Consider the following 138,006-nt stretch of genomic DNA (forward strand, 5'->3'; position numbering starts at 1 on the left):
CGCGCCCGTCGCTAGATTATATTATATTATGTTAATTTATTTTATTGTTTTCTTTCCAATTTTTCTTTGCGGTTAGATTAAATTAAATTTATTGGATTCTAATCCCATTGTAGTATACAAATTGTGGGAACAGTTTTTTTCATTTTCAAATGAAGAGATAATTATGTTAAATAATAAGGAGAGTATTGATACTTTTTTTGGGATGATGATCTATATATTTTTCACAATTACATATTGTTCAAAAATTTCTCTATGTACTACATTTTTCATATAACTATTTCCATCTTTTTCATTTTTTATGCTACCTCCTTAATTTTTTTTTAGATGCCGAAAAAATATCAATATGTTCCCTTTCTATGATCTAATTTCCATGGAAGAAAGTGAAAAAAAAAACAGAGATACGTGATCAGTAAGAAAATAAAAATTTCGATTTTTCAATGTCTCCGGAAAGTTTTAAAATTGATATATTTTTTCAAATAATGGAAGAATACCCATCAATTCAATTTCTATCCTCACATTTTGATAGAATACATTAAAAAAATAGCAAAGAATAAAAATCGGAGATAAAATTTTTTATAGGATTAATATAATGTAATAATTCAGGTGCTCGGAAAAGGAAGTTTCGGAAAAGTCCTCCTAGCAGAGCTGCGTGGCACCGACTGCGTGTACGCAGTGAAATGCCTGAAGAAGGACGTTGTCCTGGAGGACGACGACGTGGAATGCACCCTGATCGAACGAAAAGTCCTGACCCTCGCCACGCGGCATCCCTACCTCTGTCACCTCTTCTGCACCTTCCAGACGGACTCGCATCTCTTCTTCGTCATGGAGTACCTCAACGGGGGTGACTTGATGTTCCACATACAGAAGTCCGGACGATTCCCCGAGTTCCGGGCGAGGTTCTACGCCGGGGAGATCTGGTCTGGACTGAACTTCCTTCATAAAAAGGGGATTGTCTACAGGGATCTCAAGCTGGACAATGTTCTACTGGATTTCGAGGGTCACATACGAATCGCTGACTTTGGAATGTGCAAATTACAGATCTTCTTGGACAGAACTGCTGATACTTTCTGTGGGACCCCGGATTATATGGCTCCAGAGGTGAGAGTTGATGGGTTTTGGAGAAATGAGAGATGAGGGGGGATTAATGCAGAGAAGAATTCATTATTTTTGTTGAAATAAATTAAGAATGATGAATCTCGTGCTGCCAATCCCCAAAAATTCATAATTTTCGTCTCACGATGCTCCAATTAAATGAATTTTAATTCATTCAATTGTCCTATTTTATAAATCAATTGTTTTGTTTTTTTTTAGATAATCAAAGGTCTCAAGTACAACCAGGCTGTCGACTGGTGGTCGTTCGGCGTCCTCCTCTACGAAATGTTGACCGGACAGTCGCCGTTCTCCGGCTGCGACGAGGACGAACTCTTCTGGAGTATTTGCAACGAACGACCATTCATCCCCAGATATCTTTCGCAGGAAGCCATGGACGTGCTTGTTGCTCTCTTGGAGAAGGACGCGGGGAAGAGGCCCATGGGTCACGAAATTCAGGCCCATGCTTTCTTCCACGTGAGTGCATTTTCCACGTTAACATTTACTGTTTATAAAAATTTTACTCAAGTTGTCCTCAAAGTAAAATGAAATTAGGAATTCTCCTTCAATTTTACAATAGTGTTGTCAAATTCTTTTAATTGATCTCAAAGTATAATTCAGTAGCGAAGTGGTAAAACGGTTTAAGTCGACTCATCTCCCGCTTGAGTTTTTGAGGAATATTTCCGAATTCAAGGGAGATAGCGAAATTTTCGTAATAACCTTTTTTGTAGAGCGAACTGAGGGCTACAAAAAAGGTTGCAACAAAAAATTTGCTATCTCCCTTGGATTCTGAGATATTCATTGAAGACTGGCCAATAGTCAAAATTGGCTTAAACCGTTTTAGCACTTTGCTACTGAATTAATTGTGAATATTTCAGAAGAGTAGAATATTCCATTCTAAATGATATTAATATTCAAATCTGCACATCAAATTTACCTAAAATAAAATTTCCTCAACATTTTGAAACGAATATTCACTGTTCAATGGAAGATTTACCTTCTTCTTACTGTGAGAAAGATCTATCGAGGATCTCCAATTGGAATTTCCAAACAGAATGAATGAGAAACTACTGGACGACGTGTGTTCAACACGTGTGTCGCTTTATCAGCAGCCGAGAAATTGGCTGTCTGCCCTAGTGTGGACCAAATCTACTTACCACCAATTCAGTGTAGTAGTGGATGAAGTGGTTAGCATCAGACCAGTTTTGTCTTGAGGGTCAAAACACTCAAGAACATTTAGAGTTGAAGACCAAATAATAATAATATTATTAAATAATATATTATTATTATTATCAACAACAATATTGTTATTATTAACAATATTATTTTTTATTATTTAATAATTATTTAATTTTTAATTAAATAACTCAATAGAAATAATTATTAAATTGAATTAAATCGCTCACTCCGAACGACTTTGATGGCCCTCAAGATGATTTGATCCTCAACTACAAAAATTCTAAGGACGATTTTACCCTCAAAACCATTCTTCCCTCAATGAAAAATGAAAACAAAATTTCCTGAATCTTCGTAATTCTAAATAATAATTTTTCCCAGTGTTCAATATTTTCACTCCAGATTTTTCTACCTCATCCCATCATTTCTCATTTAAAGCCCCGATTTTTTATTTCTGTACAGTCACTCTCCTGGGACAGACTAGAACGAAGATTACTGGACCCCCCATTCAAGCCAGCCCTGGAGCACACCCTGGACACCCGTTACTTCGACACAGCTTTCACAGCTGAGAAGCCTCGTCTGACCCCCGTACCTGAGCAAATCCTCACATCAATGGATCAGGGTGTCTTCAGAGGATTCTCCTACACGAATCCCAACGCCACGGACTGAAAAAGGGGAATCCCCTCAATCCCGGGAGTCAAACAAACCACGTGCTGTGATTGGAAGCGTCCGTTTCCCCGTGAAAATGAACGCTAACTGGGACAATTCGATGGAGACATCCTCCCATCGTCAGTCCTCAGCTGCTGAATATTTTTTAGAACCTCATTGTAAATTAAAAACCACGAGAAACCACTGAGACAACGTTTTTAGTCTCTCGTTTGCAGATTTTACGATCATTTTAATATTTTTAATTAATGGAGATACGGTGTTATTTCATTCCACACAACCCACACATCAATCTACATCTTATGAATATTCTCACCGATGATTTAACGATTTTTTAATAAAAAATATGGAATACGCATAAGACTGTATTTTTGAATTGAGTCGTCGTGGAAGGAGAATCTGATGAATCTTAATTTTTTTTCTATTAGAAATGTTGATGATGGCTAGAGGCAAAAATGAAGATTCATGGAATTGTATGTAATAAAGATTTATCTAGTTGTTTAATAGCTGTAGATTTTTTTTTCATTAATTGTAAGAGAATTGCAAATTTTTCGATTAAAAGAAGGTGTTTGGTGGTACGTGAACTCCGTGAATACTGAGTTTTTATTTTTTTTCCTTGAGGGCTTTTTGATACTCCGAGGTTATTATTGGGGGTCTACAGGTTTGAGCAGCTGAGGGACACGTGCAGTGGAGTGGATTTTTATAGGGCGGGGGAGATATTTATGGGAGGTTTAGGTCTGCGGTGTCGTAAAATGAAGCAGAAATGAACGAGTGGATTTTTTTTGGATGAATGAGGGATTATCGTCGCACAGAGTTGTTGCGGATAGGATTTCTGGGGATTCAAAATATTCTTGAGGAGTAAGCGACCCTTAAGGACGTTAAAATGGAAAGTTTGAGGATCGTTTGGCCCCAAAACAATTTAATCTCCAACTAAAAACAAAAACAAAAGTCTCCGGAATTATCCTTAACAGTTGTTTTTCTGACATTTTCTCGTCATTAATTTCCTCACCATTAATTTCCAAAATAAATTCCCAGCTATCAAAATCAAATTACTGCGCCACACTGAAATTTTAATTTATCTTTAAACATCGAATTCAATTGCTACAAGTTGAAAGTAATTCACGAAGACGTTTAAGTGGATGAAAATTCAGGGGCAATTGAGTGGCCATCTGGAAATATTTATATCCATCCATCAGGGCTGACCTCAATAGATAAACATTGATATTTATTGATTTATTTTTATTTCTCCCTCGAGGGCCCACTAAAAGTCTCTTTTCCCCTTTTTTTTCCTGGATATTTCTTTTTTCTCTCGAGATCTTTCTGTTTGGCTCCTTGGCTCGGCTCCGCGCTGACTGTGCTAACTTTAGAACCCCCGAGGAATTGGCAAACAACGTCTGATGAGCGCCAAGTGGAGAGTTGGATTTTTTTTCGAGTTTTTTCCAATTTTTAGTTCTGCGAATGCTGAAGCCAACCTCTGCGTTGGGGGCTAAAAGACTTACAAAATATTCTGACGAGTATTTTTTCGTTATTTTCAAATATCTCGCGAGATTGAATGTCAATAAAAGATAATTTAATCATAAAATGAAACGTAATGAATCCATCTGGTTTCATCGACAGTTTTCGGTAAATATCTTCGAATTTAGAGTAGATAGCGATATTATTATTCAGACCTTTTTTGTAGCTCTCGAAATTCTCTACAATAAAGGTTGTAACATGAATTCTGCTATCTCCCTTCAATCCCAAGATATTCAGCAAAAACGAAATTCACAATTGCATTCATTCGTCTTTTCCTCGAATTCCCATCAATTAATGAAACAATCAGCAATTAAATTCAATTTCCGTGCGAAATGAATTGAAAAAATTAATCTAATCATTCGAGGAGTCTTTCCAAGAATAGGAATATAATTAAATTTCGAAAAATTCCGTTATCGCGCATAAAGAAGTCTTTAATCGTCATCAATTGAAACGGAGATGCTCATTCGCGATTAGCCCGCACGTGTGAAAGCCTGGCCTCTGTCCCGAGTTTATCGGCCGCGGTACACTTAATTGACCGAGGCAATAAACCAGGGTCCTCGTACCCACGTGAGGGCATCAACCGAAAAAAACAACTTCAGCAAATCGCACGTTCAGTGCTTGAGGTTCTCCGGATTAATATTTTTCCATTCCATTTGAGAATTTCCGAGATACGCGGACTGTTCTATTTGCGTCATCTTAACTCTAGGGACCGAAAAAACAACTCTTGATGTCGTCTCACTTTTACCCGAATGGATCACTTTCCACTTCCGTCACCTGCCTCTTGGGTAATGAATAAAAAAAGTGAGAAAAAACATTTCTCGAGGTTCTTTAGACTAAATAAATAGTAGAATTAGAGAATTGCGGTCGAACACGCATGAATTTTATAGGATTTCTATGGAACTTCTCCTGAAATTTTGAGTCTATTGAATAGTTCCGCAGATTTACTGCGTTTTTTTAAAACAGAAAACGTTCAATACAAACTATATGAATTTTCAAATTTTTTTCCTTTCTAGACGTTCTATAGATTTTTAAAAATATACTTTCCATAAAAAAATGTATAGAAAAGACGTTTATGGAACGACTTGAACAAAAAAATCTAATTGCATCCATTGTCTTTATCAGATCAGCAGCGAAGTGGTAAAACGATTTAAGTCGACTTATCCCTCAACTGAGTTTTCGAAGAATATCTTCGAATCTAAAGGAGATAGCGAAACTTTCGTCCCTACATTTTTTGCAGCTCTCAATTTGCTCTACAGAAAAGGTCTCAACAAAAATTTGGCTATCTGCCTTAGATTACGAGATATTCATTGAAAACTGACGAATAGTCAAAATCAATTGAATTGAAATTGTTTCCAATAGAAGTCCAATTCTACATTTCTGATCCAATAGAATTATTCATTAATTCGCATCGCAACATTTCCGTCCGGAAATGCCCCCCGTCCCCCTTCTCCCCGCGATTGACCACAACCAAAAAAAACTCCGTAATTTTCTGCGTGGGATGACATTAACGATAAGTGTAGAAAGAGTAATTCGACGATCGAGAGCAGTGAGTTTCATCCCAGGGACGGACTCAATACCCAAGCGCGGGTGTTCCCTCTCAATTTTATAAATAGCCTTAAAACTTGGAAGTTACGAAGCGATGCGTCCCTATCCGGTTATTTTAGTGTGTCTCGCGCCGGCCCGTTCTCCTTGCTCCTCATTTCCTCCTGCATCCGAGGCATCCCTCAGTCTAGCTCTCCACCTCATCTCCAACGCATCATCCACGTGCTCCCACTGTATTCAAACGTCAAAAACGAAGGCTGAGGACAATTGTTACGTGAAAATACGCGCAAAAGTCTGTGAATAATTGTTTTTTTGCAAGTGTCATCCAATTGTTGAACAGCTTCATTGTTGACATGCACAAACGCCTCTTCTTCGCGAGCCGGGGCGTCAGTTGAGCATGGGATTTATTTATAAACTCATCTCGAGAATGGTAGACTCTACATCAACGACTTGAATCGTTTAATCCCGTTTTGTAGAGATTGAACACTTAATTTAGAGAATTGAGAACAACAAAATTGTGAAGTCGTCAAATTGAATGGGAAAAGTTTAAATCATTTTTTGTTCTCTTGAGGGGGTTCCTACACTTGAGGAGAAAGTCAAAACAACGAATTTAGGGGCAATTTTTTTAATAGAGGGAATCGAATTAGGTTTTTCATCTCGTGTACTAGAATTCACTCTGAATTCATTCTATTCGCTCATTCATTTCATTCACTTGAGACCAAAAAATTCGCAAATGTGTGGATTTTGAAATGCAAATAGGAATAGAATTGAGAAGAGAAAGTTTGAGTGATTGAAGAATTTTAATAATTTAATTGAATTGAAAAAATAATAATCCCCAATTTTTGGAAGGAGGAATTATAGATTGAAAATGATGAAGTGAAAATCATCCGAACTCATTTCCTCAATCTTATCAAATTAAATAGGAAAAAATTGGAAAAATCTACAATTCACGAAAAATCAAAAACAGAATTCTTCAGACCATCGAAGATGTCCAACATTAGTACACAAAATAGAAATAGCAAATCAATTGAACAATTGAATCCCTTGAATCAAAAAACACTTATTTCACCAGCTAAATTTCAAAAATACATTCAAAACCTCCAGGTCTCGACCAAAAAACCATTAATAAAGTTCTTCAGGCACTCAAAGAGTCAAGTTTATCGCCAAAAATCTAAATAAGAAATTGTCCGAACAATTTACCTAAATTCTGTCCCATTTCCTGAATTTCAACCCCTAAAATTCGCGAAATAAATCCCAAAAATCGTAGAAATCTTGACATTTCGACCAAAAAAAACGAAAAAATCCTGAACTCCACCAAAAACCCAACGATCAAATCCCCAAGCAATTATCCCGAATAAGGACCTCAAGTAAAAAAAAAATGCCCGAAAACTCTTAAAACCGATCCAACACTCAATGCCAAGGATGTTCAGTTCATTGCGCCTGGGAACGATGCGTTCTCGTGACAAGAGTCGCGCGCGTCCCGGTAGTGTTGCAACAAACGCAAGTTCCGAGGACAATCCGCACAACTCGCACTACGGCTCCCAGAAGTTCCTGGTACTGGACGATATAGAGACGGGTCAGCCCTCCGGAGTTTCCTCGAAAGTGGCTCAAGTTCGAGTGGAACGAGAGGGTGGGAACCTCGGGGTGACCCTGAGGGGAGGGGTAGCGCGGGCACTAGTGGTGACGGGAGTGAAATCGGACGGTCCAGCCGCCAAGGAGGGGAGGGTGAGACCGGGGGACCGACTCCTGGCGGTAGACGACACGGAATTGAGGGGCTTGAGCCTGGCGGAGGCGCAGAGGGCCCTCAGGAGGAGCTCCGACGCACCTGTGGCGTCTCTCACGATTGAGTACGACGTGGCTAACATGGAGGAGGCGAGGGCTGCCACCTCGGGTCCCCTCCTAGTGCAGTTGGAGCGAGGACTCTCCGGTAAAATAATGTCGAGACTTTTTCCGAAAATTTCGGTTCCGCAGGAAATTTTCCCATTACTGGATAATAAAATTGGATGAAGAATGACACGTACGAAAGAATTTCACGGAATTCTATTGCATTTCTATTGAAAATTCCATTGGTTCTTGGCCTTATTGAAGAACTATAATGGAAACTATTTTATTGAAAACATCAGCAGAATTTCATCTTTCTCCGCAACTTTTTTTATCAAGACATTTTCCATAGGAATACCTTGACATGAATTCTGTATTTTTTCCACTCTTCTTTCTCCTTTTGTTAAAAAAAACACAAAAAAAACATTTCTACATAAAACATCTCAATAAACTAAGTTCAATAGAAAATTCGGTAAATAATGAAGATTGAATGAGTAAAAGGCAACTAAAAACGTCATAATGACTGACACACTCATTCCATAAACATTCAGCCGTCATATACACTCTGACAATATCAAAGACCATAATTCCACACCTCATGAACCCCGAAGACATAAACAACGTGTCCCATCATCTCCCCAGTTTGTTTACCCATTCCCTCAACCCGAAACTCTCTGTTTACCAGGGGAGTTGGGATTAACAGTACGTGAAACACCAAGTGGTGTGTATATAGAGAGTCTCAGACCAGCCAGCACCGCAGATCGTTGTGGTGCACTGCAGCCTGGCGATCGTCTCCTCGCGGTCGATGACACACCCGTGCACGATGCAACAGCAGCTGCCAAACTGCTCAGGAATGTCACTGATAATTGCAGAATAGCGAGACTCCAGATACTTCCCAGACCACCGAGCACGTCATCCAGGACGGTTAAGAGGAGGGCGCAGCCTCAAGCTGCTAACCAGACGCTTTACACGAAGGAGAGTCTCACTGTTCTTCTCAGACCCGATCACAGGGGACTGGGGCTGGCACTGAGGATCGCCGATGACGGAATTAATTATGTTGTCGACCTGCTGGAGGCGGGGGGGCCTGCCGAGAGGAGTGGAGTGCTACTGCCTGGCGATCAGATCATCGCCATCAACAGGAGGATTCTGAGGGATCTACAGCCTGCCGAGGTCGCGGCCATTCTCGAGTCTTCGCAGGTTTGTAATGATGGGGAAGTACAAGGATTGTAATTCCCAATGCAAACATCACTTGAATTTTCATCAAAACATGAATATGCGGCACCGAATTAATTAATTGGATATTCAAGAATATATTTCCCTGAATTTTCCTGATTTCTATCAATTTTCGGGGGATAATTGAACTGGAGGTCAAGTTTCCATCGATTTTTCATACGCCTGCCACAATTCTTGTTAATTCCCTCGACAAAAATTTCAGAACTTTCTATCTCATTTTTCGTTCTTTTTTATACTCGAGGAATGTGTGGAACTTCATTTATCTAGTGGACATATTTTATCAAATTCTATGAAATTATGTAAAAATCTATCAATTTTCTCATTTTTTGACATAATTTCACATTTTATGTCATAATTTGTCAAAATCTGACGACCCGATTTCCACGAGGGAAATTTCCAAAAAGTATACCGAAAATATCTGCCAAAAATCTTCAAGAACCCTATAAATCCCCAAAATAATCTCAAAATTCATTTGATTTCATACGCCTGCCCCAATCCCTGCAAATTCCCTTGACAAAAATTTTTGAACTTTCTATCTCTTTTTTGTTCTTTCTCATACTCGAGGAGTGTGTGGAACTCTCACTAAACTGGCTAGGTATAAATCGACACTTCAGGGAAGGCTCCTGCTTCTCTGAGGTACGACTGATGAAATAAGAACCCCAGAACCCCGAAATTAACAGAATTTTTCAAAAATCCGTTGATGGCAATAGGTGGAACTAGTGACGGAGTATAAGGTGGGGGGATCGGTGGTCCCCAGCTCAGGAGTATTCACGGTGAGAGTGGCAAGACCCCTGGGGGGACAGCCGGACCTGGGGCTGACCGTCAACGAGGACCTGGTGATCGCGGAGGTGAGGAGAGGCTCCCTGGCGTACAGAACAGGGAGCCTATCCCCTGGGGATCGGTTGCTGGCGATCGACGGCCAGAAACTCGACCCTGGGGATTTGAGGCAGGCTGCACAGCTTCTTCATCGGCCAGGGAGCTCTGTTGTTGCTCTCACCGTGAGGAAACCCGACAGTTGCAATGATCAGAGGTGAATTTAATTCAGTAGCGAAGTGGTAAAACGGTTTTAGTCGACTTATCTCTTAGTTGGGTTTTTGAAAAATAGCTCGGAATTTGAAGGAGATAATGAAATTTTCGTAATAACCTTTTTTCTAGAGCAAATTGAGTGCTACAAAAAAGGTTTTGAGAAAAATTAAGCTATCTCCCTTCGATTCCGTGATATTTACTCAAAACTGGTCAATAGTCAAAATCGACTTAAACCGGTTTACCACTTCGCTACTGAATTCATTTTTTAGGAATTTAAAGAGAGGAAATGAATTCAAGATGGAGAGAGTTGAGGGTTAAACGACCCTTAAAGACGTTTGAAATTGAAGGTCAAATGGTTTTGAGGGTCAAATAAGGCTTAAGAACGTTTAGATTTGAACGTCAAATAATCATTAAGGGGAGACTACTCAGTTTTAAAAGTCGTGGGTTATTAGAGTGAGACTTTTCATACATTGAAGATCGATTACGTAGATCTGAAAACGAATAATTAGTGCAAAAAAAAATTTTTTTATTGTTCGTTTGCCCGAAAACGCTTAAAATGCTAAAAATAGTCCAGGGCCTCCAATTTTTGAGCTACAAAAGATTTTTTTTTTTCAAAATTTTCGAAAAAATGTGTGGAACAACAATTACGAGCCAGTTTTTCGGAATTCGACTCCTACACAGCTGCTTTCGGTTTTTTTTAATGTAAAAAATTTACTATTTGTGTAAAAAAAATACAAAAAAGTAAATTTAGCCATGTAAGAGGAGAATTTAAAAAAAATAGCTCGTAATTGTAACTCCACATATTTTTCCGAGAATTTTGAAAAAAAAATCCTTCGTAGCTCAAAAATTGGAGGCCCTGGACTGTTTTTGGCATTTTAAGGGTTTTCGGGAAAACGGACAATGAGAAAAATATTTTTTTTTGCGCTAATTATTTGTTTTCAGAACTATATAATCGATCTTCAACGTATGAAAAGTCTCACTCCAATAACCCACGACTTTTAAAACTCATAATAGTCTCCCCTTAAAATATTTAGACTCAATCAAAGTGATCAGGAAGGGTGACTTTGGAAAAAAATACGACTTCGTAATGAGTAACGCGCGCATTCACTCGCGAACTGAAATTTTCTTTTCTAAATTGTCTTCTGGGGACTTTGGTATTTTTAGAGATGGAAGTGTCTCGGGGAGTGTCTCCGGAAGTGTCGCGGGGGATCCGATAAGCCCTCAGTACCCCTCGGGAATCCTCAGATCCGCCAGAGAGAGTTTACCGAGTGTCGACAGTGCTGTCGACTCCTGGGGAGAGCTCGGGGAGGTCAGTGGGCCCGAGATTATACGACTCTGGGACACTGCCTCCATCGACAGTGGACAATTGGACCTTCCCATGTCGTCGTATCCCGGGTAAGCCTTTCCCTTTTATTTGCGTAGAATTATGTTTTGCAATAATTAATGATTTAACAAAGAACTCCATTTCAAATTTAATATTCATACGAATTCAGTAGTGAAGTGGTAAACCGATATAAGTCGATTTTAACTATTGCTCAGTTTTCAATGAATATCTCAAAATCTAAGGGAAATAGCAAAATTTTTGTCATAATCTTTTTTGTAGAGCAAATTAAGAGCTACAGAAACGGAAATTATAACAATTTCGCTATTTCCCTTAGATTCCGACATATTTATTGAAAACTGGCCAATAGTCAAAACCGACTTGTACCGGTTTACCACTTCGCCACTGAATTATTTATCATCAGAGATCTTCTTACGGAGTTTTAACCACTTTGAAAAATGTCTCTTGACAGTTTTCCATGAATTTAATTTAGCAAAGACGTTTTTTAATTAATAAAAATTTCGGTTGATCATCAATTCACTTGTGAAGTGGTAAACGGAGATAAGTCGACTCATCTCCCAGTTGAGTTTTTGAGGAATATTTCCAAATCTAAGGGAGATAGTGAAATTTTCGTAATTACATTTGTTGTAGCAGTCAATCGGCTCCACAAAAAAGGTTGCAACAAAAATTTTGCTATCTCCCTTAGATTCCGAGATATTGATTGAAAACTGGTCAACAGTGAAAATTGACTTATCTCCTTTTACCACTTCGCTACTGAATTACTGATTGTTTTTTTAATTTTTGGCATTATTCATCATCAGAGATCTTTTCGCGGAGATTTAATGTTTTATAAAAATGTCTCTTGACAATTTTCCATGAATTTAATTTAGCAAAGACGTTTTTTCATTAATAAAAAAAATCCTGTTGATCATTAATTACTGAGTTTTTAAAATTTTTGGATTAATCGAGAAAATTAATTTGAAAAAAACATCTTCACATTCAATTCCTCTGTTCAGCTCTCAGGATCGACCGGGGAGTGACAATAGGCCCCAGCAAATAGTCCACATATCCCTCCATAAAGACCCAGTCTACGAGGACTTCGGTTTTTCCGTCTCGGACGGTCTCTACGAGCGTGGGGTCTACATAAATCGTTTGCGACCCGGGGGGCCATGCGACGGTGTCTTGAAGCCGTACGACCGAATTCTACGTGTCAACGACACGAGCACAGAGGACTGCGACTGCTGCCTAGCAGTGCCACTCATCGCTGCTGCCGGAGCCCGCCTAGATCTCACGGTTGCGCGACCCCTCTCCCCCCAGAATGTCACGAAAAATTTGTAATTTTACTCTTCACCGGTAGTTAGATTAATTTTGTTAATTCAGTGGAGGGTATCGTGGGACTGTCTTTGGAGGATTGGAAGGAGAGTTTAATTCATCCACTAAAATTATTTTCATTAAATTCCTGAAAATTAAATTTGTAGAATAAAGAATCTCAGAGATTTGTGAAAAGTACTTGTACAAATGCAGAATTTTTATAGAGAAAAAGTGCTTCTAGTTTTCAGTAAAAAGTTGCTGATTTTTCGTGGTTCTAGCGTGCATTGTCCTCAGAATAAGAAGTTCACTCAATTTCAGATGAATATCTCTGGAATTGAAGACTAAAAACTGATTTCAAGTGAGAAATTTTCAGAAATTAAGAACATTTGTGTCAACATTAATTCAATCAACATGTTAGACCATGAAGAGAAGTTATAAATTACATTCAGTTGGAATGACCAATTTCAGACATGCATGGATTAATTTTGGGACAGGAAAAACTGTAAATTCAAGAACGATAATGTTTTTAATGTGAAAACCCAAATGTTCTGAATTCAAGAATCGAAATTTTCTCAAAATCGCTGAAAACGTCTTAATTCAAGGACAATTCTGCTAGGTTTAAGCAAAATTTACTGAGAATTAGAATTATGTCGTATAAATTTCGCCTTTAGAAAGACGTTAAATTAAAAAAAACGTCAGATTAGAAAATAATAATTCACGAAAACCCATGACATCCCCGATTTAATCGACGACTTTCCCCTGTTCTTTCGTTAGTATTAACTAGTCAATGAATATTGGATATTGTGGATTGATTCATGTTGAATAATACTTTATTCGGGCATTAATCATCCAGGTGCCCTATTCGTCTCTTCATTATTTTTGTACGCATGTCACTTTTTATTTATACAAAAATAAATGTTACTATTAGATAAATTCTTACATTTCTTTTTTTTTATACCTAGGTCACTCTCCCGCACACTAGTTCATTCGCACCAGAACTATTTACATATTTCTTTATTTTCTTCATAAACTTGGAACGAATAACAATTTCTAAAATCTTATTTTCATGATTGAATGGAGCGAGATATTTCTCTTTGTTCTCACCGAATTTATAAATAAGTCGACAGACATGTGGGTTTATTTCCACACGTCACGGACGGGAAAATTAATTTGGCAAAATATTATTACAAGCAAAAAAATCAGGGAGTCGCAGATTATTTTGCAGAATAATCAAAAATAAATTCGTGAAATAATTCTGTTATTATTTCCAACCAATTAAACGACATTCAAAATGATTGGTTCAACGAATAACAGCTTTGGTCAACGTGAAATTGCATTTAAAATTCCTCAGTCCATCCAACTATGAAGTTTATACCCTCACGAGCACTCAAGGAAGTACCATTTGTATTAAAAAATTTGTTTATCTTTCATTTGTTAGTTTCTCTTTCAACCTGCAAGGTACACAAGTAACTATCGAGGTGAATGTCTCAATGGCTGACCATATTTGTTCCTTATCTAACTCCTGAGTTCATTTAATCATTCAATTCCTTTCGATATGGAAGTGTTAAAACAGATTCAGTAAATTTAACTCGAAACAGAAGAGAAAAATATCTTCTCAACGTCTGGTTTAAAAGAATGGATTTAAAAAGTATGGAATACTATCAAAACATTCAATTTTTTCATTTTTTAAAATATATCTATTTGATGTGAATAAAAATCGAATTCGAGCTTGAATGAAAGTTTCATTACGAATTGTTTAAATAGAACAATTCATTTCACTGAAATGAAGGTTATTTAATTGAAATGAACTATTTTTCTGGATTTATTTGAAAATTTTGCATGTTTAATCGAATTAATTTAACCAGAAAAATATCTTAACCTTTTTTGTAGATCTTATACTCCTCTACAGAAAAAAATCAAAATAATTTCCAAAAAATAATCACAAAATTAGTGAATATCTTCGAATCTTTGGGAAAAACATTGACTATTTCCAATAGATTCAGAGATATTCAACAAAAATTATTTTTCAACCAACAATGAACGATATATTTCATCATTTCACTGTTATTTATGAGCTTTATTGCACGACAAGTTCAGTAACTGGGACATTCCCCCGAAAACCCTTGAAAAATGGATTAATCTCACTCTGGCCGTTATCGAACTCTCCGCGAGCCAATTGGGCCCGCAATTGGCTCGTCATTTCGTCAATATCTATCTACCGAAAATGGACAAGTTCCTCACCAGCAGGGACGAGCGAGCCACGAATAAACCCGTCATCACTGATCAATCATTTGTAAAAAACGTCACTATCGAAACCTTTGGAATTTTTAAAAGGTCTCCCCAACCTTGCGCAAGAATCATGAGACAACGGACGATAAATAAATACTACAAGGCTGAACGTATCATCTTCCTCCAGAGCAGAGAATTTCACAACAGAATATCTCAACAATCCATTGAACTATTAAATTAATTTGTCTGGAGTTACGTTCACTGTCAACATGTATGCAGAGATCTCATAGACATGATCCACAGAAAAGTTTATGGGTTTTTCTCATAAAGAATTCAGAAAAATTCTATAGAAAATGTGTAGAAAACTGCATTTCTCTGGGCATCGTCTGGAGAAAAGTACTCTAAGTACTTACAAAATCATTTCCTTTAGCTGAAAATTATGATGAACATGCTCTCGAAATTGAATGGATTTTTGAATAGTTAAATTCCTGTTCGCCTCATTACTATAGAAATTGCCCAAGTTCTATCAAAGAAAGACGTTCAGAAAATCCCCTAGAACATGTCTTCAAGCTCGTTCCACACACGAAAAAAATCACTCGCAAATTGATCAATAATTGAAATATTTATCTATCTAAATTGAAGACTAGACGGCGAATAATCGATGCGTCTGTGGTGTCCAGCCATTGACATGAAAAGCACTTCCGTTTTTCTTGATATCAAGAACATTCGTGTAACTAGGCAACAGTGATTCCTTCTTAGCTGCCTGCCTCTGATCGTACTTAGCTTTGTTGTAACAAAAAACTCCGATAATTGCGAGTGTCATGCCAAATATATTGAGGCCAGTTACGGGATTGCCCAGTATGAACAACGTCACAGCTATGACGAATATTCTCTTGCTGGCATTGGCAACTGCATAAGTCAGTGGTGTGACTATTGACATTACGGAGAAGGCTATGATGTTTTGGAGCCAGTTGAGAACTCCATCGAGAATTAGAAGACCTATTACCTTGGTGCTGATGGAGTGCGTCACTGATTCGTTTATCAAGGTCCGGAGGTCGTAGGCGAGCCACACTGGGAGAAAGAGGAAGAGGGCTAGGCGACCCAGGATGAAGAGGAGGCGGAGGTGGTGGATTCCAGTGTCACACAGAACCTGAAAAAGACGATTCAAGAACTTTTTCGTTATTTTAGCTTCTTTCACTGAGTTTTTACTCGATTCGCAAGAATATTGGTTGAATAATTGCAAATATCTCTGGAACTAACGACTTTAGAGAAAAATGTCAGAAGATCTTTTTTGTTGTTTATGAAATTATGCACAAAAAATTCCTCTGGTGTTTTTCTGTAAACCCAGTAGTTTTTGAGATATTTCAAAAATCCTCTCAACAGTTTTGAAACATTGAGTGAATATTTCGCAAATATCTCCGAAACTATTGGCTTTAGAGGAAAATATTAAATAATCTTTTTTGTAGTTTATGGAATTCTCCACAAAATGTTCCTTTACCACTTTTCTCTAGACTCAGTAGTTTCCTAGATATTAAAAGAAACTATAATTTTTTTTCATTCCGCTCCTAAATCACTACTTAAGAATTTTTTTGCGGTTGTAATTACCTTCTTAGAGTAGATATTCTGCAACGAAAATGCCATGGTAGATGCTAGAGCACTGACAAGCCCAATGACGTTGAAACTGAGTTCAGTTAATGTCGCAATAGCAACACCACCGACAATTGGCACGAGGCTGAGGTATACCCTGTAGGTTTGCTTTTCACGTAAGATTATCCTCGACAGGAATACTGTGAAGAGGGGCATCGTAGCCTTCACTGGGACAAACCACAATTAATCAATTAGTAAATGAACGAGTGCCTTGTTTTGCTTGGAAGATAATTAACTGGGGATTGACAGTTCCTAGAAGAGGATTCAAACGGTCGGAAAATTCTTTATCTACTCACACGGTGATAACGTATCTTACGATTTGTGACATTAGTTAGCGGGGAATTCCAAACTTGAATACTATTTGAAGCTGTTGATAGTTGGATTAGTGTTGAATAAGGAAATTTAATTGTTTTTTGAACAACGGACTATGTAAGGAATTTTAATCCAAAGGCTTAAAGGTTTTAATTCAATTTTTAAAACATGAAGAATATTTTTCTATTTTTTATTAACAATTACAATTGATGCAGCAATGAATAAAGTTTAAAAATCGTTGTGCACAAAGAATTCTTCTAAAAAAGTCTGCAAATTCGTTTAATATTTCTACATATTCATCCTAACAATCATCTTAATTATCTCGATAGCAATTAGTTTTAGAAAAAACAATCAAAGCCCTTTTTTACGCGAAATTTCGCTATTTACAAAATTAATTTTTTGACATTTTCTCTGTAACCTTAAAGAAATACCCAAATAAAAAAATTCTGAATATCAAGAGCACAAAATCTGTCTCCAAATCTACCATATTGTAAACATGCCAACCGCATGTACCAAAAAAGTGTTACCAAGACAAAAATGAATAAAAATTTTCTGGATAACGATTTTTATATGAAATTCCATGCCCTCCAGAGCAATCCTTCCCCATTTTCCCTAAGCTCACAGAAATTCCCAAGCAATAAAAATCCTGATCATCAAGACCACAAAATCTGTCGTCAAATCTACCATATTGTAAACATTCTGCCTGCACCCAGCCCCAGCCAACTCTCAATCCCTCTGGCAACAAATAAATCCCCAAAATCATTTCCCAAAAAATCCTGAAGAACACCAGAACTCTCCCCCTGGCCCTCCCCTCGTCGTCGCCACCATCACCCCTAACATTCCAACCACATGCACCAAAAAAGTGTCACCAAGACAAAAATGAATAAAAATTTTCTGGATAACGATTTTTATATGAAATTCCATGCCCTCCAGAGCAATCCCTCTCCATTTTCCCTAAACTCACAGAAATTCCCAAGCAATAAAAATCCTAATCATCAAGACCACAAAATCTGTCGTCAAATCTACCATATTGTAAACATTCTGCCTGCACCCAGCCCCAGCCAACTCTCAATCCCTCTGGCAACAAATAAATCCCCAAAATCATTTCCCAAAAAATCCTGAAGAACACCAGAACTCTCCCCCTGGCCCTCCCCTCGTGGTCACCACCATCACCCCCAACATTCCAACCACATGCACGAAAAGAGTATCACCATACCAGTATGTGCATACGACACAGGCACCTTCCAGATGCTGACGTGGCTGAAGACATTCGCCAGAAACTTCCCCAGTGCAAGTGGCACAATGAGCCGCAAATAATAACCCCACGAAATATCCGATTTACTCTTTCTCACTCCCCACATGTTGAAAAATGGCCCACTCAATGCTGTGATTGAGGTTAACTGCACCATCGTAACTGTCATTGGATATGGAAACTCTGACAGCAACAATTTACCCACTACATTATTGCTGCTCGACACAATGTACCACAGAATACACAATATCAATATTGTCAGGATTTCACGGCTCTCTTTTCTCTCCACCATTTTTCACTTATTTATTATTTTAGTCCGGGTATTAACTAACTATTAACTAACTATGTAATCACAAGCACGATAACTGGCAGATGCAACGGCATGGGACGAGTCACATCGACTGGCACTTGCGCGCGTTGTGATGCGCTTTGCGCCTGCCCAACGTCAACTGTCTTTTTAGGATGGCGCGGGCGGCGGGAGGGGGGGATAGTCATCGTCAGTGCAGCAACGAAAGTGCATTAGCGCATTCTTTCGCAATTATTATCACGGGTTTAGAATTGTTGAGAGTTTTCAAATACGTTTTCTTCCGTTAATTTGTTGAATTGGAGTTTAAGAAAGTTTTCAGAATTTTTCTTTCAGTGACAGATGGTGTTTACGAGGCTGTGGGGGTTTTATTTGTTGAATTTTGGGGGGTGATTCTTGGATTTTGCTCGTGGGATTGTTGTTCATGTCGGATTTTTGGAGATTAGGAGGATGGATTTGAAGAAAGGTTAACGATTTTAATCAGTTATTAATTTACTCGATTGAATTTAATTATCTGCCTGGCTTAGAGATGATTCTCACTACTATATTACATTGTTAGATTAATTATTAGTTTTATAGAGGATTTTTATATTTGATATGTTATATTTTTTATATAGATTTTTCATGTATTAGAGGGAAAGATAATAAAATGATAAATCTCTTTTGATTGTTATCAGACTTTTTTATTTATTCACCTGCGCCACTTTATTAGTTTTTTATATAGTAGGGGAGGTTTGGGTAAAACGGACACTTTTGACTTTTTTTAAAATGTTAATGAGGGGTGGAAATGTTGATAAAATTTAATAATTTTCTTCTCAATACAAAGAACAATTCTTGCACTTTGTGATGAGCCTGAATTGAGCTCAATTGATCTATTTGTTTCTGAGTTATGAATAATTTAAAAAAATTCTAAAGTGTCCGTTTTACCCCACCCTCCCCTATTTAGGAGTTGAGGGTTTTTGAGGAATCTTCATGCCCCATTTTTGCACATTTTATTTGATCATCTTAAAAATATCTTCGTATCGAAAAAAATCGTTTTTTGCGTTTTTTTAATGAAAAAAAACGCAGAAAAGCTGCGAATTAAAGATCAAATCAGTAGCGAAGTGATAAAAGGAGATAAGTAAATTTTGAGTATTGACCAGTTTTCAATCAATATCTCGGAAACTAAGGGAGATAGCACAATTTTTGTTATAACCTTTTTTGTGGAGCTGATTGAGTGCTACAACAAATGTAATTACATAAATTTCGCTATCTCCCTTAGATTCGGAAATATTCCTCAAAAACTCAACTGGAAGATGAGTCGACTTATCTCCGTTTACCACTTCACTACTGAAATATCGGATCTGTAAATGATATCACGAATATCAGCAAAACTATCAGGTTTAGAGAAAAATCTCTAAGAACCTTTTTTGTAGAGAATTTCAAACTCTTCAAAAAACTTTCTCAGACATTTTTCCCTACGCCCACTAGTACTAGTTTTCGAGAAATTCGCACAATAATGGAATCAAATTTTTCAAAATTTTCTTTCTTCACGAATTCACTATGAACTTCATTTGCATGGAGATGCTACTGCTTGTTCATGCTCTATAAATAATTAAGAACCACATTCGGAGATGGTGCACGTTGATTGGATCACCTGACAATTGATAGAACGGCCGGTATTCCGGATGATAAAAAAATTCAATTCCATCGAGGGACATTTTATCGCATTTAAAATGCCTCATGCCTGCTTTTCGTAAAATATAAAAAAGCTCAGAGGAACAGAAGTACGTATTCATCACCCAGTTATCTTCAGGCCATCGAGCACAATTAGTAAAAAAATAATAATCATCTGTTGATTGAATTCAAGGTGAGAGGGAAGATTAAGAAAGTAAATTCAATCGAGAGGAAAATCGGTGAAGGATGCCTCTAGAGAACCAGAAGAGATTCAAGCACAGAAATGGAAGAGACTTGTGGAATCGTTATGGATATTTCGTTCTCATGCTGCTGTGCATGCTGCTGGCGTCGATCCAGCCTAATATTGGGAGTGCCAATGGTAATAAATAAACTTATCTTATGATTTTGAGGAGGAGGTGAGGAATCTTGGGACCAAGTGCTACTAGAGAAATTATGCATTTGGGGGGAATAAAACTTTTTAAAATTTTTCGACTCTGTTATTCCAACGAAAATGGTCTTATTGTATGGACGAAATAATTTGCATAATTAAAACATTGAATTATATCAACAATTCATTGAATGAACGATTTATTTGATCCAAATGAAGTTCATTTAATTGAAATGAACCATTTTTCCAGTTTAATTTAAGAGGCGATGGAACTTACACGAATGAAAAAATTTAATAGAAAAACCTATCGAATTCTTTAAAAAATTCAACTGAATTTCTATTGAACTGTTCTATTAGTTTTTGGCCGATTCTATTGAAATGTTCAATAGAAAATATTCAGTAGAAAAAGTCAATAGAATTCAATTTTTTTATATAACTTATTCTATTCAGATATTTTCTACAGAATTTCCTCGGCTCACATTTTCTAAGTTTTTTCGTTTGATTTTGTTGATGAGAAGAGAAGAGAAATAGAATGAAAAAAACTTAGAAAATTTGAGTCGAACAAATCCTATAGAAAATATATGAAAAGAATAAGTTATATAGAAAAATCGAATTCAGTTGACTTTTTCTATGGAATGTTTTCTATTGAGCATGCCAATAGAATCAGCCAAAAACTAATAGAAAGTTTAACAGAAATTCAATAGAATTTTCCAACGAATTCGATAGGTTTTTCTTTTTACATCATCAATAATCTTGATATCTATAGTGTAATAATGTGCGTTTTGCTAAATAGTCGTCTAACAACGAATAAACTTGGAATCCAGTTTCTACTCTGATGGTAAGTTCCATTGCCTCTTAATGAAGAGAATAGATTTTTACAATGAGTTTTTTCTATAGAATATATCGACAGCTGCAGAAAAAATTCAATTAAAATTTAGCCCTCTTTTATGCATTTCAAGATATTAAAAAATTTAAAAAAAACAATGAAGAAGTGAGTGAATGCTTTTGAACATTTTCAGAATTCGTAAATGGGCACATTGTGGTGTGGTACGTAGCAGTGCCCCTGACGTACCTGGAGGCCGGGCTCATCTGCAGCCCCAGGTCTCTCTACCTCGCAGCGAGGGATGGATACCTCCTCTGCTTCGTTCTGGCCTTTATATACATCCTAATGCCACTATTGGCTCGGGTGGGAAGTTGCCTTCTGGTGTTGGCTAATGTCAACACCTGGTTATTGAAGGGAATGGAGGTGCGGAAGACAATCATTTTCATTCATCTCCAGAACAAGCGTTTTTAGAAGAAATCGCAAGAGAACATTTTTTGTGGGAAATTAAATTTCCGGCAAAAAATGTTTTTTGGCGATTTCTTCTACACCCACTCACTATCGAGATAATTCTATATTAATGGAGACGATCTCTCACAGGTTTTCTACTGCATGCCTCCTCCCCTGAGTGTCAGCCCCGTCCTGACGAGACTCGCTGATGGAGACATGTCCACCAGTGTCGTCACAACGCTTGTTTCTCATTTCGTTGGAATTATAGTCTCTCCACTTCTCCTGTACTTGATGGTAATACGAGAAGAATAAGAAGATTTATTGAGTCAAGCATAATGTAATTTTTTTCATTTGGAAGAAGAAAAAAGGATGTTTTGAAGTTTACTCATATCTTTTAAAAAAAATTCAAACCCATAAAAAAATGATAAGATGTATTTAGTAGTTAAGGGGAGAATACTATGAGTTTTAAAAGGCGTGGGTTATTGGAGTGAGACTTTTCATACGTTGAAGATCGATTATATAGATCTGAAAACGAGTAATTAGTGCAAAAAAAATAATTTTTTTTTGTTTGCCCGAAAACGTTTAAAATGCTAGAAGCAGTCCAGGGCCTCCAATTTTTGAGCTACAAAAGATTTTTGTTTTCAAAATTTTCGGAAAAATGTGTGAAACAACAATTACGAGCCAGTTTTTTGGAATTCGACTCCTACACAGCTGATTTCGTTTTTTTTTCGTATAAAAAAATTCACATTTGTGTAAAAAAATACAAAAAAAGCAAATTTAGCCATGTAAGAGGTGAATCAAAAAAAAACGAGCTCGTAATTGTTATTCCACATATTTACCGAAAATTTTGAAAAAAAAAAAATAATTCGTAGCTCAAAAATTGGAAGCTCTGGACTGTTTTTGGCATTTTAAGCGTTTTCGGGCAAACGAACAATAAAAAAAAAATTTTTTTGCACTAATTATTCGTTTTCAGATCTATATAATTGATCTTCAACGTATAAAGTCTCACTCCAATAACCCGCGACTTTTAAAACTCACAGTAGTCTCCCCTTAAATTTTTCGAATCTAATTTTTTTCATCCCCTCTGATGTTATTATTCTTGTGTGATAATTCTTCTAATTGCAGTTGGGAGCCTCCACGTCTCTTCTAGTCGGAGTCAACATCCGGGAGATCGCCTGCAGTACTCTAGTGCCTTTCGGAGTGGGATTAACGTTTCAGATGGCTTTCAACAATCTTCACGAGAAATTACGAACTAGTTGGTTTCCCCAGGTTTTTCTACTCGTCAGTGCTTACCACTGGTTTTCCGAGGCTGTCACTGCGGATTCTTCAGCCCTACAGGCGGTTGATATTCTTCTCTCTGTGTTAATTGGTAATTTTAGTGGCCAGATATTTTATTATTATCATCAAAGTGCCCAGGGAACAATTTTTACGGATGCCATCTAAAAGTCCCCATCAGAAAGACCGGTAAATATCCGGAAATTTAGCGCTAAAGTGTTAGCTGGATGGTAATTAAGGATCAGGAGAAGTATTTAATTCAGTAGCGAAGTGGTAAACCGATTTAAGTCAACTTATCTCCCAGTTGAGTTTTTGGAGAATAGGGGAGAGTGGAATAAAATGGGCACTTTTGACTTTTTAAAAAATGTTAATGACAGGTTGAATTGTTGGTGAAATGTTTTTTTTTATTTTTCAGTAAAAAGAACAATTCTTTCCCTTTGTGTTGAGCCTAAACTGATTTCAATTGATAAAGCTGCCCGTGAGTTATAAATATTTCTTTAAATATCAAAAGTGTCCATTTTACCCCACCCTCCCCTATTTCCGAATTCAAGGGAGATAGTGAAATTTTCGTAATTATATTTGTTGCAGCTCTCAATCGGCTCTACAGAAAAGATTGTAACAAAAATTTTGTTACCTCCCTTTGATTCCGAGATATTTATTGAAAACTGGTTAAAGTCAAAATTGACTTAGGAGAGGATGGGGTAAAACGGACACTTTAGACTTTTTTAAAATTATTTATAACTTAGAAACAAATTGATCAGTTGAGCTCAGTTTAGGCTTGTCACGAAGGGAAAGAACTGTTCTTTGTATTGAGAAAAAAAATTAAATTATATCAAAATTTCAACCCCTCATTAGCATTTAAAAAAAAGGCAAAAGTGTCCGTTTTACCCCAACCTCCCCTATACCGTTCTACCACTTCGCTACTGAATTGTCTTTGAGAGCAGTTCTGCTGGGCATTTTTCAAGAAATTTTTCTGTTCAGAAAAAAGTTTATGGGTTTTTATTTTCGAACAAGAATTTTACAAAATATTCGTCTGATTGTCATCTCGTTATTCTCTAGCTATCCTCGGACAAATACTGATAACAGGAATGTGCTGGACCCTGTGCTCCAGGTGGCTCTCGAAGAGCGCTCTCGTCGCCTCGTTATTCACGATAATGCACAAATCGGTGGGTCTTGGGGGATGGATTCTCAGAGGGGCTTATCACGGCTCTGCTCACGGAGCTGCAGTAAATCTCCCACTCGCCATTCTCCCAGTGGCGCAGCTCCTCTTCGGGAGTCTCCTCGCCTGCTGGATGGCTCCCTGACGACGGCTGAATGCTCCCGGCTATCCAGACCCTCGACGAACAGCTGATCCATGCGATGGAGATTGCAATGGGAGTGATTGTGCTGAAGTCGAGGAGGGCGATGAATCATTGGGAACTTGAAACCGTTTTTTCACTTGTCTTTGGCAAAATAATAGAGACGATCATGAAATTGTAATGATAAATTGTGAAGAAAGAGTGAATAAACGAATTAATTAATCGAGCGATCTTCAAGAATGTTTATTTATTTATTTAAACGTGTTGACAATTTATTCAATTGAGTTATTTCCATAGAAATCTCTTCTATCTCGATTTTTTTGCGACAAAAGAAGAAAAATGGAGCAAAAAAACGATAGAAAAAAAATAAAAAGATGAAATTCTAGTGATCTTTTTCTGTTAAAAAAACAGACGTTTTTTGTTTAAAAAAATGCAGTCAAGCTGCGGAATTTTTCAACAGAATCGACGTAAAAACCAGTAGAATTTCCAATAGAAATCCACTGAAATATTCCAATAAGATAAAACACCTAAAAAAATTCAAAATCTTAGAATTTCCCCGCTCGACCTCCAGCGCTGCCATTACGGTACATTCTAGAAACCCCCACCTCCCACCCCGCAGTTGGTAGTAACCTCAGCGGGGGAATAATAATCCAGAATGGCGACTATCTTTACACAGTCCATGTAGACCAAGTACTTATATTCCCGCCCCCATAACGTGACAAATAGTGACGTTGAATTTACAACATCATATGTTAACAATAAACTAAATAAATTGTACAATGATAATAGATAATCCAGATCAGTTCAAAGCTTGGTTAACAGCAGTTTTGGAACCACTGTAAGTAGGCCAGCATGTGTATTACTCCTGTGCATTTGTTATCTCTCTCGTTTTATTCTTCTTTGGGGACTGATTAGTGGTTAATTGAGGGTACATGTGCCTTGTGGAGGTGATCGGGGCTTTCTCGGCGTGTGGCATTGTATTTATACCCCAGGGTGATGACTCTGCTGATGGTGGAGCATATGGAGGCGACTGTGGGAACTCCAAAAACCTCAAAATCTGGGGGTTAATCTCATTATCTTGTTTTTAACTTTCTGTTTCTCTCTCACTCTTCGTGTTACGCTGATTTTTCCGGGAAATTCGGGGTAATTGCGCCCTTTTGGACCCATGTCTGTTGTTTTGGAGCGGATCTGGGGGGATGGGGTCTGCAGTTGATGAGCAGGCGATGGGGATGGGAATGGGAAATGAGGAGTAATCGAGTTCTGGTGATTTGTTGGGGATTAGGTGTGATGCGGATCCAGCGGCTCTTGCCAAGTATGTTTATGCCCTGGTGAGGAAGGACAAGACATTGGAGGAGCTCAGTGGGTGCATGGTGCAGCAGCTTGATGTGTTCCTACAAGATGGTGAGTATTCAGGGGTCAGGGGTTTTGGGGGGATTGAGGAATAACTGGAAATTCCAAGGAGATGGCGACTTTTTTGTCCAGACATTTTTTGTGGCTCTTCAAGTTCTGCACAATAAATGTCTGAATGGAAATTTCGATATTCACTGCAGGTTTCAAGATATTCGTGAGACATTGACTTTAAAATTGAGGGAATTGTTCTAACTTTCGATGAGTCAATAAACTGGGAAAAAAATTATTTTCTTGGGAGAAGTATTTATTTTTTCAGTGGGTAAAAACTTGCGTGAACTCCCGTCAATAATTATAAACATTAAAAAATTAATTGATATTCTTGCACTAGGGGAGGGTGGGGTAAAATGGACACTTTAGACTTTTTAAAATTATTCATAACTCAGAAACAAATTTATTAATTGAGCTCAGTTTAGGCTCGCCACAAAGGGAAAGAATTGTTCTTTGTATTGAAAAAAAAAATTGAATTTTATCAACATTTCAACCCCTAATTAACATGAAAAAAAAATCAAAAGTGTCCATTTTACCCCAACCTCCCCTGTAGAAAATAAGAAATTTAGGAAAAATGAAAAATCATTGGAGAAGTTCATCCAAGGTCATGTTCAACACAGTCATCTTCTGGAGCAACATGATTGTCATAATTGAAAACTAATCAGGCTCGTCTGGGAGTGCTTCGATTGGAGAAATCCGATTTTGAAAAAATGAATGCTTCTCCGAAATGCTTGAACATTTGGCAAAAATGTCTTTTTCTCATTGTCCAATTGAATAAGTTTCTGGATGATTTCTCCCAATTTGCATAAAACTTTAATCCCAAAAAACCACGAAGAATTCATTCTTTCAAGTGTATAATGCGCTTTATCGTTGCAGAGACCCAAAATTTCGTGGAGCTGTTGTTCAAGACACTAGAGACCCAGAACTACGTTCTCCCAGCACCCAGAAGTGACCCACCGAGGAGCAGAACACCACCGAGTGTGAATCTCCCAGCACCAATGGTACAACCTGAGCCAATGGAGGCGCCAGTGCCTCAGAATCCACCAGCAGCATCGAGTCCACCTCTGCCACAGGTGAATGGTGCAGCAGTGGTGGCAGTCAGTAGTAAACGTGAATCGAGAAAGTCGGATTCCGAAAAGGATGACAAGGAGAAGGAGAAGAGACCCAGGAGTCGGGGGAGGATGAGATCGAGGACGAGATCGAGGTCTAGGTCGTGGGAGAGGGACCGAAGGAGGTCTAGGAGTCGTGAGCACATCAGGAGGGACAGGGAGAGGGACAGGAGTCGACCCTGGAGGAACAAGTCACCTCCGTCGAGTGTGAGGAGGCACGAGAGAAGGTGAAAAACGAATACTTTATTTTATTTTTTTAATATTCATGACTCAAGAACGAAATTGTCAATTGACTTGAGTCTGAGGTCTTCATAAAGGGGAAGAATGCGCTATGTAGTGGATCTAGATGTAGTTGGTTCATGAATTGATATTTTTTAATGCAAAACGAGGACTGGAATTAAAAATTCAAATGCAAGAAATGAATTTTACATAGAATGATAATGAATCTCCACTTAAAAACATTTCAGAAAATTTTTTTGCTTTTAGTTGAGGGCAAATGGTTTTGAGAGTTGAAAGGGTCCTTTAAACCTGACCTGAACGTAATTAAGGCTCGCCATTAATCGTCTTTTCCATTGAAAAAGAATTATCTAATTTTTATTAGCAGTTCAATGAGTGAAGAATAATTCTCAAACTTCCCTTCTCTCACCCTCATCAATTTTCAATTCCAGACGGAGCAGGAGTAGAAGTATATCTCCCCTGCGTTCCCGCACCCGTGAGAACCCGGAGCCCCGAGACCACAGGGCAAGATTCAGAAATCGTTCGCCAACGCCCCTGCGCTCCAGGTCTCGCTCCAGATCCCTCGAGCCCAAGAAGACCGAGAGATCCGAGAGGCCTGCAGAGCCAACGAGACTGGAGCGTTTGGACGCCAGTCCAGGGGGTACCCCCACCCAGGACAGCAATCACGGTGACATCGACATGAGACTGTCAACGACTAGTCAGTCGATCCAGAGTGTCGTGGCAGTGGCATCCACTGCTCCCAACAACAGTACAGGATTCCAGGGAAAAAGACGCTGTCGTGATTTCGACGAGAAGGGCTACTGCATGCGAGGGGATTTGTGCCCTTACGATCATGGAACTGATCCTGTTGTCCTGGAGGACGTGGCTCTCAGCAGAGTGTTGACGTTTGGACCCCATGGGGCACAAGCACCCAGTACAGTGCCAGTTGCTGCTGTTCAGGAGGCACCACCTGGACACAATGGCAATGCTCCACCCCCTCATTTACCACTGGCCAGTTTACCACCACCTCATTTGAGAAATCAACATCACTCCAATATGGGTAAAGAGAATATCACTTTAAGGCCCGGGTGTACTATCTTTCGAACTTTATCTCGATGTTTTTTTTTCGTCTTTCGTCATCTGAAATTGTCAATTAAGTCTTGCATCATGCAGTTTTGAAAAATTATGAATGAATAATCAAAAAAAAGTAGAAAAAATTCTTAATTTTTTCAAAGAGCATTTTTGATTTATATTCAGAATAAGTTGAATAGCAAGAAATTGAAAAATGTATCTGATTTACGGTGACAAATGGCGGCCTGTCACCCAATATCATGCGGGGGGAAGACTGATTTCGTAAATCTTTTCCCACACTGCACAGAGACATTTATTACGGAAAAGGCTCTTTGAAAAAAGTTTTAATATTTCGGAGAATTTTGTAATCACAGGTTTATCACATGAAAATGGCAGATGACTACATACTACTGTTTTGAAAATTGAGATATCTAGCTGTCACTTTCCATGAGGAGTTGGTGTTTTGTTATCCACCATGGAAAATGACAGCTAATAGATATTTTGCCACAGTGAATCAGATATTTGTAATTTTCACTTTTTCAGCTCATTCTGAATCTCAATTAAAAACGCTCTTTGAAAAAGTTCCGAATTTTTTCTATTTTTTTTAATCATTCTATAATAATTTTTGGGAATTTCTACATGATGTACCACTCAATTAACAATTTTGGATTACGAAAGATAAAAGAAATCCAGATAACATTCGAAAGATAGTACACCCGGGCCTTAATCATTTAAAAAACGACTATTAACCACAATTCAGATTTTTTTTTTGGTTTTTGATAGAGTCAAATGGTCTGGAGGTTCAGAAAGGGTCGCTGGACCTTCGAAACCATTTGACCCTCAAAACTGAACTCCAAATGTCCTCAGTCATTTAACCCTCCCGGCCATTTACTCCTCAATTGATTAAAAAAAATTATAATCGCACCGAAAAGTCGTCACGAGGAAGTAAATTAGATCTGTATTCACGCTCTTTTGCAGAATACAATCCAGACGCCCCGAGCATGGAGCCACGTCTCCCCTGGGGTAGGCATCCCCCATCAGCGCCAGGTATCTACGGTCGTGGCCAGCGTGAATTGATAAGTGTACCAGTGATACCCCATGCAAATCCACCAGAGATAACTCATCCCCAGACCAATCCCCTCAAGCGCAAGCAGACATTTGACTTCAATCGTCTTGGGCCGAAGCAACGAGCTGTGCACAATCCAGCTAATTGTTCCCTAGAGTTGAAAAAAGTACCTCGTGTTCTCAATAACATAACCCAACTGAACAATCACTTCTCCAAGTTTGGAAAAATTGTAAATATACAAGTGAATTTTGGCGGCGATCCAGAGGCCGCTCTCGTTACATTTCAATTGCCCACTGAGGCGAAGGCTGCGTACCGGAGCACCGAGGCTGTGTTGAATAATCGTTTTATCAAGGTGTTCTGGCATAATAATGTTACCAATAATTCCGCTGGAGGTGCCATTGAAAATGTTCCACCAGGTGAATATATTTTATTTCAACTTTTTTTATTGTTTTTTATTATATGAAGTTCACTATTCTTTCTATTAAAGAGCAGTAAAAAAGAGTACTTAAACAGTTCGGGAAACTGTTTTTTAACTTCCCCAAGGAAAAGTTATCTTTATTTTTGTTGAGGGGTAAACAGCCCTTGAAAATGTTTAAGTCGACTTATCGCTCAGTTGAGTTTTTGAGGAATATTTCCGAATCTAAGGGAGATAGCGAAATTTTCGTAATAGCGTTTGTTATAGCACTTAATCGGCTCTACATAAAAGGTTATGACAACAATTTTGCTATCTCCCTTAGATTCCGAGATATTCATTGAAAACTGCTCAATAGTCAAAATTGACTTGTACCGTTTTACCACTTCGCTACTGAAATACACTCATCGAAAATGAAGATAGTAAAATAATTGATAATCTAAATTTTCGATTGATGATGAATTAAATAACCATGGAACTGTAAATTTTCCATTAAGTAAATAATACTGATTTCGTAAAAATGATTTTCGATGAACCAAATAATCGTCAATCTTCCTACCTAAATTATTGATTAATAAAATAATATATAATTTGAATATTCACATTGATGATTACTTCAATAATTAAAAATTTAAGAGTGATATTAACGAATAGACTTCAAATCCCTGTCAAAATGTTTTCAAGTGTTGTTTGACCCTCGAACGCCGCCAAAAAATGTAATGAACCTCCAATAACCCCAGCAGGTTGTCGACCCTCCGTAAAAGAGCGTCTGGGTGCAGCAGTGCCCCTCCCAGTGAAGTCTGAGGACACGGAGTACGTTCCAACCCGTCGTCCAACAGAGGAAAGCTCGCAGACGCCCCCGGCGCCCCAGCCGCAGCCCCAGGTGTCCCAGAGCCTGGTGCCCCCAGTCCAGAGGACCCAGTCAACTGCTCCACCCCCTCCCACCCGCGAGGACCGAGTGCTGGCGATAAAGAAGACCCAGGAGATTCTCGCCGCCAAAGAGACCCTCAAGAAGAAGCAAGAGGAGAAGCGCAAAGAGGCCATCAAAATAACAGCAGACCTCCGAAAAAGAAAGCAGGAGCTCCTCGACAAGAACCTCATCGAGATAAGATCATTGATAGAGAAGGCGGAGAAGAATCCAGAGCAGAAGGAGGCAATCATGGGGACGATAAAGCATCTGCAGCAGTCGATCGATCAACTGCGAAAGGATCTGGCGACTAATGGGCAGTCAGGGACGACTAAGAGTCAGCCAAAGTCGAGGGAGCAGACGCAGAAGGAGATACTGGACGCCGAGTTGGATCTGATGACTGCACAGCAGGAGGGACAGGACTCGGCGGAGCTTCAGAAGAGGCTCAATGAACTCAGGGCACAGGCGGCTGCGCTTGGATTGAGCACATCCACTGCTGTGGGGAGGGGCATCAAGGTGCCCAGGGTTGTCAGGGGCGGACAGACTGCTGCTTACAGGGGGCGGGGAAGAGGAAGCTTTGCTCATGTCTCGGTGGATCACAGGCCCACGGGGCTACTCATATCCGGGTATGAGAGCGAAGAGAAGGGGGAGGTTCTTGCGCATTTTCAGGTGAGTTAATTATCTTGGTCCCATAGGATTCTTCGAATGTCCATTCATCTGGTTTTTTGGCTGCCTTAATTGTATGAGTTTATGGAAACTTTTTGACCCTCAACTCCAAACGTTCTGGAATTTTTTCAACCCTCAAAATCATTTGACTCTTGATTATAAAGATCTTCGACTCAAAACGTCCTCAAAATGAGATTTTAAAAATTGGGTTATTTACAGCAATATGGTGAGATCATCAATCAGATTGTGGACGACGCGACCCCCTCAGTAATGATCACTTATAAATCCCGGAAGGAGGCTGAAGTGGCAATGCTGAAGGGTCGAACCTTTCAAGACAGATTACTGTCAGTCACCTGGGTGTCGGGGCATCATCTCCATCGTGGTGGGGGCAGTTTGAGCGCCGGGGCTAACTCTAATGCGGCATCTGCTCGGTCTGAACAGGCACAAGTGATCGATGATGATGTTGATCTAGAGGTAAGCTAAAATACAAAAAAAAATCCTTTATTATTGAACTTTGCAAAGAAATAATGGGAAAGGAAGTGAATGTAATTTTTTTGGGGGGGAGTAACGATTTGGAGAACTTTTTTTGTATTTAGTGAGAGATACATTTAAACAATAATGTTTTATAACCTCAGGGAACAGCCGAAGCCCTTCTTCTCGAGGAGAACGAGGAGGAGGAGGACGAGGATGGTGAGCCACGAAGTTGGCGTCGATAGCAGCATCGTTCATGACGATATTCACCAGCTATCATAAATAGTCACACAATCATTCACTCAATGTGTGAATGTACCCTTGGCACATGTGCCAGAAATGCACCGATGGTTGTTTACACACCCGCATCATCAATTAAAATTATTTACAATATTTCAACGGGTCGTGGACACATCGACATTAATATGAGTGTTATATTTGTTATTAATAATTGTAACAAAAAAAATAATAAATTTTTTTTTCTCTCCTTTTCGATGATCCGTATGAAGACATGAAAATAACAAAACAATAGTGATAATTTTAAGATGCGATGAATTTTAATTGTGTTAATTACGCATCATGAGATAGATTATGTACTATTATAATGATAAGTCATGAATCTGTACGCAAATTTTCAAAAAAAAAGAACATGAAAAAAATGATGAAAAAAAAAGGAATTATGAGATGCAAAAAAAGAAACAAGAGAAACAAAAAGTCGAGTAAAAAATTATCCCATTATTTGTAGAATAAAATCGCTATGTTTTGTATGGGAAATATGATTGTTGTTATTTCAAGAACCCGATCCTTTTTATTTATTGTTTATTTTACGAGACATGCACAATTCAGGTATATATATATAACAGGAATAATAATTGATGTTTAATAATAAAATATAATAATTATAAAACTGAAAAATCAATTATTTAAAATAATATGATAATTAAGTGGCTGTAGTGGTCACGCGAGGAGTGTGTGGCTCCGGCGGTCATCCAGGCTAAACAGCGTTCGTCTGCCCAGTGCTTGGATGGGTGTCCGTTTAGGCACACCTAACCGCGTGGAACTACAGTCGCTAGGCACGATTGTAGAGAACTACTGTGCCCATTGAGTCAGTGTGAAGAATGGACACAGTGGAATTTCTGCGTTATCGGCCTGCTGCAAGACTGAGTTTTCATCGCAACCCCCCCGACCACCGCCCCCCAATCACTCTTATCGAAATATCTCGAGACTGCGGTCAGGCAGTTTCGAGATATTTCGATATAAAACAAGTTCACGTTTCGTTCATCTTTAGTAAATAGGAGACTAGAGACTGTGCGCGCGCGCTTATCTATTTGTTGTGTGAAAATGAAGAAATCGAATTTATTAAACTTCATATACTCATAGATGTTTTATAAATATTGATAATGACTTGAAGAGAATTAAGAGAAGGAAGAGGGAAACATCAATGAATAATTTTTAATCTTCGATTAATTCCTTTTTTTACGTTTTAAAATAATCTGATTAAAATCTGTAATGGTTGAAAAATGAGGGGAGGGTTATAAATTGATTTTCTAGAAAACTGAAAAAAGTTGTTGAATTCTTCGGAAAATTTCACAATTTTCCAGATAACCGTAGATCTTCAAAGATTTTTCTCAAATTATTTGGGATACCGAAGAATTTTCATGAATTTGTAGAGTTTAGAATTTATGTATGAAAATCTGAGAAGCAAGAATTGATAATTTTTGCGTATGATAAATATGAAAAAATTAAAATTGGGGAAGTGCAGAATACTTTGCGAGTTAAAAAAATGTAGAAATACTGTTTTGTTTCTCATGATCAATAGTCAGAAAATTTAGATATGTTTTGATATAAAGACAAACTTCACACATGAAAAAATGAAAAATGTGAAAGAATTTGAAAATCCCGGGGATTTTTTTCAGCGACTACTTTACGTGACTCATTGACCAATCAGAATTGAGGTTAGCGGTCAGGCAGTTTCGAGATATTTCGATATAAAACAACTTCACGTTTCGTTCATCTTTAGTAAATAGGAGACTAGATCTGTGCGCGCGCGCTTATCTATTTGTTTTGTGAAAATGAAGAAATCGAATTTATTAAACTTCATATACTCATAGATGTTTTATAAATATTGATAATGACTTGAAGAGAATTAAGAGAAGGAAGAGGGAAACATCAATGAATAATTTTTAATCTTCGATTAATCCTTTTTTTTACGTTTTAAAATAATCTGATTAAAATCTGTAATGGTTGAAAAATGAGGGGAGGGTTATAAATTGATTTTCTAGAAAACTGAAAAAAGTTGTTGAATTCTTCGGAAAATTTCACAATTTTCCAGATAACCGTAGATCTTCAAAGATTTTTCTCAAATTATTTGGGATACCGAAGAATTTTCATGAATTTGTAGAGTTTAGAATTTATGTATGAAAATCTGAGAAGCAAGAATTGATAATTTTTGCGTATGATAAATATGAAAAAATTAAAATTGGGGAAGTGCAGAATACTTTGCGAGTTAAAAAAATGTAGAAATACTGTTTTGTTTCTCATGATCAATAGTCAGAAAATTTAGATATGTTTTGATATAAAGACAAACTTCACACATGAAAAAATGAAAAATGTGAAAGAATTTGAAAATCCCGGGGATTTTTTTCAGCGACTACTTTACGTGACTCATTGACCAATCAGAATTGAGGTTAGCGGTCAGGCAGTTTCGAGATATTTCGATATAAAACAACTTCACGTTTCTTTCTTTAGTAAATAGGAAACCTCCAACATTCTGCGCATGCGCAGGAGACATCTTTTTGGTGATGGGTGAAATGAAAACAATTCTTTCCGTGGGGGAGAAAAAATAGGGATATTGTATTATAAAATAATAAGAATTGTATTTATTCCGAACTTCACTCGCACAGTTAACTTTAGTTTTTATTTCGATTGAATAAATAAATCGATTGACTGGATTTTTTAATTGATTTTAATCTCATATTGGAGAGACTATTTGAAGGTTAATCGCAACCTTGAACGGACGAAACATATTTTTTACGTTAATTGTAGGAATATCTAGGTATTGTATTTTTATTCCGGGGGATTATTCACGTGAATTTGTTGTTTTTATCGGAATAATGCCCTCGTCGAAGTCCTTGAGCGTCGCTGTCATATGTTCTAGTAACATGAATAGGAGCATGGAGGCACATGCCTTCCTGAGGTAAAATCATTCTTCGGGAGGTGGACGATCGTTCGGGGAGTTGGGGGACGCTCTCGGGGGCTGTTTATTTATTTCTTTGGTTTTTGGATTTTTTTTAGCAAAAAGGGGTTCAATGTCCAGTCGTTCGGGACGGGAGACAAAGTGAAACTGCCAGGGAGTGGTCCTGACAGACCCAATATCTATGATTTTGGCACTACTTATGACGAAATCTATAATGATTTGTTAGCCAAAGATAAGCAATTGTATCCTTAACTACGTGAAAATATATTTTTATTGTAAATTCGTCGGGTTAAACAATTGAAATTAATTGAACTTTTTGCTAATCTTGAAAATTGCTGGATTTAAAGAAAAATGTCAGGAGTTTTTTTTGGGAAAGGGAAATGTTATACAAAAAAGTGGAAATCAAAAAGAAAAGGAAAAGTTGAACTTTTAAAAGCTACAACAAAAATTTCAGATATAAGTCTGCAAATATCTCGAAAACTTCTGGATTTTAACAAAAATACCAGAAGAACTTTTTGTAGGGGAGCAAATTTCCTACAAAAAATGTCTTTTGACATATTTTGCTAAAATCCTTCCTTTGGAAGATATCTGCAAAAGAGATGACTCAAAAAAAATCTGACCATTTCGATAATATTTTGGAAACTACGAGGTTTAGAAATAAAAGTTGAGAGATTTTCTCTGCAGAAGACACATCAATTCTTCACAAAAAATCTCAACATTTTTCCCTAAATCTTTCTTCAAAAAATTTTCCTGAAATAATCTTTTTACCTCTTCACTGATTTAATCCATAATTTCATTTTTCAGTAAATATTGAGAATATCCAAGGACTTTTCACAGTTTTGTATGGACACAGTTACTTTTCCCAAAAAATTGATTGATTTTTTTAAAACATTCCGTACAAATTAAATAAATAGCTCCAATTTTAATAATAAAATAATTGTAAAATTCTGAAACGAATTGTATATCCTAACGTCATCAATTTTCAAAGATTACAAACCGACAAAAAAATTTCCGAAGCCTCATATTTTTTTCTTGACTCGAAAAAACCATTCAGATACACACAGATGGGTTTACTACACATGTTAGACCGTAATCGTCGGATAAAACCGAGGCCCGAGCGTTTTCAACTCAGCAAAGATAAATTCGACCTCCTGGTGACGTGTGAGGAACGCGTTTACGATCAAGTGATCGAGTACATGGAGTCCAGAACGCCTGTGGACAATCAGCCAGTCCACCTGATCAATATCGACATCCAGGATAATCACGAAGAAGCAACAGTTGGATCCTTTCTCATTTGTGAATTAGTAACAACGGTATTGTATAAAGAAAAGATAATAAAACAGAATGGGAAGCACAAATCAGGAGAGTGGTGTAAATCGAGTCGTCTTTAATCCTGGCTATCTCCTGAACAAATGATGCGATTCAAACGAGTCACATCTCCTTTTAAAGCTGAAAAAAGTACCTCGAGAACGAAAAAAAAATCGAGGAATTTCACTCAGCCATTCTCGAGTTATCGACGATTGAAGACAGCTCGTTTTATGCCACTCTGGAGATTTAATTATTCAATTCTTTTCAATGGAATTTAAAAATTCATTTCAGTTGGCGAATTCTGACGACTTGGACAACGACATCGACAGCCTCCTCTACGAATTTGAATCGACGAAATTCCAACGACCCATGCTGCACACTATACTCTTCTACTGAATAATCAGAAGAGATAATACCAAGAATACCAATCTTTAATTGAATTTTGTAGCCTCAGAACTATGAATCATGAAACAAAGAGGACGAGTGCCAAGGAACAGGGACGAATGATTATCCATTGATAATTGTAAATAGGAATTTAACGAGAATAACATCGTAAAAAGGGCGAACGTTCTTCAATTCGTCCTGACATGCATCTGCGATGCCTTCCCATTCGTCTTACAAATTCGATAATGAAGACGTCATTACATAGATTTTGATTCATATGGAGTGAGAAATTCCTTCCAGCGTTATTACAGCATCTATTTTACCATGATAATGGCCCATACAATTTTTTAATTTCACGAAACTGTTCCACTGCATGAAATCTGCAAAATTAATTTCTCAAGTCATGAACTGAGGACATACGTCCAAATAGAATTAAAGAACGTGAGCCTGTAACATGAACAGCATCAGCTCTCGATGATTAATTGAGAATGAACAAAAGCATAACTAAATAAAAGGAGAACGAGCTCTAGTTGATTTTCTTTATTGCGAAATTCTTTCTCATGGGATTAAAAAACCGTGAGAGAGTGAAAAGGGCTTGACTATTCAGCCATATATACATTAGAGTACAAAAGAGAAATATTTATATCCACTAATCAACATTTGGAATTATTCTAGTGCTGATCCAGATGTGCGAAGAGTCTTCTTGTCTTCTCTCGTTTCTTCTTGTTCCCATGCTTGTTCATCTTCTTCCAAGGCTTGGCCCCAAGATTCTCAGGGTTTATCTTGGCTGATCCAGGGAGCCCTTTCACGTGAACTCCACTGTTGTTCGCTTGGAAGAAATTTCGGTCCAGGTCTTCATTGGTTACTGTGACCCCTCGACTAGCCCGAATTTGCCTCGGGGGGAGGACTCTCGTCTCGGAGATGGACTTGCGTCGTGGGGGGAATGTGTGGAAATCCCCTTGATTTATTGTTGGTGGGGCCACCGGGTACAGGAGCTTTCCATTCACAAAGTCTTTGAGAACGTAACGAGCTGATCTGGGGTTGTCGGGCTGTCCATTTTGGGTCATGAATCCTCGATTATCTGCAGATTAAAATAGTTTCATGAGTGTTCATGCCATCATATCTCTGCAATGGAATTTTTTAGAGAAAAATATCAGAAGATCTTTTTTGTAAAGAATTTTATGGGCTACAAAAAAGCTCTTCTCACATTTTCCCCTAAAATTAATAAATTCAGAGATATTTGTAAATTATCAACCCAAAATTTTTATTCTGAAGACAAATTCTCTGTTTTCAAATCTATTATTCAATAAATGTCTTTGAAAATCCAGTTTTATAAACAAATCGTTCATGAATTTTAATAACATAATATCTCTGCAAAGAATTTTTTTAGAGAAAAATGTCAATAGACCTTTTTTGTAGAGAATTTTGTGGGCTACAAAAAAGCTCTATTGACATTTTTCTCTAAAAAAATTCTTTGCAGAGTTTTAGGGGAAAATGTGAGGAGAGCTTTTTTGTAGAGAATTTTGTGGGCTACACAGATGGGTTTACTACACATGTGAATTTGTGGGCTACAAAATTCTCTACAAAAAAGCTCTCCTCACATTTTCCCCTAAAACTAATAAATTCAGAGATATTTGTAAATTATCAACCCAAAATTTTCATTCTGAAGACAAATTCTCTGTTCTCAAATTGATTATTCTAGAAATGTCTTTGAAAATCCAGTTTTATGAACAAATTAATAAAAGAATTGAGCTCCACTCACATCCATAAGTATTCAACAACTCCTCAGCGGTGGGTGCCCTCTCGGGGTCCTCCCCATCAATGGGTTTAGGAATCATGATGCCATAAGTGTCCTCCAGGACATGCCTGGGGATCAGCCTCGCCAGCAGGGTGACAGAGGGCACATGGTCCCTCAGCTGATCAATCGGCAGGATTCCATTCAGCACCATCTCCGCCTTGGTGCACACGAAACTGGGCATCACCAGTCCAGGACAATCACACAACAGCAGTTCCTTATCCACAAACAAAGTCTGAAAGTGCTTGGTCTTGCCAGGAGTCGCTGACACCGACACCTTTTTGTCCATCAGAATGGCATTTATCGTGCTGCTCTTGCCAACGTTTGGGTAGCCCACCAGTCCCACAGTGGTCACCCCCTCAGTGTACTTCTTCATCCCCTTCCCTATGGCTTTAAAAAACTCTATGAGCCTGTCTCGACACAAAAGCTCTGGGGAATTCCTCTCTAGAATCATCGACCCCCCATCGTCGTCTCCTTTCTCCCCATCTTCCTGGGGCTTTCTGTCTGACAAATCCTCAGTTGCACTCTCGTACTCGCTGCTGGAGGCAAAATCAGAGCAATAAGAGGACTCTTCATCATCATCTTCATCGTCTTCACCCTCCTCATCATCCTCTTCGTCATCAACGTCTTCACCGAGACCCTCGGAGATCCTCGAGCTCCTTCTCTTCCTATTTTTAACCAATTCCCCAGGAGGCAGTTGGGATTTTATCGACTCAGCGGCTTCGGTGGCCGAGAAAAACGCGATCCTCACCCCTACGTCAGTGAAATAGTCAGCCCAGACCTGTCGTTGCTCCAGCGTTAAGAAGTCCGCCTTGTTCACGAGAATGATGTTCCTCTTATCCTCATCGATTTCCTTCACGTACTTCTCCAGGTCCTCACACCGAAATAAAAGGGGGTTCCTCGCGTCGACGATCTGCACGACAATGTCACTCCTCTCTACGACCCTCCAGAGCTGCCTCCAGAACTCCAGGTTCTTCTCGTAAGGGGTCATCGTGAGCTCCTGGGCCTCTTGGAGAAGAGCTAATTGTCTCCTCCACTCCAGGAAGTCCTCTTTTTCCCTCGTCTGGAGCTCGTGGGCACTCGTCTGGGCGTTCCACCTCGGCCTCCTGGGGATCTTCAACAGGGACTGGTTGCTCTTGTGGACCTCCAGCAGAGCTGATCGCTCGGATTCTGACAGAATTCCTATTTCACTCTGGGGATTCACGTATTTTATGTTGAGCTTTTCAGCGTGGAACTCGGTCCCTGCTAGCTGCGCTGTCGAGAGGAACTCCTGGAAGGAACTCTCCTCCGTTACTGACGAGAGGTTGAGCCGATCCCACTGGTAACCGTCGTTCATGTCTGATGTGTGAAGCTGAAAGGGAAGATTAGGAAATTCACGGCTCGTTTTTATCCCTGGTAAAACAGTCCGATTATTTCCGACTGGGTGATAAAAATGAATCGGCGTTGATGATGTTTCTGTCTTTGCCCGTTAAATTACGATTGGCTGGCAGGTAGAGTTTGGAGTTTGAGAAAATTATGAGAATTAATGGGAACAGGGGTATGTGGCCGTTATCGTCCGATTACTTTAAAAAAAGTGGTTGGTAGATCTCATATTGCTCATGTAAATCTTTAGTATTTACTGCTCATTTAAATATTTATATGAGTCACATGAGATCTATCAACCACTTTTTTGGAAAGTAATCGGACGATAACGGCCACATACCCTTATTCCCATTAATTCTCATAATCTTATCAAACTGCAAATTCTACCTACCAGCCAATCGGAATTTAACGGGCAGAGACAGAAATATCATTAACGCCGATTTAATTTTTATCATCCGGTCGGAAATAATCGGACTATTTTACCAGGGTAGTGAATATCTCGGAATCCAAGGCTGATAGCAAAATTTTTGTTATGACCTTTTTTGTAGAGCGAATTGAGGGCTAGAAAAAAGGTCGTCACAAGAATTTTGCTGTCTCCGCTGGTTTCGGAGATATTCCGCGAAAACTCTTCACTGCTGAATTCAATTCCTTGGATTTTTGGGGTTGATTTGGGGGGAGACGAGATTTAATTTTTTTGGGGGATTGGGGGTTGTTTCAGACACATGGGGGACATAACCTCACCAGTGAACCTTCTTTAGCACCACGTTTCGATCTATTTACTCCGAAACGATCTCGGAGGAGGGCTTTTCCGAGGTCCCCCTGCTTTCCTCTCCCTTTTTTACCCATTTTAGGATTTTTTTATTGATTAAAAAAACAAGATTTTGGAGTAAACAGACAGTTGAGTTCAATACTTCAATAGTTGTTCCACCGTGCGTGGTGATCAGCTGATTTTCGGAGTGGGTGAATTTGCCGCCAAAATTCAACGATTCAAAAGACTTATTTTCATTCATTCATTCGGTTAATTCAGTATTCATTTTAAAAAATTACATTTTTCCATGAAAAACATGAATGGAAAGCTTTAAAACATTATTTCCCCCCAAAATTCATTGATAATTATCTCCACAAAGGAATCTATAAAATTAATTAATTAAAATTGAGTAATGGAAACCTCTCCAATGATTCCACAAAAATTTAAAAAAATCAATTCATTTATTCAATAAATTAGTTCATTTTTTAAATCCCCAAAAATCAATTATCTGTATAAAACACTAATCCAATGATTTAGACCATTACTTCCCTTCAAAATTCACACGCAAAGACATTTACAAAAAAGTAAATCAATATAATTAATCAATTAAAATTCAGTAGTTGCAACTTCTCCAAAGACTCCACACAAATTAAAAAATTCAATTCATTTATTCAATCAATTAGTTCACACTTTAAATCCCCAAAAATCAGTTATCTGTATAAAACCCTAATCTAATGATTTAAACCGTTATTTCCCTGTACACTTCAGTAGCGCCCTTAACAAAAAATCAATAAACATAATTAATCAATCAAAATTCAGAAGTTGCACTGAGGCATCGATCAACAAAGAATTCGTGTCTCTCCCTCTCGACCTTGGCAAAGAACTTGGAGATTTTCTGCTCCTTGGCATCCCTCTTGACATCATCATCATCAACATTTTCCCACTCGACCTCAACAGCCTTGTCCGCCACGATAGTCTCGGCAGTGGACCAGCTGAACCTGACGATCTGCGGATACCCAAAGATGGGATCGACGTTTTCGCTCATCCACTTCTTGGTGACAGGATCGTTGGGGTATCCACTGCCATAGTCCCCCTTGGGCGATCCCTCCCTGAACTTCCAGGCCCTGAGGGCGTGATCCCTGGAGACTTTGGCGCAGATGCTGGCAGCCGAGACGATGGGGTACGTCGAGTCAGCCTTCTTGGCAACAACGATCTTCCCGATGTCTGGGAAAATGGCCTTGAGCTTCGCCTCGTACTTCTCAGGCTTTCCCACTGTGTCCACGTAGACCTCTGCGATGTTTGCCCCAGCCTCGATGGCTCGTCTGATCAGGCCAATTGCTGAGTTCATCGACACCTCGTTCAGGGAAGTCTTCGACCTCCTGTACATGCTGTTCGCGATTATATTCGGGGAAATGGCCTCCACCATCCATCCCATCTCCTCGTGCTTGTCGCAGATCTTGTCGAATATCTCGTCTCGTTTTTCCTCTGTCAGGGTCTTTGAGTCTGCACAGCCGAGGTCCACCAGGAGCTGCTTTTTCGAGAGGGGAGCGTAGGCTATTCCGTAGACCATTGGACCCAGGACTGGACCTCTTCCTGCCTCGTCCACTCCCAGCTGACAGGGCTCGTCTTTGCAGATCTGGGGGACCTGGGGATTATTCCAGAGGAGATTGAAAACCAGTCGAGCAAACCCAGCGGCGTTATTTATTAATTATGAAAGAGGGAAGAAAGAATTGAGGGGCTAAGCTAAATTCAGAGGATTTTGGAAAAGCAAAGGAATGGTTAAACTTTGGGACTTTATCAATGGTGATTTAAAGAATAAGGAAAAAAGGAATTAATTAATGCAGTCATCATAATCACCTCGGTTTGATGAATTTGATTAATGCTATGATCACTCTTCTCGAAGAAGGGAGTTAAATCCCCACGACGAGTGATTCTCGTCGATTTTTCGGCCTCAGTCGTCTCCACTTTCGAATTTTCTTTATCTTCTTCCATAATTGTCACTAAAAAAATCACTTGTTGATGACGGTTTTCGACAATTTCTAACCTGTAAATATGTTCGGTTCGAAAGACCGCCAAAATGTCAACGTGTCCAATGGAATATCTATTTTACCGACGATCAATGCTTATTATATTTTGTCTTTTCCGGTCGGCAATTCCACAAAACTCGCATCTGTACATCTATATATATATATATATATATATATACACACCCAGCGAAGCCTTGAATACGTCCGTGAGAGTCCTCGAGGAAATTAACCTCAAAGTTAAAATGTACGAGGAGAAATCAGCGTTGTCCACGTACCATTGTTTATCTTCTGAAATTTGACGTGAGGATTTTTTGACCGAAGAATTTTATTTCGCGAGGGCATCGGGTACGTGAGGACACTAATCATGAAGGTTTTAGTGAAGATACTGCAGGGGAAAGAGTGTGTGGTGGAGGTGAGTTGATTTCGGTCACTAGATTTTAATTTCCGTCGAAAATTAATCGAATTATTCACTATTTTTTCATTCAACTGGTTTTTTCGACGTTTTTTGGGTCAGATATCACCTACAGAGACTGTGCTAGAGCTGAAGAATAAAGTCAGTGAACTGCTGGGTGTCGATGTGCCTCAGCAGAAGCTGTTGTTGACTGGAAAAGCCCTTGCTGGTGTGTAGAACATAATTATCTCCATTTATTTGGCTCGAAGTAGTCTGTCGAATTTTCTGAGGGTAAATAACCTTGGAAATATGTCAGTAAACGGCAGATTGTCTGAAAAATATCAGAAGAGCTTTTTTGTAGAGAATTTCATACGCCACTAAAAATATTTTTTCATTTTTTTCTGTAAACCTACTCCCTCCGAAGATATTTACAAAATACTCTTCACGAAATTCGTCTTCTCGTCATTTTCTCTTCATTTAGTTGACAATTGCTCCGTGAATGTCTCGGAAAATGAAAAAAAAAAAAAATTCTTCTCATTTTGCAGATGAAAATCCCCTGAGTTTCTACCCCGGTATAAAGGACGGAAGTAAATTAAACCTGGTAGTGAAGAAATCGTCCCAAGGGCCGAGTGAAGAGAAGCAAGCAACCAAGAGTGGCACTGTCCTCCTCCGGGAATCAGTGACAAAAATTCTCAAACACTACTACAGTGAATCTGAGACTGAGACTATAGTCAATGAGATGATAAAGGATTTAAGGAATAAAGTTAATAATCTGAGTTTCGACGATCTTGAGAGATTAGCAACGACTCTCATTCAGGATCAGGAGTCGATTGGCTGATCCAGGAGACGTTTAACGGTTATTATGAGCACCTGAGGATAAAATATAACTGATGTAATAATTATTAGGTGATTAAGAATACGGTGTATAATTTTCCTATTTTAATATTAATCCTTCGTCACTTCATTCAGAAGAATTCACATTCTTCGGGTCATTCAGAGGTTGTTCTTGTGATTTAATCAATTGTAAATGATAACGAATAATAAATACTTTTTTTAGATTATGAAATTTGGGTTTTTAATTGCTTTTATTTCGTCTGGAGGTGTTTTTTTAATTATGGATCTGCTAAGTCTAGTTGTCTGAAGTACCTGGCCACCAAACAGATGAATAAATTGAGGGTCTTGACCTTTTCAGACTCTTCGGGCTTCTGAAAAGATAGAAATGACACCAGAAGATGATTTTATTCACTAAAAAATGTGTTGTTTGATTTGTTAAAATTGATAAATCATAAATTTAAAGTACCAAATTTGCTCTGGCTATCGAGCAAGATCTCGCCAACGTCCTCAGGCAGGAGCAGACGTCTGGATTGAGTGGCAGCTCCAAGACAGCTAAAAGACCGTAAATCCACTGTCCTATATCAGGATCCACTGTTCCTCTGGTCTCCACCTCTTCAATCAGGTACTCCAACACTTGCTCCACTTGGAGCTGACTCAAACAGAAGATGATATCCAGTGTTGGCAGGTGAGGGGATGATCCCTCGAGGGACGAACCGAGACAGAAGTTCACCCAGCCAGTTCTGTCGTCAACATCTGGCTGAAGATAAAATCATTAATTTTGTCGAATGAAAATTGAACCTTTCACAGATGAATAATGATGGGATTTTCGTACAAATTCAACTGTTCGTCTCCTGTACTGACGATAATTCTCCCTTTCAGCTTTTATTCTTGACATATTCAGCCTGACCTCTGAAAAATCATCCACCTGACATTTTTGCCATTCGTACGTCGGGCTGAGGGTCGCTGGAGCCTCCATACATCCTCCCAACTATTTAAAAAATTAGATTAATGAGTTGATTCAACTTTTTTAGGCCCAGAATATTTTTTATCCACAAAAAAAAATTCTCGAAAACAATTTCATCGATTGAGAGCAGTCTAGACTCTTGAGAATGGTGAGAAATTTCACTTCTCACGGAAATAAAAATATTCCAGTTCATCAACAGTTCAACGAGTGTTTGACATTCCCAAAAAAGTAGAAAGCATTCATCTCCCTAGATTAAAAAATTAATATAGAAGTGGAATTAATTTTCACCAATTGATGGAATGTAATTACAGTTTTTACATTGACGGTGGGTTTTTTCAATCTGGCCTCGTCGATCCTTGCCACAACGACGTCCTCACATTGTTGTGCTTCAATTCTAAAATATGACAAAAAATCAACAATAGTTTAAATTAAAAGATGATAATTTTTGTGAGGAAGAAATAAAAATTCTGGCTTACACGACACGTTTTATGTAGTCTTCCCCTGACATTGGGGGTTGTGACAGGTCGATATTATCGTCAATGTCGCCGACGTAGAGCACTGGGTCCTTCAAATGATCATTCATAATTAAATAATTAATTTAAAGAGTGAGACTATTCAATTTCTCAACTTCTGTTTTGATCACAAAGTTTCTTCATTTCTACGGAACGATACTATTTCATGAAAACCTAGCTTAAACAATGGGTTGGGTTGGGGCGTTGCGCGTTATGTTTGAGTCACAGTGACGGATTCACGATATTTCGGAGCAATTAGTGTGAAACGAGTGGAAAACCATCGATTCAAATGGTTTTTGGGTCATAATAAACAGTGGAAAATGATGCAAGTGGTGAAGTCACTAGTTTTGTGCCTTAGTTTTATGCTAATCAGTGGTGAGTAGTTGAAAACAATTAACCTCGTCTGCTCCAAAAGGTCTAAAGCTTCTAACCCAGTCGTTAATTACCTCAAACATCATCAACTATTTCAGCTTCCTCAAACGCTTTTCTTCGCAACAACTAAAAACTCTGATTTCCTTTCATTTTCGTCATGCATAATTAACAATAATAAACAAATCCATTAATCATCTTATAATCCCATTAATTATTTCAAACATAATTATCTACATTAATTACTCCAAACAATACAAAATTCTGAACACTCCAAGGCCTTTGATTGCCTCCTATTCCTCATCCATAATTAACAACAAATAAATCCCTTAATCATCTTATAAATCCAATAATTATTTTAAACATAATTATTTACATTAATTACTCCAAATGATACAAAATTCTAAACACTCCGAACCCTTTGATTTCCTCCTATTCTCCTCATCAATTCAAATCTCAGAGTAACAATCATCCGAAGTGCATCCTAATCTATCAATTAATGAACTCAAATATAATTAATGATTAATATCTAAACCCTGTCCTCCCTAGAGATGCGAAGGCGTCATGTGACCGGTCATAAAGTGGTCACAAGACCGTCATTTTTTGGTCATATGACACAATCACAAAAATGACGGCCATTTCGCATCTCTACTCCTCCCACGAAAAAATTCCAAACAATCAATTCTCTACAAACAGTCTAAACTCAATTCCCTGACATCTTTCAGTTCCCGGATCCCTTCAAGATGACGCTCCTCGTGGCTGTCAGATTCCCGAGGTGATCCAAGGCACCTGGTTCTCCTGGGAGAACGGCAGGAACACCCTGAACGAGCTGAACGCCGACCGCATGACGAACCGAGGCAAATGCATAGCTATGAGGGAAGACAAACGCCTCCATTACACCTTCCTCTTCCAGAAGGACACGTGTTACCACTGCGTCAAGCTCATCGTCCGCACCATCAACGTCCTCGAGAAGTTGGAGGTGCCCTCCTGCGTGGACCTCCCACCAGGAGTTGAGCCCCGAATCGACGAGGTCTGCAGTGGAATCCACAAGGACCAGCAGTACATCACCCTCTTCTCCGAGAAGCACAGGTCCGTCAACTGTCGATCGTCCCTGGAGGGTGTCTGGCAATTTGCCTATCAGAACAGGTTCAGATTCACTGGTGAATGCGACAACCCTGACGCACAGATAAAGTCCTGTCAGACTGCTGGGTCTCAGTTCTTGATAACGAACGAAAAATTCAACATTACCTACAAGAAGTGTCCGAATATGAAGGGAACATTCGACGGAACTGTTGAGTACAGCTGTCTGGGGGACTGGTTCGTGGGGAAGAATCACTTCTTTGCTGTTGCCAACACCAAGGAATCCAGGAAGGACGAGAAGTACAGGTGATCAATCGTCAGAATAATTAGGGAACACCTCATACGGTTTTGCTTCCGAATGGAAGCATTGCAATCGTTCGATTTTCACATTTTCTAATTTTGCTTGGAAATGATGCAGAATGGTCTGAAATTACATTCGTCCATTGGAGGAATATTATTTTCCAATTTATGATATTTTTTTGGCTTCTACTAGAACAATGCAAATAAATGTTCATTACATTGTTAATCTTCTTATCTCAATGCAGGTGCTTCCTGAGGAATCGAGACGACGACCTCTACATCGGTGTCTCAATCACTGCTGAATGTAACACTTTGAAAACAGTGGAGAAGAGTCCTGAGAGACTGAGGATCACTCCTGTGAAGACAGAGGTCGTTGTTCCAGGCTGCAAACTCCCTCAAAACATGTCCGGTGAGTGGATCAACACAGCCAACATCGATGCAGACATCATGATCAACGAGACACATATCACTGAGGAATGGCATCCTGACGTGGGCAGGTACAGGAGGACCATCTACGTCTGCAAGGAGCAGAAGGATACCAGGTCAGGAATCAGCAGGGAATATTATCTAAATTATTCTAAAAATATTACTGATTACACAGTGCAACAAAATAAGGCCAAGCTTTTCTCCAAAAATGAAATTAATTCCACTTACAGATTTTTTCATGTCGAATTCAACGATTTTTGTAGAATTCCCCTAGCACGTCAGGTTTTAGACAGAAAAAATGTTGAAGTTGTGAAATTGGTTGAGAATTACATGTTTCAAAAAATTGAAACTAAATCAGTAGCGAAGTGGTAAAACGGTATAAGTCAATTTTGACTATTGACCAGTTTTTAATAAATATCTCGGAATGTAAGGGAGATAGCAAAATTTTTGTTATAACCTTTTTTGTAGAGCTGATTGAGAGCTACAACAAATGTAATTACGAAAATTTCGCAGTCTTCGTTAGATTCGGAAATATTCCTCAAAAACTCAATTGGGAGATAAGTCGACTTAAACCGATTTACCACTTCGCTACTGAAATAAACTGTAGTGAAAATTGATGCACGGAGAGAAATGTTCAGTAAAAATTACGGAACTCACAATTCACTCACCGATTACGGAATCGACTCAGAAAATTTAAGTGACGGTATTGTAATTTTTCACAGGAGATTGAGATAAAAATTACGGAACGCTCCGGAAAAATTCCATGCTAGTTCCGTAAAATTTCCTACAACCACATTTCGCTCCGGAATTACGAAAAAGCTACGTAATTTTTATTGAATATTTCTCTTCGTGCGGGGAAAAATAACAGAATATAGTTAATGAATGATTTTTCCGTTAGAAGAAACCTTCTCCGATCCGTGTTTATTACTAAATTACTCATGATATAAATGTCTAAATTTGCCTATTCCTGCTCCAGGTTCATGATGGCGAGGTTGTCAGTGGACGGTTGCCAGAAGGACTACGTCTGCTTCGACTTTGTCCCTCAGCACCACAATATCATCAGGTTCAGGAAGGGGGTGGCTGTAATTAAGGATGACTTTCACACTGTCTGCTCCTGGGTGAGTTTCGAGAAGACACCGAATTGGAAGTACAATCTGTTCCTGGCGAAGCGTCCGGTTGCCGTGAGGTGTCCAGTAGCTGGCAAGTTCAGTTTCGAGCAGAAGGGGGAGATTCCCTTCGAGACGAGGATCCTGGGGGGAGTGACCCTCTCCCCGAGGCCGACGTTCATCTGCCAGAGGAATATCTCAGATTTCTCGGTTTGTGGGGGGGACCAGAAGGAAATTGCTATCGACGAGAACTACTGTCTGTCTGTGGATCACCTGGGGAGGCCTGTGGACATCTACAGCGAGCCCGACTACAGGATGAAGTGCATTGGCTTCTGGAAGGAGAACCTCAAGTCTTATTTGATCACTTACGACGAGTTGGATCCCTACAGCAAGTATCGTTGCTGGGTTTATCAGAGGGCTGATTTGAACAGAGTTCTCATGTCTCAGGCACTTGGGCCCTATTGCAATATCAATCAGGACGTCACCAGCAGCAACTGGACTGAGGGGGCTGCTGTCGCTCTCGACATGACTGAGTACGAGAGGGAGAGGGATCAGTGCCCCATGTACTTCGACGATGGCAGCAATCCTTGGGCGAAGAGCGAAAGCCGCATCACTGTCTTTCACTTTGGAGTCAACTCCAGTCCAGGATTAATGGGCATTGGGGCGTCTTCACTGTTCTTGGGGGTGATTGGCGTCCTCTGGGCTCATTGAACTCAGTGAACTCGTGTGCTGCAGTGTTCATTTCATTTTAGGATTCCATTGGGAATTTAGGATTAAGGCCCGCCCGGGTGTACTATCTTTCGAATGTTATCAAGATTTTTTTCATCTTTCGTAATCCAAAATTGTCAATTGAGTGGTACATCATGTAGAAGTTCCCCAAAATTATGATAGAATGATTTTAAAAAATTGAAAAAATTCTGAACTTTTTCAAAGAGCGTTTTTAATTGAGATTCAGAATGAGTTGAAAAAAGCGGAATTTCAAATATCTGATTAGCTGTGGCAAATTATCTATTAGCTGTCATTTTCCATGGCGGATAACAAAACACTAACTCCTCATGGGAAGTGACAGCTATGTTCAAAACAGTGGTATGTAGTCATTTGCCATTTTTATGGGATAAAAGTGTGATTAAAAAATCTCCAAAATATTACAACTTTTTTCAAAGAGCCTTTTTCGTAATAAATGTCTCTGTGCCACTTTCTTGTTATTCAACTTATTCTGTATATATATTAACAAAGCTCTTTAAAAAAATTAAGAATTTCTTCTAATTTTTTTTTATTATTCATTCATAATTTTTCAAAACTTCTGCATGATGCAGCACTCAATTGACAATTTCAGAAAACGAAAGATAAAAAAAAACATCGAGATAACATTCGAAAGATAGTACACCCGGGCTTTAAGATGATTGACTCATTCCGTCCATTTGTAGAAATTATAGGCGACTTGTTCATGGGGATGTTTTTTAAATGTTCAAATATCCGTGCCTTACATTCATATATTTTTACATTGTTCTTTGGATATTGAATCTCATGAAGCACAAAATGACAGATATTGCGAGATATTTTGTACTTTATTTGTTGAATATTTACAATTTTTTTATTGGGAGCAGACACATCTGTCGATCATCAACTCGTTGAGAATGAAATTAATGTTCATTATTTTATAAACGTCGAGATACTCTAATGCAATAAATTGATAATAATAAAGATTAATGATAAATTGCGTTGATTATTTCGTCCAGGAGACCTTGGGGATGTCAAAGTGCTCGGTGAGGCTGTCGAGGTGTCTGTTGAACTCCTCGACCCTCTGTTTATGGGTCTTCGATGCCTTCTGCTTGATCCTCTCAGTTTGCTGTGGACAAACGATCCATTATTATTCTTTTATTCAATGAAACCCTCCAGGGTGATTGATCGATGTTAACAGAGATAATTGTCACCATTTTCTCCTGCATTTTCAAGAACGCCAGTTCTGCTTTTGTCCTCTGGACGACGTGCTTCGGCTGCTCCTCCTCTTCTACGATTTTCGATACCTCGACCAGCTTTTTCTTCTTCTCTTGTTTTCGTTTTTTTCTGGAAGAAATGTGAAACGTTTGAGATGATAATTCATCGTTAATTATTATCAAATCATTGTTAATTATTGATTTGTTGACTAATTGCTGGAATTAAACTGTGCCATCAACAACTTCTAACCTATAAGAATTTCTTGATGCATCAATACTCAAATATCTGGAGTGTCACTCACTTTTTGCTGACAGTTTCGTCATTCTTTAGTTTCAGAGTAGTCCTGGACACTTGGGCGTAAGGATCATCCTCGTGGGCAGGCATTCTACTCCACTTTTTGCTCCAAAACAACACGAAATGTCAATGCCTGTCACAACACTTCAACTTCAACTGCCTGCAGCGCTGCGTGTGGATGATTCCAAGACTTCTTCAGTTTCAATGATGAACGAGTGAACCTCAAAAATACATGTCGAGTAGTAAATCGTTGTAAATCGTGCAGACAAAGTAAAATATAGTGTTGATATCAAGAGAATAAATTCATCTCCACGTAATTATTGATTACTTCAATTATTTATCTGTGAGTAATAGTTTGAAATTCCCCACCTGCCCTAAAAGATCATTCGCCCTGTCATGAACTGCTAGGAAATTGCTAAAAGGTTCTGATTTTTTTTCATGGGAACATCGCAGTCACGAAGAAACAAAGAAAACGCAATGAACAGGTAAATTGGTTAATAAATAATCGAAGAAATTTACAACTTTATTTTATTTTGTTATTGTCATCTAAAGAGTCGACCTTGATCTGTTTGTTTCGCCTTCACCCATGACTGATGCCACCTTGATACCCATATTTGGTGGATTCGAGGCCTCAACGACTCCAAATACAGCTAGAAAATATTTATGATTTAATTTATTTTCAGTGAAAATAAAGAATCGAATAAAAATCCAGAGAATGAGAATGCCAGCAGCAGCAGGCCTCTGTCCATTGAGGCAGCAAGAGCTTCTGGGCCGATTCGTCCAGTGGAGAATCAACCGAGACAGCCTGAGAATCTCCAGGGCCTCCTGAGATTCGCAATGGAGGCTACGAAGGCTGAAGATGCACCTCAGAACACTCATTTCACTCCGATGGACGAAGAGGTACTAAATTTTCATGTAAAATGTTTATTTTTACTGGAGAATTCATTGAATACTGGATTCCTGGGGCATGATTCTCCCAAATTCATAAATTTCAAAGCGAAACAGTGGTAATTCCCACGCAATAACGAATAAAAACCTTCGCATAATCTGATGTCTTCTTAATTTAAAGAGCAAAAAGTTTCTGAACGAGGCATTAGCATCCCTGACAGTGAACGTCGTCGAAGAACTCCAGAAGTCGATAAAGACCCTGAGAAATGTAATGGAACTTCGTCCAGAGGACGATCCAAGTGAATACGAAAATGCCCTGGAGGTGATAGCTGAATACGTCGACAGTATAGACATTGCAAACGACTTCTACAAAATCGGTGGCTTCTCCATCTTCGGTCCATGCTTGAACTCACCTCATGCATCCATCAGGTGGAAAGCCGCTGACATAATAGCTGAGTTGACGCAGAACAATCCGTTCTGTCAGAATAAAATTCTTGAGATGGGACTCATGCCTATTCTGCTGGGAATGGTCGACTCTGATCCCTCGGATCAGGCGAGGATCAAGTCACTTTATGCTGTTTCTTGTGAGTCAACTTGACTGAAATTTCAATTTTTATTATTGCACTCCATGCAACTCTTATTTTTTCATCCATTTTTTATCCCTGCATTCCATTAAATTTTTGGCCATTTGAAGTAGACAAATAGAATGCAATAGAATACTTCATTCCCTTGATTTTTATTCTAGGCATTGTCAGGGGTAATGCACTTGCTCTAAAATATATGGACGTTAATGATGGATATTCAGTATTGATGAGAGCACTCCAGAGTCCAGTGGAAAAACTGCAGATTAAATCGGCATTTTTACTCTCCGCACTGTGCAATAAAGAGAATGCACACGCAATTCGGTCGAATTTGATTAAAATGGGATTGATTGATCAGGCTGCTGGGTTATTATCAATGTCGAATGTCTTCCCTGACACGAGGTAAGGCACACCACTCGCACTAATTACTTAATTAACTATTTGATTGACATTCTTTCATTGTTGAAGTGTTTCGTGCTTGTAATCACCAATTTTGAAATATTAAAAATGAAACATAAGCAAGGGTAATCTGTCATACGTATTTCTTTCTCGATTTTAGGGATCGCCTGTTGGATATTCTGAACAGTCTCACCCTCAACAACAATCTCCCTGCCTTGAGAGAGTGTCGGAGGCCTGAATTTTGCCTCAAGCAGACCCTGGAGCGTCACCTGGCTGATTTAAGAGCCGAGGAAGCGGTTGATGAAGCCCAAGCTTGTGCACAACTACTTGACAAAATATTTGCTGATCAATCGATGAATCAAGACAGATAGTTTTGTTTTAATGAAACTTTTTCGTAATTTTTAATATTAACATTACGTTTTTTTTTTTCGTTTATTTGGAGAATAAATAATTACATTTACCAATAAATGAACTGAAGCATCTTTCGAGCATTCTAGAGTGGATTTGGAGGTGGCAAAAAGGGATTCCTTAATGAACCCAACGTTTGTACTTATGAAATTGATAAAAAAAACTGTTGGATGATTGTTCGTAACAATTTCAAACGTTCATTGTGGAATTCCCTTGAGCATGCTTACCTCTCCTCCTCAATTTTTTTTCCTTCAGTATCTCGATATCTTTAGGGGAGGGGAGCGTGGGGTAAAATGGACACTTCCCTTTGTTTAAAATATTCGTAACTCATAAATATATTTATCAATTGCGTTCAGTCTAGACTCATCGCAAGGGGGGAGAATTGCCCTTTTTATTGAAAAAAAAATGCCACTTTTGACTTTTTTTAAAATGTTAATGAGGGGTTGAAATGTTGATAAAATTTAATAATTTTTTCAATACAAAGAACAATTCTTTCCCTTTGTGACGAGCCTAAACTGAGCTCAATTGATGAATTTGTTCCTGAGTTATGAATAATTAAAAAGAAATCTAAAGTGTCCGTTTTACCCCACCCTTCCCTAACAATTCAATAAGTCATTAGCATTTGAAAAAAAGTAGTGTCCATTTTACCCCATCGTCCCCTAATTCAAAAACCAACTTCACGCAGTCAGAAAACCTCTCTGAAGTTGTCTGCTTACGACTACTCCGTTGTAATCAATGGCGAATTTGTAGTTGTGTAGAGTTGATCGGCAAAACTGCGAAAAAATGACAGTGTCCGTGGTACAACATTCGCACGCGACAATGGTCCTTTGACATGAGTCCAAACTCAATAAATCAACGGAATAATCATCAACAGTGGAAGAGTCCTGACGACAATGTGCGATAATAGGGGGCGAAATGAACAGGTGAGATAGAAAAATTCGTACGAAATTCTGCTTTTAGAGCACCAACACACACTCCTAGGGCTACTGTACACATAACTCCGCCAATTATCACCTGTCACTTATCAATCCATCGACGATTCACGAAGAACAATCAGCGAATTCACGCGCAATCAGTCTCTGGGGGACTGATATAATGTCGCTCGAATCATTGGGCTTAGTCATCCACTCATCATTTTTTTATTATTGGTGACATCGCGCGGCTACTCCCAGTCGCAGTGGTAAACAAACGTAATTGTGCACTCAATCTTTCGTTCTCGAACTGAAGAAATAGACTGATAATTACAAAAACACTGAATCAAGAACGATTACGACGAAACAGTTCGTCTTTGATCGCGAATAACTTGAGAACGCCAGAGTGAAAATTCCCGATTATTTCCTCATTTTGAAGGTATTTTTTTAAGCTTCAAAACGAGATTTGACTCATTCAAATAGTTCCACTCAGTCAGAGGATATCGACGATTGAGGACCCTCGTGAAAAACACCTTTCAATGACTTTTCAATTATTTCAGGCAGACATGAGAGGCGAGAAAAGCTCTTCGACCCGTAACTTCTAAGCAAAAAGAACTTAAACTCGAAAAATGGCTGAGGACTTCGTGAACGCCACGCACCCCTCCTTCTCGGGGCTGGAGCCAGCGAGTTCCTACTGGAACTACTCAGACCACGTAATCCTGGACGACCTCAAAATGGACAGTAACTTCATCTACCTCCTCTGCTCGTTAGTCTCAGCGATCTCCTGGTTGATCTACATAACGTACTACAACTCTCGTGTCATCGGTTTCATCCTGACACGTTTGCTCAATCGCTTCATAATCCGAGACGGCTACGTGAAGGTGGGTGCCTTCACTCTGAGCGCCCTGAGTGGAAAAATAATGTTCAGAGATATCGTGTACATAACAACGGACTACAGCCTGAGGATCCAGGACGGCTGGTTGATATTCAGATGGTGGAGGAGTTACGTGCCTAAGGATGTCTCTGAAGATCTCTCCCACTCGGACACGAGACTCTCAGTCCTGCTGAATGGCTTCGAGCTCCACGTCTACAACAGATGTGAACTCTACGCCCACCTGGAGGAGACATTCGGCCTGTCCCCGCAGATGTTCCCAGACGAGGACAACCACAACGCCAACAACATCAACGAGAAGGACTCAGAGTCCATAAACAACACAGCCAACGAATTCCGACAGCAGATAAACGCAATGGACGTCTCGAGGCACGTGGAGAACATCAGGAAACAGGAGGCCCACGTCATAGCCCGAACCTGGAGGGATTTAATTCCAGTTATAAAGCTGGATGTCTGCACTGGAAGACTGGTCTTTGGCAATCGTCTGGTCCCAACAACTCTGTCGTTGACTGTCGAAGAAGCTCACTTTGTTTACTCAACGAAGCCAGCAGCATCTAGACACGATCACTTCATGCATTTCACCAAATGCAAGGCTGAAAACTTCAAAGTCATCCTCGCACCCTCGCCTAAGTACACGGGGATGGTTGATGATCCACCCAGGTACATGGGGGAGGGCTTCGTAGTGCTGAGCTCCAACAACATGGAGGTTTATTACTACATGGACGAGCCTGGGGTCGTCCCTGAGCATCCTGAGATGATCAGGCTCGCCAATGGGGACATGGTGGAGGCAATGCCACCCATCTGGGGGATTGACGTCAAGTGTGGGAAGGGGACTGACTTCTCCTACGGGCCCTGGGCAGACAGACAACGCGAGCATCTCTTCAAGTTCTTTTTTCCCAATGACTATCAGCCACTGAAGGTCACCAAAGCCCCTTCTCCTGGGGACAAGAGACAGGTCCAGTCCTTTGACATCAGGCTGTCGACTCTCAACGAAGCAACTGTCGATATTTTGTTCAGCAAGAACAGGGAGACCAATGCTGTTCATGTTAATGTCGGACCTGGTTCTTATCTAGAGGTGACGATGCCCTGGATTGTCCTTCAGGATGGTTACACCACCAAAATAACTGGGCAATTGCTGCACCTCGAGGCCACCACCAGCCTTCAATACAGAAGTCTCGTTGAGAGTGAAACACTGGAGTTTGGAGTCAAGTGTCATTATCCAATCAGATGGAATGATCATCAGGAGTGGACATTGAATTTAACTGGATGCAAAGCAACAGCGAATTTAGTTTATTCACACAAAGAGTTCTTTCAAGACATGATCAACGACTGGGCGAGCAAAGCAAGACCTGACATTCTGCATTTCGTCCCTTACACTTGGAAATTCAGTCTTCTGCTGAAGGAGTTTGAGTTGATAACTATTTGTAATGAGTACAATTGGATCGACTGTTCCTCCCAGAATCAGGAGAACTCTCACATCGCATTTTGTGGGGATTTCTTCGAACTCTCATTCAGCCTGCCTTTTGTTGATTTTCTCCCAGTCACCATTCCCCTGGGCTTTTGGATCCAAGGCGAGAGTGTTGATTTATCTCTGTATCTACCTGAAGTCAATACAAGCAGAATTATCCTCTTGGCACTGGATAAGAATGCGAAAATCATGACGAGGGATGGGAGCTGCAAGCAATTATCTGATTTGACGAAGCAGAAGAAGTGGAGGAACGTCTGCCAGAAGGGCCTCGGCTGGATCGACTGCTGGAGTGTTCCCATCGTTGCCATCAGCATTCACTACACTTACCACCCCTGCCCTCCACTGGGTCCAACACCACAAGCCAACATAACAACCCCAGAGAAGGAAGAGATACTCTTGTCACCAATGAGAATCCCCCGGTGCAGGAAGTCGCCAGGACTTCAGTGGACCCAGGATGGAAGTCAGAAGTTCGATCCCCAGTCGATAGCATCTGACAAAGTCTCCCTGGAACTGGAGATCGGGCCATCGACTCTGATCATCTACGGATCCCTCATCAAGAACTTTCTGCATTTGAAGGAGAACATCTTCGGGGATTATCAGGCCTTCACCGACATGCAGCAGAGTCGGCCAGTTCAGAATTCAGAGAGAAACAGCAAGGACAGAGACAATCAGAACAGCTCTGTGGAGGCATCTGTCGAGGATGAAGACACAAAGTCCCCTAAACCCTTTGACCCCAGGCACTATCGACCAATTGAAGTGACAGTTGGGATTACGATGCACGACATTCAGGGGCACTTGGTGAAGAATTGCAACGAGAATGATCCACCCTGTCCTGTCATTCTCCTCGAGAGATTCGGATTCGAGCTCAAGAAGGGCTTCAGGGAGACTGAACTCCAGCTGCTTCTGTCGCCAGCTGTCATGCTGCTGACTGACAACGTCGTGAGATCAGGCAAGGAGAGACACCTGACGCAGGGGCACCTGATGCTGTCTGCCCTTCAGGTTCGTGGGCATGCGATGTTCAGCTCTGAGGGACGAAGCCTGGATCAGGAGACCCTGGAGTACGCCTGGCTGATCGAGGTTCAGTTGGGGAAACTCAGTGGGAAGATCACTTCTCCCCAGCTTCATCACTTAGTCACTTCCCTGGAGACGTTTGTCCTCATGGTCATGAATAAGGAGAACATTCTGAGACCCCCTGGACTCCCCCATCAGTGCCACCATGGGCTGCCTCCACTCCAGTGCCCAGAGAGCGACCCTGACAGTCACTACAGGTGTCCAAGCTCAGAGGACATCAAGTACAGGATGACTAGAGTCGCTGTTGATGCCATTGATCTCTATCTCCAGGAGGCTGGAACTGCCACTCAACTGTGGGTCTCGCCAATCAGAATTTCCACCTGCAATCTCCATGGACATCAGGTTAAATCAGGAGTGACGGGGCTCATGCCGACGATTCTGATGAGACAGTTTGTCTATGCTGGTGGACACTTTGCTAACAACAGTTCCAATGGCACTAATACCACTGGGAGTGCTAGGTCTCACACGAACACCAGCAGCAGAATGTCTGGGGATGGCTCGGATATTTGGCTCGAGGTGGGATCGGTTTCTCTCGGGCCAGTCATCATCGAGGCTGCCATCTCGCTGCCCACGCCTGAGCACAATCTCCATCTGGTGCAGAACAAGTACCTGAAGACTCACGATGATAAGACGAAGAGACTGTGGTTTCTGTGGCCGCAGGAGAGCGGGGTGAAACCGGCCAAGTGCGGCTGCATTGGGGGCTGCGCCTTCTTCGGGGGTAACAGGAATGGACCGAGGTTCTTCAAACCCACTTATCATGATCTTCAGGATGGGATTAATATCGCTGCGTACCGGTGAGTATTCGATGATAATTCATGCTGATTTACATTTATAATTTATAAAATCATCGGTGATAACTACGTCAGAAGGTCGTTTTTGCAAAATTGCGGCTAAATATTAATGATTTTCGGCTAAAAATTAATCGAATGGGATGCGAACTTGATGGAATTAATGTTCAATCACTCTCATTCTCTTTAATTTCTATTATTTTTCATTTGATAAATTTTACAAATCCTCTCACTCCAATAACAACCCAGATTAATTTACATTTTTAGAATGTTTACGAGACTGGCTCTCAAAAAATCGCTGTCATTTCTAAAATCATCGATGATTCCTACTCAAAAGGTCGTTTTTGGTAAAATGCGGTTAAAAATTAATCGATTGTGATGCAAAATTCATAGAAATAATATTCAATCACTCTCATTCTCTTTAATTTCTATTATTTTTCATCTGATAAATTTTACAAATCCTCTCACTTCAACAATAATCCAGATTTCAAGTGCTCAATCCTCTGCTTCTGACCTTGAATAATTGACTCGTACTCAGAGACACTCATCTTGAGTTTCTCCACCTCTTGCTTCACCTCCCAAGACCAGTCTTTGCACTTGTCTCCCTCGGTGGAGAACTTCCACGAGTTAATCTCGTATATTTTCGAGGTCATCTCGTCGGCCCTGTCAGCCTCATCATTTATCAATCGTTCGGTTTCCTTCATTTGGGCCATCATGTCCTTCAGCAGACTTTCCGAGCCATCTGGGGTGGATTCCTCGATGTTATCTCCGTCTTCAGTTCCAGCCTCGAACATCATCTCTTCGACATTCGACAGAATTTCGTTCCACTCCCTGTTCGCGATAAAAACCTCATCTCAGGCATGTCTTTTCACGTGGATTCTTTTATTTTTTACATCGATACCTGTATGACTCCCGTGCTTTATTGTAAGCAGCCTTTTGCGCTTGGATGTCCCGATAGACCTCGGCCCTCATGCTCTCGACAAGATCCTGCTGACGTTCCAGGCCGTTCTCCAGAATCGCTTGACGATCGCTCGACAGAAGCTCCAGAAACACTGGTATTATCTCCGATGGATAGTTCTCTCGAAGCCTTTTCATTGTTGTTTCCTTCAACGGTCGAGTCACTGCCATCGTCCACATGAGGTTCGAATGCTCATCCTCTCTGCAGGAACAGCCCCAGTCCCGCATCATCCTCTCTTCCATCTTTGTCAATAATTTTTTCTGCTTCCTTTCTTGTTTTCTATGAGCAGGAAACTTATTTTAAAATGACTCCCCATAATTTCCCAATTAGAGAATAATTCAGGAGCGAAGTGATCATTGACTTATGGCCAATTTTTTATGAATATCTCGAAATCTAAGAGAGATGGCAAAATTTTTTTTATTATCTTTTTTATAGCCCTCAATTGTCTCTACAAAAAAGGTCATGACCAAAAATTTTCTATCTCTTTTAGATTCCGAGATATTCGTCAAAAACTGGTCAGTAACCAAAATCGGCTTGATGAATATCTCCGAATCTAAGAGAGATGGCAAAATTTTTCTCATGACCTTTTTTATAGCCCTCAATTGTCTCTACAAAAAAGGTCATGACCAAAAATTTTCTATCTCTTTTAGATTCCGAGATATTCGTCAAAAACTGGTCAGTAACCAAAATCGACTTGATCCAGTTTACCGCTTCGCTACTGAATTGTCACGAAAATTACGGCCACAAATGTTCGAAATTAATTACTTTTGGGGCATGATTTTACCTCAGCACCAGTTTCTGTCGCAATATCTCCAAGATCCTCAGTTGCCTCTGCTGCGGTGGCAGATCCATTATATGCCTCATCTTGGGGTCTCTCTTCAGATCCTCTCCCAATCGACTCACGAGAAACCTCACTAGCTTATGATCCCCACTGACTTCCCCCCTGATTTCCCTGTCAATCTGCTTCAGCGAGTCCTTGAGAAAGGAGTGCTCCTGGGATTTCCAGCATTGAGGCTCTGAGCTGGCAGCCAGATCCTCGAACATTTGGGACACATCCCCAGATATTTTTTGTTCGACATTATTCAAGTAAAAATCCTCCATCTGACGTTCAGAGGGTTCAGAGCAGGTGAAGATACTCCCTCTGTGAAGTCTCCGCATGGCCCTGGCGTGCCCCAACTCTGCCTCATCCACCGTGCACGGATTTATTTCGTAATTGTCTTCCTCTTTCGGATCGAGGGTCAGGGATATGAACCCGTAGAGCCCCCGATTGTGCGGCAAATGCCGGAAGGCGGAGAAAATTCTAGCATCTGCTGATCTCTCATTAGAAAATTCTTTGATGTCATCTGCTGAAGAATAATGCAATTACTTTATGTGAACAATTTTTTGAACGAATCCTTCGTTCTTCTCTTCATTTCCTGGCTCTTTACCAATTACCAATGACTGCCTCAGCCCCCTGGGCCTCTCCATCCCCCTCGTCGTCACTCGCGCCGTCAAACACCCTCTTCGAGGACGGAAGGTCTCCCCTACCGGGTGGACTCGAGAAAACCCCCGTGAGTTGGCCCGCGTGCATTTGCGTCAGCAGATGCATCATGAATATATTTCTATTACGTTTATCGCGAATTCCATCCACCCTCTGGCCCAAGATCTTCACCAACCACTTATCACACAAATTTCGCGTCTCGTCGTCCGGGAGTTTGGAGTAATACTCGTGGGATCGAGTGATAAAGTCGAAGTAATCTCTGTCGAGACTTTTTTCCACTTCCATGGCTTGTCAGGAATTAATTTTGGGGGGTTAAACCAAGGGGATTTTAAGAAGGCAGGAAACAAATGAATGGGTTTAGTCAATTCGAAGTTTCCTAAAGAAACAAGAGTATTGCAGTTTTATTTTAGAACAAGGGTATCTCAAAATTCACATGAAAAATGGTCTGAAATCTCACGTTTTCCTCCTTTTGCCAGCTGTAAAACTGGTATGAATGCATCAAAAAGTAAAAATAACATGAAATAGTTCACACTGGAGGAGAAATAAAATTATTTGCAATCTCCATGAGACTTCGAGATGAATGTGAACAAGCTTTCACATGAATTTTGAGATACCCCTGAATTGAATTCAGTAGCAAAGTGGTAAAAGGAGACAAGTCAATTTTGACTATTGACCAGTTTTCAATGAATATCTCGGAATCTGAGGGAGATAGCGAAATTTTCGTAATGACATTTGTTGTAGCACTGAATCGGCTCCACAAAAGAGCTAATAACAAATATTTCGCTATCTCCCTTAGATTCCAAGATATTGAATGAAAACTGGTCAATAGTCAAAATTGACTTATCTCCTTTTACCACTTCGCTACTGAATTTCGAGATATCCCTCGTTTTATTAGGACATGTCGATCTGTTGAGGTACGAAACATTTCGAGATGAAAACAATGTTTCAATTACAGACTCCACAACTCGGGAAAAGAAAAGGGTTTCGGTCAGTCAATCCTCCACGAGGACAAATTGGTCTTTCACACACCCCCTTACAGTCTCCAAGACGTCTCCCTCCAGGACATAATTCAGCCAGTATCAGGTTTGAAAGTACCAGTGTTCCAGGACACCCCCCAGACCTCAAAACCCAGTGTAGAACGTTCAACATCAGCAATAGACGAGGAGAACAACAGCACAAAGTTGAGCACAACATCAGAAAGCCCAATGGCAGGCGATCGAAAGATCCTGAGTCGTCGTTTCTCCTACACGTCGATCAGAAGCTCGAACCTGAGAGATGTGCCGTACTCAAGACTGGTGGACGCGAGTCCCTCTACCCAACTCCCTCAGAAGCTCGATTCAGACTCTAAACTCAATTCAGAACGAAGTAAATCAATCCTGAATGTTCCTGAGATGGAGAACTGCCCGAAGAGCAGTGCATCCGACTCGAAATTGGCAGTTGACTATTTCAATTCGCCAACAGAGACCGAATTACTCCAGCAGAGTGCTAGCCCTCACTCCCTTCCCAGTGTCACGACTGACCTCAGAGTCTTGAGGACTGGGGCGATGGCCAAGAGCACGGACAGGGTCAACGCATCGGACTCGCAGCACTCCCTCTACACGAGATCAGAATCTGAAGACAGACTCAAGCAGGAAGTCCAGAGGACGATATCCATGTCCTCGGAGAATCATTCAGAAGCTTTCTACTCCGCTGATGAGGACACGAGTCACGGTCTGGCTGGCAGCAGAACCTCGAGTCTTCGGCAATCAATAGCGTCAGCTGGCCCGACATTAGTGAGAAACGACAGTACGAAGAAAAAATACTCCTCCGATCTGTCAATCGTCGAGAGTTCAGCCGTGAATATCACCGTTACCGAGAAGGCCCACACGCTGGAGAGAACGAAGCCCCACACGACCTCCAGGAAGAGTCCGAAGGTCCACCAGAGCCGGGAGTTGAAGGGGAAGAGTGGAAGCCCCAGTGAACGAAAGATCCTGAACGACTCGTCTGACTCGCACTCTGGGTCCTCCTCCAGTTTCATCTCAGCTGTGTCCTCCCAGGAGGACATGACACTCGTCAATCTCCACATGCAGATGAACAAGCCAATCGTCGACTCTCCATTACTCATGTCGAGTTATGTCAGCCATTTGAGCCAGACCAAGTGCTCCAACTGGCATCAGTCATCGTTTCCCTCGGCCAGCGATGCCTTCACAACTCCAATGTTCAAGAGGACTGAAGAGGGGAGACTTGTCTACGTGGGGGGAAGGTACGTCCCGAAATTCGAGACTGTCAGCGAGGGCTTCACCTCGCTGAAGATGGTGACGAGGAGCGATGGCTCGCCCTTGGCAGGATCCTCCAATAAAACCCCGACCCATCCTTACCTCTGGGACAACTCAGCTCTCATACAATCAGAGAGCGAGGAGGATAACACGACTAAGGACGAGGAGGAGCTGCTCGCTGTGCAGCACGAGACAGGATCCAGAACAACTGTCATCGTCAAACTCAAGGGGGACGCGGACATCATGTTGAGTCCTATGGTTCTGGAGTCCCTCCAGAGGTTCATCGACGCCCTCACCCCGACTCTAGCCAATCTCCATTCCCTGACCATTCTCAATCACCTGCATAACGAGTGCATTGGCAGAGTCGAGGACGCCAACATCCTGAAGCAAGATCAGAGTTTGTCGTATTGGAGCCAAGTGCAGACGAGTTCGAAGAGATCGACCGCCGAGAGGAACATCAAGATGGGTCAGGGTGATGAGACGAGTAAGATCGCTCTTCAGACCAACGTCTACGAGGAGAGCATCACGACGCAGGTCCAGGGGAGCATAATCCTGCCGAAGATCAACATAACTCTGCTGCAGGCTTCGGTCGTCGAGGAGATCATATCCTTCTCGGCCCTCGACAACATCAGGGACTTGACTTGTGTCTCCTTATTTGCCATTTGTCTGGATCAAGTCACAGCGCGGTTTTACCTCGACAAACAGGCGAGGGAAGTCGTGCAGACGTTCCACAAGCCAGCAGTCCTCCCGAATCAGAAGAAAGTGAACAAAATCAGCAAAGCTTTCTTGACTGGTCATCAATCGGCTGCTGTGGTCACTGACATTGGAGCTGGAGAGACTGTCTACATTGAGACCTCTGAGAAGCAGCAGGAGGAGATAATCATCACCCTGAACATTGGAAAGGTTCACTCGCAGTTGAGGAGACTCAGGAATGAGTCGTCGATCCTGAAAGACGCTGTTATCACTGCTATTCCTGGCCACTACTCCAAAGTCTTGTTCACCTGCACCAGGATCTCATCGCCCTTAAAGTGCATTGATTACTATCTCCATCAACCCTCTGAGGACGGCAGCAGGGATAAGCAGACCAAGCAGTCAGGACCTCCTCAGGCGACTGAGGAGTTCACCGTTGGCAGTGGAGAGGACAAACTGGGCTTCATCATGTTTGAGTGTGGCCTCGAGGGGATCAAGTTGAAAGTAGTCAAGAGATCGCAGTTTGAGAAGGGCGAGAATGGCCAGAGCGAGAAGAAAAATGAGACTGAGATTTTTTACACTGACAGTGTGAAGAGCCACGAGGAGATCGAGACGAAGGACTCAACCCCCGCAGCTGATGAGGACACCGCGAAAAACGATAAGAAGGAGCAGGAGGACAAAAAACAAGCCAACAATTCCACAAGTCTCGTTACCAAAATGGCCAATGGCAACACAGTCTCTTGTATCATTGAGTTGAAGACAATTTGGTTCAATTTTGCAGCACCACCGAGAACTCCAATCACCAGAAAAATTGATTTCACACGGTTGGACTGGAATTTACTCAGCACTGCTTCACCTGCCATCAACGCCTGGATGAACCCCAGCAACAGATTTGCCATCAGGATTGTTCACATGTTCAGGAGCATGTACAGACGATCGACTGCTATTGTCGCTTGTCTGATGGCTGAGGCTCTCGATGTTCAGGGCATTCACATGCCCATCAAGAGCAGATATGGCAGGCTCACACCACTCGCTAAAACTCTTCAGGAGGATCCTTCCTGTCAGCTCTGCTCCATTCTACAGCACTACGTTTTGATGAGCGACTTGCAGACGATTGACGATAACCTGAGGGAAAATGAATTGCCACTTTTGTCGACGTTGAGGCAGGGGGTCATCGTTCTCAGTAGACAGTGGAAAAATGTTCTCTATACTCCACTTCTGCTGGAACACAACTACAAAACTAAACATGTCAAGCCTCTCAACGTGACGTTCGCTGTATCTGATCCTGATGACGTAAGAAACTATTTTTTATTCTTCATTATTTGATTTTATTGGCAAGTCGGAGGTGGTGGGGTAGAACGGACCGTCTTCCATCGTGATTTTTCCGTTTTTAAGTATTTTTGTTTCAATTTTAAAATTAGATGTTGAGGATTGAAGACGATCTCTTTTACTCTGAATAATTACAGTAATTGAATACAAAATAATTCGTAGGGACACTCCGTAGGAATAAAACCAGTGGTGGATGCCATTGATAAGAGAAGGCGTAAGATTCATTAATTTTTGTTTACAATTGGTCGGGGCTGTATCGAAATTTTAACAACACTGAGTTTGCCTTCACGAGGGCTTGCTTCATCTCAAAATTATCTAGTATAAGTGAGCATTTGCACAGGGGCCTCTGCGTTTAGTTACATTAGATAAGTGTTTTAATAGTATTTTTCGTTGAGTGTTTAGTTTCATTGAATTCACAGAAACCTCAGGGATATTGGAGTGATACTTCTCATTATCATTTCATTAATCACGCAATTTGGATCGAAAGATGAAGTGTTGATTCGGGATTGACAGGATTAAAGATCGCATATTATCATTTAAACAGCAGATTATTTTACTTCTTCAGTTAAATAATGAAACATTACAATTAACTGGAAGAGTCGTTCTTGAATCCTATTAATTACCATTGAAACAACATTAATTAGTGCTCACCTCAGTATCGCCATCACATTGTTTTTCTCCTTCTTGGCTTTGCTTAAAAAATAGGAGAATTTGCTGACGGACGGTGAAGGTAGTGCTGGCGATGGTGATGATCAAGAGGTCACTGACGAGTGTGCCATGCTCATCCACACGGATCACATTTACAAGCACACGCAGATTAAAGTTGGACAGGAAAAATCGACAGGTATTTGCCCAATTTCGACATGAAAAAAAATCAATTCATGTTCATCATACTGACAATTCAACTTGGTAAACTTTTCAATTACTTTATTGACCCCGGACTTTTGCCAACTGGCGAGAGCTTTTTGCTGATGGTATTCTCGTTATTGTGCACTGAAAATTGTAAACTAACAGCCAATTTTCTGTAAATAACAACTGCAACTTGACACTATTGCTCGCTATCTCGTGCCAATTGTCATTGTCTCTCTTCTTAAATTGGAATGTGGGATGAAGGTACTTGTGGTGATGGTCTGACGGTACCAGTGAGCTCACCGAGGGGTCAGACAACGCCTCTGTCGACACCTGTACCTCAAATCGATTCATTAACGTCACCATCACCCCCTGTTGTACATAGTAAAAGGGGAAAGTCACTTCAACCTACTCAGGTACCCGTGAGTTCACGTGCCAGCATTGTATTTCCCTTGCTTGCTGGGGGTGGACTGTTCAGTCAACCCAAGGATCCTAACAACATCAGTAAGTCGTGAGGGGGGACAGGGGCTTCTTACATTTTGCATGAACCTTCGCCCTGTTTCTCAATTGAATTATCTATTCTAGGATATTCAAGTTAATTTTACCATTTGTCAGATGAGTTAATTTATATCAGTAGCGAAGTGGTAAAACGATTTAAGGGGAGACTACTGTGAGTTTTAAAAGTCGTGGGTTATTGGAGAGAGACTTTTCATACGTTGAAGATCGATTATATAGATCTGAAAACGAATAATTAGTGCAAAAAAAATTTTTTATTGTTCGTTTGCCCGAAAATGCTTAAAATACCGAAAACAGTCCAAGACCTCCAATTTTTGAGCTACAAATGATTTTTTTTTTCCAAATTTTCGGAAAAATATGTGGAATAACAATTACGAGCTAGTTTTTTTTAAATTCACCTCTTACATGGCTAAATTTGCTTTTTTTTTGTATTTTTTTACACAAATCGTGAAATTTTTTACATGAAAAAAAAACAAAATCAGCTATGTAGGAGTCGAATTCCAAAAAACTGGCTCGTAATTGTTGTTCCACACATTTTTCCGAAAATTTTGAAAAAAAAAATCGTTTGTAGCTCAAAAATTGGAGGCCCTGGACTGTTTTTAGCATTTTAAGCGTTTTCGGGCAAACGAACAATAAAAAAAATTTTTGTTTGCACTAATTCCTCGTTTTCAGATCTATATAATCGATCTTCAACGTATGAAAAGTCCCACTCCAATAACCCACGACTCTTAAAACTCACAGTAGTCTCCCCTTAAGTCCACTCATCTCCCAGTTGAGTTTTTGAGGGATATTTCCGAATCTAAGGGAGATAGCGAAATTTTCGTAATTACATTTGTTGTAGCACTCAATCGGCTATACAAAAAAGATTATAACAACAATTTTGCTACCTCCCTTAGATTCCGAGATATTCATTGAAAACTGGTCACTAGTCAAAATTGACTTGTACCGTCTTACCACTTCGCTACTGATATTTTTAATAAAATTTTCCACTTAGATTATTAATTAGGTTTTTATCCTTTTAATTATTAATTAGGTTTTTTCGAAATGTTGAAAAAAATCCTTGAATATCCTCTGAATATTTGAAGAATCACCTTGTGATGTTCTCAATACCATTGTTTTCAGAACTAAAAAGTCTCAGAGTCGTAGTTTCGATTGCTTCTTGATGGAACAAGTATAAATGTTACACTGGCACTTTGTTCATTACAAAAAATATAATTTTCTGTTTTCCATCGGAATATTATCTATTCTTGGGCCCAATTTCCATCAGGCTATGGAACTCTGCGAGAAGAGAAACCCCCGCAGATCCACATCTCTCACTCCCATCAACTGGGATCCAATCCGAGTATTTATTCCGTGGGTCATGGGAGTCATCACAGCACTGGGAGTGGTGATGACATGACGTCCCCCACTATTCATCACTCACGGGGGCACATCAATACCGAGGAGGATCTGTACAGTTGGATGGCGAAGCAGCAGGAGTTCATCAAGGATAACGATAAGAGTAATTTGAGGGGCAATTGGGTGAGTGATAATTTTCATTTATTTTCGTTTTCCTTTTCGTGTTCTTTCTTGACGCAGTTCAGGATTGTTATTGAGAGGTGAACGATGTTGATATTGAAATTAAGACAGTTTTTTGTTAAATTAAAAGATTTTTTACCTCGAAAAATGACTTTTATCCCATTGTTACGATAAAAAAATTCCTGCGCCTAACGACGAATTTTTCAAAATTTTCTAAATTGATGTGAAACGTGATTGTCTCATCGCACTTAGGTCTTTCGCACAGAGCAAAAGGCAGCCAAGGTATTCACTATTTCTCAAGTACATCCAGCATGAGTTAATCTGCCCCCTCGTTAAAGAATACGTTAAAACATTCATAAGAGAAACCAACGAAAAAAAAGAACAAAACTATTTCCAGGATTCCAAGATCAATACGATGACAACAGACGACACAGAGGACTCAGACATGCACAGTGGGGCCTACCTCTACCCAATGAAGGACTCCCTGCGTCTCCTGGACGCCCACCTGATCTTCGAGCCTCTCTTGTCCTCTCTCTCAGTGATGCCACAGCAAATGTTGTCAGCCATAGGTGCAGGAAACCTCAACAACGTCTCGTCTCTGGACTCCCTGGGTTCGAACCTGTCCCTGGTGGGCACAATGGACACCATGAGGATCGACATAGTGGTCTCAGAGATCGGCAAAGTAGCCGACAAGAAGAAGCCCCCGAAGATACCCAAGAAAGGCTCGAAATTTACCCTGGACATACCCCCTGAGACACCAGCATTCCTCTGCGAGAGAATAGGAATAGACATTGATATCAAGAAGATGGCTGACATGACAGTGGACGATATGATCCAGAGGCAGAATGTCCTCTACATCTCCAGAGGACAATTGAAGAAGCACACGAGTACAGTTGTTAATTTCAGTCTCCACATCAGGTACATCAGCCAACAAGTCAACATGCCACTGCTTCGTCTCCTCCACCAGATCAGCAACATGTACCAGAACGTGAAGGAAACCCAGATGGAGTTGAAGGAGCAGCAGCCGGACCCCAAACGAAACGTCAATCTCCCAGTGAACGAGGAGCATGGAAACATAAAAAAAGGATTGTCCTCGAACTCAGACATCCAGGAGCAGTTATTAATCGGTAAGAAAATGGAGGAGCCTCTCCTGAGGAAGGACTTTGACCCCAGCCAGCCGAAGGTCATCTCCCCCACCTCGAGCATCCGTTCTCGACCCCAGAGCTTCGTCCAGAAATTCCGAAGCACTGGAAAAAGTGTCAAGGGGTACATAAACCTGTCAGAGGGCGTGATAACCCCGAGCTTTGGAGCCAGTCCCAGCAGTTCAGGCCTCGAGAAAATTTCTATTATCTCAGACAAATGCAAGGGCGCATCTAACAACTTAACTCCACGATGCTGGAAGACAATCTACTACCTTTTGGACCTCTACGCCACTCGTCCAGAGACGAAAACGATAACTCACAGGTTCTCTCTGTCAGCTGATTCTGAACAGTACAAGGGGGGAAAGAAATACGAGAGTTTGAATGAAACGGCGAAGGATCAGGACGTGGAGAAGGGATTGAACGATCACTCGTTCACTCCAGTGCCACCTCAGAGGGACCTGAATGTCGTTGCTGGGGAGAGGACTAGACTCATCATCTTCGGAGTTGCTAGGATCCATCGTACGAGACTCCTGGCGACTCTCAGTGGGCTCAAACTGGAGGCTGAAATCACGAGTTTGCACGCTAGCTTCACCTGCAGGAAGAAATCCAAGCCAGCGAGTTTGGAGTGCAGTTTGACTGGACAAATCGGTAGAACAATGATTGTTCTGTTAGAAGGTGTTGCACCTAATCAACAGACTGTTGTTAAGGTCACAGTGGGGAAGAGTCAGGCGCTGTATTCAAGTGTCTCGAGACGTCAGAAGGATAAAAACAGTGGCCTCTTCACCATAGGTGCTGTTAACATTGACATTCCCCAGCATCCAGTTGCTCTCCATGGGATGATGACGAGGGGAAGCAAGCAGTTGTCATCTACTCTTCAAGAGCTCAGGGTCACGAGAACGTCCTCGAGACTCTCCAGGGGACAGCAGCAGGAGGACTCGGATGCTCCAGGCAGTCCTCATCATTACGTGGAGAAGCAGACAGAGCCTGAGGAGAAACCTGTGGCTGGACCAAGCCTCCTCGAACCCATTGTCATGCAGTTCCACATAATTCTTCAAAGTTTGAGCATCACTGCTGCCTTACTACCTTCCCTTCAAGCACAGTACAAAATGGACCAGGTGAATTCATCAGGAACAACTGGGAGTAAAGCCAAATTCACGATTGATCTGCCCCATCATTCGCTCAGTTTCACCACGAAACTTCAGGTTACTGAAGCTAATTTACCATCAGAAGCTAGTATCGAGCTTCCCAAGGTTCATGTGTCTGCTGAGTACATTCAGGATGGCACCAGCAGTCTCAATGACAGCAAACTCGCCGATGGAGTTGTGTTGAAGCAGGGAAGCTACCTGAATGCCACTGCTGACATCGGGGTCTTCGAGAACTCCCTGACGACTGATTTATTGAATCACCTGGTGTTCGTGCAGAAGGTCTTTATGAAGGAAGTTAACGAGGTCGTGCAGAAGGTTTATGGGGGTGAGAAACCAGTGCCTCTGTGGCTAGAGGACGAAGAACCCACTGCCACATCGAGCTTGAAGAGAATACTGTTCTCCCTCGTCATTAGATTGAAGAGGATTCAGCTGACAGCAACTACTCCTACGAATTCTGCTCTTCGTTTTGAGACTGGTGCCGTCGAGTTTCAACTCTCCAACAGAGTGCAGAATGTCTCGGGCTCTGCACAACCCAATCCACACACTAAATTATTCGGCAAAGCTCAATTGGATATTAATCTGTCATTAGGCCAGTTGTTGAAGAATGTGATGTTCGAAGAGGCGGAGCCAGAGTTCCAACAGTTTGCCTTTTTCAATACGAGAGTTGATCTGCGAAATGCCTTTCAGGAGGAGATGTCTCAAGAGGCCGATAACGAAGTTGTTCTGATAACTCTCAAGAGACCGTTGATCTACATTCAACCCATGGCTATTGACAAAGCCATTCTCGTCTGGTTGAATTACAAAAATGCTTATGAATATTGGAACGAGAAGAGAGCTAATCTGAACAAGGAAGTGCTGACAGCAACTCAACAGGTCTTCGAGAAGGTGCCCTTTGGGCAATTGACGTCACAATTGAGCTCGCAGAATCTGGGAACACTTTTTCTGCAGCTGACTGTCGATGACATGGGCATTTGTGTTCCTCTCAATCCATTGCCACCCAACAACTGGGGGATGACGAGGGGTCTGTACGATGGGGAGTCCAGGGGGGCTGTCGTGGTGACTCTGGAGACTGCCAGCATCTCGGCCTGCAGCAGTGGCAGTTTAGTCAGCAAGGGAAGGTTCGTTGGACTGTGTCTCAGGTTTGCTGATGACTTTGAGACTTCTCTGGACGACTGGAAGCCGGATATGAATGATAGCAATATTATGAATCTTTGTGTCGTGTCTGAGGGGACTTATGAGATATGCAGCAGGACTGTTGCACAGAAACAGGATAAATCTGGTGAGTTTATGTTTAAATTATTCATTCATTGTTTCATTTCGTTCATCACTCTTGAGATTAGTTGACACTTATTCAACGTTTTAATTAAAAAAAAAAAAAGCAATTGCAGGCAACGCCAAGTGGTAAATTATTCATTCATTGTTTCATTTCGTTCATCCTCTTGAGATTAGTTGACACTTATTCAACGTTTTAATTGAAAAAAAAAAAAACAATTGCAGACAACGCCAAGTGGCTTTTAAACGTCCAATGGCAGATGGAGGGAGTTGACATTCATCTGGACACTAATGTGGGACAACAGCTCTCGGCACTGGGTCATACCCTGACTATGCTCGCTGGCTCTGAAGAGGACGACGCCAATGCTTCAGCAGAGTACGACAGTGATGATGTCGACCAGCCAAACCTTGGAACTAGCCAGGTTAAGAAAAAAGTAGGGTCTCCCTTTTATTTTTATTTTCGTGTGTGTCCAGCTTGTTTTGGTAACGTAATCTCGCCGTTAATCTAACCCGCACCCATTCAATTACATGAACATGTCATCAATTTTGTTTTTGATTAAATGGAGAGATGAATAAAAAATTTGTTATTCAAAATTTGTGATTCATCTCTCGTTCGAAGCTTGCTTGAAGAAGTTAATTAATAATCCCCTGAAATGAAGTGTCTTTTCCCATTGCAGGAGAATATTCTGATTAAAAAATCGAAGAATTGGACAGACAGTCTTCCGGCCTTCGTCTTCGATCCCTCTCTCGACGCAAAGAAGCGTTCTAAACTCATCGAGAAGGAGATGAACGAGCAAGCGAAGATAATCAACGACCTGCGATCACTGGGAGCCTCTCACGGTACAATCGAGCAAGAAATGAAGCGCCTGCAGGAGCTGGAGGCAGTTGTCTTCAAGGATTTCCGTCGTGATATGATTCAGAAGCTCAGGAGGCAGTCGGTTAAGGCCTCTGGGATAAAAGGAAAACTCGGTTTAGGGTCCAAATCGAATACCTACAGATCCAGGTCCTTCATCGTTCCCTCTCCAACCCCAGAGCATCAGCTGGAGTCGCCAGAGGACCTCAATGCAGAGGTCAATTCAGCTAATTCAGCGAGCTACGAGAGCAGCCCTCGAAGTGGCCCAAGTCGATCGGCTTCACTCAGGGTGAGGAATCTGGGCGGTCCCAGGGTGACATTCAGTGATACTCACACAATGTGTCGTCAGTCGTCCCTTCCTAGTGCCTCGTCGGAGCTCAGTCTGCCTGAGGGCGAGCTCGACTGGCCGGAGACGATTGAAATCGAAGGGGAGCAGGTGGAACTCAGGAGGAAGAGGCCTGATGGCAGCTGTGCATCCAGCTACGACAGCATGGAGGGTAATGCCCCCCTCCTCGACTCTTTCGCACGAGAGCAGACGTCAACTACTTCATCCCCTCACATTGTGCCTCAGAAGCCTCAGGAACCCAACATAGACTTTGAATTCGACGTCAAAGTCCTCATTAATTCCGGAAAATGCGTTCTGCATACGAAGGACCCCAGCAAAGAGGACGAGTTGAAGTTGATAAGTAGGATGAAGAAGGAGAGGTCGTGTTCGGGTGGAAACTTTGACTTTCAACCGAGTAGTCCGAGCTCTAGCAGAAAACACTTGAGTGGAAAGGAAAAATCGTCGTCCACTGGGTCGCGAGTCAGGTACTTCCAGCACATGAGTGCTGTGCCCCTGGTTGATTTGTCAATTTTTCACATTCCTGGGCTCGATGTCAAGGTTCATTATGAATCCAAGACCCTTGCTGAGGACAGGCTACCGGATCTTCAGCATCAGAATCCAATGTCACTTCCAACTAGGAAAATTGGGACGAAGAAGGCTAGCTTGCTGGCGTGGGTCACGCTTCAGAGTATTCCAGAGGAGACCATCATCAGTCCCCACATCCTTGAGTATTTAGAACAGACGCTGGAGCCTATACCTGGTAAAATACTACTTCCAGGGGGTGGACAGACCACAAACTCAGTCTTTCCGATGGAGAATGAGAGCTCCTCGTGGGCTGCAACAGCAGCAAGCTCCAACTACGTCTATGCCAGTTTTCCAGTTGATGTCATCGTTTATTTCCACAGTCAACCATCGACATTCAGGTTCTCGTGTTTACCTGTGTCGAGGGTTGAGTGTATGCTTCAATTACCATCACTGGACATAGTGGCATCGAGTAAAAGAGCCGAGGAGGAGCTCCCAGAGTTCAACGAATCGAATAATCATCATCAGGAAAATTCCTCTGGCAGAAGTAGGGAGAGTGAGTCGGCTATTGGGGGATTGTCGTTGACAGGATGTCTCGCTGATTTTTCTGTCTACATATTCCATCCCTATGGGGGTGGGAAGAAGTCGGGGCTGAAGGAGACACAGTGGTCACCCCTGTCAGACAGCGAGAGGAAGGATTCTCTCAGTATCAATGTTGAGTTTGTCAAAGTCAATTTATCCAGAAGCAGAAAATTGAAGTTTCACAGTGAACAGTTGAGCAAAGGGGGAGACACCAGCAGAGCTGTCATCAGGTTCTCCACGATCGTGGACATTGGCTCTGCTTCCTTCAAGTACGATATGAGAAGATTGACGGAAATTCTAGCTTTTCCAAAGGCCTGGTACAGGCGAAGCATCGTCAGGAGATTATTCCTGGGTGATTTGAGCTCGGGAATGGCTTCCTACGAAGGCGAAAGCAGCCCCTTGCTGAATCAGGAGGAGGCAGCTATGGGTTCATCCCTTTTGAAACATTGTGATAAATATCCCCCTGGGGATATGCTCTCTAAAAGTGCTCCTGAGCCGAGTCCAACATTGACGAGAGACAAATTGAGATTAAGTTTTGATAATGAAATTCCTAGGCAGACCAGGGGACTCAAGGACATTGGGAGGGGCTGGAGTTTCACTTCGTCGGATAAATTTAGTACTAATTCGGGGGTTAAAATAAGGGAGTCAGCGTGGGAGACTCTGGTGCTATTTGCCATTAACTTTACTAAATTGAATGTACATATGAATATGGGAAATGTCATGGGGAACGTCGCCTGGATGACGAAGGACTTTCGTTCCGATGGAAGATTGTCAATTGGAAGTACTGGACACAAGAATCTTTACATTGGAATTGGCCTTGGGGGCTCGAGTCTCGACGCCAAGAGTGGATTCGTGGGTGGAACTATTGATCTCAGCAAAATCGATACCTACCTTCATATCAGGGAGGAGCCTGGCATTGAGCCTGACCACACACTGGGACTGAAACTCTTCGCCCTGGAACTTAGGCTGGACTACATGGGGACAAGTGTTCTCATGACTAGGGTCTCCTCTCTGGACGTCACACTGAGGGACGAATGGAAGATCAGTAGAAGTAACTCTGGTGATGCCTTCATGCCCACCAGAAGACCAGCGATCATCTTCATGCATGGGGATCTTGGTTGGGACCAACTGCAGATCATGATCTCCAAGTCGACGACTGCAGACCTCCTGAAGATGTTTTACAAGTTAGAGGAGTTCTTCAGTCAACAGTTCAAGAGCAGTAAAAGGGTGTTCAGTTCGCTGCAGCCGAAGCAGAGAACCAGCACCAACAGCTTCAAGAAGAAGGGGCAGAAGAAGAGGACGACCCTTGAGGGGCCCTGGATCAATCAGACAGCTCTCTCTGATGCCAGGCATCACAGACACTGGCAGAGGGTTCTTGCTCAAGTGGCTGGGCTGCAACTCGGCAGTTTGAGGTTCTCTTTACCCAGCAATGGAACTGTTCTTGGGGGAACTATGGAACTGCATGGAACCAACATCAGCTTGGCATGTTTTCATGGGATCAACTTCAAGAGTAAAAACTGGGCTCTGTTTTCGTTGAAGGAGCCCTGCATTAGTTTCGCAACTGAGGCACAGGAGATTCCAAATGTCGAATCCCCCAGCACCTGCGATGTTCATGTCGTTCAGACTCTGACGGTTTCCCTGGGGCAGCAGCAGGAGCAACATGCCAGGCATCACTCCATGGCGACTGTCTGCAAGCTCAGCAGAAGTGTTCTCTTCCCTCCGCAGTTCAAGAGCCTTCAGGAGTGGTTTCATTACGCTTTTGCTAATAGTGAGATCGATGCTGTGGACAAGTTCCCCTGTGTTGAGAGGGAGAGGACTGAGCAGAGCGCTGAAGGGACCACTGGCGCCAGGGGCAGGAGCACATCCTCTGCCTCTGGGAAGCTCCAGGAGCACTCGCATGGCAGGGAAGTCATCTTCGCTCTTCCTTCGTTGCAGCTGCATCTCAAAACCGAACATCTCCAGACTGCTAAGACTCCTGATGTCATTGGTGAGTTTGATGCTCTGTTGATCAATCATTTTTTGTGGTTTTCGTTCTTTAATGAAGCTGAAAATAAAGGGAACAGTGATTTCGTCTCCTCGTCAGACTTCATTACAGAATATTTGTACTTTGATTTCATCAATGTGTCTGTTGCATTCGACATCTGTGAACTTGCTCTGAATTCTGGATTGCAAGTGAAATTTTATCATCTCAAACTGATGAAAACAAATGAAACATTGGTTTCTTCACTGAATTTCATTTCTACTTCTGCTCATTCTTTATAGTACTCTGCAATTCTCTTTCTCTGTATATTTTTAGGACTGCCTAAACATATTTTGTATAGTAAGTACCTGAAGACAACTGGAAATGGTAAAAAACGCTTAGTGTTCCCCGATTCCTTGTCTGAAAAATTCCAGAAATTGATTTTTCAAATAACGAAATGACTTGATTATAGTTGCTCTGTTGCATGGAGTAGGAAGAGTTGAATTATTTTTATTGATTTTATTTTTTATAAAAAGTGTAGTTGATCTCGAGAGAATATCCATTAAAATGCCACTCGTTATTTTTCACTAGGTGAAAAACCACTGGTTGAGTGCAGTTTTATCACTGAATTCGAGGACCACATATTCGTAACAGTGGATGCAGAGGCGTTCTTCTTCCTTCACGATCTCATAACTTCATATCTCAGTGAAAGAGAGAGAGTGCAGTCGATGGGCCCAGGGGGAAGGGCCCACAGTCCTGAGAGCCACGACAAGAGGACTGGACCCTCGAGCTCATCAAGTGCATCAACAGCATCAGCAATGACTGAGGACGAGAGGAGGAGAAAACAGTTCGATCCAGCTGAGATGTTCATCAAGGACTGGCGTTCGTACAGATGTAAAACGTGGCATCTTGAGCCAACAGTGAGACTTTTATCGTGGGCTGGCAAGAGTATCGAGCCTTATGGCATTGACTACATCCTCCAGAAGCTCGGGTTCTCCCATGCACGCACCACTATTCCAAAGTGGATGCAGAGGGGCTTCATGGATCCCCTCGACAAAGTCCTGGCCATTCTTATGTTAAGAATGGTTCTGGCTGTTCGGGAAGAGACACCCGAGGACTCCAGGAGGGACAAATAAGGCAGACTGTAGTTATTTTAAATTGAAATAATTTTTTTTATGAAACAAAATAGCTTTGGCATCGACGAGAGCTCCGCAAACGTGAACAATTGTTTGATGCCAATGTCGACAACTGTATGAAGATAATAATTCATGTAATTAGGAAAATTTAGGTGCAATTATCAAGCATTACGTGTCGTTAAGAATGTGACCTCTCATTTGAATCAATGAGGATTTGTTTATTTGGAACAATGGAGCAATGGTATCGAGGAGTAAGGATGTTAATTATTTATCGAATAATTTCATACTTGCGGGTGATAGATAGAGAATCTAAGGATAGCGCCGATAGTTGATAGGGAAAACGTCCAGTCGTTCCGTTCTGCACTTCATAAAATAGATCAATGATTAATGTTAACATATTTCATCATTGATGGAACAAGATACCGGTTTATCTGTACAGCTGTTTGAAAAATAAGTTTTTCACATTTCTCCTCTTCCCCCCCCCCTCCATATATATAGTTTTTATTACTAGTTGTAATTTTTTTTTTCATATTATCGTATATTTTTTTACCTTCGATTTTTGTTTTCAAGTGCGTTTGTTTTCGTCTTCCTGTTTATTTTTTTACGTCTCTATCTCTTTTGTTATTATTTTTTCGATGATGGTGTGTCAGCAATTTTGAAAATGCAATACACAAATGTTCAATGAAGTTCGTCGCTTCTGAGTCAAATGAAATATGAATTGTAAAAAAATCGAGAAATTGCAGGAAAAGAAAACGTAAATCTACGATTGTAATTTTTATTATAAATTAAAATAGGTGAAATTGACAGTGCAGTTTTTGTATCGATGGTTTTTCTTATTTATTTCTGTGATTGGAAATTTATTATTAAGTCCTGGTAATGTAATAGGAAAATTTGTTAATAAATGTATGATCACACCAGTTCACAGAGCAATATTCTTTATTCTACCGCTATAATATTATAATTTCAATGATATATTAATAAATATGCAGTACAATAATACATTTTACATAAAATTTTATCATCAAATATACAGGTAAATCCACAAGGCACTGATAATCTAATCCTAAACAATAGACATTTAGCGTCAGAAGGGGAAGAAAACAAAGAATTCCTCACTTTAGCGTCTGCCGGAGTCATTTTACGGGGACTAGTTATCTAAAAATTCTATACATTATGTCATGCTTTAAAAATAGACTAAAAACCTAAAAACAAAAAAAATCTCAATTCTCTCTGTTGATTCCAATGATCGGGATAATCGAGTTATTTCACTTTTTTTGAAAAATTCTCTCTTCAGTTTCGTTGACATTTATATTACTCATTACAAATATCTCTTGTTTCAAAGTAAAATTACGAGATTCATTCTTCATTATTGCACCTTTCAACTGTATCATTTAGCAATGATGTGGGAATAATCGAGACTATAAATGAAAAAGCTCAAAGCCAAAGATCTTCAGTATCTCATAAGAGTAATCATGAATCAACTCTCTCTCTCATTTGTTCTTCATTTTAATTTTATAACTAATCAATACTTTCTCAGTGGAATATCATTGGGCTGTATTTACAAGTGTATCTAGTCTCTTAAGAATTAATTTCATCGATTTCATGGAAATTTCCTTCGTAAAAACCGCCCCAACCCATTCACCTCCGTTCTCATTTCTTTCCTCAACTATTAAAAAGAAATTTCATTCCTTACATTTACCTCTTCCAGAATATACCTAGATTAATACTATTTCGTTATAAGAGATTCTCCAATAATGAGGCAAAAAAATTTCAACAATGAAACTTAAGTATAAAATAACTAGAGTAGGTACTTGAAGTTATCAAAAAATATCCAACAAATTTGGAATAAATGTGATGATGAATTAAAATTCCTCGAGTAATTGGAATGATTTATGAAAAATGTACAGATGCAGTTCAGAATAAGTAGATTATCATCATGATTACAATAGTCTTGTGCACTTTTTTTATGGAAAAAAACGCCAATTATTTTGCTCGACGAATTGTTCCGATACAATTCCTCCCCAAAACTTTAATCTCTGCTCCCCTTACTCCTCATATTCGTGTCTTTCTTCTCTGTTTATTTATATATTTCGTTATCACCGAAGCATGGATCGCACGATTCATCAAGAACGTTGAGTGTTGAAGTAAAATAGTCTCCAATTGGAGTGGATCCAACGAAATCCTGCATCGTTAGTAGTAATCGACCAATCTCAAGAGTACAATCATTCAACCGTCGCAGTCACGATGGAAGTGCAGAGTGAATTCAATGTAATCACTCGCATGTCCATTTTTGCAGACATCCTCTTGAGGCTGAACAGTGGGAACTCTGAATCTGAGGGTCTTCCTCAGGTAAAACGCCACATCAAGGGAGAACGACTGGTCCCCATGCTGATTGGCATTCTCAGTGTACTTGATCTGCTGCTGGTGCTGCTGCTGCTGCTGCTGCTGTTGAATAGTGTACCCCCAACCGCAGACCATGGACTCGTCCGCAGGATTCGAGGGGATCGGACAGAGCTGGACAATCTGCCAGTACCAGGGCATCCCCACGAAGTGAAGGGTCAAGTGGGTGTCTGGCATGTGTTTGGACAGTGGTACATCGCAACTGAAGTTGTTGGGAGTCCCTGGGGATGTCACCGAGCAGTATCTCTGATCGAGGGTTGCATTGAATGTCTTTGCGACTATTTGTAATTGAGGTTTTGGCTCCGGTGGGAGGGATCCTGCTGCATTGGACGCCACTTCTCCCCATTCACCTCCACCTGCCTCTCTTCGACTTCTCTTATGCAAATATTTGAAGTTTGTCTGGCGGACAAAATCGGATTTTCTTAATTGACGAGATACAGACAAAACCATTCATTCCACATCAAATCATCAAATCATTTTCATTGAGACAAATAAATGAGTTTATTAATTGCAAATTGAAAAGCAAGTGCCATTCCTCCAGAAAGTGCATAAAAAAAATGTTTACCTCTTTGACGAGTGTCTGAGTGTTGGAGTCAGCAGGGCTGATGCCATTCTGGAGACCTTTATTCACCTTCTTCTTCTCTTCTAAACTGAGTGGATGCTCCAGGTGATCTGCTGATTACAGAGCATATGACAATTAATGAAATATTCAATTTCAAAATTCAAAATAACGACAGATATTTACACATGGGTTTCTTCTCCGGTGGATGCTCAGGATGTGGATCCTCCAGGGGGTGGATATCAGTGCAGCAATAAACCTGACAGATAAAACAGTAAAAAACTAGCACCACATATTATTTTCAGTTTTTCATTACCTGACACGAATTTCCTAAGGCCGTGTAGTGCATAGGACACTTGGGGGGTCTCCCCAGCGGTGCAGGACCCTTGCCAGCACTCTCCACCTCTCCAGGATCATTCTCATCAACGTTACTGGGCACAACTCCCCCGCCATTCCTGCTCAACCAATTACTGGGGAACTCGTTATTCTTCTCGTGCTTGCCTTGTCCCCCAGAGTGTCCGAAGGGGTACCACGACGTGATCTCTTGTGAATAAATCTGCTTCTTCGTGTCAGGTGCCAGGGTAGACAGGCCCACATCCTTGACCGTCGCCTGATTGTCCGGACCCCTGCTGAATCCACTCTGCTTAGTCTGATAGTTGGAGGCAGTGCTGTGCACCAGAGGATTGAACCTGGAATTGTAATTGGGAGTTGTTGGTGCAGTTGGAGCTGGACCGATTCCCATGATTCCACCGCCAGCAACAGCAGTCCACTCCAGCGAGCTTCGCTTCTGGTACTCCATGAAGTAGAGAGTTGCCATCGCCACGAGACAAAATGCCATTATTAAAATCAGAATGACAATTATTATCTGGATGAACTTGTTGCTGCAGAGGAGGTCCTCCTCCCTCTCGCACCTCCTTGAGACTGAATTCTTCTTGTTGGAGGGGATGTACTTGCCAGAGGCAATGCTCGACACTGTGCTCACCGAGCTCTTCAGGCTGTCGCCCCTCTTGAGCTTAGCCAGGCGTTTGTTTATCCTCTCGAGCTGATCGATCCTCGTCTCCAGGCTGTCAGTGACTTTGCAGAGCTCCTTCACAGCTCCGACATTCTCCATGAAGATTCTCTCTTTATTCACCACCAGAAAGTTCTCGATCCTCTGACCATTTGGGAGGACGATGTCACCGGCTGGCAAAACAGCCTCTGGAATAATTTGCTGGACCTCTTGGGCGATGACTCCAGTGTCCTCCGAGGTTTTTATGCCCAGACCAGAGTGCAGAGCGAATTCAGGGACGTATCTGTACTTGACGACCCTCAACTGCTGGACATTCCGCAGCTGCTCCTTGGTGTCGACCTCCTGGACATTTTGCTTGGCCCTCGCATCACTCGGCTGGACAATGTGCCCTGTCACCTTCATGTTCCCGTGGACCACGAGGGCCTCGTCGGGCCTGTCTGTGTTGATCCCGACTCTTCCTGCGTGGTAAACACTGTCTGGGGCACCTCCCCTCTGCCAGCCACCCTCTGTTCCCACCCCCGTCCCCTCGGACTCAAATTGCCCTGGATTGCTCGCTCGCACTATTATCCTCTCCGATGCGTGTGCCACAACTTGATAACTCGATTGATCTGATGTGTGAGCGTGGAGACCCACTACTAGATGGAAGTACCTTTGGTCTGGATTTGGCTTGCCTTTTTTTCTCATGTTATTGCTTGTCGTTTCGGAAAAGTGGAGACGACCTACTGTCACCTTCGTGACACGCTCGCCACCCAGTTCCACCCTGAAAGGGGTGCTATTTTAGTGTAATGAAGATACTGAGGGATGTGAGGGATATCGAGAAAATTTCATAATCAATCAACTCAAATCAGTACCGAAGCGGTAAAGTGGTTTTTAATCAATATCTCGAAATCTAAGGGAGATAGCAAAATTCTTGTCTCTACCTTTTTTGTAGCACTCAACTCGCTCTACAAAAAAGGTTATTATGACAATTTCACTATCTCCCTTAGATTCGAAGATATTCCTCGGATGTATAATGAACTATAATTGTTAACTGATCCTTAAGAAAAAAATAAAAACATAAAAATGTTCAATTCAAGGAAGAAATGTCACAACTTTGATACTACAATAAGATGTAAATTATATTATATATATCCTTTCTTTTTTTCTATTGACAGCTGTATAAATCTGTAGGTTTCGCGCTTAAATAAAAAAAAAAAAGATATTCCTCGAAAACTCAGCTGAAGGCTGAATCGACTTGAAGTGTTTTACCGCTTCACTATTGAAATTACCCCTCGAAGATTTTTCCATCTGTGTACTTACACCACTGGATGAAAGGGTTTCTTGCTCCTGTCACTCTGGCTCTGCTCCACCCTGATCGTCTGGCTCGGCGATTCCACCTTGACCCCGTAAAAATGCAGCTGAAAACTGCTGATCTTCTTCAATCCCTCCCCCGTCCTAACGAACACTGCGTCCCCCTGCAGCTGCGCGTGACAAGTGATCTGGAAGTGATTCTTCTTCTGGCAGACAAATGCGTCGTCCGAATTACTGAAGTTGAATCCTTTATCGGCGTCGACTCTGTAATGCGGTGTCGGTAGCTCCTTCAAATTGTGATCGCAGAGTGCGTGCCAGGTCGTCTGCTGAAAGGGATGGAACCTGATGCACTGATAACTCGAGTCAATGTACGAGTTATCGCCGTTGACCTCCTCACTCTCGAGGACTGCACCACTGCTGGAGCAGCTGTGCTCGATTGTCCCGAGCTCTGGCTCCTGCTTGACGTGGATCATACTGTCTTGGCTGAGTTTTCGTTTCTTCGGTGCCGATTGGAGGGAGGAGTAGAGGGTTGTGATGCCACTGGGGCTGTGCTCGTGGGGAAGTGGCAGGGAGGAGGCCATCTGTTGGGAGGAGGGCGAGGACGACGAGGACGATGACGACGAGGAGGACGACAGGTTTGCTGTCACTGGGGCGAGGAGGGGGGTGAGGACGGGGTGACTCAGGAGGAGGGGATCCGCCGAGGAGCCCAGGGTCCTCGGCGAGGGCGGCAGGAGGTTCGAGGCTGGGTAGGTCATCCCATTCCCCGGGTGATGGAGCAGAATGTCCTGGACTGCGGACTTTTGGTGGGGCGAGTGGACGTGCTGGGACTCGTGGTGGCCAGGGGGAGAGTACGGAGGCTCCGAACCACTGTCCGGGGGGCTCTCGGGGAGGGCGTGAGGGTGAACGTAGGCTTGGGAATCCTTGTAGGGGGTGGAATTGGCGGGGACCGCTGTCGTCCCCGGGGGACAGGAGGTCTGGACCTGGTGATTTTGAGTGATGGGGGAGGGGAGACGGGTGGGAGGATGCGGGCCTCCATCCACTCGGCCGTTGTGGGATGGGACCGCTGTCTCATTGTGCGCTAAGGTGTCTGCGAAGTAACTGCAAACATTGAAGTAAAATACTTTTACGATATTTATGGAGCCATGTGGCAGGGACACGAGGTATTGTTCGCGGCAGGAGCGGCCTTGACCTTTCGACGTACGCTTTATACTGCAGCTAGTTTTTTTACGATTATTTCTTCCTCTCTTGTTCGCACTCTCTCTCTGTCTCTTCTTTTTGTTGTGATGTTTTTGTTCAACAGCACAACGTTTATCGTTTTGTACATTTTTAAAAAAGCGTATATGAAAAATTTAACGAATTATGTCTGCGATTTTTGCTGAACTTTGGTCACTGTGGCTCGTGAATTTTAAACATTGTATTGTGGGGTTCTATAATGTTTCCACAACAATATCTTTGTTTTTACGCTTCGCTCGGTAGTATTCATTTTTATTTCACGCGCCCCAAAACGCGTTAAAAAATGAAAAAATTGTATGGCTGTAAAAACGCTCAGATAATTACAGCTCTCTCGTCTCTCGATTAATGTGGAGAGATGAAGTATTCCAGACTTTATGAAATAGAGATATCGCTATCGAATTGACACGCGTGCTGGCGTGACGTCGGTTTTGAATTTTCAGATGGGAATTTTTCTTCTTTTACTGGGAGAGGACTTGTATGTTCAGCAGGAAATGCAATGTCAACCAATTTCAATTAAGGGGAGACTTTTCATACGTTGAAGATCGATTATGTAGATCTGAAAACGAATAATTAGTGCAAACAAAATTTTTTTTATTGTTCGTTTGCCCGAAAACGCTTAAAATGCCAAAAACAGTCCAGGGTCTCCAATTTTTGAGTTATGAAAGATTTTTTTTTCAAAATTTTCGGAAAAATATGTGGAATAACAATTAGGAGCTATTTTTTTTTATTTCGCCTCGTACATGGCTAAATTTGCTTTCTTGTATTTTGTTACATAAATAGTGCATTTTTTATATAAAAAAATCCGAAATCAGCTGTGTAGGAGTCGAATTCCAAAAAAACTGGCTCGTAACTGTTGTTCCACACATATTTCCGAAAATTTTGAAAAAAAAAGTATTTTGTAGCTCGAAAATTGGAAGCCCTGGACTGTTTTTATCATTTGAAGCGTTTTCGGGCAAACGAACAATAAAAAAAAATTTTTGTTGCACTAATTATTCGTTTTCAGATCTACATAATCGATCGTCAACGTATGAAAAATCCCACTCCAATAACCCATGACTTTTAAAACTCATAGTAGTCTCTCCTTAAAAAAAAATCCGAGAAATTTCGAATAATTTTAGTTGGGAAACTTTAGATTTATCTGTTCGAATGATCAACTCCGCCACTTTTCCTCGATCTCATCGAGAATATTGAACGTTCATCCATTGTTCCCTCAAAATTTTGACGATTCGAGTTATCCTGACAGAGGAAGTGATATCTCAATGGTCTCTGCATGGTTCCGGTGGCACGAGCCCTCGATTTACAGTGCTCACTCCACCATTTTCACCATCACCATTGTCCTACAAGTGCGTTTATAATTCCCCCCCGCTCCTCCCTTACCCTTTATTGAGTGGATACGAGACAAATTACCCTAATGCGACACAGCACTGATTCCATCAATTTCGTTTGCTGTCTGCATGAGCTCGTCATTACGTTGTTACTAACGGTTTACTGCTGTTCGAGCCCTCAATGGTGGCATTAACTTCATATTTTTAAAAAATCCGGCTGATGACGATTGAGCGAATGAGTTCAATTCAAAGGATAAAGCCTTCTCTGATCGTTTGAGTCTGCACACGTACGGAAAAATTTAATAGAAAACCCCAATAAATTCTATCTTTTTTTTTAAATCCTATTTCGAAAAATTTCACACCCAATTTGGAAAATTACTGTCATGTGAAATTAAACGGCAATTAAATCCCGTATTATTTTTCGGAGAGTTCGTTCGACATGTGATTATCCAGCGTAACGGATTTTCTCATGATTAAATCACCGGCATTCAATCATTGTATTTTTTTACATTTTTTTTTCCAACCAAGGTTACACACTATTATTTCACAACGCTTGTGACAATTATTGTGTATTTTTTTCTTCGCTCTGGGGACAATTTTCGATATCGTAGATTGGATTATTATGTCCAGAGATGAAAAAAAAATGAAATCCGAAGATTTTCCGTTGTTTATTTAATTGTTTTTTTTCTTTTGACACTTACGTTGCTGGATGTGGACTGTCACTGTTGATGAAATCCTCGAGTTGAGAAAAATCTAGTGCTTCATTGTCGATTCCGCCTACGAAATCGCCCCTTCCTAAAAAAAAAATTGGAATGCATTGAAAAGTCTTTGGAAAATGCACTGAGAAAAATTTCAATGGTAACTTTAACTACAAGGGAATTGTCAAAGAAATTATATTTACAGTAACAATAAATTTTGTAGATTAAACTAGAATTCACCGTTCGATTTACTATGTCAAACAGTGTCATCAACATTATGATGTAATTTTCACTTTAATGTAATAGTTGAATCTACAATGTTTATTGTTACCGTAACTATTATTTTTTTGACAATTCCCTTGTAGTTGAAATGACAATTGAAATTTCTTTCAGTGTAGAAACCGTAGGAGAAAACGCCATAAATCTAGCCAAAATTATAATATTTTCGTGGATTTTTTAAACTTCACCTTTTCATTCATAAATTTCACGGACAATCAGTGACAAATCATTTCTATAACTGATTATTATTTATTATTCATCTAAATTTATTGATTAATTGTAATTTCACTTTGCCACAAGGATAGATCGTCCCGTCCTCCAGGCGAAGTGAATGCGCATCATGCCTAATGCCGTGAATTTGTGGTATAAATAACTGAACATGAAAATACAGAGGAGGATAATTAATCAGCACTCTACCACTGATTCTACAATCGTGCCAAGTCACAATCTCTGACCCTTGCAAAGCCACAACGGTGTACACGATACTTTTTTATCGAATCAAGCCAAGATTTATTGATATCATTTCAATTGAGTTTTTCGTGTCAATTTGCGACAATAATTCACTCAACTTTCAATTCCCCTCTCTCACATCTCATGAGTGAATTAAAATTGTCTCTTTCTCTTATTGAATGCAACGTGTGGGTGGGTGAGACGCAAAGTTTTTACATTAATGCCACATGCGAGGGACAGTTGATTGCGAGGTGTCGACCTCGTACCAACTCTGTCTGCTTTTATGCGTCTTTTTCTCCTTCTCGCTGGTTCTCAAAGGTCTTGCAAATGGCTAAGAATTCTTCTGGAGCTCGAGCTCAGGAAAATATTTTCAACTCGCGTGATGTGAATAACTATTGCGTTGGAGGTGAGGTTCAGAAGTTTTAATTCACTTTTCCTTTTTTTATTTCTCGGGGAGGATGTTGGAGAGAGTTCTTGGACATGACAGATTATTTTTAAAATACAGAGCGGCTCGTTTTAGTCATTAACCTTCTTTTCAGGATTTTAATTTTACTAGAGAAATTGTTGCAAGAGAATTCGTTATTTTACATGAAATTCCAGTAGAACTGTGCGATATAAATTTCCAAAAACCCGGGGAAATAACTAATTGAGTAATTAAAAAAGAAAACTATAGAGAGAATCCAGAAAATACATCCACGGAAGGAAAATTCAATAACCCGCGAGCCCCCACTGAAACATTAAAAATTCCGGAAACGAAAGAAAAGAATTGAAATGAGGATAAAGTCTCTACGGTTCACTGGCTCGTCGGATATTTTTGCATTCGCGAATATAGTATTGTATTCATTTTAGACAAGTCCTCATAGTAAAGAGCAGAAAGTGTCGGAAGAGCACCTTGGACCCTCTTGAGAGTTTAATCGAGCGATTCAAGTGTCATAACTCGTCCCTTCCGGTCGTACATAGTTGGAACTGAACTGCCAGTTGACTTAAGGATGGCTACACTAAGAAAAACAGATTAAATCCTCAATCCCAACGAAAATCATTTCTCTCTCGGCATTATTCTTTTTCATTGAGAACAGAGTGGCTTATTTCTCCTTGAGAGAGCTGAAATCACCGATACTTCAACGAAATATTTTTTATTTTCATTAAATTCAATCCATTGACTCTCATTAATAGAGAGAAATGTTTCAATTATAGGGACCATTAAATTGAATACAATTTTTTTCATCGAGGTAAATCCCACTGGAGTAATAAAACGACGTGAAACACTCGGCGGAAAAAAATTATTCATGTCGCGATGACAAATCTGCAACGAAAACGGTGGGGATAAATTGAGGCGTAACCATAGGTGGTTTCTGCTCTCTTATCGACCAAACAACCGGCTCAAGGGTCGACCGAGTTCCCTCAAATCCTCCCAGCAATCTCAAAGGAGAATCCCTAAAAACGGCGACTAAAATCGCAACGATTTTTCATCATTTTTATTCCCATTTTTTATTTCACTTCGACAATTTGATTCAACTGAGTCACGTCCGGAAGTGGAAATTGACTTGTCCCCGTATCACAGAGTCTCCATGAAAACACGACTTTCCAGCCAGGGGCGGGACTCGTTCGAGTCACCAGACTGGACGACTTTCCCAGGTACAACACGAATTCAGCATTAGGCATCGCCAGCCCGATGATGACAAGCTTAATAAGCCTTTGGGAATTCATTTTTTTCCACTGTCATTTTTGCGTAACAGAACGTGGGTAATTAACTCGTCGAGACAAAGAACGTGAAATCCAATTAAAATTGTCGTCTCATGCGGCGTCAACAAAATATTTAGTATTTTGTATTCCGTTCGTGGTACGAATGCACGACTGATAATGCAACAAAGGAATGGAGGAAACGAAGATAAGTCACGGAGAAAGACAATCAGAATCTCTAAACGAGAGTGAAAGATCAATTTCTTCGTCTCCACGTGGTTTTTCCTTCATTTCAATTTCTCTGCCAATCGTAGTTGTTGCATTAAAACATTGATGATGAGTGGAAAGAAATAAATGAACTGGGGAAATTTTCTTTATGCATAATTTCCAGACTATAAACCCGGGATAGGCGTTTCTACTCGTTGAATTCTAATGCTGAATATTTTTTTATCATCTCGAGGGAATTTTTCTCCAGCGAGAGATGACGCATTTCAAGCTTTCTAAGTCGGACTAATTGTTGGGTATTATCGAGTTATAAATCTTGGAATGTCGATTGATTTTTTTATTCAGACTTTAAACACCTTTTTTAATGAAAAAGAAGAAACGAGCGCATTTTTATCCTTTTTGCAAAAGAAATTAACAAATTTTCCGGTAATTTTTAGCGACAGGTGCCGGTGACAAGTGATCAAATGGAACCGGAAGTGCGGCATTTAAACGTTTTCGAGTTAATGGAGCAACAGTTCCCTTTCACCCGGTGTTGGCAGCTGTTTTATTTATTCATTCCTATTTTCATAGGTGAACCACCCCACGCGATCTCATGCTCAGACGATTGGGGTGATTACGGTAATTGGTGGGTTTTTATTGAGGGGTCAGATCAGGTGTGGGGGGAGGGGGGGGGGAATAACATGTGTGAAAATATCCGCAAACATTGTGAGACCCCCTTCGAGGATCTATAATCTGAAACGTTTACCCTTTTTTTGTTTAGGCTCGTGCGTCAACTTTGTGTCATCACTTGAAATTTAGTCATTATGCGCCTGATTATAAGCAAATGTCCCACAATTTTTTTCTTTTTCATTCCGATATTTTATGGAGAAAAAAAATATAGCAGTCAATTGTAAAATTTGTTTAGAAAATCATTCTTAAATCGGGAATAAATTCTCTCAGAAGGAAATCAACTCATCACGTCTTATTGATTGCTTCATTATGGAATAAAATACCTGTCTGAGTGCATAATAATGTTGAAGAATAATTTATTCAATTAAGTTTCCTGGACATGAGTGAATGAATGACTTGAACTCGTGGTTATTTAATTCCGTAGCGAAGTGGTAAAACGGTTTAAGTCGACTCATCTCCCAGTTGAGTTTTTGAGGGATATTTCCGAATCTAAGGGAGATAGCGAAATTTTCGTACTGACATTTGTTGTAGCTCTCAATCGGCTCTACAAAAAATGTTATAACAAAAAGTTTGCTATCTCCCTTAGATTCCGAGATATTCATTGAAAACTGGTCAATAGTCAAAATTGACTTGTACCGGTTTACCACTTCGCTACTGAATTAATCCTCGTCACCTGCGAGAAGTCTCCTCGCGGCTGAATGCCCAATGACCGAGTTGGTCTCCTCCTGATCATTGTGATGACTCCTGCTGTCGATAGGGTCAGCACTTTGATGTTGGATCGTCCAAGTGAACTCCATAATTGAGAAGATCTATCACTTTGCGCACATGGAAACGTCTTTTCCAGAAAAAAAACTCAACTTCGCTACATTTTCTTCCGGAAGTTTCTTCTCCCACGATTTTAATCTACTTCCAATCGTTTGTTGTCGCGGAAAATTCGAACATCTCACAATTTCATGGAACGAATGAGCGAATTTCAATATTAGTTAATGAAAATTGTCAGTCAATCGATGAAATGCGAGGTTCGAAGAATAAATCGGGGGTTTACAACGAACAATTCTTCACAATGAGACACGAAATACTGTCACTCAATGATAAACCAATTCCACTGAAACTGCCACCTTTCTCCAATGTTAAACCCAGTGATCTGAGGTGACGATTTAGAGAATAACTGGTGACGGGGGAGAATTTTTAGTCACCGCAGGTTCACCGGTGCTCAGGGGACATTTGGATTTACGACGTGAATTCCGTGCACCAGGGGGTCAAAGGTACTCGGATTGGCTAGTGATACTGCTTTGCAACGTCGAAGGATAAAGTGGAGTGGACGAATGGGGATGACTACTGTTGGCTCAGGGGGCGGCGCTTAAACAAGGGATGTCTGAGCCCATGCGAAACCCCTCTCCAATCCTTCTTTGACCCCAAATTGGTAAATATAGATGTGGCTGAGACTCTGACATAGTGTCTACTTCCCTCGGTGATTTTTTTTTATAATTTCAATGGAATATCAATTTTTTAGGTCAACATTATTACGATTATATAACATCTTTATGGAAATGGATATTTTATGAGCGGAAATTTCAACTGTAAAAACAAATTTACTGAATTTATTCGTTTTATAATGCACTAAATTATATTCAACATTTAGACAAACATTTTATTTTAATCGGGGATCCTCATCAATATTAAATGTCTGTAATATTACGAGGGTTTGACCCTCACATTATTGAAGGTTTAAAATATGTTGATTCAATTTTTCAAATAATATAGTATTGGTAATCTCATTTTTTACGAATAATGATACATTTAAAATTTGTTAATATGAAACTGTAAATTTACTACTAAGTGAATAATTCAAATTTCTTGAGAGGGGATTTTCGATTATACAAGTAATCGTCAATCTTGCTACCTCAAATTATTGATTGATAAAATAGTTGAAAATTTGAATATTTGAATTGATGATACTTAAGTACTCAAAAATTTCAAGAGTGATGTTATCTAATGCAAAAGTAACCGTAGTAAAATATTACAAATTTGGCTATCCCTGATTTTAACTGATCATTATTCAAGAGAATGAAACTCTTCTTTCATTCTTCTTTCACCCCAAATTACCAAATATACATGTGAAATTTTTTTATAATGATTTTTTTTAAATGTGAATGGAACATTAATTTTTTAGGTCAACATTATTACGATTATATAACATTTTTATGGAAATGGATATTTTATGAGCGGAAATTTCAGCTGTAAAAATAAATTTACTGAATTTATTCTTTTTATAATGCACTAAATTTTCGGTGAATGACATTATATTCAATATTGAGGCAAACATTTTATTTTAATTGATCGTTATTCAAGAGAATGAAACCCTTCTTTCATCCGTCCTTCACCCCAAATTACTAAATATACATGTGAAATTTCTTTATAATGATTTTTTTTTAATGTGAATGGAACATTAATTTTTTAGGTCAACATTATTACGATTATATAACATCTTTCTGGAAATGGATATTTTATGAGCGGAAATTTCAACTGTGAAAATAAATTTACTGAATTCATTAGTTTTACAATGCACTAAATTTTCGGTGTATGACATTATATTCAATATTTAGATAAACATTTTATTTTAATTGATGGTTATTCAAGAGAATGAAACCCTTCTTCATCCGTCCTTCACCCCAAATCACCAAATATACATGTAAAATTTTTTTATAATGATTTCTTTAAATGTGAATGGAATATTAATTGTTTAGGTCAACATTATTACGATTATATAACATTTTTATGGAAATGGATATTTTATGAGCGGAAATTTCAGCTGGAAAAATAAATTTACTGAATTTATTTTTTTTATGATGTTCTAAATGTATATTCAACGTAAGTACAACCAAAAATTTTAAATAATCGTAATTCGAGAGAATGAAAGCTGATGATTAAAATAAAAAGTGAATATGAATGAGAAAATAACGGAGATTGTAATCGGTAAACTGTTTACTCCCCTTATTACATGTGTGTGAATAATAGATATAAAAGTTTAAGGGCTGTCCCACGTGTGCCCTGGTGCGTGTAAATCGTTCGCCACGCGCCAAAAGTCGTTTTCGTGATAATGTTTTAAAAATAATTCAGTGTTATGCAAATGTTTAAACAGTGTTGAACGATATAAATCCACAAATCGCTGTTATTCAATGTACAAATTATCTCTGACTCTGAATTGCCGTTGACGGTTATTTTAATTTTTTATTTGATATTTTCTTGATAATTTATTTCAGTTTGGTATTTCTACTATATAATCTTTTTATTTGACGACGATATGCTACATAATTATGAAAATAATTAATTGTAATGATTGAAAAAACATTATATAACTCTTTCCATCTCCCAATCTATTAAATGAAATTTCGGAAATTGTATTATCTTCCAGTGGCGCCAAAGACTTGAATCGATAATTATAAAAGCGTTGACAGACGTTCAGGGACGTCACGAGCAACTCACCAGGGAGCAATATTCATGTGGCGAAGTATTGTATGCACGTGCGCGCGTTAAATGGCTGATTACTATTTTCCGTTAATTTGTTTTCCATTTTTTTCTCTCCTTCGCCCGTAAATCGAGTGGTTTACACCGGGGGGACACATCAATGCGCAGTGCAGCATTCGTGAATTGACATTTCTAATTGAGGATGTAATTATTCTACGATAATTCATGTTGCGTCTTTAATCGCACGGATAGTGGGATTTTCCCCAGTATCGATGATGCTGATCCAGTCACGAGCACTGCGACGTGATTTTTATCAGCTAAAATTGCCTCTAATTTTCGTTTTCCAAATGAAAAATATCTATGATTACATATTCCTTTTCTTGTATTTTTCCAACATTTGGCGTGAACTAAAACATTTGCATAAAATACTGCATTTTATGTGAATAAAATGTTTTATTCAATTTGAATAAAATTCTCGCGATTAACGTGATGAAAAATCTCAATTATTACATATTTCTTTTCTTGTATTTTTCCAACATTTGGCGTGAACTAAAACATTTACATAAAACGCTGTATTTTATGTGAATAAAATGTTTTACTCAATTTAAACAAAATTCTCGCGATTAACGTGATGAAAAATCTCAATTATTACATATTTCTTTTCTTGTATTTTTCCAACATTTAACGTGAACTAAAACATTTACATAAAACGCTGTATTTTATGTGAATAAAATGTTTTACTCAATTTAAATAAAATTCTCGTGATGAACGTGATGAAAAATCTCAATTATTACATATTTCTTTTCTTGTATTTTTCCAACATTTGGCGTGAACTAAAACATTTGCATAAAACGCTGTATTTTATGTGAATAAAATGTTTTACTCAATTTAAACAAAATTCTCGCGATTAACGTGATGAAAAATCTCAATTATTACATATTTCTTTTCTTGTATTTTTCCAACATTTAACGTGAACTAAAACATTTACATAAAACGCTGTATTTTATGTGAATAAAATGTTTTACTCAATTTAAATAAAATTCGCATGATGAACGTGATGAAAAATCTCAATTATTACATATTTCTTTTCTTGTATTTTTCCAACATTTGGTGTGAACTAAAACATTTGCATAAAACGCTGTATTTTATGTGAATAAAATGTTTTACTCAATTTAAATAAAATTCGCATGATGAACGTGATGAAAAATCTCAATTATTACATATTTCTTTTCTTGTATTTTTCCAACATTTGGTGTGAACTAAAACATTTGCATAAAACGCTGTATTTTATGTGAATAAAATGTTTTCCTCAATTTAAATAAAATTCTCGTGATGAGCGTGATGAAAAATCTCAATTATTACATAGTTCTTTTCTTGTATTTTTCCAACATTTAGCGTGAATTAAAACATTTGCATAAAACGCTGTATTTTATGTGAATAAAATGTTTTCCTCAATTTAAATAAAATTCTCGTGATGAGCGTGATGAAAAATCTCAATTATTACATATTTCTTTTCTTGTATTTTTCCAACATTTGGCGTGAACTAAAACATTTGCATAAAACGCTGTATTTTATGTGAATAAAATGTTTTACTCAATTTAAACAAAATTCTCGCGATTAACGTGATGAAAAATCTCAATTATTACATATTTCTTTTCTTGTATTTTTCCAACATTTAACGTGAACTAAAACATTTACATAAAACGCTGTATTTTATGTGAATAAAATGTTTTCCTCAATTTAAATAAAATTCTCGTGATGAGCGTGATGAAAAATCTCAATTATTACATATTTCTTTTCATGTATTTTTCCAACATTTGGCGTGAATTAAAACATTTGCATAAAACGCTGTATTTTATGTGAATAAAATGTTTTCCTCAATTTAAATAAAATTCTCGTGATGAGCGTGATGAAAAATCTCAATTATTACATATTTCTTTTCTTGTATTTTTCCAACATTTGGCGTGAACTAAAACATTTACATAAAACGCTGTATTTTATGTGAATAAAATGTTTTCCTCAATTTAAATAAAATTCTCGTGATGAGCGTGATGAAAAATCTCAATTATTACATATTTCTTTTCTTGTATTTTTCCAACATTTGGCGGGAACTAAAACATTTGCATAAAACGCTGTATTTTATTTCAATAAAATGTTTCACTCAATTTGAATAAAATTCTTCTGCTTAACGTTAAACATTTTTTCAAGATAAAAAAATCCATCAATGAGATATCAAAACCCAGACTAAATTGGAACGCAGGAATGAAAAAATTTCGAGCGATTAAAAGAGCTCTAGTCAAACGATATAGGCCGCCATCCCGTGGGAGCTATTTTACCGAGTGATTATACGAAACGCGTTTACTCCGTTATCACAAACTCTCGGAGCTTGGCACTAATGGCAAACGGCTTCTACGTGTCAGATTCCAATCGTTTTTTCAATTTCATTTTTACTCTGCCACCTAATGCAGATATTTCTGCATTTGTGTGCCGATATGTCTGAAGTATTTCCTTTGTTTCAAATTGTAATGCCTATTATTAATTATCGATACATCAATTTTCCTCCTTCTGGAGAGGTTACAGTTTATCTCTTGATCTTTTAATCGAGGAAAAGGGCATTCTCTTTACCGAGAAATTGTCTGAAAGACGGAGATTATCGCACGCGAGAGAGTTGAGAGGATTATCATTATTCGAAGAAAATTAACAAGACTGTTTTTTTCCCTAATGAGATTATTTTTTTTTTTACAACTGGAGACTGAAGATTTCATCAAATTCTCCGATTTATTTGAATTTTCAATTAATGAAGAATTCAATAATATACATAAAAAAATTATAATATAATATAATATTATGATAATAATATTGATAAGGGAGAGTGGGGTAAAACGGCCCCTTTTAACTTTTTTTGTGATACTCATAACTCAGAAACAAATTCATTAATTGAGATCAGTCTAGACTCATTCTAAAGGGGAAGAAGTGTAGTTTCCATGGAAAAAAAATTATTTCATTTTATTTAAAATTGAATGAGCGGTCAACATTTTTGAAAAAATCAAAAGGGACCGTTTTACCCCACTCTCCCCTAATAATATTTCATTTTTTACCTAAATTGTGCTGATTTCTATTAATTTTCGTGAAATAATTGAATTGAAATTCACAGATTCCCTTGATTTTTCCATAAAATTTGAAATTCCCAATAAAATTCCTCGAAATTTCAGGAGGAAATTTTCAACAGCGCCTGCTCAAGAATAAAATAAACTAAAAAAGAGAAAGTTCGATATTCTCAAGAATACCGTATATTAAGAAAAGAGGGAATGAAATCGGTGCGACAGTCTACTGATGTAGAGAAGTACAGGGGGAGGAAATAGAAGAGAATATAGCGTGACCGAGCGTCTGAACATGACATCGGGACATCAAGAAGCGAGGGCATAACTATGATTCTTCCATAATAGCCCAGCGTTTATATTTCTGGGCATACAGTCGCTCTGATTTACGATCATCCCCTCCTTCGACGCTGTGAGCCCAGAAAAAAAAAATGAAAAAACGAATGAATAAAATAGAACAAGCTGTACTATCTGATTTTAAAGCATTCGTCTTTGGATGGCTGGGCGGCATGTCCTCCTCGTAAAAAAGACCTCGCGTGTGCGCCCATGCCAAACCCACCTGAACGATCCGCTCGTTCTTATCTATAACCAATTTATTTTTCTTTTTCACCGGGAACTGGAGGATTCCCAAAGTTTCGGAGATAGGAAATTGTTCGAATTATCTTCATTGAGATATTTTTTCAATCTGCAGACAGTTTGATTTTTTCCTCTTTTCATTAAGGGTGCCAAGTGAATTGGAGNAAAGTCCATAAGAGGCCGCGTATAAGACTGATTTTGTTTATTTAATTTCTCGATATCCATAAGTTCTAAAATTTTAAAATTGTCACCGATGTTCACCATTTGTCTAATACTATTAATTAAACAATTATAACTTTGTTGGTGAATGTCAATTTTCAAGGTCATCGCCAAATTCACTTGGCACCCTCAAGTGAAAGCAAATATTTTGACTTCTACTTTTCATTCGATAATAAATACTATTAAAGTAGAACAAATGATATATTTAGGTAATGATTGTTGTACAATGAGGGAAGAGTAATTTTTAACGAAAATATTGAGAAAAAAGCAGATGATGTTTCCCATTACTCGCAAATTTAATTTCATGAGAAGATAAAAGCAGGGGAAGAATTGATATCATCTTCCATTGTATCAAAAGAAAAGGAAGATTGCAGGGGAGATCGCGTGGGCGATCCCGACTGACGTACACTGTATAGCTTCCGCAGACGAAAAGAATGAGGAAAAAAAATGAAATAAAGATGAACAAAAGCGAGATATCTGACGTGTGCAACGAAACGAGGAATGAACCGTGTTCGCGCATTCTCAGTTATTGGTACCTATGCACCGAGCGAGTGGTGTTTGAATTGCGTCATGTCCTCTTGTGCATGTACAAATGCTGGGAAAACGAGATTGAAGGAATGGAATGAAAAAATGTTGTGGGACTCAAATCCAGTCGATGAGAAACAGGAGAGCGGCACCCGCATGCGGATTTCTTATTCCAATGATGGTTAATTATATTCACTGTCGATTAATGTCACTGTGGCACTTCACGAACAATAAATAATGTGAAAAGGGAAGTGATCGTCCATTTTTTCAATGTCATCAACGTCGAGGGAAGAAATGACGTTTTTGCATTTGTTTTTATGACAAAAAGTTGATATTTTTAAAATTATCTTTACTCGTGAATATCTGAATGATCTCATGACCGAGTGATACGATTTGGACACGTCAAAATTCACTTTGAAGATTGAAAAATATCTTGAAAATGAAAAAAATTGGGGAATTTCACTCTGCAGTTCTCAAGTTATCAACGATTATTGCAAATGGGATAATTTAAATAACCAAACCGGTAAATAAGTAAAATAACTTCATTAATTAGACTTTACTTAATACGCTCGGAAGACACATCATCCGCTCTTTACCAATTCAGTAGCGAAATCCTCAAACGGTTTAAGTAAATTTAGTCTTTCGTTGAGTTTTCCAGAAATATTTCCGAATTCAAGGGAGATAGCGAAATTTTCATAATAACCTTTTTTGTAGAGTGAATTGAGTGCTATTAAAAAGGTCATGAGAAAAATTTTGCTATCTCCCTTAGATTTCGAGATATGACTTGAAAACTGGCCAATAGCCAACATCGAGTTAAAACATAGAGAGAAAAATATAAAATTAATTTTAGCCTCGTATTATTTCAACTAGAAATTCAACAATGATCGATGAAAAATGAAAGGATTCGTTTTTCCCTGATGTGCAATCCAGCTCCTCATGTCTTTCGGAATAATTGACCGAAGGAATGGGGCGAAGGACGCGGGCAAATAGGGATAACTCCATTGAAGCGCAATAACCAAGAGGAAGGAATTGTTTGAGGACAAACGTAAAAGCATAACACCGCATTTCCTACGGCTTTTACGATGTTTTAGACGTTCTCAGCACTCTCATATGTCCGCATATGGAGCGTTTCGCTCTGCAGCATACGGCGCAAGTAGTCCAACGCGTTATGTATATCCACTGCATGGCTATCGCAGAGCTAGAGTATAAACAATCTCGTATGAAAATCTGGAACGAATGCCACTGCCGATGGCTTACTCTTGCCGCATGCCTGATAATGAGTCTTTCGTCCTTTTTACGATTTTTTGTTCAACTTGAGAAAAACAAATCGAATGAAAAATTCAACTGAACGAATTTAAAAATGTTAATGAATTCAATAGCGAAGTGGTAAAACGGTACAAGTCAATTTTTGCCATTGACCAGTTTTCAATGAATATGTTGGAATCTAAGGGATTTAGCAATATTTTTGTTATAAGGTTTTTTGTAGGGGCGATTGAGAGCTACAACAAATGTAGTTACAAAAATTTCGCTATCTCCCTTGGATTCGGAAATATTCCCCAAAAACTCAACTGAGAGATAAGTCGACTTAAATCGTTTTACCACTTCGCTACTGAATTAAAAATAATGAATGGCTTACTCTTGCCGCATGCCTGATAATAAGTCTTTCGTCCTTTTTACGATTTTTTGTTCAACTTGAGAAAAACAAATCGAATGAAAAATTCAACTGAACGAATTTAAAGATGTTAATGAATTCAATAGCGAAGTGGTAAAACGGTACAAGTCAATTTTTGCCATTGACCAGTTTTTAATGAATATGTTGGAATCTAAGGGATTTAGCAATATTTTTGTTATAAGGTTTTTTGTAGGGGCGATTGAGAGCTACAACAAATGTAGTTACAAAAATTTCGCTATCTCCCTTGGATTCGGAAATATTCCCCAAAAACTCAACTGAGAGATAAGTCGACTTAATTCGTTTTACCACTTCGCTACTGAATTAAAAATAATGAATGGCTTACTCTTGCCGCATGCCTGATAATGAGTCTTTCGTCCTTTTTACGATTTTTTGTTCAACTTGAGAAAAACAAATCGAATGAAAAATTCAACTGAACGAATTTAAAAATGTTAATGAATTCAATAGCGAAGTGGTAAAACGGTACAAGTCAATTTTTGCCATTGACCAGTTTTCAATGAATATGTTGGAATCTAAGGGATTTAGCAATATTTTTGTTATAACGTTTTTTGTAGGGGCGATTGAGAGCTACAACAAATGTAGTTACAAAAATTTCGCTATCTCCCTTGGATTCGGAAATATTCCCCAAAAACTCAACTGAGAGATAAGTCGACTTAAATCGTTTTACCACTTCGCTACTGAATTAAAAATAATGAATGGCTTACTCTTGCCGCATGCCTGATAATAAGTCTTTCGTCCTTTTTACGATTTTTTGTTCAACTTGAGAAAAACAAATCGAATGAAAAATTCAACTGAACGAATTTAAAAATGTTAATGAATTCAATAGCGAAGTGGTAAAACGGTACAAGTCAATTTTTGCCATTGACCAGTTTTCAATGAATATGTTGGAATCTAAGGGATTTAGCAATATTTTTGTTATAACGTTTTTTGTAGAGCCGATTGAGAGCTACAACAAATGTAGTTACAAAAATTTCGCTATCTCCCTTGAATTCGGAAATATTCCCCAAAAACTCAACTGAGAGATAAGTCGACTTAAATCGTTTTACCACTTTGCTTCTGAATTAAAAATAATAAAAAATCATTTAAAAAATGAATAACGAAACGAAACATTTATCTTTTAAGGTTTTGCTTGACCAATTGTTCATGGAATCCCCCGGAAGTAAAAAAAATCCATCATATTTGGGCATTCATGAGCAAAAAACATTTGATAAGTCTGAAATGGCAATTGAGGGATCGATTTCGCGTGCAGTAGTAAAATGTAATGATAGATGCACGTGTACACGTATAAGTTGCACATGAACAAGTATTTTGAGGGAGATATACGGGGAATGGGGCTTGCAGGGGGCGGGTCTCAGAGGGAGGTTTTCAGCGAAGGTCGATGAGAGACGAGGGCGGATTGTTTAATCGATGCTCAAAACTCACTACCCTCGGCTCTTGGATCCTGCGAAACATCATTCGTGTGTCCATTCGGGGAGACGTGGCAATGCCGGCCAGCTCATGCACTTCCTTCCTCACTTGATTCCTTACTTGAATACTTGAATCATCATCCCCCGGCGTAAATTGGTGTATTCAAATAAAATAAAATGAGAGAGGAGAAACTCTGGATTTTTTTTTCTTTCAAATTTCCGGAATGAGAGTTTTATTCTCGGAGAAATTCTCGATTGGAATTCAATGAACTTCTTTTTGACCGAATGAATTGGCTTTCAATTCATTAAGAATCATTTATTCATCATTTATTTGGATCGAATGGAAATGTCCGTTTGCTTGAAAAAAATCCGCGAAGGAAAATGGCTTTCATTATGCGACGGACAATAGGAGAATGTTATTTCGGGGGTAAAATCATTGCGCATGTCTTGAGCTTCGTCTTGGAGACGGAATGGGCGGTCACGACACCGTCCAATAGGGGTGAATCGGGGGTGGATAGAACTTGGAGACTGCGCTGAACCCCGTTCTACGGCCATCGCTGCTTTTCAGATTTTTTCCTTTCGTTTTTTAAAATTTTTTGTTTCTTTACACGGAAAATATAAATCAAACTGTCAAGCCGCGGGATTTACATTAATGGGGGTAATTAATGTCGGGGGGTTGATGATAATTGGGGTGGAAGGACAACTTTGCTCAGTCAATCATTGTTCATTTCGATTACATTTTAGGGTTGCCTGCTTTTACATGACATTTTATTGCTGAATAAAAATATTACAACCGGATAAGAAATACTAAAAACGTATTTTTTTATTTTTAAAAATCGTGAAAAATGTCTTGTGTGAATAGCCTGATTTTTGTTCATCACTTTTTCATCAATTATCAGAATAAAAAAATACGTCTCCAATATTTTTCAGTCAATATCATGTCCAGCAATGAAAAAATTGTGTACAAAACCTCAATTTTAGTGAAAATTATTTTGGGTGTCTGGATAAGCCCTGAATATTTCAGCTGAAAATATTAGTATGCAATTACCAGGTTTCTTTTACGTAAATCTCCACTGATTCTCCCTCCTATTCACACCTCGAGTTGCCACTAACACACTTATTCCCGAGTTAATTCACCCATTGAAACGTTCAAACAACTCGGAATACCATCAAGTGATTTATTTCATCTCCTCATCTTTTTTTCATGTCCAAAAATCCTACGGCTTCTACCAGCAAAACTATTTGGAACTGACGTCTCCGCACACAGATGTTAATTACCAAAAAATGAGCATAAATTACTATTCATTTTGTTATTGTAATTGCCATCATCATTTGGGGAGAGTTTTTTCCTGTTCTTTTTTTCGTCTCACATTTTGGGAATTTTTGTTGCTCAATGCAATCACATGTCCTCGAACGCTCCCAAAAGGCCGCGCAAAGAGCCTCTGTTACGTAATTTCCTGGTAATTGAAGTTGATACAAGTACCTGGTGCACTTTTTTTTAATCGAATCTCCTCATTCACTACCACGTGCCCGCTGACGAGACAATTTTATAACAGTACTCAGTGCAATCGTCCACGAGAGTCAGAAGGAAATTTACTTTGTTGAATGGGTGGAATGTTACCTATGATTTTCTCTGATGAAACTCAAGATTTTTCAGATTTTGTAGTGTCCAACAAGAAAAATTCAGGAAATGTAGAATGGAAGGAGACGTGGATTTTCAATTTAAATCAAAACCTCTGATTCACGGAGAGAAATGTCCAGTAAAAATTACGGAACTCTCACTTCACTCACCGATTACGGAATCGACTCAGACAATTTAAGTGACGGTATCGCAATTTTTCACAAGAGATTCAGATAAAAATTAGGGAACGCGCCGGGAAAATTCCGTGACAGTTCCGTAAAATTTCCTACAACCACATTTCGCTCCGGAATTACGGAAAAGATACGTAATTTTCATTGAATATTTCTCTCCGTGTTGAATTACAAAAAGACTTTTGATAATTCTCCTTAAGTTTTAGCAATTTTTACCTGTTAGATTTCGGGGTTCTCCTCGAGATCAAAATTCACTCTCCCAAGTTCTTTTAAATTAACCCTAGTCTGGTTACCTGACGGGAAAATGCGACTTTAGTCACCTTCGCGGAAGAGTGCCGCCGTGTTATTTAGGCTCCAGCGTTGCCGAATCTACTCTACACTTCCCGGGCGCGTTTAGCGAGTTCCCAGCAACGTCGCGCAACGGGCAATTTCATTTAACGCGGGAAAAAATTGTTCACCTGTTGGAAATAATTTTTTTTCTCCCAGAATTAAGGATACAATATTGAAAAAAAAAATACTAGAATTTTCCAGATACTTCAATTGACGAATTCAATTCAGTAGCGAAGCGGTAAACCGGGTTAAGTCGATTTTTACTATTGGCTAGTTTTTGACGAATATCTGGGAATCTAAAAGAGATAGAAAGATTTTTGTCATGACCTTTTTTGTAGAGCCAATAGAGCGTTATAAAAAAAGTAATGAGAAAAATTTTGCTATCTCTCTGAGATTCCGAAATATTCAGCAAAAACTGGCTAATAGTCAAAATCGACTTAACTCGGTTTACCGCTTCACTACTGAATTTTTCTCAAATTTTTCCGGCCAACCAGTCGATGGCAAGGTGAATAAAACGACGTGTTGCGGCAATTCCCTGACATGGTGACCAGTCTAGGGTTAAGGGGAAACGGAACCCCTGCGTTTATATGAATTTTTAGAATTATGTTTTCTCCTGCAATTATTATTTTTTATTGATTAAACTACTTCATTGGCTCAACAATGCGATAATCGAGTCGATAAAGTAATGTCATAGATCGAAATCCAACCACCAATTACCATCCCCATTGCCAGAAATTTAGTAGAAAGCACAAAACATTGAGTTTCTTACTTAATTTATCCCATTTTCTACAGGTTTTTACACTTACAAAAATTTATAAGAGACAAAAAAATGAATGAAATATAAATAATAAATAACTAAGGACATCTAACAACAAAAATAAGAGCATCTAACAAACAAAGCCAAAATTGTTAAAACCAAATTGTTAAAAATCATCGTTAAAGGGGCTGTTAAAGTCACCGATTCTCAACCCATAAATTCGCTCTTAATGCACCCGATAACGCTATCACGGTTAATTACAAGCCAGATACCCTCATACAGCCCAATACAATGTTACACGAGACATTCGCGTGAAGTCAAAACAACTTCTCACAAAGAACAGTACATTACAACTATTGTCATAGAGATTACGAGGAAAATTTCCACTGTTTAAGGATTTGGCAGGCTGTCGAAATAAAAGAACCCGGATGAGTCATCGGGCGCGCGGATTTAATTGAATGCACGCGGTGCAGTGAAAGGTAAACAAATACACCGAACCCTGTTGAGCGTGAACATTGTCCTGCCGGATTAATTTGTTTGAACATGCTGATTCAATTATCTAAATGCGGAATGAGGATTCAACATTGCCGGAAAAAAATGTCACTCTTCAGAAAATGAAGGGCATTGTGCAGTTGACGAGGAAGAGGAATTGCGAAAGGAATTCAACGAGAATAAAAAACAACAATTGGGGGAAAATCCCTGAATTCTCTCGGAGGATGGAACAAAATTCGGGGAACAGCTGAAGCGTTCCCCTCTCAATAATACTCTAACCTTTGTTCTAGATAATGGATGCCATGGGTACTTAATGAGGTGAATGTACGCAGTGTAGCTGTGACGTCAGAAAGCGTGTGGTACAAGGTGTACTGTTGAGCCTGTGGTAAAATGCGAAAGGCTCTGCGATCCGAGGATCTCCGCCTTTCCATTTGCCCTCCCCACTTCTAATGTTTTTTAGGTATATGTTTACCCTTGATGATGGTAAATATCATGGGGAAATCACCGGAACATTGATTCCAAAACATTCAAACTAATGGCGTCGTAATTTAGGGACTGTTTAACCTGCTAAATGTGTGTCTATTTGTTGGTGGAGCCCGAGAGACTCCCTCTGAATAATTACTACGAGTTGAAAAACTTGTTTACATCAGACAAAAAATGAGGAATAGATTACGGATGTTTCAAAATTGGTCGGTGGAATTTTCCGTGCTATTTTCTCAGTATCTGGATTATCACGATATTGAATTAATTTTAGCCAGTTATTTGTGAACAGTTTAAACTGGGAATCATGGAAATCAAGAGATTCCTTGCGTAATTGAATATTAATATGAAATTTGTAGCAAAAAAAAATTTGCACCCGATAACGCAAAAAAAAATTAATATGAAATTTGTTTTGTTTTGTTTGTGGAATTTTCCGTGCTATTTTCTCAGTATTTGGATTATCACGATATTGAAGTAATTTTAGCCAGTTATTTGTGAACAGTTTAAACTGGGAATCATGGAAATCAAGAGATTCCTTGCGTAATTGAATATTAATATGAAATTTGTAACAAAAATAAATTTGCACCCGATAACGCAAAAAAAAAAATTAGTATGAAATTTGTTTTGTTTTGTTTGGGGAATTTTCCGTGCTATTTTCTCAGTATTTGGATTATCACGATATTGAAGTAATTTTAGCCAGTTATTTGTGAACAGTTTAAACTGGGAATCATGGAAATCAAGAGATTCCTTGCGTAATTGAATATTAATATGAAATTTGTAGCAAAAAAAAATTTGCGTCCGATGACGCAAAAAAAAATTAATATGAAATTTGTTTTGTTTTGTTTGGGGAATTTTCCGTGCTATTTTCTCAGTATTTGGATTATCACGATATTGAAGTAATTTTAGCCAGTTATTTGTGAACAGTTTAAACTGGGAATCATGGAAATCAAGAGATTCCTTGCGTAATTGAATATTAATATGAAATTTGTAATTAATTTTCAATGAATTTATGCGCAATTCCAACTGTGAATTGTCTAAAAATTCAAATGCTCTTCAGTTCTAAAAAATCGCTACTCAATGAATTCATGCGAAACAGTGTAATAAAAAATCATTGCTCCCCACCCATTCATTCATGCATTAACAGAGCTTGTAAGATATAATTTAACTATAATGTCTTAAGATGAATTCCCGTGGACTGTTTCTCCAACAACTACTACTGTTATTCGAGATAAACTGAATTTCATTGAAAATCAAAGTGATAAGAATGACATTAAGAGGCGAGACAATATATATAATCTGTAGTAATGCGGTTGCGCATCATAGCCTGCGAAGCATGAAACACGCGTAACAGGTACACACCGAGTTGCTTGGATAATGCGTATTTCTTTTTAAAACTCCTTCTTTCACGATTGAGGTCTTTTTTTTCATTGGCGTGAAGGGGGAATATCTTGGGAAAAAGTAGGGTATGATATACGCGTTAAGGAGACAAGTACTCGTGGACTCGTTGCAATTTCAACCGGCGAACCACGTACACTTTTCAGTCCATGTTGAGGAAAAATTCAGTGACAGGTTTTTCGTTTTCCGATTTTAGCAGTTGTAGTTTAATCGTCGATAGCTCGAGAACGGCAAGGGGAAATTTCCCGATTTTTTCTTCAATTTCAAGGTGTTTTTTCAAGCTTTCAAATGAGAACTGACTCGTCTGAATCGCTTCATTTGCGTAGGAGATATTTCCGATTGAAGCCAGTACGTTTTACCCTACTTGCCTCTACTTTGTGAAATTTCGCGAATGATCAACTTTTCAATGCAAACAGCCGAATAAAAAATATGAAATTTATACCTGTGAGTGTCATCGAGAATTCCACAACAATTGTTCGATATTCACAGATTTAATTCGAATTAAAAATAAGACAGTAATTCTTCCATTTAATTGTTGGGACTAAAATAAATTATTCGTCTATTCATCAATTCATGAAACCCTCATAATCACTCCAAGTCGTACCTTCCCATCGAATGAGAAATTGAACTAAACAACGTATCAACAAAAAACAGGTAAAAAACAATCGGATAATTTCCCCAATCCCCTCCAATTTTTTGCGGTCACGAGTGTGGGGTCAACGAACTATTGGAAAATTCCCTGATTTCACTGAAGTGTCGACGAACAGGAAAAAAATAACACCGGAGAAAAAATAATAAGGAAGAGGTGTCAGGAAATATTGTTCAGATGAGGAAACATTGTAATGGATAATCGGTGAATTGTCTTACCGAGAATGGCCTGAAGGGTCTGCTCATCACCGTCCCCGATGACATCCATACCTCCGTCGATGACACCCGGTATCCCTTCCGGGCCTCAACGTGCCCCATTTCGTGTATTTCCACTTCTCCCCAGCACGCACCACATCATCATAACAAATCGAAAATAATGAATAAAACGGTAAAAAATAAAAATAAAACGATAGCACAGGGTAAACGTCACTGCGAACTGTCAGCGAGCAATTTTTACAGTTTAACTTCCAAGAATATGAAACAGCACTCTCTAATTGTGATGAAAATAAACGCCTGCAGGTGAAAACATCAGCTCCGGGGGGACACCAGGGGCCTTAGAAACCCAGCGGAAGTGTTTGGACACTTTAAATCTCACGTTTAACTCATTTTAAACCCTCCACAATCCATTGTCACTGGTTCACTATCGTATTTATCGTTATTATTGAGCGCACGAACGCGGAACTAACCCCGGAGTTCTTTATTTCTGGTCTCCAGCTGATTTATTTTGCGATTGTAGCGTTTGTGATGCGCCCACTGAGGCAGGCTGCTGCTGGTGCACGCTGCGATACTCCGACCACTCCGACGGACCCCTCCGAGGCGCGCAACATGGGAGAACACATTTGCGTGTCAGTCGCTAGAGCGACACGGTCACGTGATGATCTTGCAGGGGACCTGATTTTAATGTTTTGCCTCGAAATAATTCGCCTGTATTTTTGTTTATCGGGGGTTTTGAAAGGTGTCGGGAGTTGGGAGTGATTTGGTGTTGGGAGAGATCGAAGTCGATCCGCTGGGTCGATGCGGAGTGGGGAGGGCTGTCAACAGGATGTGAGAGGCGTGGAAAAGGTAGGGAGGGAGATTATCGAGTGTCGGTTTAGCCAGAGGGCGGGAGAGGACAGCGTTTACGATATTGTCCCCATGTTTTTCAGATCCGATCAATTAGCCCCTCATGTACAGATATTCCAAATTTTCATTTTTTTCCTCATTGAAGTAGTTTTGAAGAAAATTGCGAGCTAATAAAAAACATTTGCTAGTTAGTACTTCTTTTAAAATAAATTTTTGGAAAATCACCTCTGAAAAAAAAGCGTTATCCCCTCTATTTCATTATTTCCAAAAAATTTTATCACCAATCGCTAGCAAATTGTTTGAAGATTTTTGCGAGTTACGAAAAAATCGTCAATGCAATCCTATTATTGTGTAAATTAACAATTCCAATTTCAACTGAAAACCAGAGTTGATGACCAGAGTTTGTAGCAGAGATGTCAGACAAGATATGAATGTTTTTTTTGGCTCAAATGAAAGAGCGGGTCGAAAAATGGCGTGCAGAAGTCTTTAAAGATGACAAATGTCTCTAAAGATGATGTCTGTTTTCAATTGAAAAGCGCAATTGTGACAACATTGTCCAGTGGGGTCTAGGAGTCTCCCCTGGTTCAAAACCATCTTTAGAGGCCCTAGCACGCTATTTCTCGACCCGCTCTTTCATTTGAGCCCAAAAAAACATTCATATCTTGTCTGACATCGCTGCTACAAACTCGGGTCTACAACTCGGGCCTTCAATTGAAAGCCCGAGTTGAAGACCCGAGTTTGTAGCAAAGATGTCAGACAAGATATGAATGTTTTTTTGGGCTCAAATGAAAGAGCGGGTCGAGAAATGGCGTGCTAGGGCCTCTAAAGATGGTGTTGAACCAGGGGAGACTCCTAGACCCCACTGGACAATGTTGTCACAATTGCGCTTTTCAATTGAAAACAGACATCATCTTTAGAGACATTTGTCATCTTTAAAGACTTCTGCACGCCATTTTTCGAGCCGCTCTTTCATTTGAGCCAAAAAAAACATTCATATCTTGTCTGACATCTTTGCTACAAACTCGGGTTTTCAACTCGGGTTTTCAATTGAATGATTCATAAAACGTGAAATCTATCGATGACACGTTTTATGAATCAGAATAATTCCCAAATCTTAGACAAAGTGAAGAAACACATGTTGATACTATAAACATTTATTTACGTCACATAAGTACAATTGAACACCAAGGGGTCGCTAGAATTAGTGTTGTTCAATACCATTGAAATGCTATTCATAAATTGTCAACCCATCGTTCATAAATAATAGTTAAAATTCTGGCTGTTCCTCCCTTGTCGCACAATACCACTCGTATCCTCAAATATAATTTTTTTCTCATTTTCTGTACAATATATTATTATGTATACATATTTTATATATCACAAAATTGCGGTTACCGAAGAGAAATAACTCACACTTAAATAATTACTTGAATATCTCCGACTAAAATTAATCGTTTGCATTAAATAAAAATTTTGTTGCAGCAGTGATCAATGCAGGGAATATTCCTTCAATCACTGAGGCCTTTTTGAAATGATGATCGTTTTATTTTAGGCACGCAGGGGAGCTGAAATTCTACAAGGGATGTGAGGCAAAACGGGCATTGAAATTTTTTTTCAATGTTTCTAAATAAAATTTGTACTTTTTATGCGAAAAAAATGACCCCATTTCATTGAAAATTCAGTGAATCATTGAAATTAAAAAAAAAACCCAGTGCCCATTCTGCCCCACTTCCCCCTACCTCTAAGATTCGATAATTTGAGCCTTTTTCACCAGTTTCTTATGATTAATTAATTGATCCATCAAATCTAAGCTTCAAGTGATGATAACAGAATCATAATTTAATTATTTAAAGAGAGAAAGAAGTGAACCTAAAAAAATTACACGGAGGATCCGGCCCTCCGTGAAATCGAATAATAATATAATTGTAAATTTACCTCTGAGATTGTAATTCCTCTATTTCGCCTTATTCAGCAGGTTTCTCGGTTTATTTTTCTCATTCACAATTCCCTCCCAACATCTACGACAGATAGAGGGACATTTTCCTGTTCTCCACCTCTGATTCATTTCCAGTTTCAACGCCCGTAAAATTCTCTCAACGATTGATCAGACGTATGTTGTACTAATCGCATTCAGTCTTTGTCGATAAAATAATTAAAGATAATTTACAGATAGTTTAGTGAATTGTAAATTTTCTGCGCTTTTCAGATGTCCGAGTGATGAAGTTACATTATTAATATTGAAAAGTTTGATTTTCAATTGAATAGAACCAGGAATTCTCCTCACTCCACTCAACATTTCCAAAAGATTAATTCTCAAGACCATAATGTCTCTTTCTTCATAGTGCAGAAGTGATAGTTTAGCTCAGTGGGTCCCAAAAAAAATTCAATTGATCCATAATGTGAATTATCAGTTTTGTATGATCGATGGTTAGTTTTCCGATTTTTTTCCGTGTAAATTACAATTCGTGAAGTAAAATATCAGATCTCATTTTGAATAGATCATTCAAAAGTTCATTACATTGTATTAGTGTCTTTGTTAAACATCTCGAGTCCAAAAAATCATTTGAGCCTTTATCAACTTCACCATCGATCAATGATAAATATATACTCTGTAATATTATTTACATTATTCATACATTTGGTGGCAGTATAGTTGAATGGCAGCTTGTCACGACAATGAATTCATCAGTCGTCGCAGTAACGGAAAGTTATTTTATTCATTATCTCTAGACATTTGATGTCTCGAACACTCATACCAAAGTTCCTGACATTTGTTTTAAGATTTTTTTTTTCATTCCTTCGTCATTCTAATAACATCAAGGAGCTAGAAACGGAGTTCGTACCTGCAGTTCATGCGTTAGCTATCGACGAGGCCGATTTATCATTTAGGAGAGTTCAATCTTGAGTCTTTTCTCATTCAATCGCCCGTTGTGGGGGTTTTTCCATCTAGCGTTTGCTCGAAGAGGCATAATGCTCTGTGAACAAACTCGTACTGCTCAGCTGTCTGTACCATTCCCCCCCTGTCATACCTGATCGTAAAAAAATTGAATTATCAATAATTGAATAATTTTTGTTTTATTTATTATTTCCTTAAATTATTCTAACAGGATCAAGTGTCTAAACTTTAAACACTTGATCCTGATGAAGTTCGAAAAATTACCAAATCGTCGTGAAATCACAATTAGATGAATGTTATTCCGATTGTCCATGACATTAACAAAAATCCAACAACAAAATAATAAAAGAAAGTTCAATAAATTTACCTCATTTGACATAAAATCCCCAAAACATCGACATTGCCATCTCTACTCAATTGCATGATTCCTGTAGCTAGAGCGATGAAACAGCCTGTCCTCCCAATGCCAGCACTGCAGTGCACCACGATTGGTCCTGGCAATGTATTGACCTCAGCCGCTAGACTGACGAGTGAGTCAGAGGCCTGTGGTACAGCATGATCTGGCCACGAGTCATACCAGTAATGTGTCACCTGCCTCCTCTCGCCCTCGTGTCTGATCTCAAGATCTCGAATGGTGAATCCACCTCTCGAGATTATGGAGTTGAGGATTATGGTGAAGGGTCCACTCTGCACGCGACTGTTCATCTCCAGGGGAAAATAAACGTCGCACTTTGTCTTGGAGGCCTCGAAGAGCCTCGTCATCATGACTATTGCCTGGACATTGTCCATCCAGATCATCTTCCAGAAGTCTGTTACTGTGTTGGGAAGGGGGCCCTGTGTTGCGATATAACGGTTCTCCTCACCGTCGTAACCACGAATGTAATTGGCATTTATGTAACTCGCCACTGGGTCATCTAGCCCTGGGAGAACGACTCGTGACTGAGGATTTGGAAGAACTCCTGAGTAACGATTCTTCACTCCAGCCCCGAAAATATCCACCTTCTCAGGGACGTTCAGGGGCACCTCCCAGAACTCCTTGTGCAGAGATGATGGATCCTTTATTGCTTTACGCAACTGACCACGTGAGAGGATGTTCCCAGTACTCAGGAGAATCTCGTCGGAGGTACACTCACGTGTTGGGGGGACCAGGCGCGGTGGGCTGTCTGGTGCTGGTGTTAATTCAATCGTCAGGCTTGCTGACGAGCCTCGACGCTCCAGGAGACCTTTTGCTTTCACACGAATCGGCTCGGGACGTCTCTCACGAACCGGCACTGACATCACCTGCAAATATAAATGATTAATCGTGATAAAGCTACGGAAATTAAAAATACTATTTTATTCGATTATTCTTAATTCAATTTTGTTTGAAATTAAATGGGCTGGTGAGAGTTTTTTTGCTGATAATTCAGTAGCGAACTGATAAAACGGTATGAGCCAATTTTGACTATTGACCAGTTTTCAATGAATATCTCGGAATCTAAGGGAGATAGCAAAATTTTTGTTGTAACCTTTTCTGTAGAGCCGACTGAGAGCTACAACAAATGTAATTACGAAAATATCGCTATCTCCCTTAGATTCATAAATATCCCTCAAAAACTCAACGGGGAGATGAGTTGACTTAAACCGCTTTACCATTTCGCTACTGAATTCTTATTTCATTTAATTGGTTAATAAGAAGTAAAATTGAATAAAAAACATTGTTCTAGTGTTGAAAAATAATCTGAACATAATGGCAAGCTTCAATGAATTACCTGTGGCAAGCCACTGCTGGTTTCTGGTGCTGTCCGGATAGGCAGAACGGATACAGGCGGCTTAACAATTGGCTGTCGTACCCATTGTGCCTCCATGGGCTTCTCCTGCGTACTCTTTCCTGGCTTATCGAGCGCCTGAGTAACTTGCGCTCCTTCCTCCACCAGGCCTCGTCTGTCTCCATCTCCTGTCTTCTTTTCACTCGACATTTGCTTCCGGAGCCATAACAGGAACTGCTTTGCATCATTCATAATCATCAGTGGGGGGTGGAAAAAGGAATTCATTATGTGAATTTCAAATACATTTTAAATCTATTTGGAGGCATTTCCAGAGCAAGTGAATTCAGAAAATGCAAAACGATGAAATGAATTAAATGTGTTGGGGGATTTTTTATGTCAGGGCAGGAATGGAGAGCTTTAAGATAAAAAATGAAAAATTGTTACCAGGAAAGTGAAGAGAATAGCACCAGCAAAAGCACAGACAATCACTGGAAATGGTATGTCCCAGTATATCCATGATACTGCTGTCGTCGAGCTGACCTCCTGACTCGCGCGTGTATTAAGCTGTGCTGCTTGAAGATCCATTCCAGCATCATCCAGTCCCGTAGCGGACTGCCGGATTCTAATTATAAATAACAATCAAATTAATTCCTCATAATTTGATAATCACTTGTCCCGAAAAGGCAATGACATTACTGAATTTATTTCGATTTAATGTGATGTCTTAAATTAGTGATGAATAATAAAACATAAAGTAAAATTTCATTCGTTTGTATTCAACTGCCGCTGATGGCTCGTAAAATTGAAATATTCACAGACACTCTCACATGTTTCTCAGTAAATAAAAGATAAAATGCTAATGACGCTTTTGTTCTAGATTTTTCTTCAATTTCTTTTGGGTTTACCTGTGATGCGACCGAGCGGACATCCCCTCGGTAACCGGGAGCAGGGATACTGGCAGCACAGTATCACCGTGCCACCTTTGCTCGGTGATTAGGTAGACCCCTTCCAAATTCCCAGGATCATTATCATCATTAGGACTTCCATATCGATTAACGTTATTTATGTAACGTGGAGACAGTGGTGTGCCAGTATTTCCTGTAACCACGGGATTTTCATTATATTATAGCTATACGACTGGCGACGGGAGTGATGTAATCTCCCGACCCAAAGTATTGCATGGAGACTTGAGAAAGAAACTGTATTTTTACATTTTTATTTTCATCGATAACGCTGTTGATTCTGATGATAATAACAAAACGAACGACAAGGGCAATGAGTCTCACGACACGAAATATCTCGGAGAGTTGTAAATCCATCGTTAATAAATATCATTGCAATTGTTAATTGACAATTTAGTTCCTCGGCAACAAAATACTGTTCGTAATTCGATAAATGAAGTAGATATTTTCTATTTAGATCTTTGAAAATTCAATTCAAACAGCATTTTCTAGCTTTCAATGTTTATTCTCGATAACGCTGTTGATTTTCGTGATAGTCAAGCGACACGCGTGACATGAAATACCTCACGGAGCTGTAAATTAACTGCCAATAAATAAAACGCTGTTTATAATTTACACTTCAAAGAATGAAGTAGGGGAGGATGCGGTAAAGTGGACACTTTTGACTTTTTTTAAATATTAGTGACGGGTTCAAATGTTGATGAAATTTAATCTTTTTTTTTTCAATACAAAGAACAATTCTTTCCCTTTGTGATGAGCCTAAACTGAGCTCTATTGATAGGGAAGAGTGGGGTAAAATGGACACTTTAGACTTTTGTTTTAATTACTCATAACTCAGAAACAAATTTATCAATTCAGCTCAGTTTAGGCTCATCACAAAGGGAAAGAATTGTTCTTTGCAATGAAGAAAAAATTATTAAATTTTATCAGCATTTCAACCCGTCATTAACATTTAAAAAAAAGTCAAAAGTGTCCATTTTACCCCAACCTCCTCTCCATTTGTTTCGGAGTTACGAATAATTTGAAAAAAGTCTAGTGTCCATTTTACCCTACCCTCCCCTACATATTTTCAATCTCCGTCTTTAAAAATTCAATTCAAACAGTATCTTACACTTTTTATGTTTGTTATCGTTAATATTGTTGATTTTCATAATAATAAGACGAAAAAAGAATGCGGAATCGCACGAAGCTGTGAATTTCCCGTTAATAAAATTATAAAAATTGCATGAACTTGATTGTTTCGTCCAAGGTCAGTGGCATCACTCATGCACCATGTGAAAAATCCCTACTCTCGTAATAGCACATCAAACAAAGGCCCATGAATCACACAATTAAATCATCGTGCCCATGTAAAAGCCTACGATCAGTTGCCCAGGGTAATTTCCCTGTAAAAATATCATGCATGGGCAAAATGGAGCGACACTGCCTCTTACTTCCCCCCTCCACCTCTAATGAGACCCATAAAACTTCAGTGGGAAACGCGAGACGACGAGTATTATTATTTCGCTTCTTCACTGTACAAACTGCATTTCCCCCTGCATCCACAAATGTACAGACCACATTTTGTTCACGATAAGTCATTAAAGTACCACAGGAAATGTCGGAGATAACCCGTGCGACTCCAACTCAATCCCCAAGCGTTGGCGAGATAAAGAGAGACGGAAAAACACGAAAGGAGAGAGAATCGTCGGCTTCCTATCGCTCAACAGGAAGTAAACATTGGGCTAATTTTATGAACGGCGAGCGGAGAGTTACGCGAGGGGAGCAGGGGCGGGGGAGTAGACAGATGCTGAGTACAACCAATCAGGAAATAGGATCGCCGGCTCTCGCGTTGATGAATCGGATGCGCCGTTGTACACAATTTTTTTTTTCACACGATAAAACCGCGAATAACCGCTGAAGATTACCAGTTCCGTTGGTTTTTTCGCTGGTTTTAATGATTTATTCGTCGGTTCTCGCACTCACATGCCGGAAAGTGAATTCCTTTGCCGTTTTTCAGCTGAATTCACAGGTTTTTCGGACTTCGGGGGAATTAATTGAGCGGGGAATTGGTGAAAATTTACCTGCGATGCCTCCAATTCGCTCCGAAATAATCATAGTCCCGAGGAGAATTGTGGATAGAGCTGAAGTTGTGTGAATATTCGTAAAAGAGTCACTGAGAATCGCCATGTTTGTTTCAATGAAACTGTGGAAACCGATGTGACCTGCGCAACAGTCGGGTTCGAACTGCCTCGACATTCCATTCACCGAATGCTCGTTGCCACCGGATTTCAACGGCCAAGAGCGCGGGAGGGGGAAGCGCGAGGCACTGGGCCAATGGGAATGCCCGGTTGTGGCGGTTCGGGCGGAATTTGGCGGGAGAGGATGCGAAAGCATCACGTGTAAGTCTTTTTAGATTATTGTTGCAGTGGGAATCGCGGGAACTGTGGCCCTCGTCTTCTCGGAGTGTGAGAAATTAGGGATTCTAGTTATGATTGGGATGGAAAAAGGATTTTCAATTTACCGTGGTACACACTGCATTGCCTCATGGTCGAGCGATTCGTATCCTCGGGGAGGGAGAGACACATTGAATCCAAGTTGTTTTGAAATGTTCATGGAGCACTTGAATTCAATAGTTTATTTATTTGGGGCGGTAATTGTTGTCCGCAATTGGTCGCATTTTTTGAGTTGTTTTTGAATGAAGGGTTTTTTACGCAGGATTTATTCTCAATTTATTCAAGTTTTTACTGAAATACCGATTTTATCAAAACATTTAATTTTGATCTTTCATTTATCCATTTGATAAAAAAATGTTTAGCACTCGCGATCGTTCTTGATTTTTGTGGGGCAAAAATATCTTTATGGGGATTTTTTAAATTCACGAATAGTAATAGAATAAATTATATCCACCGCTCTATTTTTTTTCAGTTTATCCCGAAACAATTTTACTAGATTAATCCTCCAATTGATGAAGAGACAGTTATTTCCAATTTATAAAAATGTCTCTAGTCGAAGAGATGATTATTATTTCCCGGAAAAAAACCATCGATTTCAATGAGGTATTTCCAATTTATAAAAATGTCTCTAGTCGAAGAGGTGATTATCGATTTCCGCAGAAAAACCATCGATTTGAATGAGGTATTTTGTTGTTTCAAGAGGAAAATCCACAGAACCCCAGTGAATAGGAGGACAGTCGTAGCACTGACTGCTGAAAAGACCAAAATCGAGAGGGGAAGTCCCCTCACCCTCCCCTATCCCCCCGGATCCTCACGGTTGGAGCTGTCTTCCTCTTCCCCCTCTTCGCTGTATAGCTCTAGCTTTCGAGCTTTCACAAACACCCGCGTAAAGTGCGTCCTGCGATTGGCCTCTGAGTGAGGAGTGCGTGGGCGTCCTCCCCCAAATCTCCGGGCGATTTGGCTCTGGGGTGAATATATGGGGCTGACACTCACGTCTTATTGTTCAACTTTTTTTCGGGAGGAGTGGAGGAGCGTCTCAATTAAGAGGTGGAAATGGATCAGCTCTCTTTTACCTATTGCTTCATCGTTATAGGGAACTCGAGGGGAAATTGGATCGGGATTTTTCTTTGTTTACTGGGGTGAATGGCTTCATTGGGGGGAAGACGAGGGGGAAATCAATAATTTTCTTTTTATTTCTACGTCTTTTGGGAGAACGAAATCCAGACGTCATGAATAATTCTGCAAAATCGAGGAGTTAGTCTATTTCATGCAAAACTCCGTTTGCTAGAACGATTTTGCGAACATGTTTGAAAATTACTCAAAATATTGCATTTGTCGCTAGAGATTTGTTAAAAAATTTCTCTCGAGTTTATGATCGGTCGTGATGTTTGGAAATCCCTCTTATCGAAGGGACTGACGACCGAAGTTGTGAATGAAGCGGCCCCTGTGGAGATACCATCGGGAAGGGATAGGCTCGAGGAACAACGCACAACACACGCGCACTCGCCCGCACCTAGAAGACTCTACTGTCTCGATCCATTCACATGGACCACTGGCTGCATTTGCTCTCGGCGTTTTATTTTTGAATGAAAGGGGGCTTTCATCGGAGCAAAACCGAGTTCAAAGCTTTCTCTGTTTACGGACGGAAACGTGGTTTCGATTTTTGCAACACATGAAACCAGATTTTTTTTACGGTCGAATGTGAAGGTATTTCGCTAATTTTATTTCGATAAATTACCGAAAATTGGCGAATGAAGAATTTTTTCGGTGAAAACAATTAATTTTAGGGGAGAAAAACATTCTACTGAACTTAATAATTCAGTAGCGAAGTGGGAGACCGCCTCAAGTTGACTCATCTCCCAATTGAGTTTTTGAGGAATATTTCCGAATCTAACGGAGATAGCGAAATTTTCGTGATCACATTTGTTGTAGGTCTCAATCGGCTCTACAAAAACGGTTATAACAAAAATTTTGCTATCACCCTTAGATTCCGAGATATTTATTGAAAACTGGTCAATAGTCAAAATTGACTTATACCGTTCTACCACTTCGCTACTGAATTATTCAATCATAATTTCAATTTTTTTCTGTAAAAAAATTGTTTCCCATTTACTTCAAATCAGAGTAAAGAATGACAGCAATTTCGCTCTCAAGCATAATCTATTTTTATTACCGCAATTTCTGCACATTTTCACTCTTACCCTTTTGTGTCGACAATAAAAATGTTAGAACATTCGTGTACGATTTGCTATGGCCGTCAATGGACAATTGCGTGGGACGAATGGAGGCGGGAAAAACGTAGCGTACACACGATAGGGCGTAGGCGTCCAGTTTCAATACCAAAAGAAACTCAAGAGGAAGTGAGGAGAGAAAAAAAAGGACAATATACAAGCAGTGTATATATATAATAGGTACCTCAGAACATTTCTCGGATGAGACACATGTGACAGTTACGCCGGAGTAAACACTCAGGAGAAGTTGACACTCAACTCTCGTAGCTTCTTTTTTCGGCTCTTTTTATAGATTCTACGGGTTCCAAGGTCGTCGAGATTATCGGTTACGATTACCTCCTCCACTCACTGCTTAACGAGTCTGTAGATTTCCACTTCCGGTGGTTAATAGGCGGTCTCGTCTGCTGAGGATGAAAAACATGGTTCGAATGACGTTTTGTTTTTAAGAGTTGCAAGAAAATTTCTGATATCCGTAATTGACGAAATCGGTGGATAGGGGAAGACTCAATTGTATGGAGAGAGCATTTTGTAGGAAATTATCAGAATATGATTATTTCCGTGCAAATTAAAATGTTTTTACGACATTTTTACTGAAAATAATGAATTTTTTCTAGAGTTTTTGAAAAAATAACGTTTTCACAAATTCTTTTCTCATTTCGTGATGCATTCAAGTCATATTTCCCCCTGGCAAGGGATTTAAAATGGGTAAACAATGGAAGGGGAAACATTTACCCGTAATTACCCGAAATGTCTTAAAAATTACAAAGATAATTTACTGAAAAACAAACTATTTTTACGACATTTTTACTAAAAATAATGAATTTTTGCTAGAGTTTTTGAAAAAAATGTCGTTTCCGCAAAGTCTTTGCTCATTTCGTGATATATTCAACTCATATTTCCCCTCTCCCAAGGAATTTAAAATGGGTGAACAATAGAAGGAAAAACATTTACCCGTAATTACCCGAAATTAACGAAAAAAATTGCATCAAGAGTCAAATCTCTTAAAAATTACAAAAATATAATTTTCTGAAAAACAAAATGTTTTTACGACATTTTTACTAAAAATAATGAATTTTTTCTAGAGTTTTTGAAAAAAATGTTTCCACAAATGCTTTGCTTATTTCGTGATAAATTCAAGTCATGTTTCCCCCCTCCCAAGGAATTTAAAATGGGTAAACAATGGAAGGGAAAATATTTACTCGTAATTACCCGAAATTAACGAAAAAAAATTGCATCAAGAGCCAAATCTCAAAAATTACAAAAATATAATTTACTGAACAACAAAATGTTTTTACGACATTTTGACCGAAAACATTGCCTCTTTTCCTAAAGTTTGTAAAAAAAAATTTCACAAATTCTTTCTTCATCGCGTGATGAATTAAGGAGTTTAAAAGGGAGAAAAAAAACGCGGAATGAGGATCAGCGTCTCGAATTCCCTAAACCAGTTTCTTTCCATTTTTTCGAAAGCCGGATGGCCCCTAGCTGAATATCCGAGCCCTCGCCCCCGGAATGATTTCAGTAATTTTTTTTACCATCGGAAAGAATGTTAAAGGGACGAAAGACGGTACCTTTTATTCGTCTTCCTCGCTCTCTCCTTCTCCGAAAACACTGGGAGTGATCTGATATCTCGGACCGGCCGGTTGCATCTGAATGCCGGACTCGAATGACTCAACTCCTCTCGGAGAGCCACAATGAACTGCATTCAGGTTTTGAGCGGTTAAGGGGGTGGTATAGAGGGGTAGCCGCGCGCAATCGTGACACAGTTTCTCACTCCCCCTTTTTCACCTTGTGCATCACTTCGTGTGCATAGATCTCCATACACAACATTTTATCAATCAAAAGCGAATGAGGGGAAATAAAATAGAATATTTCATTATTTTTCTCATTCACAGGAGTTCAACCTGACGGAAATTAATCGGCGGCATTATTCTCGCGAGTGAGAAATCCTGTAGTAAATGATTTAATATAAAAAATCATTCTTTAATACATTTTTATATGAATTTGGAACTTTTTTCATTCAGTATCCAGCGAATCTCAGGGTAAAAGTAAAATGTGGGTGGAGGGGCAAATGGTGAATGAGGAGTCGAGGTCGGGCGGATGACGGTTAGCGGAGCGGAGAGGGCGGTTGAGGGAGGTTGAGTGAAAAAGGGGGTGCACGAATGTAGGCTAGTCTAGCTGGCGGAGCGCTTCCCTAATCGATACACGCAGAGACTCGTGAGAGGCCGCTCTATATCGATGGATTGCTAATTTTTTTGACGGCCACGTATCAATTTCATTGAAGAAAACATCACAAAGAAATGAAATATCCTTTTGAAATATCAGTTTACAAAAATTCAGTAGTGAAGTGGTAAACGGAGATCAGTCGACTCATCTCCCAATTGCGTTTTTGAGGAATACTTCCGAATCTAAGGGAGATAGCGAAATTTTTGTAATTACAGTTGTTGTAGCACTCAATCAGCTACACAAAAAAGGTTATAACAAAAATTTTGGTATCTCCCTTAGATTCCGTGTTATTGATTGAAAACTGGTCAATAGTTAAAAAAAAAAGAAAAACGGTTTATTTTATTGGGGCGTTGTGGGGTTCATACCAGCCGCGTCCCCGTCGCGAACCCTGGGTCATGCTAAGTGCTGGTAGGGCTTGATAATTATGCCTTACCATGCACTCGTGGGTTTAATTTTAATACCTTAATAAATTTAATATTGTAATTAACATGCCTTCAGAAGGAAAGGTGCCGTTTGGGGACACCCGTAGATCTATGTGAGCTTCCATCATATAATATGAGATGTCTCAAAGAGGTTTAAATTCAATAATAGCCCAGGAAAAAAATAAAATAAAAACATAAATCATAAATTGACTCATCTCCTTTTACCACTTCGCTACTGAATTGTTCTTAGTTTTATTCACAATGAAAAATTCAAATGAACGGTTAATTTAAACAATTAGAAAATGTTCAACACCCGGAAGTTGATCGGAACCCTTGCCGCGACACGGATACTTCCCCTGATTTTTTTATTTACCGCTGACAGCATTCACATGTTTACTTAATGTGTCACAGATACCCAGAGACTTTTTCAACCGCTCGGTTCTCTACCTTCTTTCTAAATTTGAAGTCTTGTCATCGGAGATGTAACCAGGATTGAACATCCAGTGGTGCTAAAATTTAGCATCAAACGGTTTCCCAACCGTTCTTTTAATACCTCGACAGGCGGCCGTCACATCCGGTTCCGGGGGTTTGAGAACGACGGAAAGGCCGAGCGTGCGGCCTTCGCGTCTCTCTTTTCCAAGTCTTCCTTTTTCTCTCCGTGGCCTGACACAAATGCATTAATGCTGATAATCCCAATGGCCAGGGAACAATGAATGACCGAGGTATCGGGTATGCGCATAAAAAAAAAAAATTTTCTCCAGATCAAGGGGATTACTTCCATTTCCTTTTTAAAAATTGAGAATTAATTAAGAATTATCTTTCACATTAATTTTTGTGTTGAATCTACCCAAAAAATGAATGAATATAAAGGAAATCTCATTATATGAAGAGATAATTCAGTAGCGAAGTGGTAAAACGGTTTAGGCGGCTCATCTCTCAGTTGAGTTTTTGAGGAATATTTCTGAATCTAAGGGAGATGGCGAAATTTTTGTTATAACCTTTTTTGTAGAGTTGATTGAGATCTACAACAAATGTGATTACGAAATTTTCGCTACCTCCCTTAGATTTGAAAATATTCCTCGAAAACTCAACTGGGAGATAAAGGATATCCAAGTACTTTGGCTATTTTTTCTCCGGTGAAATGTTTTTCTACTTTTGTAGTCGAGCCTCACAGCTTTCATTTGAGCCCCATTTAACCCTAAGTTTCCGGACATTTTACAAAGATTTTATTATTTAAACTTTGCAGGTCTGAATTTGAATCTTGATATTGAACTGTTAGAAAACATTATAAAAATCTGAAGAAATTTTAGAAAGTTTACTTTTGGAGGAAGATTGATGAAATAATTAAAAAGTTGCAATTTTTTAAAATTATGAGCCTTTTCTATAAATAATTTATAAACAATCAATTTTCTACCATAAAAATCATTTGTTCGGAATCGTAACAAATTTATTCATATTCAGAATTTTACCATAAATCGATTTCATGCCTAAAAAAATGTTTCCGAAAGTTTAAACAATTTTAATTGTTTATTTATAAACAACGAATGTTTAAAAAATAATAATTCTGTGCAAAATGAAATTTGAATGACACTGAATATTCATGATTTTTTTCAAATTTTTCTCACGCAATTTGATTGACAAATTTGATAATTGAAAATAGTTGAATCTATAGAGTGGTCCATACCAAACTGTAAAAGATACTTCGCAATCCTTGAACCGTTTTACCACTTCGCTACTGAATTTCTTCAACGGAAGGCCCTAAAAAAGTAGTTCAGTAAAAAAGTAGTTCAAAATTATTCCCGAAGAATTTATGGTTCACTATGAAGAATCGCCTGACACCGAAACCGTTTTTGTTGAAAGGGTAAACCTCAAATATCCAGAGAGGATATGAATCTCCGGGGACACTATTTCTAGGGTTTAGAACCAACCGAAAATCCCACCGACCTGAGGGGAAATACCAAAGCCAGCATATCCGGCTCTCCCTTTTCGTAGCTCGACATTTTCGAGACACTACTTCCGTTCTGGAAAGACAGCTCTATTTCTCGGTGATGCATATTTCTTAGGTGCTGTTGGACTGCGTTGGCATAGTAAATATAACGTTATTCATGAATAATAACTTCAGGAGACGAGGCGGAGGAAAGAACAATTCAGTAGCGAAGTGGTAAAACGATTTAAGTCGACTTATCTCCCAGTTTTTGACTTTTTGAGGAATATTTCCGAATGTAAGGGAGATAGAGAAATTTTCGTAATGACAATTTTTGTACCTCTCAATCGGATCTACAAAACAGGTTATAACAAGAATTTTGCCATCTCCCTTAGATTCCGAGATATTCATTGAAAACTGGTCAAGAGTCAAGATTGACTTGTACCGTTTTACAACTTCGCTACCGAATTACTCAATTTGATATTTAAATTAGTTCAAATACGAATATAACGCTTGTCACATTTTTATCTGACATTTTGGGTGAACTTATTGAAAATTTTTATGAAGTTACAGTTCCACTGGAATTTCAAGGAGTTTCGTCGTTAATAATTCACAATTTGACGATAAAATCAACGGAAATGATCAATTTTAGTTCAGTTATTCTGCGATAATGAATAGAAATTGAGAAAATTCAGGTAAAAATATTATTGAAATTGCAATTGATTTGAAATGTCACAATTTTTTTTCTCCTAAATGGGATTCAAATTCGTTCTCCTGAAAATTTCTGATGAACTCCCCATGAAATTCCAGTTTTTATAAACCAACTATTGTGGGAGTGAGCAACTATTGTGGGAGTGAAAATGTAAAAAATCCATTCATCGACGTAGTTTAAATGTCATACGTGACAACAATACGCAGTTCATCAGTTGATGATATGATAACCTCGCTTGCGTATTGCCACAATACCGCGATCACGTCAGAGATTCAAAAAAAGAATAGAAAAAGCGAGTCTGTGGTGTGTATAAAAATGGATAATAATGATAAAAATGGACGGTTGGTGCAAAAAATGGATAATTCTATTGGCGAGACTAATGGAGCAATTTTAGAACGTCGGAGATGTAAATAACACATGAAAAAATAAATGAATAAATACAGGAGGAAGAGAGGAGGAATAGTAAGGACTGATGTTTCGGTATTTCACGGGACTCGACGAGGAATCTGCATTAAGGGGAGACTACTATGAGTTTTAAAAGTCGTGGGTTATTAGAGTGAGTCTTTTCATATGTTGAAGATCGAATAATTAGTGCAAAAAAAAATTTTTTTATTGTTCGTTTGCCCGAAAGCGTTTAAAATGCCAAAAACAGTCCAGGGCCTTCAATTTTTGAGCTACGAAGGATGTTTTTTATTCAAAATTTTCGGAGAAATATGTGGAATAACAATTACGAGCTAGTTTGTTTTAATTCGCCTCTTAAATGGTTAAATTTGCTTTTTTTGTATTTTTTTTGCACAAATAGTGAATTTTTTTATATGAAAAAAACTGAAATCAGCGGTGTAGGAGTCGAATTCCGAAAAACTGGCTCGTAATTGTTATTCCACACATTTTTCCGAAAATTTTGAAAAAAAAACAACCTTCATAGCTCAAAAATTGGAGGCCCTGGACTGTTTTTAGCATTTTAAGCCTTTCCGGGCAAACGAACAATTAAAAAAAAATTTTTCGCACTATTTATTCGTTTTCAGATCTATATAATCGATCTTCAACGTATGAAAATTCTCACTCCAATAAGCCATGACTTTTAAAACTCATAGTAGTCTCCCCTCAATCTAATAACGAACACTCTTAATTCACCGGGCGTTTACGGGAGGAGAGTGAATGCGGGTTAGTAGTAAGCACAGTCATACCACAGAGTCGAGTCACGTAGGAGTTTCATTCATGACTCACGTTTTTCTTACGATGCCGCGCTGCTGGGATCATTCTGATTTCCGTTCAATTAATCAGGGGTGAATAATTCATCGCGCGCGGGTTTTAATAGCCCTCAATCTTCAATTTTTCATAATTTATTCTACGTTTATAGACACCGTTTTCCGTTACCCAATGAAATTGTGATGTAGAAAAAAATTTGGTAAAACATTATTTTCTATTTTGAAGATATTGAATTTGATTCAACTGGAAATTGAATGAAACTCCAAATGGGATTCCACAATTGAAGATGCAGGAATATATCTACCTGAATTTCCCTAATTCAGGGAAATAATTTCATGAATTTTCATGGAATAATTAATTAAAAATTGACAATATCCGTTAATCATTCCACAATTTGTTCTTTCAATTGCCAAATCCCTCGAAATTTCCGTGGAACAGCGGTCTGTCGAAAATTTCCAAGTGCAGCGGAAATTGGAGCCGATAATTTCAACAATCAACAGAGAAGACATCATGATTATTAACTGTGAACAGTTAACACATTAATTTTCATCACGCTGTGACGAAAAGTGAACTTTTCGGCACACTAAGGCCTAAAAGTCCAATTTCCGCCACATTGTGATGAAAAATATTGTTTGTAACTCGTGAAAAAATGTTTTTTAACTCCTGGGATTATATCACTCGCCTTCGGCTAGTGATATAAACCTCCCACTCGCCAAAAAACACTTTTTTGCACTCGTTACGAAATATACTATTTCATCACGCTGTGACGAAAAGTGAACTTTTCGGCACACTAAGGCCTAAAAGTCCAATTTCCGCCACATTGTGATGAAAAATATTGTTTGTAACTCGTGAAAAAATGTTTTTTAACTCCTGGGATTATATCACTCGCCTTCGGCTCATGCTGTAAACCCCACACACGTTAAAGACGAAATTGCCCCACACGTGCTGAAATATACTATTTTGCACTCGTTACGAAATGTACTATTTTACGAACGATAAGTAAATTTCCCGCAATTTAACGCCTTCGGTGTTAGCATATTCAAGCGAAGATTAAATCCATCGGATGTCTGAAAATACACCGTCATCAGGCATCCAAGTGTTGTGATTATGCAAAAGGTAAACGCCTGCGTCCGTTGAATATCTAAGCGCGCAAGAGAAACTACACGCCGGATGTCGGTGAATTGGAATCGACGTTTTCCTTCCGATTCACTCATTAATCCCGTGGTATTTCCATTTTCGTCACTTCCTTTGCCTTTTGCTCTGGAGAAATCCGTTGGCTTTTCGGATTGTATTGTATATACGTGCGAGGACGACGAGGGAGAGTGGAAAACCATGCTCTGCTCAATAAATAGGGGTGAGGTGCGGGCCTGCGCGTTGGCTCACCCCCCCCGTGAGTCAAGGGACCCTCAATGAGCCAGCCCTTGCCCATTCGCATCCGCTTCTTGAATAGTATCTCCTTCATTGAGCCCGTCTATCCCCTCCCCTCTCGTCTCCTCGGTTTCACTCGTGAAAATCCAACTTTCTCCATTAATTTTAAGTATAGAATATTGTTCCTCTGTTGACATTAGCGGGTGTTTTATTTATAAAAACGATGCATAGGAATCTATAGTCAAAATTATTTTTGACTTTGAAATCAGTAGTGAAGTGGTAAACCGGTATGAGTCGATTTTGACTATTGGCCAGTTTTCAATAAATATCTCGGAATCTAAGGGAAATAGCGAAATTGTTGTAATTTCCTTTTTTGTAGCTCTCAATTTGCTCTACAAAAAAGGTTATGACAACAATTTTGGTATTTCCCTTAGATTTTGAGATATTCATTGAATACTGGGCAATAGTCAAAATCGACTTATACCGGTTTACCACTTCACTACTGAAATATTTTTATTGTTGGAGGAGATAAACAGAGCTGTTACTCCAATTGAAAGTCTATTTGACATCATAATGCAGACGTTCCTTCAATTTCACTGCAACTTCTTCTTTTTTAACAATTTTTAAGGATATTCAAGTACTTTGGCTATTTTTTCTGCAGTGAAATGCTTTTCTATTTTTGTAGCTCTCATTTCAGCCCGATTTGGCCCCAAGTTTCCGGGGATTCTACAATGATTTTACTATTTAAATTTTGCAGGTCTGAGTTTTAATCTCGATATTGTACGGTTAGAAAACATTTTTCAGTGGCGAAATGTTAAACCGGAAAAAAATTCAGTGGCGAAATGTTAAACCGGTTTAAGTCAACTCATCTCTCTGTTGAGTTTTTGAGGAATATTTCCGAATCTAACGGAGATAGCGAAATTTTCGTAATGACATTTGTTGTAGCTCTCAATCGGGTCTACAAAAAAGGTTATAACAAAAATTTTTCCATCTGTCTTAGATTCCGAGATATTTATTGAAAACTGGTCAATAGTCAAAATTGACTTATACCATTTTACCACTTTGCTACTGAATTGAAAAGTTTACTTTTGAATAAATACTTTATAAACAACGAATTTTTAAAAAAGTGATAATTCTAATAATAAAAATAACATAAAAAATCGCATGTAATATTTTTCATGCAAATTCTCCCCGTTAGAACGCTAGGATAAGGAAAAGGTTCAACGCGTACGTCACGGACAAATGCGAATTGATTCAGGAATTACAGAGAGTAGTGTTGGTTGGTTACAGGATGGCGGGGGGATGAAACAACCAGGACAAGTTGACCCAGTTTGTCATTGCAAGGCCGGTGACGCGCGCGCCAAAGCTAGGGCGACCATTCAACCCAAAGATGCCAGGGTACATCGTAGCAGGGCTCAACGAAAACTAGGGCATCGCCACATCCCCGCGTTGAGCTGAAGGTCCTATTGGACTTTGGAATTTAATTGATGGGGATTAAACACGAAAATGTCGTTATAATTCCGGGTAGACCATTTCATTTTATTCATTATAAGTAAAAAATACGTACAAATCACAATGGTGAATAAAATCATTTTATTCATCACACTGTTGGACAATTAGTCTTGAAATTTCAATTGAAAAAGAACAGCAACAAATGACATGAAATTTTTGTATATTTCTTCACTGAGGAATCAGTTAATTTCTTGAATATTCAGGTTGAAAATTGGGCAAATTCAGGCAAAAACTTTCCTGAATTCTTCATCTATTAAAAATTCAGGTGCATTTGCTATTTAATTTTCCCAATGAGTTTGAAAATTCAAGCGTTCATTGAAATATCAACGATTGCTTAACCCTAGTCTGGTCACCTGACGGGAAAATGCGACTTTAGTTACACCTTCCCGGGAGAGTGCCGCCGTGTTATTTAGGCTCCAGCGTTGCCGAATCCACTCTACACTTCCCGGGCGCGTTTAGTGAGTTTCCAGCAACGTCGCGCAACAGGAAATTTCAGTTAACACGGGAAAAAATTGTTCACCTGTTGGAAATAATTTTTTTTCTCCCAGAATTAAGGACACAATATTGAAAAAAAATACCAGAATTTTCCAGATACTTCAATTGACGAATTCAATTTTTTTCGGTTCACTCGGTTTGATCGCGGTTTACGGGCCTTCTGACGAAAAATTGCATTCATCACACGGTCCAAAAGTATTTTCTGACGAATGTGATTATAGGCCCCGCCTTCGGCTCGGCCTACAAAGCCACATTCGTCAGAGAATACTTCGTGGACCTTGTGATGGAAATAACTATTTCTTGAATTTTCAAGATGAATTCGAAATTTTATGAATATTTGTGGACGTCCGCATGAAAAGGGACCACTTTGTCGATTCTATTTTCCGAGATATTCACGTTTTTCTCTTGCCAACTCCCATTTAAACCCATGTTAAATTATTTTTTCGATCGTCTATATAGCGTCGTCACTCTTTACGCTATCAAGTTCATTTTTGGCTCTAAATTTGCAGAATCAGATCAAGATTATCGGCATATACATAACTCCAATAGTGTCAAAGTGGTCCCTTTCCATGCGAACGTCCACATTTACATTCGAAATTAAATTCAAACTCACAACATTGAGAATTCAGTTGAAGCTGTGACTGAAATTTCAAAAAATTTATAACAGTGCGTTACTAAAAAATGTGTACTGCATTTTATTCACCATTAATAAAAAATAATTGAAAAACACAATGATGAATGAAATGATAATAAAATCCCCGCCGTCTCCTTAATTATTTGATTTCCTGTCTTTTAACTCAGCAGACTTGAAATCCGTGAGAATTTAAATATTTTCTTGGTTCGATATGAATAACCAGGAAGCAACTGTACTGTTCCGCTCTGTTAATTCCCTCGAAGAGCGTATTAATACCCCACTATAACAACTCCGGGGTGCATTTAATTTGGCGAAGGAAGGAAATCTCCACCTGGGAACCCGAAATTCTCACTAAAACGAAAAAATAGTATGGGATGATGCGGAAGATGGAAGTTGGTGGGGCGCGGGGCGTTTATTTCCGTCGCATTTCTCCACACGCTGGCACTTCCGGTGGCGTATCGGTAAGGGTGAAGAATGAACTTTTTATTTCCGGTTGTCCACGGGGTTGTATATAACATTTGACACGTCCAGAGGGACCGGAACTCAAGACCATAGAGATACAATAGAGAAGTTCTCAGTGTGTGACAAACGGCTCTGAGGCACTAGGAGTCATGTTTCCGGACACCTGCCGCGATGGCACATCCCTCGGGAGGATATTGCAACTTCCGGCCTTTTTCTTTCACGGTAATCCCTTATTTTCAATTCTTGGATTTATTCTATTGGAGGAAATTAAATAAACTAAAAAGCAATGTGTGCTATTTTACTATTTTACGTTATTAAACAATTTCGAATAATTGTTTCAATGGAAATAGTGTTATAAACAATATAAGTAATGATAAAATAACGTGATAATTGTAAGTATTTATAATTATTATCGAAATAGGAATAAAAAATACAAGGAAAAAATTCTATTGTTCAACTCGGTTGCTTTTTTGCCGAATATAAACTTGAAAACAAATATCGAAGAGTGATGAATCGAGGGAAATTCCGAGGGGATTCCAGCCTCTTTATTCTATTTGAGAAAATTAAATAAATTGAAAAACAACGCGTGCATTTTACTATTTTACGTTATTAAACAATTTCAATTAATTGTTCCAACGGAAATAGTGATATAAACAATATAATTAATGATAAAATAAAGTGATAATTGTAAGTATTTATAATGATTATCGGAATGGAAATTAAAAACACTAGGAAAAAAATTATATTTTTCAATTCGCGTGCATTTTTGCCGAATATAAACTTGAAAACGAATAGCGAAGAGTGATGAATCGAGGGAAATTCCGAGGGGATTCCGGCCTCTTTATTCTATTCGAGAAAATTAATTAAATTAAAAAACAATGCGTGCTATTTTACTATTTTTATTTTACTATTTTAAGAAACAATTCAATTAATTGTTTCAACGGAAATAGTGATATAAACAATATAATTAATGATAAAATAAAGTGATAATTGTAAGTATTTATAATGATTATCGGAATAGAAATTAAAAACACTAAAAAAAATTGTATTTGTCAATTCGTGTGCATTTTTGCCGAACATAAACTTGAAAACGACTATCGAAGAGTGATGAATCGAGGGAAATTCCGAGGGGATTCCGGCCTCTTTATTCTATTCGAGAAAATTAATTAAATTAAAAAACAATGCGTGCTATTTTACTATTTTTATTTTACTATTTTAAGAAACAATTCAATTAATTGTTTCAACGGAAATAGTGATATAAACAATATAATTAATGATAAAATAAAGTGAGAATTGTAAGTATTTATAATGATTATCGGAATGGAAATTAAAAACACTAGGAAAAAAATTATATTTTTCAATTCGTGTCCATTTTTGCCGAACATAAATTTGAAAACGAATATCGAAGAGTGATGAATCGAGGGAAATTCCGAGGGGATTCCGGCCTCTTTATTCTATTCGAGAAAATTAATTAAATTAAAAAACAATGCGTGCTATTTTACTATTTTTATTTTACTATTTTAAGAAACAATTCAATTAATTGTTTCAACGGAAATAGTGATATAAACAATATAATTAATGATAAAATAAACTGATAATTGTAAGTATTTATAATGATTATCGGAATAGAAATTAAAAACACTAAAAAAAATTATATTTGTCAATTCGTGTGCATTTTTGCCGAACATAAACTTGAAAACGAATATCGAAGAGTGATGAATCGCGTTGAATGTTGGGGGTGTGACGTGTGGAATGAGAAAATGGTCAATGGGGGGGTGGTTTACCGTCCCAATGACCCAGTTCGTTTCCCGAAGGGTTGAATGAACGCACATCTGGTATGACGTCATTGGCGTCCCACTTTCCAGAATTTTCCTGGTGTAGTGCAACCTCAGTGGGTTTGCGCTGTCTCCCCCTCCCATCCACCCCAGCTTTTCCATTTTCTTTTTTATCGGAAGCCCAACCATCTCCTGGCGTACATTCGCTTTTCCTCTGTGACCTGTAGGGGAGGCCGTGCCAACGTCATTTGAAATTCCCCCTCTTGACGACCTGACCCGATCCAAGCAGCCTCGACCTGCATCGAAACCCATGAATGAAATTCACCTGGCGACCTAGCTCGCCGTCATATCTTTCGCGGGGAAATACCTCATTGTTGTTATTTTTAGATACGCGGGGAATTGAGTAAAGTTTTTCCACAACTCAACAGAATGTTATGTCTGTACAAAAGCGAAAGTACAGAGTTAAAAATTATTACCTGAAATTTCAAGTACACGTCTCGCAAATTTTTATTACAATTTAGTTCCACTGAAATTTCACGGAATTTCGCCGTTGGAAATGGAAAATTTTATGGAGAAATCGAACAAAACTATACCATTCAAATTTTTTATTCCAGAAAAATTAATAGAAATGTTTAAAATCCGTTATATCTTTTGCGGGAAAATACCTCATTGTTGTTATTTTTAGATACGCGGAGAATTGAGCAAAGTTTTTCCACAATTCAACAGAATGTTATTTCTGTGCAGAAGCAAAAGTACAGAGTTAAAAATTATTGCCTGAAATTTGAAGTACATGTCTCGCAAATTTTTATTACAATTTAGTGCCACTGAAATTTCACGGAATTTCGCCGTTGGAAATGGAAAATTTTATGGAGAAATCGAACAAAACTATAACGTTCAAATATTTTATTCCACAAAAATTAATAGAAATGTTTAAAATCCGTCATATCTTTCGCGGGGAAATACCTCATTGTTGTTATTTTTACATACGCGGAGAATTGAGTGAAGTTTTTCCACAATTCAACAGAATGTTATTTCTGTGCAGAAGCAAAAGTACAGAGTTAAAAATTATTGCCTGAAATTTGAAGTACACGTCTCGCAAATTTTTATTACAATTTAGTTCCACTGAAATTTCACGGAATTTCGCCGCTGGAAATGAAAAATTTTATGGAGAAATCGAACAAAACTATAACGTTCAAATGTTTTATTCCACAAAAATTAATAGAAATCTTTAAAATTCGGGGGACCCTCTCCTTGAATTTTCAACTAATTGAAAATTCGTTTTCTGCTGCTCAAAAATGTGGAATTTCATTAAATTTCAGTGGAACCTGAAATCCCTTGATTTTTCTCCTCAATAGCATTCCTCGCTCGTGTCCTGTTATTTTTAAACAAAAATGAAAATATCCCTCAGCTCAATTTTCAAAGCATAAACTGGCCCCTCGATTCAGTGAAACACAAAAAACCCGTCAGACTATGCGAAGAGGCGAATTTTTCACGAGAATCTCATTGTCTCAGAATCCCAACAAATCCTCGGTCTATCTTTTCTCCCGCGCTGGGAAACCTTTTTCCCCTGGAACAATGATCAATTTTCCCTGGGTTGAGCGCCGGAACAAGTACAATGCAGCTCAGTGAGAAAAAAATGTAAAAATTTACGGGGGTAAATTTGGTCAGACAATTGCGTTCGTTAACCGGGGTCTCGCTTCGTTCAGTCAACTGACATAGACACCCTGAATGGAGAGGAGAGAATCGAGGGACTAGACGCTGTAGTAAACGCTGACCTCAGGGAGATATTTGAGAGACGCCCACCAGCGGCGAATTTCTGGAGGCTGGAAAAACTACGGGGATGGGATGCATAAATCTTACCCCGGGGGAACAAAGGCCATATCGCATTACAAAGTCTCGGAGTTTCTTTTCCTTTCATGGTCCATAAACACTAAGGGATCCCGTTATTTTGAGGGCTCGCGGGGAGCCGAGGGCTCTGCAATTATTCGAAAGGTTAACGTTTACAATGAAATAGTATTTGTTTACAATAAAAAAAAAAAAATTCGGAATATATCTTCAATTTTTTTCAATAGGAAATGAAAAACAACTCCCGTAATGTTCAGGTGCAATTGAATTAATGAAATGAAACGCAAAAAAATAGGAAAAATTGCACTCTATTAATTTTTCACACGATATATTCCATTGAACATTTATATTGAAAAAATACGCGCCGGCAAAAATCCAAACGTTTTTCTCAGTGTAAAATTTTGATTCCAAAAACTAATGAGAAATCGCTATTTCGCGTTGAAATATTTCTATTACAAGCGATAAATTCACTGTCAATACCAGTGGGATCAAGGTTTATTTTTCAGGAGAACTGACAGTGAGATTAAGTTCTTACATAAAACCCGGAGAAAACAAAATGGCAGAGCGATAGTACATTTGCAATGTATTTTTTTTGTATTTTGGCACACGGCACCAACTGCAGCGTTACAGTGATGGGATAAAGACGAATCAGTTTCTTGCGGCTGCTGCATACACATACGGACCACCGACAATACCGCTCGTCATTGGAATCTGCATAACTAGTTGCATCATCTTAACAAGTGGCATCATGGAATTTTTGAGCTTCGACCCAACAACTAAACAACTAGTCCTCGACAACTGCGCAATTCCAAAGCCCAAAGAGAATGAAGTTTTGATTAAAGTTGCGTTCTCCGGAATTTGTGGAACTGATTTGCACATTTTAGATGTATGTAGGACTCCGTTCCATTAATTTTCAACTGGGAATTGATTAATTGGATCCATTCAGTCGCGAAGTGGTAAATCGGTTTAAGTCGGCTCATCTCCCCGTGAGTTTTTGAGGAATATTTCAGAATCTAAGGGAGATAGCGAAATTTTCGTAATTACATTTGTTGTAGCTCTCAATCGGCTCTATAAAAAAGGTTATAACAAAAATTTTGCTATCTCCCTTAGATTCCGAGATATCCATAGAAAACTGGCCAATAGTCAAAATTGATTTATGCCGTTTTACTTCGCTGCTGCATTGATTGCGTTTGAAGGGAGAGGAAGGAATAGAAAATTATTTGGAAGAAATTTATCGATAAATCACGGTTTTTAGGGGTCTTTTCCAGCCAAGAAAGACGGTCGTTTGACTCTCGGCCACGAGTTCGCGGGCACTATTGAGGCCCTCGGTAGTGCCGTAAAGATATTCAAAATCGGACAAAAAGTTGCGGTCGACCCGAACAGCGGCTGCAACAAGTGCAGCTACTGTCACAATGGGAAGTATCACTTTTGTGAAAATGGAGGGATAAATCATACCATCGGAATCTTCAGAAACGGGGGATGGGCGACTCACGCCGTTGTTCCCGAGACTCAGGTATCAATAATCACTGAAATATACGACTCGCGCGAGACAACCGTTGATCATTCCGTCCCATCCCCATCATCGATTTCCCTAATAATAATGTCCCCTCAAATTGCGGAAAAAAGTCATTAAATGATAATATAAATCAATTTTCGTGCGTCCAAACGGTGGTAATTGCAACCTGTCAGTTTCCACCGCTTCATCGGGATGAAAAATAATCGAAATTGACTTATGAAGGTTCATTTAGTGCCGGAAGGGATCGAGATGCCTCAGGCGGCCCTCACTGAGCCCCTATCCTGTCTGGCGCACGGATGGGACATGATAAATCCTGTGAACGTTGGCTCTACAGTCTTAATCATCGGCTCTGGGATCATAGGACTCCTCTGGGCGTGTCTACTGCACCTTCATGGTCTGAGAAAAAGTGTCTCTATCAGTGAACCTCAGCCCGGAAGACGAGAGGCCGTCAAAAAACTAGGTAATCTCCATTCGAATCCGGTAACGACCTCTCTTCTCCGCATTTCTAATTCAATTTACTTCCTCTCCCGTTTTTTTAATTATATATTTTCATTCCATTTGGAATGAGAAGTAGAGTAATGCATTTGAAGCACTCGGGAATATTTATTTATTTTATGTAATTTATTTATTTCATCTATTTCATTTTTTTTCAGTTTTTCGTAATCATTTTTTAGAATTAATATTGTCCACTAATAATTTTTAAATCCCCACAGATCTTGATTATGACGTCAACAGTCCCGGAGACCTCAAATCGAAAACTTTTGATCTTGCTGTGGACTGCAGTGGATCAGGCCCGGCCATGGAGGCTGCTGTGCCCCTCTTGCGACGCGGGGGGAGACTCTGTGTCTTCGGAGTTGCTAATCCCAATGCTACATTGACTCTTAAGCCATTCGAGGTGCAGATCTAATTTTTTACTGAACGCTTATAAAGGCGTAATTTTATTATTCATTTTTTTCAGATTTATATGAAGGAATTGCAAGTCTTGGGGGTCAATATAAACCCGTTCACCTTTCCCAAGGGCCTTTCACTTGTTCAGGCAATGTCAGACCGCTATCTCTCGCTCGATAAATTGGGAATTCGAGTTTTTAAGCTGTCTGAATACAGGGAAGCCCTGGAAGCCCTGAAAGCAGGGCAGATCAGCAAAGCAATGTTCAAATGTAATTGAATTTACGTGATTGAATGGATTTTGTTGACAATTGGACGACCGATCGTTTTTTTTCATCGAAATGAAGAAAAAATCTTGAAGGGAAATGGGTGATGAATAAAACATTTTTGGAAGAAACTGAGCAATATTTATTATTCAATCGTAGAGTTTGATATTATTGTCTCTTGACAATGAGTGTTGCCTATAAAATTTGAAGAATCGTTTCATTATCTCGTTAAATTATTCAGCATAAATTTTATTAGAAAAAGATGGTCAATAAACCTAGCTGCCTACGGATATTAGTTGAATATCAATATCTCTAGATATGTAATTCTCTTACTATCGAAAATAGTAGATAAATTTTTATCAAATTACAAGAGTAAAATTTTTAAAAACCCTAAATCTCTATGTGAGTGATACAGATATCTGTGCATAGTGCAGAGTATTTCAAGTACCTTGCATTGAAGTGCAAAAAATCCGACTCCGTTAAGTTAATATACAATTCTACAAGCTAATGACGCCTTACAAAACAATACGAATACATATTCGTGATCAAACGAAAAAAGAAGACATCATTTTTAAAATTTCCACAATTCCTCATTATTAACTTCAAACATTAAAAACGATATCTATAATTTTCCCTAATTTCCCCAATTTTTCAAAAATAATTAAAATGATCTTCTTGATTCCCACAATCACAATCTGAAAACAAGAATACATAAAAAAACATATGTATGGAAATATCTATGAAATGAGATTCACAATTTGGTATAAAAGTACAAAAAAACCTTCAGGAGAGTAATAAGATTCGTTGTTGGAGTTATACTCATGTTAAATTAATTTCACTTGTTCTCATTATTTGTTTTGTTCTTGTAACTGATCCCTAGACTCGTGCATTCAGTGAAAATCCCACTGATCAACGTGCACGCAAATATTTTAATGATTATCTAATGCAAGTATTCGATTAATTCACCATTTCGAATAATGGAAATACTTTTTCAGGGGTTTATCGTCAAAGCATTTACCCTTTCTTACGTACAAGCTACCCTCAATCCACTGTATTCGAGTAAAAAAGTATTTAATTCTATTTGAACCTCTGATCTTCGACGTTAATTATAGTAGGAAATTTCAAGTTTAAACTATGGAGTTGTCATTGTTAGCGCCACTAATCCAGTGAGACATGTCATCCACGTAAACAAGGCGTTTCTGTGGCCTCTCGAGCCCAGCAGGCCCCGGTAATTAATATTTGGTATTAATGTTTCTGGAATGAAAAACATTTTGAAATAAAATTCTTTCGTCTAATCTACAGTTTTGTACACTAACTGAAGGGAGTGATAACACTATGTACACGTTGAGATTCTTACCTGACAAATGCTACTGCCATCAAGGCAAGTGCCACCAAGGGTCCTGACGAAACTGGCAATACACCAGTTGCATAATGCGCTTGGCCACAAGCAGGTGGACATACTGGGACTACAGTTTCTGCGGAAATAAAACGAGGATCTCTAATACATGCGAACTACAAACTGAGGATATCAGGAATGTTCATCCATTTGAACTGAAAATTAGTGGGAGTGTAGCAAAATAAATTTACATTTGTCATTTTCATCAGCGAAAAACATAATTTTGCTAGATAAACATTCCCAATTGGTCTAAATAAATCAATGAAAAACAAATAATGCATTCATCAATGGAATAACGTCACTACAATGCTATTTGCCATTTTTCCACAGACATTTGAACATTTAATAGGCCAACGTGACATTTTCAATGCGAATAACAATCGATCCCTTACCGAACAGATTGACCCTCGTCTCGGCAGATCCCAGTTTGTTAACTGCTCTGCAGACATACTCTCCGTACTGTCGTTTCTCGATCGTGATGATGCGAATTGTTGTGTCAGTGTACTCGTCAGCATTGGCAAAGTGCGAGATACTGTAATGCTGATTATTCGACAGCACCACGTCGTCCTTCAGCCAGGTAATTGCTGGGGGTGGGTATGCCTCAACGTGACACTCAAGATCCATGTCGTACTGGAGTGCTTGACCCAGGTGAGGACGTCGGGCTGTTATCACAGGGGCAAATTCAACTTCAACGTTTATGTTTCTGCGGTCAGCTTTACCAACTTTATTCTCAGCTACGCAGTAGTAGGTACCACGGTCTTCCTTGGTGATTGATGTTATCTTCAGGAAATTTCCTCTGTTGATATTCATAATTTTCGTTAATTCATTTGGAATTACAAAAGCCCCCATGCATTTACCCCTTTGTTATCAATAATAATTTTTTCTACTTCGTCACTAATTGAAGGAAAATTAATGAAGCAGTTCATTTCATTTTTATTTTGTTACATAAAATAAAGATTATCTCGTATTAGATATCTTTTACGTTCTTGATATTCTCTTTCGTATTTAGACTCCACGATTATTCGATCTATCTCGCACGAAGCCAAATGTCAAATACGATGACCCAATTCTCAGAGTAAACCACGTCATCGGAAACAACGTAATTCAGAATGAGAAATAGAAAACATTTCTTTCAAAAATTTCGTTGGGAATATTTTTTCACCTGTAAATTGACCCCCCAGTAGGCAGAATAGCCCTGTTCTCCCTGATCCACGAAATTCTTGGAGTTGGATAGCCCCCAGCGAAGCAAGATAGCTCAACTGGCTCGGTTTCACTCACAACAACTGCTCTAGTCGAGTTATCACTGATGTAAGGTGGACGACGCACTTGGAGCTCCACTTGGGCTGATACTTTTGATGCTAGGGAGGTGTTTATTTCACACCGGTATATTGCAGCGTCGATTTCTTGAATATCTTTTATCTGCATAAAACAAAGAGATTATTCCAATTATTTTTACAAACATTTCATTTTCTTTGAGAAATTAAAGTCTTATGTTGTAAATAAACAACTGAAGACATGAAATTCCGGGAAAAATAAATCAAAACAAATGAACTTTATGAATTTTCAAAATTATGGGTGAGTTCCATGGCCCATGAGTCACCAATATTATTCGTTAACCACTGGAAACCCATAGCGATTATTTAATTGTCTGACAACCAATGAATGAAGTGACTCAATATTCAATTAATCAGTAATTCTGAATCAAGATTGATGAATTCATGTAAAATTTCACAACATTGGTGGCGTTATCGGGAAATACATTAGTCATTCGTACCTGGAGGGTAAACGTGGAGGTTGCTTCGTCATAACGCAGTGCAAAGCGACTCTCCTTGATAATTAAAGTCGTCCTAGACGACAAGGTAACAGGGTCTCCATTGCCACTAGACTTCACCCAGACAACAGAATAGTCCTGTACATATTGAACTGAGCAGTGTAGCTCTACCGTTCCTCCAATATCTTTTATTTGCTCTTGCGATATGTAAGATATCGTGGGAGTTCTCTGAGCATAAACTGTGACTGAAAAGAGTAAAATTATTCTTATTTTTCGATGTGTTGGAAAATTGGGGAAAAATACTCCTGAATTTAAATAATCATAAGTTCTGCCCAGAATTTAAAAAATTAAATAAATTAAACATAAATTGCAATATTTTTATGAATTTTTTACTAGACTAGAATGTTTATAAGTTGGAAGAGGCTTCAATCTTCAATATCTTCTCGCCAAAGGGCACGATATGGGTAAATAAAATTTAATTGTAAAGCCGCAGACAATATCTTAAGAATGAACACAAAATTGAGAAATTTCATTTTGTTTGCCCAATGAAATTCAGGGGTAATTATCGACCCATTTCGCTCACCCTCCCCCTTTAAGGGTCTATTGAAATTTTAAGGTTATGAATTCAATAACTCGAGTTCGATTGTTAAATTATGATTTGCGGTGAGTAATCAATGAGTAAACACCATGACTCATAAATTAATTGAGCAATTCAACCCAACTTGAGCAGTTTAAAATATTTTTAAGTCTAGTTTTTCGATATTTACCTATTTGCAGTGCAACGACAACAATGACAAATCTCCCGATCATCTTGACACACCTTAAGTGAATCAAACAACGCCCAAAAAACTTATTTCACTGTTGTTCACTCAATATTTCTACCTCTTATGTTTTTATAATCAACTCCAGGTGTCTGACTGCTGTC

At 39.2% G+C, this 138,006-nt stretch overlaps 18 protein-coding genes across 30 annotated transcripts in view; 10 read left to right on the forward strand and 8 right to left on the reverse strand.

Moving 5' to 3' along the window:
* Positions 1–3,524, forward strand: part of LOC107039894 (FK506-binding protein 5) — a 14,989-nt gene extending 11,465 nt beyond the window's left edge. The window contains exons 4-6 of the mRNA XM_015259763.1: positions 604–1,098; positions 1,312–1,566; positions 2,728–3,524. Coding sequence (XP_015115249.1) covers positions 604–1,098; positions 1,312–1,566; positions 2,728–2,934 — 957 coding nt within the window. The 3' untranslated portion in view covers positions 2,935–3,524. The remainder of the gene's footprint in view (positions 1–603; positions 1,099–1,311; positions 1,567–2,727) is intronic.
* A 2,663-nt stretch (positions 3,525–6,187) lies between these two features.
* LOC107040064 (glutamate receptor-interacting protein 1) lies at positions 6,188–13,633 on the forward strand. Of its 4 annotated transcripts, XM_015260009.1 has the most exons (7): positions 6,188–6,418; positions 7,410–7,915; positions 8,495–9,006; positions 9,607–9,678; positions 9,753–10,072; positions 11,233–11,463; positions 12,406–13,633. In XM_015260009.1, the coding sequence occupies exons 2-7, from the start codon at positions 7,411–7,413 to the stop codon at positions 12,725–12,727; spliced, it is 1,962 nt and encodes a 653-aa protein (XP_015115495.1). In that variant the 5' UTR covers positions 6,188–6,418; position 7,410; the 3' UTR covers positions 12,728–13,633. The 4 variants fall into 4 exon arrangements, with proteins under 4 accessions (XP_015115495.1, XP_015115478.1, XP_015115486.1 ...); XM_015259992.1 differs by having other exon boundaries at positions 6,188–7,915; XM_015260000.1 differs by having other exon boundaries at positions 6,188–7,915; positions 9,610–9,678.
* On the reverse strand, positions 13,513–18,536 carry LOC107040089 (solute carrier family 35 member E1 homolog). The gene is made up of 3 exons (XM_015260030.1): positions 18,105–18,536; positions 16,535–16,743; positions 13,513–16,079 (listed from the first exon to the last, which is right to left on the reverse strand). The coding sequence occupies exons 1-3, from the start codon at positions 18,430–18,432 to the stop codon at positions 15,573–15,575; spliced, it is 1,044 nt and encodes a 347-aa protein (XP_015115516.1). The 5' UTR covers positions 18,433–18,536; the 3' UTR covers positions 13,513–15,572.
* A 108-nt stretch (positions 18,537–18,644) lies between these two features.
* On the forward strand, positions 18,645–24,536 carry LOC107038906 (sodium/bile acid cotransporter 7). Its single transcript, XM_015258251.1, has 6 exons — positions 18,645–18,910; positions 20,294–20,479; positions 21,508–21,734; positions 21,909–22,052; positions 22,884–23,127; positions 24,093–24,536. Exons 2-6 carry the CDS (start codon positions 20,347–20,349, stop codon positions 24,335–24,337), a joined length of 993 nt encoding a protein of 330 aa, XP_015113737.1. The 5' UTR covers positions 18,645–18,910; positions 20,294–20,346; the 3' UTR covers positions 24,338–24,536.
* A 426-nt stretch (positions 24,537–24,962) lies between these two features.
* On the forward strand, positions 24,963–32,137 carry LOC107038576 (RNA-binding protein 26). 2 transcript variants are annotated; one of them, XM_015257755.1, is made up of 8 exons: positions 24,963–25,169; positions 25,614–25,732; positions 26,606–27,065; positions 27,507–28,114; positions 29,104–29,607; positions 30,344–31,179; positions 31,396–31,650; positions 31,812–32,137. In XM_015257755.1, the coding sequence occupies exons 1-8, from the start codon at positions 25,111–25,113 to the stop codon at positions 31,890–31,892; spliced, it is 2,922 nt and encodes a 973-aa protein (XP_015113241.1). In that variant the 5' UTR covers positions 24,963–25,110; the 3' UTR covers positions 31,893–32,137. The 2 variants fall into 2 exon arrangements, with proteins under 2 accessions (XP_015113241.1, XP_015113251.1); XM_015257765.1 differs by having other exon boundaries at positions 30,347–31,179.
* Positions 32,138–34,416: 2,279 nt separating this feature from the next.
* On the forward strand, positions 34,417–37,064 carry LOC107038486 (RNA polymerase II subunit A C-terminal domain phosphatase SSU72). The gene is made up of 4 exons (XM_015257611.1): positions 34,417–34,843; positions 34,942–35,085; positions 35,898–36,156; positions 36,443–37,064. The coding sequence occupies exons 1-4, from the start codon at positions 34,761–34,763 to the stop codon at positions 36,545–36,547; spliced, it is 591 nt and encodes a 196-aa protein (XP_015113097.1). The 5' UTR covers positions 34,417–34,760; the 3' UTR covers positions 36,548–37,064.
* LOC107038482 (large subunit GTPase 1 homolog) lies at positions 37,061–40,625 on the reverse strand. Its single transcript, XM_015257597.1, has 3 exons — positions 40,434–40,625; positions 38,298–39,681; positions 37,061–37,616 (listed from the first exon to the last, which is right to left on the reverse strand). The coding sequence occupies exons 1-3, from the start codon at positions 40,536–40,538 to the stop codon at positions 37,207–37,209; spliced, it is 1,899 nt and encodes a 632-aa protein (XP_015113083.1). The 5' UTR covers positions 40,539–40,625; the 3' UTR covers positions 37,061–37,206.
* Positions 40,626–41,089: 464 nt separating this feature from the next.
* LOC107040326 (ribonuclease H2 subunit A) lies at positions 41,090–42,576 on the reverse strand. The gene is made up of 2 exons (XM_015260374.1): positions 42,298–42,576; positions 41,090–42,085 (listed from the first exon to the last, which is right to left on the reverse strand). Exons 1-2 carry the CDS (start codon positions 42,430–42,432, stop codon positions 41,249–41,251), a joined length of 972 nt encoding a protein of 323 aa, XP_015115860.1. The 5' UTR covers positions 42,433–42,576; the 3' UTR covers positions 41,090–41,248.
* Positions 42,577–42,664: 88 nt separating this feature from the next.
* Positions 42,665–43,924, forward strand: LOC107040357 (ubiquitin-like protein 4A). The gene is made up of 3 exons (XM_015260420.1): positions 42,665–42,879; positions 42,982–43,087; positions 43,404–43,924. The coding sequence occupies exons 1-3, from the start codon at positions 42,832–42,834 to the stop codon at positions 43,694–43,696; spliced, it is 447 nt and encodes a 148-aa protein (XP_015115906.1). The 5' UTR covers positions 42,665–42,831; the 3' UTR covers positions 43,697–43,924.
* Positions 43,730–45,309, reverse strand: LOC107040344 (gem-associated protein 2). 2 transcript variants are annotated; one of them, XM_015260399.2, is made up of 5 exons: positions 45,133–45,309; positions 44,945–45,050; positions 44,525–44,680; positions 44,159–44,449; positions 43,730–44,063 (listed from the first exon to the last, which is right to left on the reverse strand). In XM_015260399.2, the coding sequence occupies exons 1-5, from the start codon at positions 45,237–45,239 to the stop codon at positions 43,971–43,973; spliced, it is 753 nt and encodes a 250-aa protein (XP_015115885.1). In that variant the 5' UTR covers positions 45,240–45,309; the 3' UTR covers positions 43,730–43,970. The 2 variants fall into 2 exon arrangements, with proteins under 2 accessions (XP_015115885.1, XP_015115893.1); XM_015260407.2 differs by having other exon boundaries at positions 43,736–44,063; positions 44,966–45,050.
* Positions 45,310–45,314: 5 nt separating this feature from the next.
* LOC107040334 lies at positions 45,315–49,304 on the forward strand. The gene is made up of 4 exons (XM_015260387.2): positions 45,315–45,543; positions 46,263–46,923; positions 47,163–47,459; positions 48,320–49,304. The coding sequence occupies exons 1-4, from the start codon at positions 45,489–45,491 to the stop codon at positions 49,158–49,160; spliced, it is 1,854 nt and encodes a 617-aa protein (XP_015115873.1). The 5' UTR covers positions 45,315–45,488; the 3' UTR covers positions 49,161–49,304.
* Positions 49,305–49,776: 472 nt separating this feature from the next.
* LOC107039355 (protein FAM32A-like) lies at positions 49,777–51,129 on the reverse strand. Its single transcript, XM_015258925.2, has 3 exons — positions 50,689–51,129; positions 50,384–50,516; positions 49,777–50,298 (listed from the first exon to the last, which is right to left on the reverse strand). Exons 1-3 carry the CDS (start codon positions 50,769–50,771, stop codon positions 50,176–50,178), a joined length of 339 nt encoding a protein of 112 aa, XP_015114411.1. The 5' UTR covers positions 50,772–51,129; the 3' UTR covers positions 49,777–50,175.
* LOC107039344 (hsp70-binding protein 1) lies at positions 50,857–53,031 on the forward strand. 2 transcript variants are annotated; one of them, XM_015258911.2, is made up of 6 exons: positions 50,857–51,024; positions 51,104–51,166; positions 51,365–51,581; positions 51,751–52,153; positions 52,315–52,552; positions 52,710–53,031. In XM_015258911.2, the coding sequence occupies exons 2-6, from the start codon at positions 51,120–51,122 to the stop codon at positions 52,918–52,920; spliced, it is 1,116 nt and encodes a 371-aa protein (XP_015114397.1). In that variant the 5' UTR covers positions 50,857–51,024; positions 51,104–51,119; the 3' UTR covers positions 52,921–53,031. The 2 variants fall into 2 exon arrangements, with proteins under 2 accessions (XP_015114397.1, XP_015114402.1); XM_015258916.2 differs by having other exon boundaries at positions 51,135–51,166.
* A 654-nt stretch (positions 53,032–53,685) lies between these two features.
* Positions 53,686–77,536, forward strand: LOC107039304 (transmembrane protein KIAA1109). 3 transcript variants are annotated; one of them, XM_015258862.2, is made up of 12 exons: positions 53,686–53,880; positions 54,429–58,093; positions 61,481–64,763; positions 65,505–65,643; positions 65,913–66,152; positions 67,432–67,685; positions 67,935–67,964; positions 68,080–71,248; positions 71,467–71,675; positions 71,919–75,510; positions 75,820–75,843; positions 76,075–77,536. In XM_015258862.2, the coding sequence occupies exons 2-12, from the start codon at positions 54,498–54,500 to the stop codon at positions 76,617–76,619; spliced, it is 15,081 nt and encodes a 5,026-aa protein (XP_015114348.1). In that variant the 5' UTR covers positions 53,686–53,880; positions 54,429–54,497; the 3' UTR covers positions 76,620–77,536. The 3 variants fall into 3 exon arrangements, with proteins under 3 accessions (XP_015114348.1, XP_015114364.1, XP_015114356.1); XM_015258878.2 differs by having other exon boundaries at positions 71,467–71,663; XM_015258870.2 differs by lacking the exon at positions 67,935–67,964 and having other exon boundaries at positions 71,901–75,510.
* Position 77,537: 1 nt separating this feature from the next.
* Positions 77,538–106,311, reverse strand: LOC107039327 (myelin regulatory factor). 3 transcript variants are annotated; one of them, XM_015258906.1, is made up of 7 exons: positions 105,552–106,311; positions 85,137–85,230; positions 81,887–82,975; positions 79,895–81,347; positions 79,765–79,837; positions 79,585–79,694; positions 77,538–79,418 (listed from the first exon to the last, which is right to left on the reverse strand). In XM_015258906.1, the coding sequence occupies exons 1-7, from the start codon at positions 105,598–105,600 to the stop codon at positions 78,846–78,848; spliced, it is 3,441 nt and encodes a 1,146-aa protein (XP_015114392.1). In that variant the 5' UTR covers positions 105,601–106,311; the 3' UTR covers positions 77,538–78,845. The 3 variants fall into 3 exon arrangements, with proteins under 3 accessions (XP_015114392.1, XP_015114384.1, XP_015114376.1); XM_015258898.1 differs by having other exon boundaries at positions 79,585–79,691; positions 79,895–81,359; XM_015258890.1 differs by having other exon boundaries at positions 79,895–81,359.
* Positions 106,312–107,532: 1,221 nt separating this feature from the next.
* On the reverse strand, positions 107,533–114,213 carry LOC107038512 (tyrosine-protein phosphatase non-receptor type 7). 2 transcript variants are annotated; one of them, XM_015257669.1, is made up of 6 exons: positions 114,064–114,213; positions 111,944–112,136; positions 111,483–111,660; positions 111,042–111,272; positions 109,658–110,571; positions 107,533–109,423 (listed from the first exon to the last, which is right to left on the reverse strand). In XM_015257669.1, exons 1-6 carry the CDS (start codon positions 114,167–114,169, stop codon positions 109,312–109,314), a joined length of 1,734 nt encoding a protein of 577 aa, XP_015113155.1. In that variant the 5' UTR covers positions 114,170–114,213; the 3' UTR covers positions 107,533–109,311. The 2 variants fall into 2 exon arrangements, with proteins under 2 accessions (XP_015113155.1, XP_015113148.1); XM_015257662.1 differs by having other exon boundaries at positions 111,042–111,275.
* Positions 114,214–131,895: 17,682 nt separating this feature from the next.
* On the forward strand, positions 131,896–134,281 carry LOC107040319 (D-arabinitol dehydrogenase 1). Its single transcript, XM_015260361.2, has 5 exons — positions 131,896–132,133; positions 132,503–132,760; positions 132,986–133,223; positions 133,477–133,658; positions 133,722–134,281. Exons 1-5 carry the CDS (start codon positions 131,996–131,998, stop codon positions 133,926–133,928), a joined length of 1,023 nt encoding a protein of 340 aa, XP_015115847.1. The 5' UTR covers positions 131,896–131,995; the 3' UTR covers positions 133,929–134,281.
* LOC107040306 (lachesin) overlaps positions 134,014–138,006 on the reverse strand; it is a 4,150-nt gene continuing 157 nt past the window's right edge. Inside the window, exons 1-6 of one of the 2 annotated variants that reach the window (XM_015260340.1) lie at positions 137,849–138,006; positions 137,085–137,326; positions 136,473–136,729; positions 135,703–136,106; positions 135,272–135,389; positions 135,061–135,168 (exon numbers count right to left, since the gene is read on the reverse strand). The exon at positions 137,849–138,006 is cut by the window's right edge and continues 157 nt beyond it. In XM_015260340.1, the coding sequence (XP_015115826.1) occupies positions 135,147–135,168; positions 135,272–135,389; positions 135,703–136,106; positions 136,473–136,729; positions 137,085–137,326; positions 137,849–137,891 (1,086 nt within the window). In that variant the 5' untranslated portion in view covers positions 137,892–138,006 and the 3' untranslated portion in view covers positions 135,061–135,146. Of the gene's footprint in view, positions 135,169–135,271; positions 135,390–135,702; positions 136,107–136,472; positions 136,730–137,084; positions 137,327–137,848 lie in introns of both variants that reach the window. The other variant, XM_015260349.2, reaches the window with a different exon arrangement.

Source organism: Diachasma alloeum, unplaced genomic scaffold, assembly GCF_001412515.2.
Source record: "Diachasma alloeum isolate Michigan unplaced genomic scaffold, Dall2.0 Dall_scaffold_00178, whole genome shotgun sequence".
Taxonomy (NCBI): Eukaryota; Metazoa; Arthropoda; class Insecta; order Hymenoptera; family Braconidae; genus Diachasma; species Diachasma alloeum.

Bases quoted from the DNA above. Each gene is read 5' to 3' on its own strand.
- LOC107040064 (XM_015259992.1), top strand. From the start codon at position 7,402: ATGCCAAGGATGTTCAGTTCATTGCGCCTGGGAACGATGCGTTCTCGT. The intron at 9,679-9,752 runs GTACGACTGATG...TGATGGCAATAG, and splicing joins AAGGCTCCTGCTTCTCTGAG to GTGGAACTAGTGACGGAGTA. The intron at 11,464-12,405 runs GTAAGCCTTTCC...TCCTCTGTTCAG, and splicing joins CCCATGTCGTCGTATCCCGG to CTCTCAGGATCGACCGGGGA.
- LOC107040089 (XM_015260030.1), bottom strand. From the start codon at position 18,432: ATGGTGGAGAGAAAAGAGAGCCGTGAAATCCTGACAATATTGATATTG. The intron at 16,744-18,104 runs GTATGGTGATAC...GGTTTGTCCCAG, and splicing joins TGTGTCGTATGCACATACTG to TGAAGGCTACGATGCCCCTC. The intron at 16,080-16,534 runs GTAATTACAACC...CGTCTTTTTCAG, and splicing joins AGAATATCTACTCTAAGAAG to GTTCTGTGTGACACTGGAAT.
- LOC107038906 (XM_015258251.1), top strand. From the start codon at position 20,347: ATGCCTCTAGAGAACCAGAAGAGATTCAAGCACAGAAATGGAAGAGAC. The intron at 20,480-21,507 runs GTAATAAATAAA...GAACATTTTCAG, and splicing joins TAATATTGGGAGTGCCAATG to AATTCGTAAATGGGCACATT. The intron at 23,128-24,092 runs GTAATTTTAGTG...GTTATTCTCTAG, and splicing joins TCTTCTCTCTGTGTTAATTG to CTATCCTCGGACAAATACTG.
- LOC107038576 (XM_015257755.1), top strand. From the start codon at position 25,111: ATGATAATAGATAATCCAGATCAGTTCAAAGCTTGGTTAACAGCAGTT. The intron at 27,066-27,506 runs GTGAAAAACGAA...TTTCAATTCCAG, and splicing joins GTGAGGAGGCACGAGAGAAG to ACGGAGCAGGAGTAGAAGTA. The intron at 31,180-31,395 runs GTGAGTTAATTA...GGTTATTTACAG, and splicing joins AGGTTCTTGCGCATTTTCAG to CAATATGGTGAGATCATCAA.
- LOC107038486 (XM_015257611.1), top strand. From the start codon at position 34,761: ATGCCCTCGTCGAAGTCCTTGAGCGTCGCTGTCATATGTTCTAGTAAC. The intron at 34,844-34,941 runs GTAAAATCATTC...GATTTTTTTTAG, and splicing joins GAGGCACATGCCTTCCTGAG to CAAAAAGGGGTTCAATGTCC. The intron at 36,157-36,442 runs GTATTGTATAAA...AATTCATTTCAG, and splicing joins TTTGTGAATTAGTAACAACG to TTGGCGAATTCTGACGACTT.
- LOC107038482 (XM_015257597.1), bottom strand. From the start codon at position 40,538: ATGGGTAAAAAAGGGAGAGGAAAGCAGGGGGACCTCGGAAAAGCCCTC. The intron at 39,682-40,433 runs GTGAGGTTATGT...CTTCCCTTTCAG, and splicing joins GTGCTAAAGAAGGTTCACTG to CTTCACACATCAGACATGAA. The intron at 37,617-38,297 runs GTGAGTGGAGCT...TTTAATCTGCAG, and splicing joins GTTGTTGAATACTTATGGAT to ATAATCGAGGATTCATGACC.
- LOC107040326 (XM_015260374.1), bottom strand. From the start codon at position 42,432: ATGGAAGAAGATAAAGAAAATTCGAAAGTGGAGACGACTGAGGCCGAA. The intron at 42,086-42,297 runs GTGATTATGATG...AATAATCCCCAG, and splicing joins ATCAAATTCATCAAACCGAG to GTCCCCCAGATCTGCAAAGA.
- LOC107040357 (XM_015260420.1), top strand. From the start codon at position 42,832: ATGAAGGTTTTAGTGAAGATACTGCAGGGGAAAGAGTGTGTGGTGGAG. The intron at 42,880-42,981 runs GTGAGTTGATTT...TTTTTGGGTCAG, and splicing joins GGAAAGAGTGTGTGGTGGAG to ATATCACCTACAGAGACTGT. The intron at 43,088-43,403 runs GTGTGTAGAACA...CTCATTTTGCAG, and splicing joins GACTGGAAAAGCCCTTGCTG to ATGAAAATCCCCTGAGTTTC.
- LOC107040344 (XM_015260399.2), bottom strand. From the start codon at position 45,239: ATGAATGATCATTTGAAGGACCCAGTGCTCTACGTCGGCGACATTGAC. The intron at 45,051-45,132 runs GTAAGCCAGAAT...GTCATATTTTAG, and splicing joins GACTACATAAAACGTGTCGT to AATTGAAGCACAACAATGTG. The intron at 44,681-44,944 runs GTGAAAATTAAT...TTTTTTAAATAG, and splicing joins TAATTACATTCCATCAATTG to TTGGGAGGATGTATGGAGGC.
- LOC107040334 (XM_015260387.2), top strand. From the start codon at position 45,489: ATGATGCAAGTGGTGAAGTCACTAGTTTTGTGCCTTAGTTTTATGCTA. The intron at 45,544-46,262 runs GTGAGTAGTTGA...GACATCTTTCAG, and splicing joins TAGTTTTATGCTAATCAGTG to TTCCCGGATCCCTTCAAGAT. The intron at 46,924-47,162 runs GTGATCAATCGT...ATCTCAATGCAG, and splicing joins AGGAAGGACGAGAAGTACAG to GTGCTTCCTGAGGAATCGAG.
- LOC107039355 (XM_015258925.2), bottom strand. From the start codon at position 50,771: ATGCCTGCCCACGAGGATGATCCTTACGCCCAAGTGTCCAGGACTACT. The intron at 50,517-50,688 runs GTGAGTGACACT...CATTTCTTCCAG, and splicing joins GACGAAACTGTCAGCAAAAA to AAAAAAACGAAAACAAGAGA. The intron at 50,299-50,383 runs GTGACAATTATC...GTTTGTCCACAG, and splicing joins TGAAAATGCAGGAGAAAATG to CAAACTGAGAGGATCAAGCA.
- LOC107039344 (XM_015258911.2), top strand. From the start codon at position 51,120: ATGGGAACATCGCAGTCACGAAGAAACAAAGAAAACGCAATGAACAG. The intron at 51,167-51,364 runs GTAAATTGGTTA...ATTTATTTTCAG, and splicing joins AAAGAAAACGCAATGAACAG to TGAAAATAAAGAATCGAATA. The intron at 51,582-51,750 runs GTACTAAATTTT...CTTAATTTAAAG, and splicing joins TCACTCCGATGGACGAAGAG to AGCAAAAAGTTTCTGAACGA.
- LOC107039304 (XM_015258862.2), top strand. From the start codon at position 54,498: ATGGCTGAGGACTTCGTGAACGCCACGCACCCCTCCTTCTCGGGGCTG. The intron at 64,764-65,504 runs GTAAGAAACTAT...CTTAAAAAATAG, and splicing joins CTGTATCTGATCCTGATGAC to GAGAATTTGCTGACGGACGG. The intron at 75,844-76,074 runs GTAAGTACCTGA...ATTTTTCACTAG, and splicing joins GCCTAAACATATTTTGTATA to GTGAAAAACCACTGGTTGAG.
- LOC107039327 (XM_015258890.1), bottom strand. From the start codon at position 105,600: ATGGATGTCATCGGGGACGGTGATGAGCAGACCCTTCAGGCCATTCTC. The intron at 79,838-79,894 runs GTAATGAAAAAC...TTTATCTGTCAG, and splicing joins CCTTAGGAAATTCGTGTCAG to GTTTATTGCTGCACTGATAT. The intron at 79,695-79,764 runs GTAAATATCTGT...CTCTGTAATCAG, and splicing joins ACCGGAGAAGAAACCCATGT to CAGATCACCTGGAGCATCCA.
- LOC107038512 (XM_015257662.1), bottom strand. From the start codon at position 114,169: ATGGCGATTCTCAGTGACTCTTTTACGAATATTCACACAACTTCAGCT. The intron at 111,661-111,943 runs GTAAACCCAAAA...ATTTATAATTAG, and splicing joins TCCGCTCGGTCGCATCACAG to AATCCGGCAGTCCGCTACGG. The intron at 110,572-111,041 runs GTAATTCATTGA...TTATATTTGCAG, and splicing joins CCAGCAGTGGCTTGCCACAG to GTGATGTCAGTGCCGGTTCG.
- LOC107040319 (XM_015260361.2), top strand. From the start codon at position 131,996: ATGGAATTTTTGAGCTTCGACCCAACAACTAAACAACTAGTCCTCGAC. The intron at 132,134-132,502 runs GTATGTAGGACT...CACGGTTTTTAG, and splicing joins CTGATTTGCACATTTTAGAT to GGGTCTTTTCCAGCCAAGAA. The intron at 133,224-133,476 runs GTAATCTCCATT...AAATCCCCACAG, and splicing joins AGAGGCCGTCAAAAAACTAG to ATCTTGATTATGACGTCAAC.